Source organism: Toxorhynchites rutilus, chromosome 3, assembly GCF_029784135.1.
Source record: "Toxorhynchites rutilus septentrionalis strain SRP chromosome 3, ASM2978413v1, whole genome shotgun sequence".
In the NCBI taxonomy this organism is placed as follows: domain Eukaryota; kingdom Metazoa; phylum Arthropoda; class Insecta; order Diptera; family Culicidae; genus Toxorhynchites; species Toxorhynchites rutilus.
In genome coordinates this window covers 174,552,436-174,667,262 of record NC_073746.1, presented here as the reverse complement: position 1 = coordinate 174,667,262, position 114,827 = coordinate 174,552,436, and the positions used below count along the sequence as shown (strand labels likewise).

Sequence of the window (114,827 nt, the reverse complement as noted above, 5' to 3'; positions counted from 1 at the left end):
GTGGTCGAAATTAGAAAGGTTCGACCGAACAAACTGCGTGTTGTCGTGGCTGATCGGAAGCAAGCTAACGAGATTGTTGTCGACAATAGGTTCGTACTAGAATATCGCGTCTATGTGCCCTGCCATAACGTAGAAATTTCGGGGGTGATCACAGAAACGGGTCTGACGAGCGCATTAATAAAAGAGGGAGATGGCAGATTTAAAAAGCTCCCTTTGACGAAAGTTAAAATTTTGGACTGCCATCAATTAGGAAAAGTGTCCCAGGAAGAGGGAAAAACAAAATTCACGCCGTCCGACTCGTTTCGAGTAACTTTTGCTGGTTCCGCCCTCCCTGACTACGTTATGGTGGACAAATTGAGGCTTCCGCTGCGTCTCTTCGTGCCAAAGCCCATGACTTGCAACAAATGCAAGTCAGTTGGTCACACAGCAGACTACTGCGCCAACAAGGAGCGCTGTGCCACTTGCGGAGAGCAACATGTGGGCAAATCCTGCAGTGCGACTGAACATAAGTGTCCATATTGCGGGGGGACCCCACATGAGCTCTCAGCTTGTGAAAATTACAAGAGTCGCTGGGAGAAACAGAAGCGCTCTTTAAAGGAACGCTCGAAACGCACTTTTGCGGAAATTTTAAAGGGCGCTTCTCCACAGGCCCAACAACAACAACATCCAATCTCCTCACACAATATCTTTTCCACGTTGCCAGTTGACGAAATGGAAGCGGACACAGCTCACGGGGGTACACCGTTTATTTCCCAAGGGAATCCCCGGCGCAAAAATGTGACCACTCCCAAAATTCAATCACAAGTCCCTCCGGTGATATCCCCTGTTAGCTTGCCTAAAAAAACGAGTGCAGCGGACAAGCAAAATCAGGTTCCTCCTGGCTTCCGTGGGAATAGTTCACCTTCGAACGACCCAGCACTCGAGGGGACATCAAAAACCCCAACTGTCCCTATTTTTCCGTCCAGCTCAACTTCCCAATCGGGATTTATAAAGTTGTCTGACCTTTTGGATCAAATCTTCAAGTGTTTTAACGTTTCCGACTCCATCAGAACCATTGTCATTTCAATGCTTCCAGTATTAAAGACAATTTTGCAACAATTGATGCAAACATGGCCCCTCCTTGCAATGATTATCTCTCTTGATGTCTAATTCAAATAGAGAGGTCGGAGATATCACTGTTTTACAGTGGAATTGTCGTAGTCTTATCCCTAAATTGGATACATTCAAATTTTTAATTCATAAGTTCAATTGTGATGTTTTTGCTCTGTCCGAAACTTGGCTTTCTTCGCGAGATGATCTCTCTTTCCATGATTTCAATATTGTACGCTTGGACCGTGATGACAGATACGGAGGGGTGCTATTGGGGATCAATAAGTGCCACTCATTTTTTCGAATTGACCTTCCACCTATTGGAGGGATTGAAGCTGTTGCTTGTCATGCAAACATCAGAGGCAAAGACCTCTGTATTGTCAGCTTGTATTGGCCTCCGAGAGCTGCGGTTAGCCGCAAACAACTTGATGACATGTGCTCACTCCTTCCTGAGCCACGATTGCTCTTGGGAGACTTCAACTCTCACGGAACTGCCTGGGGGGAACAGTACGACGACAATCGTTCATTGTTGATATATGACCTTTGTAACAACTTCAATATGACCGTTTTGAACACTGGGGAAACAACACGTGTGCCTAAACCTCCTGCTAACCCAAGTGCTCTTGACCTCTCGCTTTGCTCGAATTCACTATCGTTAGATTGCAAGTGGGATGTAATCCAGGACCCCAACGGTAGTGATCACTTGCCAATCAAAATTTCCATCCCCATTGGGTCGAATTCTTCTGAATCTATAAACATGGCATATGACCTCACAAGACACATTGACTGGAAAAAATATGCGGACGCGATTACTCTAGCCATCAATTCCAGAGATGGTTTACCTCCATTGGAGGAGTATAACTTCCTTTCTCGTTTGATCTATGACAGCGCAGTTCGCGCTCAAACGAAACCCAATCCAGGTTCCACCATTTTCCGAAGGCCTCCCAATCTATGGTGGGATAGCCAATGTTCCAAGCTTTATGTAGAAAAATCGAATGCATTTAAAGCTTTTCGGAAACGTGGTACTCCTGAAAATTTTCAAACGTATTTAGCCCTTGAGAATCAGTTCAAAAATTTGATCAAAGGGAAAAAACGTGCTTATTGGCGAAATTTCGTGGGAGGTTTGTCACGAGAAACGTCAATGAAAAAATTATGGAAAGTGGCTCGAGACATGAGAAATCGCTCTTCATCCAATGAAAGCGAGGAATATTCACATCGATGGATCTTTAATTTTGCACGAAAGGTTTGTCCTGATTCAGCTCCTGTGCAAAAATTTGTTCGAGATATACCACAAGATAGGTGCGATCTTGATTCCGAGTTTTCGATGGTAGAATTCTCTCTTGCTCTCCTTTCATGTAACAATTCTGCTCCGGGATCGGATAGAATTAAGTTCAACTTGCTGAAAAATCTCCCTGATGTGGCGAAACATCGCTTGTTGAACTTATTCAATCGGTTTCTGGAGCATAATATTGTTCCAGATGATTGGAGACAAGTGCGAGTTATAGCTATTAAAAAACCCGGAAAACCCGCGTCCGACTTCAATTCGTACCGCCCAATAGCAATGCTGTCTTGTATACGAAAATTGATGGAGAAAATGATCTTGTTTCGCCTTGATCGTTGGGTTGAAACGAATGGCCTACTCTCAGATACACAATATGGGTTCCGCAGGGGCAAGGGGACGAATGATTGTCTTGCGTTGCTTTCTTCAGAAATTCAATTGGCTTACGCCGAAAAAAAACAAATGGCTTCAGTATTCCTGGACATAAAGGGGGCCTTTGATTCTGTTTCAATAGAGGTCCTGTCAGACAAATTACACTCTCGGGGTCTGCCGCCTCTATTGAATAATATGTTATATAACTTGCTTTGTGAGAAACATTTGAATTTTTCTCACGGGGATTCGACAGTAAGTCGGGTCTCCTACATGGGACTCCCCCAGGGCTCATGTTTAAGCCCCCTTTTGTACAACTTCTATGTAAGCGACATCGACAATTGCCTTACACAAAATTGCAACCTAAGACAACTTGCAGATGATGGAGTGGTGTCTGTCGTAGGATCAAACGAATCCGAACTGCAAGGACCCTTACAAGATACTTTGAACAATTTTTCAACCTGGGCCATTGGGCTAGGGATCGAATTCTCCACGGAGAAAACAGAGATGGTGGTTTTTTCTAGGAAGCATAGACCAGCAAAACCAAAGCTTCAACTTTTGGGTAAACCGATCACTCATGCTATGTCTTTCAAGTATCTTGGGGTCTGGTTCGACTCCAAATGTACTTGGGGGGCCCATATTAGGTATCTGAGTAAAAAATGCCAACAAAGAATAAACTTTCTCCGTACAATTACCGGCACCTGGTGGGGAGCCCATCCCGAAGATCTTCTAATGTTGTATCGAACAACTATTCTCTCAGTGATGGAGTATGGCAGTTTCTGTTTTCAATCAGCTGCCAAAACACACCTCATTAAACTCGAGCGAATTCAGTATCTTTGTCTCCGTATTGCGTTGGGATGTATGCCCTCAACGCATACCATGAGTCTCGAGGTTTTGGCAGGCGTACTCCCACTAAAAGATCGCTTCAATTTATTATCTCTTCGGTTCTTCATTCGGTGTAAGGTTATGAACCCATTGGTGATCGGAAATTTTGAGCAGCTGATCGAGCTAAATTTTCATTCTGGATTCATGAGCTCATATCATGAGTTCGTCTCCATGCAGGTTGATCCTTCTTCGTATATTCCCAACCGTGTTTGTTTTCCTGACTACATCAATTCCTCTGTGCATTTTGATCTGTCCATGATGCAGGATATCCATGGAATTCCAGATTATCATCGATCGGGGATCGTTCCTACGATTTTCGAAGCAAAGTATGGGCGTGTCAATTGTGATAATATGTACTTTACTGATGGGTCCTCTATGAATGAGTCCACAGGATTTGGAGTGTTCAACAAATTTTTTAGCACCTCACACAGTCTTCAGAATCCTTGCTCAGTGTATATTGCTGAATTGGCAGCAATTCATTGGGCGCTGGACAGCGTCGCCTCACGACCTGTTGAACACTATCACATTGTAACGGATAGTCTTAGCTCTGTCGAAGCTATCCGTTCAGTGAGGCCGGAAAAGCACTCGCCGTACTTCCTTGAGAGAATACGAGAAATTTTGAGTGCTTTATCCAGACGCTGTTATGTCATTACCTTTGTCTGGGTCCCTTCACATTGCTCAATTCCGGGTAATGAGAGGGCTGACTCATTAGCAAAGGTAGGTGCAATTGAAGGCGAAATTTATCAGCGTCAAATCGCCTTCAATGAATTTTATTCTTTAGTTCGTAAAAATACCATCGTTAACTGGCAACGCAAATGGAACGAAGATGAATTGGGCCGGTGGCTCCACTCAATTATCCCTAAGGTTAGCCTCAATCCGTGGTTCAAAAGTCTGGAATTGAGTCGGGACTTTATTCGCACCTTCTCCCGACTCATGTCCAATCACTGTTCGTTAGACGCGCTGCTTTTTCGTTTTAATCTTGCCGACAGCAATCTCTGCGGTTGTGGCCATGGTTACCACGATATCGAACACGTTGTTTGGTCGTGCGAGTTGTATCTTGTCGCCAGATCGAATTTAGAAAACTCCCTTAGGGCTGGAGGAAAGCAGTCCAATGTGCCGGTGAGAGATGTGTTGGCTCGGTTAGACCTTGATTACATGTCCCAAATATATGTTTTCCTTAAAGCTATCGATCTTCGAGTGTGATTGTTTATACATCCTTTTCCCCTCCTTTTCGTCCTTCGCGAGCTATCGGTTCCCTTCCTACTAACATTAGAATAAGTTAAATTGTAAATACATATTAGATGTAAGGATAGTTTTAAGAATTGAGTGTGAAGTGTCAGTGTGAATGAGAATGTGAATGTGAATGTGAGTGCGAGTGTAAACACACATCTCCTTACATCCCATCCTTTTCCTAATGAAAATGTGTCACCCTTCTAAACTCGAGTCGACCGCGAGTAATCGGTTTCCTATTTCATTAACCATAGAATTAAGGAAACAACATGTTGATATATGCTAGTTGAAATATAGTTAAGAGTTTGGCTCCATTAAACTTATGTAACTGAGCCTGTAAAAATAAACGGATTAATAAAAAAAAAAAAAAAAAAAAAAAGGAGAATGTAATGATGGTATCCACGGAGAGCCAGAACTGTTTGTAAAAATACAAAGCTACATTGAGGTGTAATGGAAGTTCACACGGTTGCCAGGTCCTACTGGCCTACATTGTGCTACGCAAGTAGCTTTGTTATAACAATTACAATAGCTCAATAAGGTATCAATCCAAAAATAGCAGAACTCTCAACGCTTGTAAAATGGTCATAAAAATGCTTGAAGCCACAGCCACATATGCTTAGAATCTAAATAAAATCAGAACCTCCGCAATTTTTAGATGTATATTTTATCGCCCAGTTCAGTAGTTATTGTTTCTACAGCTTCAACACCGACGTAGCTTCGCGTGGATTCTTCAGATGATGTTCATATCCCCAAAATTTTCCGGTCGTAGTTGAATCCCTTTTGCGTTGCGTTTAACGAAGGATGCCAGTAAGAGTCATCTTGAGTGTCATTTTCAGGCGATATCTAGTTTTTTAATTTGCGTAACGTATCAATGATTCTTTTAGATATTTTCGATCCTTAAAACAATAAATTTCGAAGTAATATGGGTTTTCACGAAAGCATGACCGCACTCTTGAAATTCTCATTCATTGTGCTTTAGTAAAAAAAATAGTGTTTTTTATTTATTGTAAAGCTAGCCGGTGACACAGACTTTTGCATCTTTCCACCTTGGGCCGGGTTCAGACCTCCCGTGAACATGATCAAATACTTTTTTGTTCATAATTCATCAATCCGTATATAAAACGCGAGAAAAACATCTTGAAATGATAGGAAGAAATATTGAAAGACATATTTAAACACATTTCATATTGATAAAAGTGGATTAATTCAATATTTCACTATGACACTGAATTTCCACCGTGGATTCGAGATGTTGGTAAATTCACCGTAGATATGTGGCGTCGGTGAAAGTGAACGTGAAAACAATGATGGATATAGACGTCAAAATATTTTCCCGTTCATATGCCATGTCGATCGTCAAGCCTGGTTTAGAATTCCCGTGAACGTGAACAGGTGGTGAGATAGTGATCATTTCACTACATTGTGAACAAACAACTCATACAACATTCATATTCAAAGTTCGTCAGTAAACGTAAAGTAAATAAACATCGAGCTTCAATGGAGTAATTCGGACGAAATATACAGTTGTTCACGAAGAAACGAAGTTTTTCGACCCGTGCAGAGATCCGATTGAATGAAATTGCATCTATATGGAAATGTTCACTGAAAACTCGAGAGTTGCTTAACATATCATTTAAAACAGTCCAAGGTGAAATTATTTTCAGAATGCATTGCAACATTCGAACGTGAAAATGAACGGGGAAATATTTTGACGTCTATATTCACCACAGTTTTTGCGTTCACGTTCACCGAAGCCGGCGAACTGTGATGAATTCACCAACATCTCGATCCCACGGTGGAATTTCAGAGTCGTAGTGAAATGTTGAACTAATCCATTCATAGCAATATGAATTGTGTTTAAATATGTTTTTCAACTAGAAAATGTTTCTTCCTATCGTTTCAAGATGTTTTCATCGCGTTTCACATATGGAATGATGAATTATTAACAAAAAAGTATTTGTTCACGTTCACGGGAGCTCTAAATCGGCCTTCACGGTGAAATGATTTTCAGGATGTCTTGCGACATTCGAACGTAAAAATGATCAGGGAAATATTTTGACGTCTATATTCACCACAGTTTTCGCGTTCACGTTCACCGAAGCCTGCGAACTGTGGTTAATTCACCAACATCTCGATTCCAGAATCGTAGGGTTATATCTCTGGTATAACCACAAGGTTGACGTGGGACTATAATTGATTTAGTGATCATTTGTTTAAGTTGAATCTGAATCCATTCTGAATGAACGAATAAATGAATATTTGGGGGACTTCGAAAACAAGAGCGTTACGTTGGAGGCACAAGGTTTCATGCATCCAATATTGGATACGAAAATATGCTATTGATGGGAAAAAACAATCTTCAAAAGCTTTCCTGTTAATAGCACTTGATTGAAAAATTATATGAATAGAAAACATTAAAATAAACTCTTTCGCTTGAATGTAGTTTTCAATTCCAAGGGGAACTGGCACATTATTTTTCAACAACGATAACATCTTTCCGGATTCTTCTCGATGCTCAATGCCCGCCAGCGGTTAATGCCATCTCGATAACCACCAAACGAAAAGAGTTGCGCACGTGTATGTATGTATGTACCAATTTTCGATGCTGGTACGCCTTGGTCGCCTTCTCTTGTCCTCCTGATGGATCGGCTCTTCTGCACTCCCTCACAGTTCGAAACATACTGATTCAATATTACTGAATGCGTTTCACCACCAGAATATCGCTTAAGTATGCTTTTTGTCCGTGATTGAATCGGAAGAAGGAGTGGTTCACTACGGCAATTTGGAAGGCAAACTAGAGGCGAATGAACTCTCTGAGTTTGAAACTTTCAGCGACTGAACAATAATCGATTGAAAATTATATGATTTTCGCAATGCGAAACATTTTCCGTTTTGAAATTTTATGCACTTGATTGAAAAATTACAAAACAAAATGTATTTGGTCGCAGTATTATATGGATAGAAAACATTAAAATAAACTCTTTCGCTTGAATGTAATTTCTAATTCCAAGGGGAACTGACAGTTTATTTTTCAGCAACGAGGACAACTTTCCGGATTCTTCTCGATGTTCGATAACCACCAAACGAGAAGAGTTGCGCGCGTGTATGTGTGTGTGCGGCGGCTGCTCCGATGTCTCAAGCGGAACCGATTTTCGATGCTGTTACTTTCTTGGTCGCCTTTTCAGTGGCATCACTCTCCTCCCGATGGATTCCCTTCTGATCTAAGGTGCACGAACAGACTCTTGGTGACACCGTTCATTAGCGCTTCCATGATGAACAAAGTTAGCTTCGCCACAACATCGACATGCTCCAATCGTTGTTCAATTATAACTGAGTGGATTTCCGAGCGGCGCACGCTTATATACCGATTGGTGATTTCAATAGCCTGTTTTGAAAGCAATTTTAAGGGTATTGAAACAAGTTTTTGGATAAAAAAGTAACAAGTTTTATCTTTCGAATGAAGTGTTTATCAAACCATTTCGTTCAGTTGTGTAGGAGCTATTAACGCTCAAAATCTCGTTCTCCAGGGTAACGCCTTTGTTTTCAAAACTTTTAATTTACACCCCGGTATAGAAATGAAAGACGTAGTTCTACGCCAAAAGTGTTTGTTCACGTTTACGTTCACGAGATCTCTAAACCAGCCTTAACGAAGGTCACATTGAACAATGTGAGGATCATTACGACACTTGGAAAGCGGAGGGGTCGTACTGATCTTTCACGAATCAACGAAAATCGCCATAAGTTGGTTCAGTACGTTTTGGAAAAGGGCATGAAGATCAACACAAAACAAGCAGAAACACGAGTTACCCACGTTTTTATCAATGGTCAATGCTTCTAAGACATCTTCGATTTAGACTTGCTTGTGGTAACACTGCGCTATAGCTGCTGGGGCTTTGACCGACATTGTTGACGAAGTGTGGTGAAGAGTCTTCCATTTCTCTAGGATGGGAATGAATGAACAAACACAAAAACCTTCTCACTATATCCTCATCAATAGCTTCTCTATTTTCTCAAGGAAACTTTGCACCGATTTGATTGATCATTACACTCAAAAATGTAACTCATTTGTGGTTTGAAAGGTGATTCTTAATTCAAAATAAGTAAATATATTCCTTCTGATGACTACATATCTGGGGGATAATGTCGTTCTTCAATCACACTTGTGATGTTACTCACTTTCAGTTAATCGTGACTCAGGTGTGATTAATCAGCATATTCCCTCGATTACTAAAACCATTTGAGGTGATTGACAACGTATCTGGTATTGGATTCATTTAAACCAGGTATGTATCCCGCTTTCTCGTGTCCAATCTTTGATGCATGACTTGCTAGACAGTTCACGTCTAATGTATGAGATTCTCAACTATAGCAATCTGATGTCACACATGTGCACCACTAATTTAGACATGATTCACAACGTTGCACTCTTCCATCTGACGATGATACGTGCTCTCTGGTTTCAGCATGTCAATCCCTTCGTTTGTAGCCATCGCTAACGTTGAGTCAACCTCTTACTACAACCGCAAAGCAAACTGCTCCATGGAGTAACTGTTTACTTTGAGTGATGCTTATGAATACGTTTCAATTAAAACGGCACCTGGTTAACGTGTGTAGAGAAGATCTTGTTTTTTATCACAACTACCCTAATATTCAATAATGAATCGTCGTACTATAAAGCTTTCACGAAAAAGTATCTAGTCGATCTGAATCTAATTTTCTACTCTTTCTTAAAGTTCATAATTTCAGAACTTAAGTGTATCGATTATGATTAGGACGATAATTTGTTCAGCCGTCTGTTCCTGGTGTCAAAGAGCGCATTCACTTGCATGACTTTGATGTAAAATATTCATTGTTTCATACACATTTCGTAGAGTTAATAATTGCACCATTCAGAATAAAGAATAAGCAATTGCACAGTTGGAAACGCAATTTCTGAATCAATTAAACAAAGTAATTGAATACAACATGTTTTTATCTGCTTGATAATGGCAACGCGATTCCGTGCATATGTGCCATAGCAGAAGATGAAAACCACACGCTTAACTCGTTTTGGTATTGGTACGGTTTGCAATCAGCACCCCTTGAAAGGTAAAATCTCTTCGTTTCTCCTGCGATCATGTTCTTTGTGCACGCGCAAACTTTACTGCTGACACACATTTCATATGCCTTGCTCGGACAGCAACTGCCAAAAGACCCATTTATGGGCTGAAAAAAAAGCCCAATTGTGGTTCGTAATATTCCGTAGTAACTTGAGATATACACGAGAAATTCCCTCCCGATGCTTCACGCTATGAAAACTAGTATTATTTCATTGACCCAAAATAAATCTCTCAATATCAAACATACTTTGTATGAGGTCGAAGAACTTGGTGACTACAGAACTGTTCTATTTCAGTAAAGTTCACCCGAAAAGCCCAAGTATCGTATCGTATCGATGTAACGAAGTGGAAAATAAGTCTATTTCTGTGAGCATATCGTATAAAATCATCGAATAGCTATGTTGTTGTCGCAATGACGATGAGTCAGGCCATTATCTACCGGTTGATACACTTGACAGCAGAAAAAAAGGGAGTGGACATTTTGTCATATCGTAACATATATCACACTTAAATGCATTTATTTTGCATGCCAAACTAATATTTGCTGTTTTGTAAAACGGAGAAGAATCAAGGGTTACATGCATTCTACATTAATAATAGTCTATTTATAAATGCCAGGTGATTCATTCCACTTGCACCGTATTTCAGCTAATCATTTTATCACAAACTGTTGTTTTCCGAGAGTTTATCAAAGAGACATATATTCATATGCTCCCACGAAAAGAACCGGCCGTCAAAACAAAACGTACGCAATTGCGAAATGCCGACCGAAGTGTCTATAGGTAGCAGAACGCCAATAGAGCTAGCTCCTGCAGCGAAACATAAACGAAAAAAAAATTCACTCACCGTTCCTGGAAATACTGTTTGCTTCCGCACTACTTTATGAATTATCCACGATTGTTTCACTTCACAACTTCACACAGCACAAAAAAAAACAGACGAAAGTGATTCGCAATTGCCGCAAAGGACGATATCAATACGATACGAAATCCCTGAAAGACGTGAACAAAGTTGCACAAAATATTGCCGATAACGCCACAGCCACTGCTGCTGGATGAAGTATTACCCACGAATAAAACTAGTTCTTCTTTGAGTTTTTCGTTGTTTTGTATGCTTTATCGTTTTTCCGCTACACATACATACGAAAGTTGTCACTTGATCAATGCGAGGGGAAGGAATCCGATAGAGATAGAAGAGAGAGACAATACCAAGGTGTTTAGAAAATAGGATGATGTGTCCATGTTTGATGGATTTTGAGACAAACTACTGTCTATTGGCGATCTAACGTATAAATCTACACCTAGGCAGCGCTGCAGCGAAAGTGATGATGGTTTTAAATTTTGCCATGTGAGTTTATGGAAGATTTGTAGTTTTTTCCATAAGTTACAATGTTATAATCATAAACAGCGTTGTCAATGATCCAGTTTAAACTGGTTTCTTCCAGTCTTTTTTCCTCGATCCAGTTAAAAATTTAAACCCTGAAATCTTCCAGTTTTTTAAAAATATTGTCCAGTTTTATCCAGTTTTTTATATGGTTGCTTCATTTTACCAAGTTTTTGTAAAATATATTCATTACGCATAAACATTCTCCCTCACCCTTCCTGTTGGCGTTAACGTCAGCGCGCCTCTACTGTGATCAGTCTCGACCAGCAACCACACCATCACAATCACTGACGCACACCTGCCTCGAGTCCGTGGTAAGATTGACAGATGAAGAAACCAAAACAGGAAGTAGAATATAAAAGAAACAAAAGAAAAAATCACAAAGAAAATATTGTATTGATTAAAAGCGGTATTCAAGGTCTTATCCTATTTTATGAAATTTTCCATAATTAAAATATTACAATAATTCCATAAATTAAAATATCCTATTTTGATTAAACATAGAAGGACTAAACGTGAGTTAAATATTCTAGTATACTATGTATTCTAAAGTTAATTATATTTCAGGAAAATAATAATAAATCACATCACTACCATTGTGTTATTATTATTTCGGAAAGATTCCAATCCGGAGATCTGTTGGCAAATTCCAACATATTATTATTTTCGTTTATACACGAAACAAAGAGGACAAAATCATCAGTCATGTCTGCCAGATCTATGCGGTCAAAAACGGACAAGGCGAATACAATGGTGAAAGGCACGAATGGTGGCGTGAAAACGGTGGCCACAGAAGATTTAGAGGTGTCCCATCCCGGTCACACATGTCAGGTATGCCGAGGAGAAGACACCAGCGAGATGGTGATGTGCGACAATTGCCGGAAATGGCATCACTTCCAATGTGTCGGTGTCACGCAGGAGGTTGAGAATCATCCCTGGAGCTGTACCAAATGCGGAACCGCAACCGGTGTCCAGACTACGATTTCAACCTCTGATACAGCCGATCAGTTAGGCGGTAGTCATAAGCAACAGTCGTCGAAGCCAGAAGTCGGAGATCCACCACTACGAGACCAGAAGCAAAATCATCACCAAGCCAACAACACCAAATTCGTGCAAGTACATGCACCAACTTGCCTTCCTAGCACATCCGGTACTAGTCATGCAAACGTTGTTCTCGATGTACCATTCGCTGCAACTGTCCAGCGGGAAGAAAAACGCGAAAAGAAAAACGCACCGAGAGCTACCTCATCTGGATCGAGTCGCTCCGCGCAAGCTGTCGCAAAACTGAAACTTCAGAAGCTGGAAGACCTGAGAATTGTAGAACTGCGTGAAGCAGAGCTTCAGCGAACAATTGCAGCAGAATCGGTGAGGAAGGAAAGGGCATACCTGGAACAGAAATATCAGCTGCTGGAGGAGGCTATGAGCGAAAATAACTCAGTTACCGGTGTGTCTGCAACACGAGTGAAAGAATGGGTTGTAGCTAGCAGCAATCAACATAAAGTGCACGAACGGAATCCTGCGGAAGGAAGCCAGATTGATCCGGCCAATCATTTAAGCGAAATCCAACAAGGGTACTCAACAACCATGGAAGATCCGAAGCCGAACATAAACCTTCCCGGCATAGGCCTTCCCCAAGCGCTCCATGTAACGGAGTTGTTGAATCCGATGCCGATATTCGATCCACCAAGACCTATAAATACAAGTGTACTTCATCCGGCCCTCCAAACAGAACCGCCGCGGTCTATGATCATCCAGAATGATCCTGAGTTTCTACGGAACCCAGAAAACACGAGGTTAAATTCGCAGCCCCTCAACGTTCCAATGGCTGTCTCAGATCGAAGACCTCTAGTAACGCACCCAATCCCTGGCGCCCGAATAGGGACCCTGCATCAACTACATGCAGATCCATTTGCTGCGCCTCCTTGTGCAGAATCGACGAGACCAGATCCAGTTTCGGCCCCAAGGCCCTCAGATCCTGTTTCGCAACAACCGCGACCAGAATTGAATCCTTCACATCCTATCTGTCATCCTAATTCGGATCCTCGTGCATCATTCCAACCACAGTGTACACAGTCTAATCATCAAGGTTCTGAGCGATCCAACCAAAACGATCGAGACGAAGAACATTATGATCCGTGTCCGCTTACCCGCAAACAATTAGCCGCTCGTCAAGCAATTTCGAGAGACTTGCCGATGTTCTCTGGGAACCCTGAGGAATGGCCTCTTTTCCTCTCCACCTTCAACAGTACGACAATGATGTGTGGGTTTACCGACGAGGAGAACATAGTTCGCCTGCAGCGGAGCTTAAAAGGTCGAGCATACGAAGCGGTAAAATGCCGACTAATGCATCCCTCCAATGTGACCGGAGTAATATCGACGCTCAAGATGTTGTTCGGACAACCTGAGGTTATTATTAGTTCGCTGATTAGAAAGATCAATTCCCTTCCACCACTGAAGGAGGATAAATTAGAAACGCTCGTAGACTTTGCTGTTCACGTAGAAAATTTTTGTGCGACAGTAGACGCGTGTGGACTGGAGGAATACTTCTATAATGTAACATTTCTCCATCAACTCGTCAGCAAACTACCACCTGCTATCAAATTAAATTGGGCACAACATAGGCAAACGCTTCCCATGATCAACTTACCATCGTTTAGCAGCTGGCTGTATACGTTAGCGGAAGCCGCTAGCGCCGTAATTATCCCCAATGTCACTTCTGATCCAACACCCGTTCGGAATGAGACTCGTGGTAGTAAAAAATGGAATTCCTACGTCAACGCACACTCGGAAGAAACTTCATCAAATTATCATAACACTCCATCATACAAACCAAATGCACTCAACGATGTCTGTCCAGTATGCAAAGGAACCTGCAAATGGATTGCCAAATGCAAGCATTTTATAGAGTTCTCTCGTGATGCACGTTGGGCTACAGTCCGAGACCTCGGACTTTGTCGGAGGTGCTTACGTCGACATAATGGTGGATGTCAAGCTAAACTCTGCGGAAAAAACGGATGCGAGTTAAAACATCATGAGCTGCTACATAACGACCAGAAAAACGCGTCGTCATCCTCCACTAAGCCAGTAGCAGCTTCTGCAAATAAACCTACGATGGTTCAGCGCAATAATCCATCTTCTCCAGGAACGAGTACATCTGAACACGGATGCCACACTCATCAGGTAACATCCAGCCGAATTCTTGTTGGCGTTAACGTCAGCGCGCCTCTACTGTGATCAGTCTCGACCAGCAACCACACCATCACAATCACTGACGCACACCTGCCTCGAGTCCGTGGTAAGATTGACAGATGAAGAAACCAAAACAGGAAGTAGAATATAAAAGAAACAAAAGAAAAAATCACAAAGAAAATATTGTATTGATTAAAAGCGGTATTCAAGGTCTTATCCTATTTTATGAAATTTTCCATAATTAAAATATTATAATAATTCCATAAATTAAAATATCCTATTTGATTAAACATAGAAGGACTAAACGTGAGTTAAATATTCTAGTATACTATGTATTCTAAAGTTAATTATATTTCAGGAAAATAATACGGGTGTTGGATCAGAAGTGACATTGGGGATGATTACGGCGCTAGCGGCTTCCGCTAACGTATACAGCCAGCTGCATACATTTGTTGACGCCGGCGACAGCGGGGTTGCTGCGGCTTGTTATCTGCGTTTCTCCCAGTATGACATCGTTGAATGCAGCTTAGTAGCTGCTAAAACGAGGGTTGCGCCATTAAAATACCTTTCAACGCCTAGATTGGAACTTCAAGCGGCCTTGATTGGTTCCAGGCTTGCTCGGTCCATATCAGGAGCACTATCGGTGAATATATCACGTCACTACTACTGGTCGGATTCACAAGACGTATTGTGTTGGATCCACTCAGATCATCGCCGCTACTCGGCGATGATCACCACACCACAGAAATGACCGAATGGAGATATGTGCCAACTAACCTAAACGTAGCGGATGAAGGGACGAAGTGGAAAGGGCTTCCGGATCTGTCTTCGGAAGCTAGATGGTTCAAAGGTCCTGAGTTTTTGCGACATCCAGAAGAAAATTGGCCACGTTCAAGTACTACAGTGAAAACCACCGACCTGGAGCTTCGCCCTAGTGTGCTAGCGCATTTCGTATCTCTAGAACCTATAGTTCGCGTAAGGGAATTTTCCAGTTGGAAACGGCTTATCAATGTAGTCGCCTTTGTTCAACGATTTCCTGCCAATTGCAGGTTGAAGCTCCTGAAGAAATCAATCGCGAGTGGACCAATTTCTGGACAAGAAATGTTGTCTGCCGAAATGTATCTAATTCGTCAAGCTCAGCAAGAATCTTTTCCAGATGAGATTGTCATCCTTCGAAAGCAGCAAAAGTGTTCGGCTCAAACCTCAAATCCGATTCCCCAGACTAGTGCATTGCACCAGAAAACACCTTGGATGGACCAAAATGGAATAATAAGAATGCGTGGACGTATCGCTGCATGTCACTATGCGACCGAAGATGCCAAGTATCCAATAATACTCTCGCGTGACCACCACACCACTAAATTAATCGTCGGTCATTACCATCAAAAATACCATCACCAAAACCATGAAACCGTGATAAACGAGATCCGTCAAAAATACAGCATACCGAAACTTCGCATGATCTTCAAAAAAGTACGTGGAGACTGCCAACTCTGCAAGAATAACCGGGCTATACCGTGTCCACCTATCATGGCTGACCTTCCCGAAGCACGACTTGCTGCTTTCGAACGCCCATTCACTCATGTTGGCATTGACTTTTTTGGGCCATATGAAATTGTTATTGGACGTCGAATTGAGAAAAGATGGGGAATGCTCGCAACTTGCCTCACGATCCGAGCGATTCATATCGAGGTCGTTCATTCCCTCAACACCGATTCATGCGTCATGGCAATACGAAACTTTATCTCTCGGCGAGGCAAACCGCGGGTGTTTCATAGCGACCGTGGCACCAATTTTATCGGTGCCAACAGAGAACTGAGGGAAGCGGAAAAATCTGTGAACCAAAATGATCTTATGAAAGAATTTGTGGATAGCGAAACGAAGTGGGAGTTTTTGCCACCCTCTTCTCCGCATATGGGCGGCAGCTGGGAGCGGTTGATTGGTTCCGTCAAGAAAAACCTGATGGCAATTCTACCCGCACGGAAGCTGTCGGATGAGGTCCTGCGGAATGTGCTTACCGAAATTGAAAACACGGTCAATTCTCGACCGCTAACTCACGTTCCAGTTGACGACGACTCAGCTCCTGCCTTGACACCTAACCACTTCCTCCTTGGGTCATCGAATGGAATTAAACCGCTCTGCACTCTCGATGACAGCGATGTCGTGTTAAAACAAGGCTGGACACTATCCCAAGTTCAGACTAACTTGTTTTGGAAGCGTTGGGTAAGCGATTACTTGTCTGAAATAACTCGACGTACCAAGTGGTTCGTCCATACAAAACCAATCGAAGTGGACGATATAGTGGTGATAGCCGATCCTAAGATGCCACGGAACTGCTGGCCGAAAGGCAGAATTATTTGCGTCCATCCTGGACGAGATCACCAACCCAGGTCTGCGACTGTGAGGACAATGACTGGTATATATGAGCGTCCGGTAGCCAAGTTAGCTGTGCTAGATGTGCGGCGCGGAGGAGCGTAAGTAGACCGAATGGTCGACGTACCTGGGGGGAGTGTTGGCGTTAACGTCAGCGCGCCTCTACTGTGATCAGTCTCGACCAGCAACCACACCATCACAATCACTGACGCACACCTGCCTCGAGTCCGTGGTAAGATTGACAGATGAAGAAACCAAAACAGGAAGTAGAATATAAAAGAAACAAAAGAAAAAATCACAAAGAAAATATTGTATTGATTAAAAGCGGTATTCAAGGTCTTATCCTATTTTATGAAATTTTCCATAATTAAAATATTATAATAATTCCATAAATTAAAATATCCTATTTGATTAAACTAAGAGGGACTAAACGTGAGTTAAATATTCTAGTATACTATGTATTCTAAAGTTAATTATATTTCAGGAAAATAATAATAAATCACATCACTACCATTGTGTTATTATTATTTCGGAAAGATTCCAATCCGGAGATCTGTTGGCAATTTCCAACAGCGCTGTTGGCAATTTCCAACACTTCCTATTTCTTGGCCAATTTTGTTTTTTGACATTTTTCGTTCGATCGATCCAAAGTGTATCTTTTCTATTCTTACGCACTCTCAGTGTTATTTTTCTCCTGCTCACACATCTGAAAAAAAAATAGCGCGCAGTGCGTGGGGTGCTTTACCAAGCAATATCTTTGAGTTTATATAAATATTATATGTTCTAGATCCTCCAAAACATCCTGAAGTTCAGACCAATCGATCTTGATGTCCATAACAAAAAAAAAATACCAAAAATTCATAGAGCCCGCGTGCTATGCTGGCTTTGAGTTTATATAACGTCTTAGCATCAGACGTGATAGGTCCTCCAAAACATTCTAAAGCTCGGAAGATCATAGTGTCAATGTGCTCCATATTTTTAATTGATATGAATATGAAAACCAAGTAATCTCCAAGTAATCAAGTAATCAAAATTAACTGTGGGAAACCTGAGAAGCTAACTGAGAGAACTTCTCGAAAACCAATCATCCCGGTGTTATTCATAGCGTATACACTTTATAGAACTCCATTTGCGACGGCGGAGATTTATTATTAGGAAACCTGGACAGATAACCAGAAGAACTCTAAAACTAATCGGACCGGCGATATATCGAACTCTAATCTGGAAGGGGAGAGTTATCTTTTGGAAACCCGAGAATCCGAGAGAACTCTCGCGTGTACACTTCATAGGAATCTCATCGTGACGGAGGAGAGTTATTTTTTGATAACCTGAGAAGGTAACCGAGAGCTTCTCTAAATCCAATATTCCCAGCGATATGTTCCGATAAATAAGCGATTCCCCTCGAGTTGTGGCAGCTTGGGCAAGAATGCAGTGGAAAAAGGGAGAGATCTTGGGAAGATGGCAACAACTATCGTGTGGAGACTTACTGAGACCGTCATTGAATCGTATAGGAAAAATTAAAAGAGATGAATTATTAAGAATCTTTAGTAACTATGTGAAATTCATTAATGACACTAATGGGATCAAAGATATTGCAAATATGGAATTTTATTTAGATATGAATTGACTATCTATTTTTTTATGTACAGAATAAACTTGTCATTGAGAAAAAAAAAGTTATCAATCGCGCGTACTCTGCATCGAAATTCAATCGCAACGGTGGAGAGTTATCTTTCTATAGGTAGTGGCCACGAATAGCAACTTACAACGGTTCTGCTTATGGGCTTTGGGATGTTCTTTTTCGGACTTGCTACTATAGAGATCCGTCATTCGCAGGTGAAGTTTTTTTATTTCATATTCTTCGTGAGTGGGAAAAAAAAAGCTACGAAGATGGTCAAAAAAACACTACAGAAATGTCAAAATTCGAGAAGGAAAAGAACAGAAAAATCAGGTTAGGTTAATCTCATTGTCGAGCAAAAAATACGAGATTTTTTAAGTTTTATCTAAACAACACCATATTTTTTAGAAGTTTTGACAATTTTTATTTCATATTCTTCGTGAGTGCGAAAAAAATAGCTACGAAGATGGCCAAAAAACACTACAGAAATGCCAAAATTCGAGAAGGAACAGAACAGAAAATTCAGGTTAAATTTGTTGCAGTAATCTATAAGCAGAAACCGTGTACATCAATTAATCTCATTGTCAAACAAAAAATACGAGATTTTTTTAAGTTTTATCTAAACAAAACCATATTTTTTAGAAGTTTTAGAAGAAAAGATCCTCAAATGTTTTTTCACAGTAATGTTCGAGTTGTGGAAAACGTTATTTTGATCTACTCGAATGGTTAATTCGTGGTTTATTTCGCTATTTTATGATCCACTATACGCTTTGAAGGGAATACTATTTATCGGACATTGGAATAAGTATAAAAAATGATTTCTGATAAATCAAAGCCGAACTTCTTAAAGTAAAACTATTTCACGGGATCCAGTTTCCTTCCAGTTTTTTTTTTGAGAGCAATCTCATCAATCTCCTGATCATAAAAGATTATTTGATTGCGATGAGTTTGGAAGAAATATAATTCTGCGCAATTTAATATATAACATGTTATTTTCTTACCTCTTTCAGTAGTGAAAACTGTATAAATGTTGACAATGGTTGAATCAAAAAAGGAAATTCGAGAGCACAATCAAAAACAAGTTGAAAAATGCATGGTTCCTGCATGTGAGGATTACCTTGGAAAGTCCGGAAGCAAAATATACGTGATTTGTTTTTGAGATTTAAGTTACATTATCATCATTTTCTTAGTTCAAAAACAAAATCCAAATGTCTCACCGATCGTTTGAGTTTCGCGTTAGATCGCCAATCACATTAACAATTTCGGATAAAAACTTTTTCTTCGTATTATTTGATTATTTAAAATATGTAGTCCTGACTCTTGCTAAACACGTTGAGCCCCGCGTCGGTTTTTGGCGACTGACACTGAATTTTGCGTTTAACTCGAACCGGTCTCATCGGTCTGACAGCGTACTTTTCGATTGGAGAGGGTCAGCACTGAAACTGAAACGACAGTAACAAAATTGTAAAATTATGTTCTGAAAAGTCTAATTAAAATCCGCAGCGACCGACGTGGGCCATACGGAGCGTTCATTGACGGTACCCTCCCAGCAAACATTAAATCGCACTTTTGCAAGCATATGCCAGTTAGGCGCATTATATGCTAACCAAATTTTAGGGCATATGATGTTATATATACGCTTGTTATGCGATTTAATGTTTGCTGGGCTGGCTCGGTTGGGACGCAACGTGTTAACCATTTGTCAATACATTTCCTGTTTTTTTTTTACAAAAAAATGTAATACAAAAACATTATCAAACACATTTCTAACGTGGTATTCTTTTGCATAGAAAACATATTCGATACCGAAAAAGTTGATTTTCATTCATAATTTTTATTTCAAAAATGTGTATATTTCTCCTGAAAATTCATTATTGTCATGATCGTTTCCCAAAATTGGAACACGAAGCTCAATCACGAAGTAATCAGAAAGACTTACGCCTAGATTCCGCGACATACAGTCTATGGCATTTATGCAAGCTAAACACAGGGTGCTCATACACTGTTTGACTGAAGTCAAATATTTAACTTTTTTTGACAGATAAAATTTGATCAACGCGTACTGATCAAATATATTTGACACAAAACACGACAAGCAAATATTCAGTTATTGGATGCCTAAAATTTTTTTTCGGTCTGTTCGTCAAACCTGTCGGTACATGCATAGGTTACCTTAAATATTTCAGTCCAATTGTTTCCATGTTATGTTCGAGGATTGACATATATGCACCTGAACGAGTTCTGCGATCTAGGCAATTTATCCAAGCTACACGCAGGAATACCCGATATGGCTCACACGATCCAATTAATTTTGTTTGTAGACGTCTTCATGTAGCATACAATTTGTTTGATTTTAATGTGTCTACTTGTACATTTCGTCAACGTTTATTTTCCTCGTGTCCATTTTAATTTATGTAGTAAGTTTCATAAAGACCTTGATGTCAAATGATGAATAATTAATAAAGACAATAAAGACATTGTTTGCCAATGATGAAATTTAAAGAGTGGCAAACAGAATAGTGTTTGTACAAGTTTCAAATCAAACATTATCTCTCAAAAAGTGTCAAATATTTCATCTTCGGACAAATAGTGTACGGCCACCTACAGTCTTTTCACTGAAGTAACGCTATGGATAATCATACCTTTCTACATAATTGACGTGTTTAAAAGTATCGTCTTCTATCCTACAGCCAACAGATCTCTGCGGCTTGCTCTCCAGAATGCTGGATAGTTTAAAAACATTCACCTCTACCGATCACGGACATTACAGTTGCATTATGCGAGATACGTTGCTATTCGTTCCATAAGCTGCTGTGCCACCCAGACGCTGGATGGTTCTCGAGAAACTTGGCAAAGCTGTTCACATGAGCGTACCAGCTTCTAGAAAGATGAAAAGTTTCACTGAATAAGGAAAAAAGATGCAAAAGTCTGCCTTATCGGCTAGCTTTACAATAAATAAATAACATTGTTTATCTTTTTCCTACAATAGCACAGTGAGTACGAATTTTACGTGGACAACATCGCCAAATTCATAATAACTATACCAATCAATGATACTAAAGCAAAGGGTTGATACAGATTTCGATACAGATTTCCTGAGGAAAAACACAGTTTAAAAGATTTTTTGAGACCAAAAACACAGATTTTATTAACAGATTTTATAAACCCTGGTCAGAAGTCTCCACTGTCGACGGTCATCTGCCATAACTTTCACATGCCGCCAGGTAAGATAGGCATCAACAGTTTGGATGCCATTGGTAAGGCTACGCCGCCACGAGTCTCTGGGTCTGTCTCTTCCGCGCTGTCCTTGTGGATTCCAGTCGAGGGCCTCTCTGCAGATCTCGTTTGCTCCTCTCCTCAAGGTGTGTCCGATCCACTTCCACTTACGTTAGCGAATTTCCGTGGCTATCGGGCGCTGATGACATCGACGATGGAGGTCCACATTGGATATCCAGTTGTGAGGCCACCATGCTCGAATTATGTATCGCAGGCAACAATTAACGAAAACCTGGAGTTTTTGCGTTGTCTCCGCCGTGACGCACCACGTTTCGCAGGCGAACAATGGGCCTGATCACGAACGTCACTTCACGGTGAAAACGAAGTGAATTGTGTACAACGTTATTACGGTTGTTGTGTGTAGAATCCAGAAGAGTTCATCCGTCGTGACAACTTTGTTATTATGAATATCATGATACTGTCATGTCACGGAGAAAAACCGGTATATTTGTCACTTGTGTTTTAGATGGTGAAAGCTAGTCACGCGGAATGGAGTAAGTTTAATTTCGTATTTATTTTGCTTTTTTGCTAACTTTTTGAATATTGGCTTGTCTTGTTTAAGAAACAAAAGATAAACAAACAGCAATTTACCTGCCTGGTGCCCTTTATAGAATGAAATTCTGACGTATCCAGAGGACGTAAATTTGTTTGTTTGGATTCCGTGAATGCGCTATGGGATGTTATTAAGGATTTAAAATGTAGCTCCCGTAGGCCCATTGAAACATGGCGAAGGTCTACTTCCGATTGTCCTGAATTAACAGAAATTTTTTGTTTCTAGTTTTAGGATTAGACTAAGAGAGAGTTGCAACACCATAAAATGGCAATGAAGGCCACTGGTCCAAATACGATCATTGTGATTGATTATGTATAATAATGATTTGTTGATATTTTGAATATAAAATAATAAGGTTTTCCCACATTGCAGAGTTAGTTTTTGTAATTCAAACATTCAAATTGGCGGACCAGACCAGAATCAGGACGATAGTTATAACTTTTTACGTTACAGATATTTTCAACGGTATTGTTTTGAAGACATACCTTGAATGAAATATTATGTGCTGACCAGTTTCTGTTTAAATAATTAAATCAAACCTCATTTCCCTTATATCAAATTACACGAGAATGGGAATGATACGATGAATAAACTTCAGAATCCCATATGGAAGTAGCTCAGATAATACTTATCGTGAGGTGGATAAATTGGGGTTTGTTCTGAAATATAGAAGATGTTATTATTCATCAGAATTGTAGAAACGGTTCATAAAAATGATTCTAAATATTTCTCACTATTCAAACGAGTAAGACAGAGCTAAGTACAAGAGTATGCGAGATTTCGATTATTAAACATAATAGTCATGTTTCATCTCTAGCGTAAAATTACATTTCTATATGTTCAACAACTACATTTTTCCCGAGCAACCAAGTATTCCTCCTCATCTTTGAGCCAGCATTTGATGCAGCAAACTAATCATCGAGATATAATCGCATAGCTTGTCATTCTAAAACATACGATCAATAAAATGGAATATTTTCTCATACGCTGTATTGATTTTACTTGCATAAAGTTTAAACGTCCGAAATTATGCAACCGACCCAACGTTCAAACACCCGACATTATGCAACCAACCTAACTCTTATAAACAGGAATGAACACTTTCACTTCACGGAGTTCATTTTTACACGCAACTGTCCGTGACAATGATGATAGACACAAAAAGATTAAGTGAAGTGTACGTGACGTGCCAGCGTACGTGGCAGTGATGTTCATGATCGGGCCCAATGTCATCGGCTAAATCCATGTCGTATATGTGCTCCATTCTTAAAAGATTCCAAAGCAATTCTCTGTTTGGTCTCCTGTCAAGAACTCCAACTAGTACTTCATCCATGACGATAAGAAACAGTAGCGGTATGTACCGGCAGGAGCTTGTATTGGGTCGGGCAGGACGCCATTGTGCAATACCTTGCACGAGAACGCCTCGTACTGAGCCTCTATAGCTGCATGCTCGAGACAAAAATATTTCTTACATTTCATGCAGTTGTAGCGTGTTTTTTGGGTCTTTTTTCAAAAAGAAGAATGTATAACAATCTTCTGGATAGTTTTTTTTATCACATTTGTTTATTTCAGGCTCATTAGCATTTTAGCTGTAACAGAGCCGAATTGTAATCGTGTACATGTCACATGTTTATCATATCTATAATTAGCACATTACACAGTTGCCATTTTCGGCGTAAGAGTTTTTCCTTCTGTTCTTCCACTATCCAGTTAGACCGGACCGGACCGGTCTCCGCTAGTTGATTGATCATTGTTGAGTTATTTATAATATAAAGTTTGCATATTTCTAATATTCTTTTTTTTTTTTTTTGTATTCTTGCAAAATAAAGAATTAATGCCTTTTTAGAAGGTTGCATAAAAAGATGATAAGATAAAAGTATTCCTAGGAACTTCCTCTTCTTTTTCTTGTTTTCTCGTCGTTATTGTTCATTATAAAAATATATCCCCGAAACTGTAACTGTAAAAAAAATAACCATAAGCCACCGATTAGTTTATAGTTGACCATTTAGAACTCTTCCAAAAGTGCAATTCTTTCACAAGTGTGTATTTGTATTTTGCGAATAACTATACGAAAGTCAAACATTTGTAATTTGCTTTTGCACGTGTGAATCTAACAACGAATATATCGACGAATAAAATATGAATCCGTTCAATCCGGTGACAAAAATAACTAAAAACAAACACAAATAGTCCGGTAATGGTCTTATGTATTGGGTCTGATCACGAACGTCACATCACGGTGAAAACGAAGGGAATTGTATACAACGTTATTACGGTTGCCACCGTGTGTGTAGAATCCGGAAGAGTTCATCCGTCGTGACAACTTTGATGAACTCGGTGTTATTTTGAATGCCACGATACTGTCATGTCACGGAGAAAGACAAGTATATTTGTCACTTGTGTTTTAGATGGTGAAAGCTAGTCACGCTGAATGGAGTAAGTTTAATTTCGTACTCGTACTTTGAATGAAAGAATATTAGAAAAGTGATAATAAGTTTCAAACAAGGAAAATGAGTCTATCATTGCAAAGCATTCACAAAGCATTATTTTTAAATTATTTTCAAGTTCTTTTTACATAATTTTTATATCAGTCTAAAAAAACCTCAATCACTATCTGCTTTTTGCAAATACCCATTAGATGTTTTATATGAAGATTATGCTTCTGACCGACGCTACTGACCAGTTTCTGTTTAAATAATTAAATCAAAATAAAAAAATTCCGTATATCAATTACACGAGAATGGGAAGGATAAGAGGATTAAACTTTAGAATCCCATATGGGAGTAACTCAGATTATACTGATCGTGGGGTGGATAAATTCGGGTTCGAGATATAGAAGATATTATTATTCATCAAAATTGTAGAAATGGTTCTTAAAAAATGATTCTAACCTTGATCTATACTTCTCATTGTCCAAACGAGTAAGACAGAGCTAAGAACAAGAGTTTGCGAGATGTTGATTATTGAACATATTAGTCATGTTTTAACTCTAGAGTAAAGTGACCATATGACCAGAGGTCTAACGCGGGACACCAAACAAAAAAACAACGTTGTGTATATAAGTTACTAGCTAACCCGGCAAACTTCGTCTCGCCCATTTAATTGATTAATTCTCGAGTAATGCAGAAATTTGTGTTTTATTTGTATGGCAGCCACCCCTAAGAGAGGGGGAAGGGGTATCTAACCACCATAGAAACATTCATTGCACCCTAAAGTTTCCATATGCCTAATTTGGTTTAATTTGCTTGATTAATTCTCGGGTAATGCAAAAATTTGTGTTTCATTTGTACGGCAGGCCCCTCTAAGAGAGGGGGAAGGAGTATCTTAACACCATAGAAACATTTATTGCATCCTAAAACCTCCACATGCCAAATTTGGTTTCATTTGCTTGATTAATTCTCGAGTAATGCAGAAATTTGTGTTTCATTTGTATAGCAGCCCCCCCCCTTAGAGAGGGGGGAGGGGTCTCAAAATATCACGAAAACCTTCCCCGGCCCCAAAAACCCCTACATACCAATTTTCATGTCGATCGGTTCAGTAGTTTCCGAGTCTATAAGAATCAGACAGACAGACAGACATCACTCCATTTTTATATATATAGATAGATAGATGTAAACATGAGCTGTAAAAATATACAGAAATGATCTAACCAGTCTTGATTATTCGTGAAATTTTTGGCATGACAAATAATGCGAAAACCGTCAGTATAAATATATTTTTACCCAAGATCTTTCAATTCATTTTGTACATTTAATGGTACAAACTGATAACTTACGCTTTCAAATACTCCACCTCTATTTCCTCATGAAAATCTTTCAGCGTTGACGGTATGAATATTTAAATTACTGTAAACCTTGATAATTATCCCTTCAACATCTACGGGAAGTTGATCCGCAGCCGCCTTAATTGTGTTGCTGAAGATATAAGCATCGCGTCCTACAACTATTGTCGATATTTAAGTTGATCCTTAAGCTTGTCATAGACGTCTTGGCCTTCCCTAAGAGGGCCGCCAAAATTCGTGTTCATATTATCTGTCGAATATGCAGAGCAATGTGCATATGATATTTGATAAAAATTTCAAAAATTGATGCGATGATTTCAGACGTATGATTTCTGAACACTGAATCAGAACATTCGTTTCAATCGGTTACGATTCCCGCACAGATCACGATAGAATTTTGACTCATCGAGAAAACGATCTAGAACTAGCGACTAACTAAGTTTTGACAAACGCGGGACGTTTCGCGGGACGTAATCTGACGCGGGACACTTTGCTGAAACGCGGGACTGTCCCGCGAAAAGCGGGACGTCTGGTCAGTTTACTCTAGAGTAATTTATGGAAAGAAAAAATAAAATTACATTCCCATATGTACAACAACTACATTATTCACTAACGCACCAATCAAATGAATCATGGGATGAGTCCAAATAGTTGGCATTGACACATCGATTCATCGAGGTATAATCGCAAACTTCCCAGGTAACCAGTAAGCACTTAGAAATGGTCTTAAATCAGCACTGTATCACCATATAGAATACTGAATAAATGCTTATCAAGCGCTATAAACCAATATAGGGTGGATATAATGCCAAAAAGGGGAAATATAGGGCCCTTTTAATGCTTAAGTTACAGCTTTAAATAAGCATTACTAAAGCTTACTTAAATAATATGAAATAATATTAATATGATTTCATAAAAACGTCAAGATGTTTTTCTTCCGTTTTTTCTAGGAAAAAGCCATTGGAATCAATCGACAGAAAACAAAAAAAAAATCATATACATTTCATGGGCCCACCCACACAGATTTATTGCAGATTATTGCATGTTGTTATTGAGGTTATAACAGTACTCTTCTTTATTTAGATCTACGGCACACTGTTTGGAATGAGAAATAATTATTATATTAAAAATACCTTGTGAGATTCGAACCGGGGTACTTCTGCAACATGTGTGTTTCTCTGTTGTGTCTTTGCTATCTTGACCACTGTTGATATAGATGTATGAGTTGAAAAGAGTCATATTAAAACAACCGCTTAGGTATCTGCTCAAAAAGATCATGTATGAGCGGGTTTTGCTGGCCGGCTTGGAAGCATATTCTTGGCCTAAAACATCCATGTCATGTGCTAAGTATGTTGAATAAATAAAAAAAATAATCATGCTAATAAAATGGTAAAAAATTGTTTTTATTCGCTTTCTAATACTCTATCGTTAGAAGTTTATAAATATCGAGCTTTTTCTACTTATACTTGTTGGTCCAAGACTGTTAGGCGATGCTGTTGTATCTGCCCACACTGGAGGCCTCGGAGTGTTCGCTGCTTCAGACTGCTAGCTCCTCGAGTTGCTTCCGGTTCGTCTCGCGTAATCTTAAATATGTCAAAATGATTATTAAAAACCTTCAAATAAAATCAAAAACTCGCACTTACTTTTTGGCATCCCTGTTTTCAAACGAGTCGCTAGCTAATAAGGATACGACTTCAAATCTCAAAAAGTGAGAGCTGCATTCAAGTCATACGCCTCCAAGAATGCCGTAAAAGTTCTTCGGTGTTCATTCGAGGCGTATTTTCCATCTCATTCGCCGGCCATAATAAAGTAAGACGAGTGACTTGGACTATCCCACGTCATTCGAGGCGTAGAATAAACCCCAATGTGTTTGGGCGTACAAGCCCTTCAGACACGTTTTAAATTTCTTTGTATTTTAAACATATACGCGATTTACTGCGAAAGAAGTCATCATTAAACTTATGTCTAAACATGCTCCAGATAATTTACTGTATAACAAGCTTGCCCTTAGTTTGCAAGTTCATTTGCGTTCTGAAATACGTTGCAGCTTGATTGATAATACACTCATCTACTAATTTGATCAAGAGATTACAATGTGTTAACATAGCTAAATAGAGACTAGAATAAAGTGATTGAAAAAGAATTTAAAAAAAAATGCTTGGTTACCTATGTGCATGGCGTTTTTTACATAGTACTATGTCTTTGATTTCTATATATGCAAACCTGTTTTTGCGTGTTTTGCGTTTTGCGTGATTCCTCGTTTGAGCGATTTTATTATGACATCGGGTCTTGAATCACACAAACTAATCGTACAAATAATAAAATCGCAACGCACAAATGAGAAATCGCGCAAAAAACAACCGCACAAAAACAGTTTTACCTGTATAGGGATATAGGGGGGTCACTCCACGGAATATATAATGATTCATCAAGTGTATCAAACCCATATTACTCAAAATCGTTATTGCGATATATTTTGTTTTATATACCATTAGACAGGAAATTTATCCAGTTTTTTTTCCTGCAACACGAACAGAAAATATAGTAAAAAACTAAACAATTTGTCAATTTGACGCACTAACCACTCGCTTTCCTCCCTCAGGCGGCTCGCACACCGGAGCAACAAGCAACTAGCAAGCTGCAATACGCAATATGCAACAGGTAACATATTTTGTTGTTCTTCGCATACCAGAGCAATAATAACGCCTGACATTATGCAAACAATCTACTTAATGTACGAAACTTGTCAAATTATGAGCGATAAGTTGCTCTTCAACCAACACGTCGTGTTGCTAGCCATATGTGTTGCTCTGTACCTCTGGGGTCTGAGGTATGACTTCATTCTAAAAAAGGGGTCTCTAGCCCAAAACAGTTTGAGAACCCTTGCGCTAAACGATGACGAACGACGAATAACGAAGCTAGAGAGAACCGCAAATCCGTAGTGTTGATATTTTCTGAGAAATGAACGATTTATTGATTTCTCGGTCTGACAGACCAATGCGCGAGTGTAGGAGTGTTAAGCAATATTTTATTGAACAAAATGTGGATTAATACATGTTTCTGTATGGGAATTTTCATTGAATATTTATTCTAGCATCTGTTTAATATTTCCTAATTATAAAATGGATTGTAAGTAACCCAATGCGCTCTTTTCTGATCTTTTTCGCTGTCGTGAGTAGTGAACAGAGATTTATATACTGCCGTTGCATTCGGATCTTCAGCAACACTATATCCATCTTTCGATTTCTTGAATATCGGGTCGTCACCAATTTTATCGCTTATCAAAGCCCTTTTGTTCGGTACAATAGGCTTAAGTGACGAACCTGATGGCTTACCGGGAACTGTAGGTCGAGACGGTCCAGCCTCTTGAGCAGTATCGGTTTTTGCTTCGGAAGCACACATCTTCTCTTTTGCTTTTGCCTTAGCTTTCTTTTCCGCTTTGATACGTGCCACACGAGATTCCAATCGTGTACGCATCAAATCGACATCGTCATCCGATCCGTTCAGAACCACAACGTCCTGTTCCGAGAACGCTTTCTGACACTGTAAAAAATAGTTTCAAAATGAGCTGAAATAATATAATCACTTTGTCTTACCACTGAGCAAATCTTGTCTTTAATTTCCTTCAGGGCTCGTTCCGCGAAGACACAACCACAAGTCCACAGAGCAACAAAACGAAACTGACCGCTCATTTCCAGACCAATCAAGGAGCAGATAAATTGTGCGCTTCTATCGTCATTTGCTTGTTCATATGCTGGATTTGCTGTCAAATTGAGATCTTTAATATCCTTAAGTGATTTGATATGAGCACACGATTCAGGCATTTTGTCTTTTTCCAAGAGGTGTTCAATAATATTTTGCTTGGAATAAAGCCTGCCAAGCCCACACATTACAATTGGCCGCTGCAATTTTTCCTGGGTGAGACTGCAATGTTTCCAACGAAATTGGCGTTCCGCATCTTTATCTTTCTGAAAGTTGTAAACATAAATATATAAGCATTCGTATCAATAATTATTTAAATTGAACTTATCCCAATAAATACCTGTTCTGGTTTCTTTTTTAGCCGCACCAATTCGTCTCGCCTAGGAATAGTACCACCATCACAACCCATTTTTAAGTATTATGCTTTTTGAAGAATAAAACAAGTTATTCAATGAAATATTCAACAATATGTAAGTGATGACAGAATGCTATTGATTTCACAATCATAAACTTCAAACAACACCGGGGGGTGATATTGAACCAGTGATGCCAAATGTGAATACATATTTCATTTCGAAGACGTTTGACTTAAGATTTATGTACTGAGCGAAATAATTGAAAATATAACGATTTTTTTGGCAAATGCTACCAATCTATAGCCATTTTCTATCGTACTAATAAACATATACGTCAAGTGGAACCATGATTCGTACCCAATATCGGCTACATTTTCCCGGCGAAAATGCAAGTATTAGAATTATATCAGAACTCTTACTTTCGTATTGCCTTATGGCAACAATAAATAGGTGCACCATTCTTCAGATATGAAAACATTCAAGTTTACTTATGTTATCGAGTTAGATTTACTAACCTCTGGTAGGGATGTGGAACAGTTGGCAATATGTACAAAAAAAACTGTACATTCTACTAATGTTTGCGTTACCAAAGGTATTTGGTAGTTTTTTACCAAGGACTTTTCTAAGTTTGTATACTTGGTACTTGTGTGGCACCATAAGCTATAATAATAAACTTGCCGATATGCCTCACTGTAATATCCCACCTTGTATGCATATACTTGATGCACATACACACGCACCTTACGCATCGTGCAGCAACGAAGCAGTGATTCGGTTCATCCAGGCGCGTTGGGTGATTCCTCGGTAATGGATGTCGCACAGTACTTACGTATTAACGCTACCGGAACCGATGTATAATAGAATAATGTTGTTGTCTTGTTGTTTTTAGTGTTTGGATATTTTTTAGTGCTGCGGAAATGCGTATTTGGGATTTGCGGTATGTCACTCATATTTCAAAGCAAAAATTAATGTAATGCACCGAGTAAACGTATGTCGTCTGACACTCGCTAAAGCTCGTTCGGACTAAACTAAACATATGTTTGTTTACGAGTGGCCGCTGCTCTCGATGGTGGATCGGCGGCCGACTCGGATTACGTCACCTCGGTGGCTTGGGCCGCCTCGGCTGCTTATCCTTGTGAGATGGTTACTTCGTCCCCAACACATTGACCTTAGAATAAATTCATAATGAAAATTTAGCTCCATTGGTGTTCATACGTAAATACCGCGAATCCCAAACATGCTTTTCCGTAGCCCTCAAAAATAACAAAACACTGCAAACAACAACAATACAAAAGATAACTGAGTGCCCGTGGGATCAATAAAATTACTATCCATTGTATTTCGGCTTCGGTGGTGTTAATAGATAAGTACCGTACACTTTTTTAACCGCCTTCTGGATAAAACTTTTCAAGATATCAAGTTTTTTGGCCAAATCCCGCATTGAAATGTTCGAATTACGCTTGAAAAGAGTAGTCGCCACTCTCTCGGGTTATCCAACTCCGCACTAATAGTCCACTGTTATCCGTTCCGGGTTTTAAATGTGATTGATTAAAATGATTTGGTTGATTTCGATCAAGTATGAAAAAAGTTATTAAAAGTTAGTCCACCGACACGAAATTCCTAAAATCCATACATATTAAAAATAAGTGCTATATGCCACACACTGATTATATATGAGTTGTTTTTATTCTCAATAAGTCTACTATTAGTAACATGGGAAGGAGTTTCCGAATTTATATGGTATTTTGCACTGTTGACGTTGAAAATTTTATACAAACTTTAGCAATTTAAAACTGCCTTAGGGCCGACTAATCTGACAGAGAATAGTTGGCCTCATACAAACTAATGTCATATCCAGATGTCGACACTATTCCGCCGTCAACGCGAATTCCCGTTCTGGCCAGGGAGTTGGAAAAAGACTGACTCGTTCCAGAAGCCATACAATACCATGCAGATTGTATTTCTTTTCATCACATGATGCAGGAAAAGAAAAGGATTGAATAATGAGCTACGTTACTTTTCAACACACAATTCTGATAGTTTCAAAAGGATTGCCTAGAAAGTTTCAATATTTTTCAACACGTTGACTGACATGCACCTTTGCAAGAAGGTCTCCGTCAGCCCATTCGTGCTATAGAGGGAAGCGTGCACTGTTGACGTAACGTTGACGTTGTATGTGTAGCGCGCTTTTAAAAACATTTTTCACATATTTAATGATTATATACAGTGACTCAAGCTCGTAATCGTACTCCACCATGCAGATCTCTTTCTCTTCTTTTGGAAGTCGAAAACAAGCTTTCGGAACATTCTATTTAGATAAAGACATAGTGTCATATGAGAGTTAAAAGATTTGCTATCTGTTTCCAGAACATTGGTTTTGATTTCTCTAAGAATGGCGTATGTATGTGCTAATCTATGAAAATTGACTCAAACTCATATTCGTACACTGGTTGAAATCTCAACTCGTTTTCGAAGGCGTTGACCAATTTCAGAATTCCATCAATAGTATGGTATTCTTTGTTCATTGCAACTATCTTTAGTTGTTCTTAGCCGTTATCTACGATTTTTTTTTTGTTTTGAGCTATGGGTCATTGTCTTGACGAAACTTGAACCCTCGATTCCATCCCATTTTGTTGGCCTTTTGCTTCGTATTTTCCTTCAGGATTATTATTTTTCAAACATTCTGATCCATTACACCGTCAATAAAACCAAATTGAGCAAAACAGTTTGTAATGTGCCTAGGAAGGGCAATTTCAATGCCCGAGCACAGAGGGACAAACTGTTTCTCAGCAAAAAAATCAGTAACTCCAGTTTAGCTTTTTCAAGCAGCATGAAATACATAAAATACTGATATGATGTTATTTCCGTGGATGGGTTCAAATTTCTTTTTTTTTAATTCCTTTTTGGCTCTGATGGTTATCATTTCGTATGGAGGAAGCCAAACGATGAATCGAACGTAAAAAAATCTGAAAGCAACGTTTAAGATGAAATGGTATGATGGTGCATGTATAGGGGATTTGGTTTTCATCGATGGTGTATTGGAACAGAATGTTCACTTGAAAATCCTGAAGGAAAATATGAAGCAAATGTCAACAAAATGAGATGGAATCAAGGATTCAAGTTTTACCAAGACAACGAGCCAGAGCACAAGGCATGTAAAGTTCGCACATGGTTACATTTCAATTGTTCAACAGTTATTGATATTCCTTCACAGTCTCCCGACATCAATCCAAGTAAAAAACTATGAGAGTTATCTGTGTAGCAAATTCATAAACCATCAAATTTCAAAAATAACGATTTTAAGAACCACTTAATGAAAAAAATGATAAATATCCTTCCGAATACACCAAAAAAACTCGTAGATAGAAAAAAAATAGCAAACCTTTTATCTCTCATATGACACTATGCTTTACCCAAACAGAATGTTCCGAGAGCTTGTTTTCGACTTTCAAAAGAAGGGAAAAGAGATCTGCATGGTGGAGTATGATTACGAGTTTGAATCACTGTATCTGAGTGTAGATCCAATTGGTAGTCTATATTACAAAATTCTCACATTAGTGTAATGGCAGAACTGGACACTTTTTTTCCAAAAAGAAAAGAAAACAAGGGAATCAAAACAAAAACGATAAACATGATAGTTATTTGTTTATCCTAGCATTTTCCTCTTATTTTAATTTTTTGAAGCCTAAAAAATTAAAAAAACACGGTCGATTGATCGGTCAACTATCACAAAAATGAACCCAATTAACAGTTTCACGTATCCGGATATTCCAAAGGATTTGAGGTAAATCGCATTGCTATTATTTACTCGTATGTTTCATGATATTTTCGTTTCGCCGGTTCCCAGTAAATATCTTTTGAGGGATAACAAACAAATGATTGTGGTCGGGGTGATTGGGAAATCATCCACTCCAGATGGGAATAAACTGGCTAGTTTCAACATTCTGAACGTCCATCCCGCCCTAACCGATTCGAAGTGTTTTGATGTAATTTTCGCGAATGATGCTATCGACACAACTTTTGATAAAATTTCTTTACAGGGGCGGATAAAGTTTTACTTCGAAACCAACGGAGATATTCTTTTCTTGCATTTTGAAACTACGTACGACCAGTACGTTATGGCTGATCTACTGGAAAAGGCTTGTGAGTCTGGGATACAGGATCATTTCATCAATTTCAATAGCAATGTTCGAACGCGTTTCGCTCGTATGTTGCTATTCGCCATTCAGGTATGCCACATAATTGTGATGGTAGAGCCCTCGACAGTATTCGACACAAGCTATTTGTCGATATTCAAATCGTTGAAAATTATACGCGAAAAATATGTTTTGAAGTTTCTGCCCAAACTGCTGAGAAACTCCACTATTGCCAACTACATGGGCAAAGAGGCAAGATTGTGCAGCCCGAGGTTCCTATTTTACTTCGATTGTATCGAAGACATTGCGCCGGAAGACTTGGAAAAGCTGGATAGTTTGGAGTGTTCCATCGAGGAAGATATTTACAAAATGCTGCGAAATGAATTCATTATCACGAATAACAGTGCGATGTCATTGTTTTCCATACAGCGAAACAAAAAGTATGTCTTTTTTAACTGCGAGAAAAAGGGAAAGTCAGATCCATTGATTGATACGATCGACTGGTTGATGCAATGTCTGGAGAAACCCAATGGACAGCAAGAAAAGGATGACGAGGATCTATTGAATCGTTTAAGGCCATATGAAGGTTATGGGATGTCGGCGTGGAGCGTTGGTGCGAATCAGCAAACCAAACCCAATGATAGATGTATTTTGAAGCTGTTGAAAGAACATGTTGCTGAAGCTTTTGAGCATGGATTTGATGATAGTATTTCAAAATATAGAGGAAAAAGTCACTTTGTTGTAAGTTGTTAAGGTTTTCTTGACGTAGGACTACGTCTCTCATTTCTGTACTGGGGTTGTAATTTCAAAGCTTCGAAAACGAGAGCGTTACACTTGGAGTGCAAAGATTATGAAAGTTAATACCTTTTTGCCGGCTGAACGAAGTGGTATGATAATCACTTCAATCAAAAAATAAAATATCCAAGAGTTATATGCTTGCTACTTATTGATCAAAAAACTTGTTTCAATAGCTTAAATATTGCTTTGAAAACAGACTATTCTGCCTTCTACGCACAGTTGTCCCATGTTGCAAAATCAACAACTGAGATGTTTTTATGAGCAGTAAACTATTGTCTAATGAAATGTGAAAAGTTCCTCTCACTTGAATCAATCAATCCTGATTACGGGTTTAAAAATTCATGGTTGGAAAGTAATGCTTAGAATATAAACATAGGACGATTGAACCTTTTGAAAGATTATGAAAAAAACATGGTTTTATGAAGAAGAGAGTGATCTGCAACAACTTAGCAGAATACACTGCGTATCACAACTATGAAACCACTGATTTTTTCTGAGTTTCCAGAGATATGTAAGAAGTCGGTTGAATTGAAATATATAGTGTAGGATATAACAACTATCTTCATTTAAAAGACTGGTCATTTGAACTTTATTGTTGTGTTCAGGCGCGAAACATTCAAAAAACTAAAATTCCAGTGTTTCATAACTATAGAACCAGATAAAAAAGATGGTAATTTGGCATCAATGCATAAAATCCGGTAAGCAAATGCGTGGTTAAATGAAAATGGGTTTCAGATTCTGGACTGGTAATCTTGTTTACCAGGTCAAAACCCTATCAAGAACTTACGAGGAATAATAGATGAAGCTTACAAGCAGTATGAGTGATTTGAAGAACTTAAACGAGAAGTATCTTCTACGTAGAACGAGATACACGCTACAACATGGCACAGCTTGGTCGAAACCACCCCGAATGGGTTATTTGAACTAATTGAGAACTAAAAATGACCTACGAATTAGAAACTTATTGTAATTCATGTAAAATTGACGTTAATTCTATAAGTGAGTGAGGTTTTTTCCATCTAGTTCTATAGTTATGAAACACTAAAAAGAAATTAGTGCATTAGCCCTGCTGAAAGCGTGACATGAAATTTTTGTACTTGAACCGATTCATTTATTATGGATCCACAAAAAATACATGGTGGGACAGTTATGCCTAGAATATCAACATGGGACAATTGAGCTTGCAATCACCAGGAATTGTTTATTAGATGTTGAGTGTCAAAGAACAAATTGTAGAGCGGTTAGAGAGCTTCAATAGAAACAATCTAGTTTAATATAATATTTTTAGGATAAAATTAATAATAACACATTAAAAACTATTAGCTTTCAAGTTTTTCACCTCCAAAAGGTTATTAAAATCTACTAACTCAGATGTTCCAATACTACATCTTGTACTAAATTTTCTCATCTTTCAAATGAAAGCAACAGAATCGTCTTCCGTAGCGTATTTTTAATGTAGAACCAGTTTGAGGCAACAGAGTCCGAAACAAAAAAAAGTTCTATAACTCTGTAATTGTTAAAATTCAAACATATGCGTAGAAGCATTTTTTCATCAAATGTGATCGCCTATCGCCTCATGAGAGAATCTGGATACAATTTTTTTTTCATGTGAGAATGGTATTTTCTGACTTTATGGGGATGAAAGCGTGACATTTCTATTTTATAATCAAAAAACAAAAAAAAAAATACATGCAAAAAAACGTAAAAAAATTTTTTTCTTCGACTCGATTATATACTATATACAGCGAAAGAAAAACAGAATACATACAGTTGAGTCCGTCCTGTATCACGTATGTATGCATCGATGTTTGAGTTCAACGTTTGTATCGTACATGGAAATTACTCACACGTGTAAAATAGCATGCAGTGTGTGTGCGCTATTTTCTAATAGTAACGCGAATACCTTCATAGCATACCTGATAACTGTCTAAGTTCGTTGGTTTGAGTTCACGATGAGTAGACAATAAACCGTCCATTAATGGGATAACTATTTTTTTGCATCAGGAATCAAGTTTTCGTTCCTTTCATATGGACGTAAAAATAAGATTGCGTACGCGGGTATAAAATAAGTGTCAGAGGGAATTGGAAGTGTGGATTGAAGTCAGTTGAAGAAGAGGCAGACTTGTATTCATTGGTCGAGTCAGTTAGAATAACCACTGACCTGACTAGTTCATCAGTCATCCTCGCTAGCCAACGTTAGTCATTTCATTTTCTAGTCAATTCACTTTTTGTTAACAGTGACTGCCGAAGCAGTTCTAGTCGAAGCGAAGCTACTGAGGGTAGAGTCGGTCTTCATTTTTCACCATATATCTCAAAATTAGGATTAGTTGTATTTTTTTCAAAGAAAACCTTAAAAAAGTTGTTGTTAGAAAAACTTTTCCCTGTAAAAGTGCCCATCTTCCGATGTATGGAAATTGTAAGGGCTATTCATATCATTTTTTTAAAAAAAAATGTTTTCGAGAAAAATAAATTTTAATTTAAAAAAAAAATTTTTTTCAGTAAAATATGTTTTCAAAAAAAATTGGTATGGAAATTTAAATAATTTCCTACATTTCATCCTTTGACTCGAATTTTGTAGGTATTATAGTTTTTGAGTTACAATTGTTTGTAGAAAGCCAAGAATTTTTGTTTTGGTTCTTTTAAAAAAGTAGTCCAATTCTTTTTTGAATATTTCAAGTAGGCAAGATTGCTTAAAAGACCCATTTACACCCACAACGTTTCGCTGCTATCTGAGATGGTGCTGCCAACGGCCAGTCGAGTTGGCATGAAATTCGTCTATTGTGTATTTCTAGGCATTATTGGTGCTTATTTAAAGTAAAAAGATATATAATTAAATGAAAAAACTCCAGAAAATATTGTTATTCGACTTCATTCAGTTTCAATAGTCATTTAATTCAGTCTCCTCTAAATTTAATTATTGACTCTCGGTCTGTGAGTCCGTATGCTTGGGTATAGGAGGGTTAATTAGAGGAAAATCATAGGTCGTACTATCCGGCCGAATACCGAATAGTGACATACTGTTCGGTCGGATACCGGAAATTTGAAAAAATCAATAATTTCTCATTAACAAGACTACCGAAAGGAGCTGAAAGATAAACTCTAGCAAACCTTGCCAATTGAGGGTACTGCTTAGAGTTTGATGACCACCATGTTTTCGCATAACAGTTGAATTCGTTAGTAATGGATTTGTTTTAAATGGAAACTGAATATGATTTTCATTTGCCAATTCGTTGAAACAGTCCAAAAAGTGTCGTCAGCTTCGCGTGTAATGTTTTATTCAATTTCGTCTCATTTGCTTTGTTTAATTTGATTGGTGGTGTGATTGGTTTGATTGGTGACGTAGTACTTTTTATTCAACTAGTATTATAATTATTTCAATGTAATAGAAAATTCTTAACAGAAAAAAATTAATCTGTTAAATTTTCCTTGCAGAAAACTTGATACCCTATTAGGGAATATTTATTTTATACGGAAAATTCAATCATAGTACATTATTTTTATGTACAGCACTCCATAATTTTTTTTATCCAGCCATCCGGCCTCGAAGCTTGCGGGATATTTGGTATCCGATATTCGGCCATACTACTATCCGTTTCATTACTGATAAAAACTGTCTATTGGAAGTATTCGCCCTTATTATGTAAATTGAATCGAACGGTCAATTCGATCCCTATAACTATCACGCCGTGGAAATTTTCGTATTTTGTAATTCGATAGAATCTTATCAAATCGAGTTTTTTCTCGAACGTCATGTGTTGCGAATTACATATTTTGAAACGTAGCCGAAAGGTTTCCCAAAGCAAAATATCGGGAATGAAACAAGCACACCAAATAGCTCGAAAAATTATCCCGACTGTGTCTATAACAGTAAAATACACCCATACCTCGTTATACGGCCGCTCTTTATACGGCATTTTGCTATAACGACCCTCTTCAATTAAGACATGTTTTCGATTTACGGCCTAGAATGATTCGCTATAACGGCACAACAACTTTCATTCGATGTGGGTATACAGCCATTATGTTTATTAAAAAAGACTGGCTTGATTTAATTTTATATGTTGATCATCTAAATCGGTCCAGTAGTTCAAACGATTATGTAGAGCCCTGGTTTTTACCCATGCTTGAGGAGAGACCAAACTAATTATTTTTGTAATACATGGGAAAAATAGGACTGCATTTTGGGGACTGTTTCGAATAATATCATACGAAGGAGAATTATAGTATATATTTTTCATATGAAAACAACACTTAAAGTGACACATTATTGGGTTAAGGGAGTAGTACACTATGGAAATTTGAAAAAAATTAAAACCAAATCTGGCCTAAAATGTTCTCTGAGATGTTAACTTTACTGTAGTTTTCGTCCCAGGTTTGTCCGATGTTTTTATCCAAAATATATATTTTTATTAAGGCTCATATGAAGTCAGCCTAACGGAATCGGGAGTTCAATATTTCGACAATGTTTGCTTACAACTATGTTAGTAATATGTATCCGATTACTTGTGGTTGGCTAGAGGTTAATATTACAAATGTTCTCATAATTGGGATGTAGCAGTCTTCAATGCTCTGTACGTGTGCCCGACACGGGATACTCTCTATTGGGACGCACTGACCATTAATCAGCAACGCCCCCCTGGTCTGTACCCCATATCTAGCGTGGTGCGTCTTTCTCGACTCGAGGAATCCAGGATAGAATGGTCACTAGCCGGCAGAATCATCAGTTCGTGTAGAGTTGCCAGAGCGATACAATCCTCAGCTCTTGGTGAATGATCAGTGGGCTGCACAACCTTCGGCCCATGTATCTGTAAAGAATATGTGTATGTATTGCCGCGACTAAGTAAAAGTTTATCGATCGGATAGGGGGGATATGATACAGAGATACAACGGAGGAAACATCATTAAACGTTGACATCGGTGTTTCTGAGGAACAGGTATAGATGGAGCAGAAGATCAAGATCACGGCTACCTAAGATATCCCGGACGGGGATATCCGATTGTCTGCCTTGTGCCCTCAATGTTCAAGAGAGTTGAGATCGGGCAGCATGGAACCGGATACACGACCAGACAACATGCTCGATGTCGTGGTAGCCATCGCCACAATCACAAAGATTGTTTGCTACGATCCCAATGCGATAAAGATGCGCGTTTAGGTTGTAGTGATTGGACATAAGCCGAGATATCACGCGAATGAAATCACGACCTACAACGACCGAACTATCTTCACTCCACATGCGCTACCAACTTACGAGTGTGTGCTGACGAGGAATGTGAAAAATTTCGTTATAAGCAATTTGCCTTTCAAAAAGTGTGCCTTCTGAAGCACCAACTTTAACTAGCGAGTCCGCTTTCTCATTCCCCGGAATCGAGCAATGAGAGGGAACCCATGCTAAGGTAATCTTGAATAATTTTTCGACCAAAACACTCAATAGATGTCTTATTCTTTCATTGAGCGGATTGCCTCTATTGATCTGAGACTGTCTGAAAAAATAAAATAATGGTCGATGGGCATTGTTTCAATGATCCCTAGTGCGTAGTATATCGCACCCAGTTCAGCGACATACACGGAACAAGGATCTTTGAGTTTGAAAGATTCACTGGAATTTTCATTGAAGATGCCGAAGCCAGTGGACCCGTTTATGTATGAACCGTGAGTAAAGAACATTTTATCAGATCTAACTTTCCCATATTCTGCCGAAAATATCAGCGGAATAGAATCGCAGCGTAGATTATCTGGGATTCCATGGATTTTTTGTCGCATGGACAGATAAAAAATGACAGAGGAATTGCAAATCGCGTAATTTCGAGCAAATCGTGTAAAAATCGCGTAGTTTCGAGCAAATTGCGTCAAAAAGATGACCCCATCACCGGCGCGCGCTCATTATTTGTGCTGAGTATTTACGAGGAGGAATCCATTCCTTCTTTGAGCGTTAATAATTCTGGTCCGGCCCAACGAAATGTCATGGTAATCATTTTATACAAAAAATTAAATGTCCAAGAGTTATATGCTTGCTACTTATTGTCTCGAAAAATTGTTTCAATAGCTTGAAAATTGATTTTAAAATGATATTGTAATCACACAAATCCTTATATAAACTGGTGTCCGCTCGGAAATCCACCGAGATCGTCGTTTGATGTTGTAGAAAGCGGTCACGGTTTGCTGACGAGCGTCGAACGACAATGAAGTGTCTTTATCAAGGCAGATGGAGAAGGAGTTTGGATTGCGTTGTCACCGTAGGCCCTGCCCCTCATTTTATTGACTTTCATGAATCTCAGCAATAACATTTTATTGAATGGTTTTTATAGCTGTTTCGATGATGTTGTCTGGCATCAGTGTCGAAAAAATAACGATGCGTTCACCAATACAAACAAGACCATTATGGAAAATTCTAGATCAACATGTCAAAAGGGTCTATTTTCTTTGATCGATTCTCTTCATCTACATTCTCTTTCATTAATAACTCAGCAGTAACAGGATTTCCTGATGTGTTCGACGACAAGCAGTGTGAAAGGGGACCTCGTTTATCAAACCACATGGCAAAACTGGAGCAAAATCTGTATAAAAGGCCGTGGTTATCGAAAGAGAAAGACGGCAAAGAGAATCGATGAAAGAAGATAGACCCTTTTGACATGTTGATCTAGAATTGAAAAATGAAAATTTAGCTTTCAGAGCATTAGCTCGAGTTTTCTGACGTTTTTCATTATACATTGCGACGACAGATGAAAATTTAATATATTGTGAGTAATCAAGTAAAGTTTGGTTGATCATTTTCGATCATTTTCTTCACACTGTTTCGCCATATTATTGATTTTCGGGCGAGGGGTGATAGAAACGAGCGCCATTGTGGCAGCCTTTTGTGGCTTCCTTCCACCTTCACCTTAAGAAAGACAATTCTCGCGTAACTTTTGAAAAGGTCCAATGTAACATTTTCGCCAACTCGAGAAAATCGTAGTTGAAGACCCGAACATTATTTCGCGAATTGTCTTAAAAGCTATCAATCTTTATCACTGTTTTCACCACTAGCTGTCAAGAATAACTTCGTAAAACCAATCGTAACTATTGTTCCGTGATTTGAGATTAAGGTTGGTGCCTCGGAGCGAAAAATGTTACATTGGACGTTTTGACTGCCCGCGTTTGCACATTGGACATATTACGTTGCACTATAAAAATTTGAAACTAACTAATAAACAACAATCCAAATATCAGCATTTCGTTCTAAAGACTGATTATTATTGTTATCACTCGTTGAATTGCACTGAAATCGATAACAACACCTATAAGAAACAAATTCCAAAACGACCGAAGTACGACTGCGAGTTGTTTTGACTGCTTTGTTACTTCGGACGTTTCAGCCGTCGGAGGAAAGTGGCGTCCGAAGTAACAGCCGGGTGCTTAAAATTCGAATCTGCACATTGGATATTTTTTGTATCGGCGACAAAAAGATGAAGAAGATAGATACGTGAACGATTGTTTTTGTAATACATTCAATGATTGAAAACTAACAGCGTGCATCCATTAACTCGATTTGTTTACATTTGTTACATAGGACCTTTTCAAAAGTTACGCGAGAATTCATTCTCGCTCAACGCTCGCCGGCAAACGTTGTTTACTTGCAATTTCTCAAACGGGAAGTGGGTATTGTGAGGAAGGGTAGAGCGGACGCAACATTTATGTAGACTGATTCTTCTTCTTCTTCTTGAATTATAGAGACTTTAAACTCTCTTGCCCCGTGGAAGAAAATTCTACTCCAAACTACTTCTTCGTTCGCCTTGAAAATGAAACTACATTTTCGTTCGACGCTCCTCAGCAACAACTGATTGAAAGCGACAGGTATTTTGTCTATTGGAAACAGTATACAAATTATTTCACACATAAAAGAGGGATGAGTTAGAGAATTAGTGACAAGCACTGTATTATGTATAGAACAAACATGAGGCAGCGGAGAATTAATTTTGCACCACTTTTACGTGATTGCTTCTTTTGCTGAATATTTGCCTTCGCCACATACAATTTGTTCGACGACGTTGTGCACAAAGCGTACAACAATCTTGCTTTGCCAGCCGTGTCTTGCATATTAATCATGAATGAGATAAAATTTCAAGCAGGTTCCCATATCCATTAGATTTTTCGTGATTTCAATAATTTGTTGTTGTTGTCTTGAATTATAGAGACTTAAAAATTCTGCAGTTCCTTCGACTTTTTCAATTGCTCTCGAGGCATATAACTCGTAGACATTTTATCTAACGAATAAAGTAATAATCATGTTCATTCAGTCGACAGAGGTATTGAGGCTCAAAACTTTGTGCCTCCAACGTAATGGTCTTGTTTTCGAAACCCCCTTCCTCCAAATATTCATTCATCCATTCATTGAGAATTGATTCAGATGCAACTTCAAACAAATGATCACTAAATCAACGATAGTCCTACGTCAACCTTGCAGTTATACCACAGATATAACCTATTTTTAGTTTTTTTCCCTAGAAATATCGGCTAAATATTTTTACTACCTATTCTCAAGATTCCAGGGTTCAAAACATGGTTTGAAGGTTTTAAGCTGCTACATAAAATTTTCGTTGAAAATCCAGACAATCCGCGTTACGAACCAACTGACGTTGATTATGTATGGAATCCTTATACATTATATTCATATATGATAAAAAGTTCTAAATTTATACCCACAGAAAGCGTATCTGGAGAATTTCTATAGAATAATTGATATCGATGAATGCTTCTTCACCGAGATCTGCGAGCATGGCCTCGAGTTGGCTATGGTGAACTATAAGGAGATGCTGCCACATCATTACAGTGCGACGTTCCACGAGAAGAAATACCAACAGGCGCATGAAATGTACATGCAGTATGCACGAGGTCCCAGCGTAGAAACGTATGAGAAACGACTTAAGGCTTATTGTGATTCGATTTGGTTGAATGGAAGGCAGCAGTGCGAGTATCCTAGCTTACGGGGAAATCCATGCATTTTAGGCAAACATAAAGCCAATGATGCAACAGATCACTCGAGTGGAGTTGTGTTTGTTTCTGCATGCAATTGTGGTCGAACTCAAGGTCACCGGGAGGATCCTTATTCTATTAAGCAGGCTAATTTGGAATATTACCAGCTCATCGCGAAAAGTTGTAACAATTGTAATGCACTGGAAAGAATAATATTCCCGGTGTTTGAACCATCCGGCAACGATTTCAAAGCCGCTGAGTTCGTGAGTAAAAATCTTTCGAATCTAATGTCATTTGAAAACTCCAATAAGACGCCAGAAGGTAACACGAATCCACCGATGACAAATGACGACTCGCCCCATCTATCAGGCAGCCAGAAAAGCCAGAACAGTGCCTCTAGCCTAACCTTCAGCGTAGACGACAAGGAAGGCGATAAGAATCATCGTTCCGAAACATTCGAGAGCCAATCGGGAGAAGAGGAACCATTCGAGCGAGAAACGGTCAATGAAATAGTGATTAAAGTCGGAGAACATTCAGAGGCTACAGAGCGGGAGAAGGCTATACATAGGCAACCTTCGACAACAGAATATCTCCCTGGCATGTTGCATGCAGCTAGCCCAGCAGGACTTTTGCCACAATTTCCATCGTGGTCTTTGGTCTGTTTGGGACCGAGTTCTATCTACACTCATAACAGTGGTATTCCTGAACACATCCAGAGTGGTTTCCTTTCGGGTGCAAATTTTTTACTTCCCTGGGACGTAAGTGTCCGGCTTGAACATGCCCAATCTTGGGCAGCTTCGTACGAGAAGATCAGAAACCGAAAGAAAAATGTTTCCCAAAACAAACCATCCGACACTAGTAACAACTTCACTCTGAAGATATTTATTGGCACTGAGTACGAATGTCTACGTGGTCATCGTTTCATTATGAGCGGTCCGGATACGGTTCTTCGAGGCGGTGCCGGTATCGTACGAGACAGCGGTAGCAAAGTTGTTTTCAACGATATGCCAATTTATTTTCCTTGTCCATGTCGTAACTCGAATGTCGCTCAGTTGATGCGTATTCACATTGTAACACCCAAAGCGCCGGTGAATGTTATCATAGAACCGAAGGTAAAAATCAACCAAAATGGTACGGAAAATAGTGTAACATTCACTACGGGTTTGTCGGAACCCATCAAACTGAGTCAAAGCGCATATTGGGTTCTACGTTTACCCTTCATCTATGAAGGCGACAACGGTCCGTTGAGACCACCAATTGAGGTAGATCCTGCTAATGCCGCTTTGAATGGTGCTTTGTTGGCTGGAATGTATGGAATCAGGGAAAGCGAATTCTGTGAGGAATAAGATGCTTACACATTGTATTAAAATAAATAAGTTTATAATACAAATTGCTCGGTACTTAATTGAATAGTTGAACATATCACACCCGTCACGGTCCTATTTGAATCTGCTGCAAAGTATCAGTCGAGAATAAAGAGAATTCATCGGTTTCATCGTCACCTCGATGTACCAAATGCGGAAAGGTTGATCATCCAGAAGAAAAATGTTTACATACCGTTGGAACCGCACAAAAACCAGCAGTATATGTAAATATATATATGTATATATATATATATATATATATATATATATATATATATATATATATATATATATATATATATATATATATATATATATATATATATATGTATATATATATATATATATATATATATATATATATATATATATATATATATATATATATATATATATATACATATATATATTTACATATACTGCTGGTTTTTGTGTATATATATATATATATGTATATATGTATATGTAAAGCGAAACAGCCATTCCATGCCAAACCGATATAGTGGTTCTCAGATTTTCATCAAAAGTGGTAATTTTGTTCTTCATCGCTAAACATTTGATCCGTATCTTTTTTATTAGGGTGCCTATTTCCATTAGGGTGGCCCGAAAAATCAATTTTTTCCCAAAAATGACTTTTTTTTAAATTCATAACCTTTGAACCACTGAACCGATTTAGATGACCGATATATCAAATTGAAGCCAATGAGCTAGCCTTTAATTATTTAACTAGGAAATGGATGGATAGAAATGGATTTTATTTCCATAATTATTGATTATAGTGGTTTTTTTAATTGTTTTCATGGCTTTAGACTTGAAGGCGCTATATTTTTTTATATTTTTCTTGAAAGCTTTTTTACATTTTTACTACTTTTTACATAACATATCTCGATTTCAGAGATGCTAGTTTTTCAGTTTTTGAGATATGATTTTTCAAAGTCAATCGATGGTTCGAAAAAACAAATTTTCCCCATTTTTTCAACCACCACGTTCGTCCTCGTTCGAAAGACTTTGGGAAGCCCGTGTGAAGTCAGCGAAAAACCACCTCAACCGTGTGACGATCGACATCCTTCTCACACAAGAAGAGATGACAACCATCATTATTCAAAACGAGGCTTGCCTAAATTCACGCCCTCTTACTCCAATTTCTTAACTTACATTTCAAGGGGGCGGCATGTTCGATCACACCGTGCAACAGCAAACCTACGTGCGACGAATAAACGATGATGATGAAACTTATTATAAATACGACGATGACAACAACGATTACGATTACGATCACCAAAACAAAATAAAATGAAATGTAAAAATAATACATGCACAACCCTATTCACACACGCTAACATTACATGTGACAGCAACACTGGCAACATACCGAACATGAATGTCAAAACCCGTAGCCAGCATAGAAAATCATGAGCATAGAAATCATAACGTAAAATTAAAAATGAAGTGCTCCGCGCGATTCTCCAACAGTGATTTTAATTTCAATTCGCCAAAAAAGCTTCCGGATGGGTATCCAAACATCGCTTTCCAAAGGAAACTATCCAACTTAATCAAATATTACAAATATGACTCCGAACATTAAACAATACGCGAGCCCTGTTTTATGCTACCTACGCTCAATTTGCATTGGCTGGGATAGAGTTACAAAGCCCCGGTTTTTTTCTACTGATCATCGTGTTAGTTTTTTCTATCGAATAGAAGCAAGATGAAAATACATCAGTTCGAACGTTTCTTAATTGGCGCTTCAGAAACAATTAGTTCGTTTTCCACCGTCTACATCATTTTGTTTCGTCGGCCGTATCACCGACCAGTTGGAACCCATCGTGGGACGCGGACAACGCCAGCTTCGGAGCGTACAGACTGTGCACGTCTCTGTTATATTGCAGCACGGTCGTCCCGACCCGCACTACCATAAAAATTTTATTAAATTTATCTTTTTTTTTGTAATGTATGGTCGTCGTGATCCACGTGCTCATCATTATCTTTCTGTCCTCCATTTGGTCGTCCCGAGCCGTACTTATCTTTGCGGTCGTCACTATTCGCAAATCATTTTACTTCCATTTTCACACAGCACGGTCGTCCCGATCCGCACTCTTATCATTAACATTTCTTCATGCCGTCGTCCCGATTCGCGCTTATCCACTTTTATTCTACCGTTTCATCATACGGTCGTTCTGATCCGTACAATGCCCGATTTATCAATTTTAACCTTGCTATATTTAAAAAAAAGGACATACCGTTATTAGCAATTCGTTCGTTTTCCTTGTGTACCTTTAGAGTAGTGCTCATCAACCCGTAATCTTGAATTTCAATGCGTTACTGCGAAGTAATATGTATTTTTTTTATTAATTCGTTTATTTTTGCAGGTCAGTAACTTAAGTTTAAAGGAGCCGAATTCTTAAACATAATTTTAAAAGTATATATATATATAAACAATTTTCTTACATCTATGGTTAGTAAGGTGGAAAACCGATTACTCGCGGTGTACTCGAGTTTAGAAGGGTGACATATTTTTAGGAGAAGGATGGGGTATAAAGGGTGTGTCACATCAAATTGCATCACGGAAAAAACGCTGTAGAAATTCGCCCAGTAGACCGATCCTTTTGAAATTTTTAGACAGTAAAATAAAAACTATTAAACAACTTTTGGCATTTTCTTTTTATTCATACTTCGAGCCCAAGCCCGTATGCTCGCACCTTCCTCTTTACCCCGTCCATAAGGTTGTAGTTTTTTTTTTGTCAGGTTGTAGTTTTTTTTTGAACAGAAATCCATTTTCTCTTGAAGTCCGCCTCCGATTAGACAACTTTTGGGTTCTTCCGGAGGGCCTGCTTCATAATCGCCCAATATTTCTCTATTGGGCGAAGCTCCGGCGCGTTGGGCGGGTTCATTTCCTTTGGCACGAAGGTGACCCCGTTGGCTTCGTACCACTCCAACACGTCCTTTGAATAGTGGCACGAAGCGAGATCCGGCCAGAAGATGGTCGGGCCCTCGTGTTGCTTCAATAGTGGTAGTAAGCGCTTCTGTAGGCACTCCTTAAGGTAAACCTGCCCGTTTACCGTGCCGGTCATCACGAAGGGGGCGCTCCGCTTTCCGCAAGAGCAGATCGCTTGCCACAATGTACTTTTTGGCAAAATTAGATAGTTTCTGCTTGCGAATCTCCTCCGGAACGCTGAATTTGTCCTCTGCGGAGAAGAACAACAGGCCCGGCAGCTGACGAAAGTCCGCTTTGACGTAGGTTTCGTCGTCCATTACCAGGCAATGCGGCTTCGTCAGCATTTCGGTGTACAGCTTCCGGGCTCGCGTCTTCCCCACCATGTTTTGCCTTTCGTCGCGATTAAGAGCCTTCTGAACCTTGTATGTACGCAGGCCCTCCCGCTGCTTGGTCCGCTGGACGAATGAACTTGACAAATTCAGCTTATTGACGACATCCCGGACCGAACTTCTCGGATCACGTCTAAACTGCTTAACTACGCGCTTGTGATCTTTTTCACTGACGGAGCATCCATTTTTGCCGTTCTTCACCTTCCGGTCGATGGTTAGGTTCTCGAAGTATCGTTTTAGTACTCTGCTGACCGTGGATTGGACGATTCCCAGCATCTTACCGATGTCCCGATGTGACAACTCCGGATTCTCGAAATGAGTGCACAGGATTAATTCACGACGCTCTTTTTCGTTCGACGACATTTTTCCAAATTTACGAAAAATTGACAGTGAAGCATGGCCAACGTGATCTATACACTCTTATCTGATTATAAGCGAAAGCTGAAGATATAATTCCTAAAAATTAAATTTCTACAGCGTTTTTTCCGTGATGCAATTTGATGTGACACACCCTTTAAGGAAACTGTAACAATGTTGATGAACACTCAATTCTTAAATCTGTTCGTATATCTATAGTGTTTTTACATTTCAACTTATTCTACTATTTATAGCAAGGGGGCGAATTACCCGCAAAGGAAGGAAAGGAGGGTATAAGGACATAGGGACAATCACACACGAAGATCGATAGCTTTAAGGAAAACATATATATGGGACATGTAATCAAGGTCCAACCGAGCCAACACATCTCTCACCGGCACATTGGGCTGTCTTCCTCGGGCCCGAAGAGAGTTTTCTAAATTCGATCTGGCGACCAGATACACCTCGCACGACCAAACAACGTGCTCGATGTCGCGATAACCTTGGCCACAAACACAGAGATTGCTGCTGGCAAGATTGAAACGAAAGAGTAGTGCATCTAAAGAACAGTGATTGGACATGAGTCGGGAGAAGGTGCGAATAAATTCCCGACTCAATTCCAGACTTTTGAACCACGGATTGAGGCTAACCTTAGGGATAATCGAGTGAAACCAACGGCCCAATTCATCTTCATTCCACTTGCGTTGCCAGTTAGCGATGGTATTTTTGCGGACTAAAGAATAAAATTCATTGAAGGCGATTTGACGCTGATAAATATCGCCTTCAATTGCACCTACTTTTGCTAATGAGTCAGTCCTCTCATTACCCGGAATTGTCACTCAAAATTTTTCGTATTCTCTCAAGGAAGTACGGCGAGTGCTTTTCCGGCCTCACTGAACGGATAGCTTCGACAGAACTAAGACTATCCGTTACAATGTAATAGTGTTCAACAGGTCGTGATGCGACGCTGTACAGCGCCCAATGAATTGCTGCCAATTCAGCAATATACACTGAGCAAGGATTCTGAAGATTGTGTGAGGTGCTAAAAAATTCGTTGAAAACTCCAAATTCTGTAGACTCATTTATAGTGGACCCATCAGTAAGTACATTTATCACCCCTATATTTTTCATCGAAGATCGTTGGAGCGATCCTCGATCGTTGGTAATCTGAATATCCATGGATATCTTGCTTCATGAACAGATCAAAATGCACAGAGGAATTGATGTAGTCAGGGAAACAAACACGGTTGGGAATATACGAAGAAGGATCAACCTGCATGGAGATGAATTCATGATATGAACTCATGAATCCGGAGTGAAAATTTAGCTCGATCAGCTGCTCAAAATTTCCGATCACCAATGGGTTCATGACCTTACACCGGATGAAGAACCGAAGAGATAATAAATTGAAGCGATCTTTTAGTGGGAGTAGGCCTGCCAAAACCTCGAGACTCATGGTATGCGTTGAGGGCATACATCCCAACGCGATACGGAGACAAAGATACTGAATTCGCTCGAGTTTAATGAGGTGTGTTTTGGCAGCTGATTGAAAACAGAAACTGCCATACTCCATCACTGAGAGAATAGTTGTTCGATACAACATTATAAGATCTTCGGGATGGGCTCCCCACCAGGTGCCGGTAATTGTACGGAGAAAGTTTATTCTTTGTTGGCATTTTTTACTCAGATACCTAATATGGGCCCCCCAAGTACATTTGGAGTCGAACCAGACTCCAAGATACTTGAATGACATAGCATGAGTGATCGGTTTACCCAAAAGTTGAAGCTTTGGTTTTGCTGGTCTATGCTTCCTAGAAAAAACCACCATCTCTGTTTTCTCCGTGGAGAATTCGATCCCTAGCCCAATGGCCCAGGTTGAAAAATTGTTCAAAGTATCTTGTAAGGGTCCTTGCAGGTCGGATTCGTTTGATCCTACGACAGACACCACTCCATCATCTGCAAGTTGTCTTAGGCTGCAATTTTGTGTAAGGCAATTGTCGATGTCGCTTACATAGAAGTTGTACAAAAGGGGGCTTAAACATGAGCCCTGGGGGAGGCCCATGTAAGAGAACCGACTTACTGCCGAATCTCCGTGAGAAAAGTTCAAATGTTTCTCACAAAGCAAGTTATATAACATATTATTCAATAGAGGCGGCAGACCCCGAGAGTGTAATTTGTTTGACAAAACCTCTATTGAAACAGAATCAAAGGCCCCCTTTATGTCCCAGAATACTGAAGCCATTTGTTTTTTTTTCGGCGTAAGCTATTTGAATTTCTGAAGAAAGCAACGCAAGACAATCATTCGTCCCCTTGCCCCTGCGGAACCCATATTGTGTATCTGAGAGTAGGACATTCGTTTCAACCCAACGATCAAGGCGAAACAAGATCATTTTCTCCAACAATTTCCGTATACAAGACAGCATTGCTATTGGGCGGTACGAATTGAAGTCGGACGCGGGTTTTCCGGGTTTTTTAATAGCTGTAACTCGCACTTGTCTCCAATCATCTGGAACAATATTATGCTCCAGAAACTGATTGAATAAATTCAACAAGCGATGTTTCGCCACATCAGGGAGGTTTTTCAGCAAGTTGAACTTAATTCTATCCGATCCCGGAGCAGAATTGTTACAAGAAAGGAGAGCAAGAGAGAATTCTACCATCGAAAACTCGGAATCAAGATCATACCTATCTTGTGGTATACCTCGAACAATTTTTTGCACAGGTGCGGAATCAGGACAAACCTTCCGTGCAAAATTAAAAATCCATCGATGTGAATATTCCTCGCTTTCATTCGATGAAGAGCGATTTCTCATGTTTCGAGCCACTTTCCATAATTTTTTCATTGACGTTTCTCGTGATAAACGTCTCACGAAATTTCGCCAATAAGCACGTTTTTTCCCTTTGATCAAATTTTTGAACTGATTCTCAAGGGCTAAATACGTTTGAAAATTTTCAGGGGTTCCACGTTTCCGAAAAGCTTTAAATGCATTCGATTTATCCTGATAAAGCTTGGAACATTGGCTATCCCACCATGGATTGGGAGGCCTTCGACGAATAGTGGAGCCTGGGATGGGTTTCGTTTGAGCGCGAACCGCGCTGTCATATATCAAACGAGAAATGAAGTTATACTCCTCCAATGGAGGCAAACCATCTCTGGAATTGATGGCTAGAGCAATCGCGTCCACATATTTTTTCCAGTCAATGTGTCTTGTGAGGTCATATGCCATGTTTATAGATTCAGAAGAATTCGACCCAATGGTGATGGAAATTTTGATTGGCAAGTGATCACTACCGTTGAGGTCCTGGATTACATTCCACTTGCAATCTAATGATAGTGAATTCGAGCAAAGCGAGAGGTCAAGAGCACTTGGTTTAGCAGGAGGTTTAGGTACACGTGTTGTTTCCCCAGTGTTTAAAACGGTCATATTGAAGCTGTTACAAAGGTCATATATCAACAATGAACGATTGTCATCGTACTGTTCCCCCAGGCAGTTCCGTAAGAGTTGAAGTCTCCCAAGATCAATTGTGGCTCAGGAAGGAGTGAGCACATGTCAGCAAGTTGCTTGCGGCAAAACGCAGCTCTCGGAGGCCAATACAAGCTGACAATACAGAGGTCTTTGCCTCTGATGTTTGCATGACAAGCAACAGCTTCGATCCCTCCAATAGGTGGAAGGTCAATTCGAAAAAATGAGTGGCACTTATTGATCCCCAATAGCACCCCTCCGTATCTGTCATCACGGTCCAAGCATATAATATTAAAATCGTGGAAAGAGAGATCATTTTGAGAAGAGAGCCAAGTTTCGAACAGAGCAAAAACATCACAGTTGAAGTTATGAATTAAAAATTTGAACGTATCCAATTTAGGTATAAGACTACGAAAATTCCACTGTAAAACAGTGATATCTCCGACCTCTCTATTTGAATTAGACATCAAGAGAGATACTCATTGCAAGGAGGGGCCATGTTTGCATCAATTGTTGCAGAATTGTCTTTAATACTGGAATCATTGAGATGACAATGGTTCTGATGGAGTCGGAAACATTAAATTTTGATCCACAAGGTCAGTCAACTTTATATATCCCGATTGGGAAGTTGAGCTGGACGGACAAATAGGGACAGTTTGGGTTTTTGATGTCCCCTCGAGTGCTGGGTCGTTCGAAGGTGAACTATTCCCACGGAAGCCAGGAGGAACCTGATTTGGCTTGTCCGCTGCACTCGATTTTTTAGGCAAGCTAACAGGGGTTTTCACCGGGGGGACTTGTTCTTGAAATTTGGGAGTGGTCACATTTTTGCGCCGGGAATTCCCTTTGAAAATACACGGTGTGCCCCCGCTAGCTGTGTCCGCTTCCATTTCGTCAACTGGCAACGTGGAAAAGGTATTGTGTGTCGATATTGATTGTTGTTGTTGTTGGGCCAGTGGAGAAGCGCCCTTCAAAATTTCCGCAAAAGTACGCTTCGAGCGTTCCTTTAAAGAGCGCTTCTGTTTCTCCCAGCGACTCTTGTAAGTTTCACAAGCTGAGAGCACATGTGGAGTCCCCCCACAATATGGACACTTATGCTCAGTCGCACTGCAAGATTCGCCCACATGTTGCTCTCCGCAAGTTGCACAGCGCTCCTTGTTGCCACAATAAGCTGAAGTGTGGCCGACTGACTTGCATTTTTGGCAAGTCATGGGCTTTGGCACGAAGAGTCGCACCGGTAGCCTCAATTTGTCCACCATAACGTAGTCCGGGAGAGCGGAACCAGCAAAAGTTACTCTAAACGAATCGGACGGCGTGAATTTTGTTATTTCCTTTTCTTGGGAGACTTTACCGAGTTGGCGACAGTCCAAGATTATGACTTTCGCCGAAGGGAGCTTCTTGAACTTGCCAACTCCTTCACTTCTAATTATTTTGCACGTCAGACCCGTTTCAGTTATCACCCCCCCGATTTCTACGTCATTGGAGGGAATCCATACGCGATATTCGAGGATGAAATGCTTATCAGCAACAATCTCGTTTGCATCCTTCCGTTCAGACACGACAACTCGTAATTTGTTCGGTCTGACCTTGAAAATTTCTTCTACGGAAGTGTATCTGGTCAGATCTTTCATGATCTGAATCACGTTAAGGCCTTTTCCATTTGGTTTTGGCCGGAAGAAAACATCCCACGGGCCAGTTCCAGGTGCATCTTCTGGATAGACTCTGATACGTGGAACGGAGACAACAGAGGGAGAAGACGAGGACGAGAATTGAATTGTAACGGTAATATCAGAAGGAGGAAGCGAAACCGAGGAAGGGGGAGGGAGAGTGGGAGTATTGGAGGGCTGAGGAGGGAGAGTGGGAGAATCGGAAAGTTGGGGAGGGAGACTTGCGAGTTTTTTCGAGGGGGGCTTAGTAGGGTGAGTTGACTCGTCCCCGGAAGAGTTATCGCGTTTGAGAGCTCTTCCTGTTTCCTTTTTCATACATAAGGGGGAGTCACTTGTTTCCATGTCGGAGATCTCCATATAAGGAGACTCCCCACCACCCTCTGCCATTACGTGGAACTTTAATTCTAATTATGATTTTTGTATATAATATATAGAAAATCATAATGAAATAAAAATAATGAAAAAAAAACTATCTTATAATTAATTTTATATGACTATATCTAAATTTGCACACAGTGCGTATGATTCAATGACTGCTTCCGCTGACCACGCTCTCCACACTATCGTCAGTGTATTGGTGTCGAACGGGCAATCAATGCCGATGCACGAACAAAAGATGACAGCGCTCGCTGTGGAATAATTTCTCCTCTCGTTGACTTAGATTTGCTTGCGCACTTATTCACGAATGTGGTCCGGTGCACGCAGTCGGGGCGCGTTTTCGCTTTCGTGTACGGAACGCACCACTGGCTAACTCCAAGTAAAGGCCGTTTTATATTATCCAGCACGTAGCGTAAACGGCACGTACCGACACCGGCAGACAAATACACGATGTATTCATATCATCAGGCATGGCAACTTCTCTGTACGGACCGGCAGGGCAGACGGAGCGAAGAAATGCTACTGGTGATTGAACCGATGTCGTAACGAAGAGCGACGAACGCACCCATACCACGAACTTCGACGTTTGATTTGTATGTATGGTGCCACTCGCCCATTTAGTTCGTGCCCGGCACCGGCAAAATATTCTTTTCGAGAATTCCTTCATGCATTTGTCTGAAACGTGCTGTGTATGCCCGGAGCCGTTCCGCATATGTACGAATACACATTTGAAACACACGCAACAATATTTGTCTTGCATGAAACGTGCCGTGCCGGTTACTCTACGTGCCTGATAATATAATATTACCTTAATATGTATTAATGCAATGGATTTACAAGACTGATGTGCATCAGTAAGGTAAATGATTTTGGTTCGTCCAGTCGAAAACACGATCATGGTTTGTCCACTGTTTTGAATGCTCTACACCTTTGTCAAATCAGGTATTCTAATGTTTCAAAACATATAAATGAAATAGTCTTTTCCATGATTTACAGTAGTTTTATAGTATATTTTTTACGGATTCACATGTTTCAAAGAATGATAAAATACACTTTCTATTGATTTCAATGCGTCCCTCATTCGAGCTAACTTTTCATCGATCACCAGATGATTATTTCGCACGTATTCGGACCTTTTCTGGATTATAACACTCACAAATATTGTAAACGCCAAACCAGGACTAACGTCCAGGAAGGTTCTACTGTGTATTTGGTGAAACTTGAAAGTAATAATTTATTATGAGTTGCTTCCGTATGGGCATACACTAAATTCATTCTCTACTGTCAACAACTGGACAGTTTGAAGCTGGCGATTGACCATAAACGGCAAGGATTGGCCAACAGAAGAGGTGCTGTGTTCCATCAGGACAAGGCAAGGCCACACGCATCTGTCGTGACTCACCAGAAACTCCGGGAGCTTGGTTGTGAAGTTTTAAAGCATCCATCATATAGTTCGGACCTGACACCAAGCGATTTTTCTTTTTTTCTCTTATTGCAAAACATCCTGGGTGATAAGAAATTGGGATCAAGAAAAGATTGTGAAAATCGATTACTAGAAATTTTCGCCAATAATGACCAAGACTTCTATGAGTGAGACATTATGAAGCTACCTTTAGAATGGCAACAAATTTCACAACAAAACGGTACATATTTGATCCAAATCGGACAATTCGAAGCATATTAAACGAAGTGTCGAATTTCACACAACTATAATGAATTTCTTCTTCCCCAATTCTCTCCCATCAAGTTTCCGAAGAAGGTCCTTCTGTGACTGACAACCAACGAGAAAGGAATGTCCAAGTCGCTTTTATTTCTTTCTGGACTTGCGGTGATTGGGGATATATACAGTACAAAGTACCTGTCGAATGTTGCCACCTTAATATATAAGTATCACGCTGAGGAGGGTGCGGCAATGGCCTGACTTGACCTCGGTTCATTATGTCAGGAGGACACTGGAGGAGATAGACCGGCTGACAATAAAAAATGTACCGAGAACCGCCAACGGGCCCCAGCTGCGACCGATTGAATATCTTTGGGCTAACCTCCAATAATTTCATGGCCAAAATGGAGGATACGCAGACCGCGGAGTCGGAGGAAATTTGGTCCTTTATTTTAATGCTACGTTATATTTCAAGTAATCAACTGTTGTGGCTGTGCAACAGACTATTGAATGATTTTTAAATTATTTTTTCGTCATTAACTCAGGAAAAACTGCTAATGGTCGTATTATTTTGAAAAGGCGTTTATCCGAAAAAAATATTTTAAAGAATCAGTAAATAAATTAATTCTTGAGGTAAAATGCCTTTTTTAAAAGTACATTTAATTTACCACTGAAGAAAAGGCCGGAAAAATATAAATCTTCCATGTATCTTCAAATATATGGGTGGTCTTATCATTATAACTGTATAAAAGCAGGCACAATGTCATGGTTTCGCAGGCGACCGAATAACCTAAACAGCTTTAGCACAACGATAGATTTAATATACACTCGACAAAAAAATTAGAGGAACAGAATGCGAAGTCGGAAACTTTAAGTGATTTTTGACATGCTGTAACTTCGTGAAAAATAAACGCATATCGATGGGAGACGCATCATTTTGAAGCTACAACTTTCAGGTATTAGAATATTTTTCGTACATATTTTTATCTTGGTGTGTGTAGGTGAAGTGGACAACAATATCGGGAAGAAACGAAAAATCGATTTTTCTTTATTTTTTCAAGAATATTCTGGACTAACAATTTTTTTTGCCAACCAACTCAATAGCAAATCCAATTAACCTCATCAATCAGCTTTTTTTTTGTTTCAAGAACGTTCCTTCCCACACAGAGATATTTCAGTTTGAATGAAAAATCACCCCTTCGTCTTTGATGATGAATAATTCAACAAACAACCATCGCACCGCAAATCATAAGGCAGTTTTGAAAACTCCAATAAATTCTGCACAAGGATAATTTGTTACTTTAACGAAAAAAAAGTCTGTTATTTTTTTTGAATCGATTTAAAAAAAGTGCCAAAAAAAAAAAGGATTTTCATAGTGCTTTACAAAATTCACTGTAGTTCTGCAAATATCGCAGTAAGTTCTAATGTTTGCAGGCAAATTTTTAGCCTAGTGTATTCCCTAAACATCTGTGAATGTTTCATATTGATACGTTCAGCCGTTTTTTCTAGCCGATTTTTCAAAGTTTGGAATAAATTAGAGGAGCATTTAATCGCAAATCAGAAGTACAAAATCCTACGCGACTCTCAGAATGAACCATTCGTAATTTTCGTTTTCATGCACAAATTATCATTGTGCAGAATTTATTGGAGTTTTCAAAACTGCCTTATGATTTCCGGTGCGATGGTTGTTTGTTGAACTATTCATCATCAAAGACGAAGGAGTGATTTTTCATTCAAACTGAAATATCTCTGTGTGGGAAGGTCCTATAGGAACGTTCTTGAAACCAAAAAAAAGCTGATTGATGAGGTTAATTGGATTTGCTATTGAGTTGGTTGGCAAAAAAAATTGTTAGTCCAGAATATTCTTGAAAAAATAAAGAAAAATCGATTTTTCGTTTCTTCCCGATATTGTTGTCCACTTCACCTACACACACCAAGATAAAAATATGTACGAAAAATATTCTAATACCTGAAAGTTGTAGCTTCAAAATGATGCGTCTCCCATCGATATGCGTTTATTTTTCACGAAGTTACAGCATGTCAAAAATCACTTAAAATTTCCGACTTCGCATTCTGTTCCTCTAATTTTTTTGTCGAGTGTATAATTCTGAAATGGAAATCATCTTGGTAAAGCTGTAGCTAATGAGTCCTCTGATTTGAGGAAAAACACGAAAATGGTATAATACATGTCAATAAATTTAAATGTAAAACAATGATAGCGATGTAACATTTAAGTGATCTGCTCGTGCCGACATCGTATCAGTTTCGTAATACACTTTCGACGAAACAGTGCATTTCTCTCGACTTTATGCGATTTTTTTCGAGTTATTTACATCTATCATTGACCATTCGGTTCTGCTACGTTACGTTCAACCTACTCCTTCAAATCATAGGACTACGGAGGTGTACCCGTAAGAATAAAGCAAACATGATCATGGATGGATTATATGGTTCAGTGAAATCAGCTGTGAAAACAGCGCTTTTATTCGCACTGTTCTGCGCATTCGTCCCTACGTTTGTTATCAGTTATGCAAGTGAGTTTGGGTTTGCGGTATGTTATGTATTTTTAATCATCACACGCCACACCAGTGTTTGAAAAAATTATAGCAGTTCAATTTCGGATTCGTCAACGTGTTGTGGATGAGGTACACCTGACATGCGTTATGAGATTGATCCGCAACGAAGCCAAATTTAAAATAGTTCAACATAACAGGCAGTGATACATATGTGAATTATAAGTATTAAAATGTAGTATCGACACCAAACCATAACACACCGTGCGTAACATGGAAAAAGTGAAGGTGGAAATCTCATGTTTTGACAATACTCTGCATATCATGACGCGTGAGTTTTATGTTATCTTAACCAGTACATCCAGAACACAACACATGGCACTATCGCAGGAACGACTAACGTGATAGTATAGATCAATCGATAAATTAGGAGTTCAGAAACAAATTAGTCCGTTTCGTGTGATGCAAAAGATATAAAAAAAACGATACAATGAAACAATGCTATTTTGATCTGGATGATCAGGACTCGGTGTTCCATTGAGACAAGTCCTCGCTGTAATGGTAGCTGGGACTGGGAATCATGGGACCTAATGAAGAATTGAATCCGTTTGTTGATGCACTCACTTATGCATACTTTAGAACTCATGATTTTATCCATCACAAGAACGCTGATTTTTTTGCCACAGGAACAGATCCCTTGCTAAATCATGAATGTTCTCGCGAAAACAAACTCGAGTCTGCTAGGAATTTTATCACAAGCAAGGGTTTTGTAGAATTTAACTCCTAGGTTTTGGTGGAAATCGGCTTTCGCATAAGTTTCATCATCGATCAAGACACATCCATCACGTTTCGTCAGCACCTGGTTATACAGCTTACGAACCCGGATTTCGGTCACTGTTTGTTGTTTGAGGCAATCCTTATAGTCTTCCCGGAAGGCTACGGATTTGCCGCACAGTACAGCGGTCAACACTTAGTTCTTTCGCCAAATCAGAACATTCGCCATGACGGACGAATCTTACGTTTCAAGTTTGCCCAGAAATTCTCGATGGGACGCAGCTGGGCGGGTTCGCCGACTTGGGGACCACATCGATATTCAGCTGCACCATCTCCTCTAACGATCGCTTCGAGTAGTGGGCCGACGCCAGATCCGGCCCGAACACTGCGTTTTCGCCCTTATGGTATTTCTTGGTGAACGACGCAACTTCCGCCAGGCACTTCGTACTATAAATTTCCCCGTTCACGGCCAGTCCGGAACTAAAGAAGAGCGGCTTTGACATCCCCTTCTGGCTGATTATCAGATTGTTAGCACGTTCTTGGGGAACTTGGTGTGTGAAATAAACTTCACTTCGGAGCTCACTTCCTTCGTGGGGGAAGTAAAATACGAATATACGGGAATTCCGCTTCCTGACATGTATTTTTGGCCAGGTACTTTTTCACTGTTTGGCCGGTTGCACCGACCTCTCGGCCAAGCGCACGCAGCGGTTTAGCCACTTTTCCCTCGATCTTCCTCTTCAGCATCCTCGGAGCTTCTTGTCGCTCAGGGTCGTCGGCCGTCCGGAAGCGTTTTTTCTTTCGATGCTCTGATTGTTGTCCAATAGTGCCAAGATGTTGTAGATGCCGGAACGGGCATGACCGGCGTCTACAAAGTGCCACACGATGTCCGTTTTCGACGCGGTGGGGTAGCATTCTGTGAACGCGCACACTTCTGAACGGAGTAGTTTCACAGTTTTCGCCATCACGGTTAGAGTTCGACTGATAGAGCTGTCTTTTTTTCTGCTGCCTCATGGGTTACTATGATTGATGCTGCATTTGCAATTTTCTGCAATTTTTGTCCATTTTTTTAATGCAAACGTTACAGGTATGCCAATATCTGTACCTTCTCAGATAGCCAAACATGTGCGATGCACTGAAAGCATACACATGTCAGTCAAAGCTAGTTTGGGAATCTATTATATCCTTACAACAAGTAGATGCAATTAACGATGTTTACCTACACTTACGATGTAGATAATGCAACAACCGATTTCTAGTAAGATTTGGTTCTTCAATTAAATTCATCGAGCCTGAGCTATTTTGTGGATTATATACAACCTGTCCGGAATCGAAGCTCAAAACTTGGGAAATATCGATGATTGAAGCTAATTGCAGGGTTCTATCAACGGCAAAACATTCCAAATTATTCATCACCTTTTGTAATAGCCGTGCTCCCGTGGCCGAGTGGTTAGCGTCACACCTAACATGCCGGGGGTTCGGATTCGATTCCCTTTCGGGTCGGGGGAATTTTTCGTTCAAGAAATTTTCTCCGACTTGCACTGTAGTCACGCGAGTTTGCCACTCAGAATGCATTCAAGGCGTGTTATTTGGCATAGAAATCTCAACTAAGTACTAGTAAAAATAACTCAAGTAATACGAGGTTGAGACGGCGAAGTTCCTCTAGGAACGTTAGTGCCATTTGAGAATTGTAACAGAATAACACACAGCCTACTAACCATGGAAGAAGCATATCTGAGAACGTTGACCGGTCTATTGTTTCTGTAACTTTGAAGCTGAATCATTGAAACATTTACTGTGTCAATGCATGGTATTCAGCGTTGTACGTGTACAGCGCGATTCGATGTTGTCAAAATTGGTTCATGCTGCCCACAACAACCCGTCTATGGCGCTGCGCTCAGTTGGAATTGACAAGCTGTAGCCCCGTACAACGATGAAACAGGTCGGTACAGATACAGCGATTGTGCCGAGTTGCTTGCATGGTTCTAGTGCTGCACATGCTGACAGACATATAATGATCGGAGTACAACGCTAGTGAAGTTGTGTGTCTGTCACAAGTATCACGAGGAATAGTCTGCTGAACCAAACAAAGGGTAAGGGCCTTCATAAAGGAAGACATACCTTCTTGAGGGGAGATGCAAAGTCTTATGCGGTTATCACTTATTCCCTGAGTGACGGGATGAATTGACAGTGTATATATGGTAAACAAAAGTGCACCACAATAGATCAAACAAATGTCGCAGTAGTTCGTGGCTTTTGCCGAAGAAGAGATGATTCAAAATACATTGAAGGCTTTAGAATAAAATAACGTGGTATTGTTCTACTCAAACATTCAAAATCATTTCGGGTATTCAAACATGATCTCGGAGGTAAACCAGTGCATGGTGTCCAATATGATACAATTCGAAACTAAGATCGGAACAGAAAGAATATTGAACAAAATTTTATTGAAGATCGTGCCAGATTTGAGAACCATACACAGAATAGTAAGCTTCTTGTCCAGTAATTTCTATCCCCACCACCCCGCGGTGCCGGCTGGGGTACGAATAACCATAGTAAAGATCGGGTAACCAACCGGTCGGATCTTGGAAGAGGGGCCTATCCGACTGTCTTCGTGCCAGCAGGGACTCTAGAAAGAGCTATGCACGTCGATCCCCCGGCGAGATAGGGCGACGAAATAAGTACTACGATTGGAAACTTGGAACATGGAACTGTAAATCGCTATGCTTCGCAGGTTGTGATAGGATAATATACGGCGAACCCCAACCCCGCAACTTCGGAGTCGTAGCAAGGATAAGTAGACTGAGGATCAACTTGCTACGATAAGTAGACTGAGGCTACTTGGAAATCACCTGACACACAGAAAATCAAATCGACCTAGAACGTGGAATAGATGAAAAATTCTTCTCCGACATTATCAATATTCGTACGCATCGCAGTGCGAATATAGATTCAGACCACTACCTAGTTGCAGTATGCATGCACTCAAAACTCTCAACAGTGTATAACATGAGACGAAGTCGAACGCCGCGTCCCAACACTGACCAACTATGGGACACCGCTGTTGCCGTGGAATACTCGCAGCGGCTGGAGATAGCGCTACCAACGGAAGAGCAGCTATGTGCAACTTCTCTTGAAGAAGGCTGTAGGGATATTTGTACAGCCATAGGTTGTACTGCTATGGCGGCGCTAGGTACGATGTCACGAGTTAAATCTAGCCACACATCACCTTTTCATTGACCTCAAATCAGCTAACGATACAATCGATAGGGACAAGCTATGGAAAATTATGCACGAACACGGTTTCCGAATAAACCGACACGAATAATCAGGGTGACGATGAACTGAGTAATGTGTGTGGTTCGAGTATCAGGGATCCTCTCGAGCCCCTTTGAATCTCGGAGAGAACAACGGCAAGGTGATGGGCTTTCTCGATCGCTGTTTAGTATCGTTTTAGAAGGTGTGATCAGAAGAGCGTGGATAGCCACAAGTGCAGATGGATGACGGAATATGGAGAAGGCGAAGTAACCATGAGTTGCACCAGTTGCTGGGAGAACCACCCATCGTTCATAACGCGAAAATCGGCCGGCTGCGTTGGTTTGGACACGTCGTACGAATGTCGGACGACAGCCCAGTGAAAATGGTTCTCTACAACGACCCGATAGGAACGAGGAGAAGAGGGGCGCAGCAGGCAAGATGGTACGACCAAGTAGAAGCCGACTTGCAGATCCTACGCAGACTACATGGCTGGCGACAAACAGCTATGGACCGAGGGGAATGGAGACGACTTTTGTGTACAGCACAGGCCACTGGGTTCTTTTGCAGATTAAGAAGAAGAAGACACAGAAGAGTCATCATAAAAATAAATATATCATGAGTTTAAAATATCTATCTAGACATGGTGCCTTGATGTTCTTCTAGAATAAATTTTGACTTTTCCTCATAATTTGTAGTTGTATCGAACACTCGGAAGCTGTGGATTGCTTTTTTGGCAAACCGGTATCCGTACCTGAAGTTTACGAGGACCAATAATATTAGAAGTCTAGTGGACACTTCGAGAAATCCTGGAGTATTCATTGTATTGCTGCAAGTTGAAGGCAAGTTTCTTTCATGTTATTTGATTGTAACCACGATCATGAAAAATATTTTTTCTATTACACAGGTATCTGTGACGTACAATCGATAAAAGTTAAGTTCATCGAGCACGTGCTCAATCGCCGTGATCCAACCGGACGCTTATCCTTCTATCGGCTAAAGTTCCCACTTATTTCGTGCTGGGGACAGTATGCGTTTCTGAAAAAATCAAAGTATTATGATTGCTCGTAGCAATGAAGCGTTATCAAATTTTTGCTTTCTTTCAGAAATTTCAAAATTGAAAACCACATTCTTCTGGCGCCATCGCTGTATCGAGGACGACTGTTAACTGAGGCAAATTTGCAAGATTACGTGAACGAAATTGTTTCCAAATACATGCCACCGGACATACCTCCGTGGCAGATTTTTTGCATTCCCATATCCACCAGTGGCACAGTTAGTGGATCCGCTGAGTGCGATAGCGGTGTGCCCTACTACTATCTACTTTACAGGATTCACCATCTGCTCCTGGATGAACAGGAGAAGCTTTGTATTTCAGATTTATTACTAATCGACCAATCCAAGAACGACGGTAGAAATCACAGAAGAAGGCTTTCATCGTGTAATTCAATATTTTCTAACACGACGGAGAAACCAGTTTACTTACCGCTGATATGGCAAAATATTTGTACAATGGTTGGTAACAGGTGGAACGCCTTTGTGTATCAGTATGACCCGTTGGAATCACCGGATATCGACCAGAAACAAATCAAAGGAATTCAACATCTTTTATCGGTGGCGTTCATAGGAATCATCGCGGTGCTATCGGATTTTTGCAAAGGATTTTCCAAAATATCGGGCAGTCCTTTGATGAAAATTGATTTCCTAAAGTCGCTCATCGATCGAGAAATTCAGAAGAGAAACTTAACTTTTGCAACTGTTTGGAGCTCAATTGCGACCTCACTGGATCCGATAAATGTGATCAAAGAGGTGATATTTTTGGTGTGGAAAATTGGTGCCACTATCACATTGATGGTACCGTGGCATGTGTTCAGAGAAATGGAAGCAGTCAGAATTTACGTGTTGATGAAAAAGATTAAACGGAATACGCTAGTAGGATTCCTGTTAGAGAATGTTCCCATCTACTATGGGGGATTCCTGGAGTATTGGAAAGGGTTGATGCTGTTGTATAATGCGCCAAAATTGATATTCGAAACATTTTTCGAGCATAAACCAAACATGGCGCATCATTTACAGAACGTTTCTCTGTGTGGCAGAAAGGTGGTTTCTTGGTCAGAGAGAATCGATACGAATGAGTTCAATATGAATCATGCAGAACATCTATTGAAAAGAAAAGGTAAGCATTGAATAACTAATCTACAGTCAATCGCAAAATTGAGTGTACAAATGCTACTTGACGATACTTTCCATTTATTTGGTATAAAATATTTTGAATACATTGATTCGTTTGATGCATATTAATTATTCACACATTTAACTAGCTGTACATGCAATAAAATTCCGCGAAAAGTTTTCTGCTAATTGTTCATTCCTAAAAATCAAAAACAATCTCTATTCTGGGCATCGCAAAATTGAGTGTACACCTTCAATTTCTCTGAACAAATTTGCCTTGTAAGTAATATCTTTGCGAATTAGCGTACTTTTTTTCATCAGTAATTAGTGTCAACAGTTAACCACTGCTTGAGCAGTGTTGGTTTTTGTTGTTTATTGATGTTTGGATTTTTTTATCAAAATGGCAAGTTAGAGGAAGGAAATAGATATAATGATAATAAATATGAATTGTCGTGGAAAGACATTGCAGGAAATAGTCGGAAGAACCCACTATACAGCAAAGAAAATCATAAACAAGTGGAAATACGAAGGAATCATGGAATATTTATTTATTTATTTATATTTATTCCACCATCTTCGACTACGTCGTACAGATTGTTTTCTTACAAACTAAATTAGTCTAAACACCTTATTCTAACACTAAACACATTTTTGGACAAAGTGAAATCAAACTCCTCACAAACATTGTTAAACGATCGCAAACATAAATTAAAACAGTTGATAAAGCCATAGATCGTTCTGTTGGATGGAATTAGGAATAATGGGGAATCCCGGAAACGACGAGGAGGAATATTCCACGGATTCTGGTGTAGCAATTCGGGGCAATCCACGTTGTTTTTACGCCTATCAGAGAGGATTTCTAAATCGATCAACTTGCAGCGATCAGGATTTCCCAGCTATCCTGGATCAATTCATGGGAGCTGACACAATGCAAACCGCATGAATTTTTTCTAAATTCGCCCCATCCCAAGGATTTGCGTAACCTGGAACGGAGTCCTAACCGTCGAGGCATATTCCAAAATACTTCGAACGAGCGAGCAGTACAGCGTCTTGAGGCAATATATATATATATATATATATATATATATATATATATATATATATATATATATATATATATATATATATATATCTCTGGCGGTTACGATACTTATATATCCATTGTGTGAAGCATATTGTTTCACACTTTTTGCTGTTTACGCGCATGCCGTTGTCATCGCACCAGATTAGCAGTCGATTTATATCCTCTTGTAATGCAGCGCAATCCTTGACGGATGCAATCACCCGGAAAATTTTTAAATCATCGGCGAAAGCAAGTTTTGATGAAGAAAGCAGCCCACACAAGTCATTGACATGCATAATAAACATTAGTGGGCCCAAAACACTCCCTTGAGGCACCCCAGATGGAATGTTGAATGTCCTGGAACGCACGGAATTCACCACGGTAAAGGCCTCGCGATCGGATAAATACGAGTGCAGCCATTCTGTGGCCCATACTGGGAATCCTATGTGGTTCAGTTTGACAATGATGAGCTTGTGCGGTACCGTATCAAAAGCTTTGGTAAAATTCACATAAACCGAATCCATTTGCCGTTTTGATTCCAACACTCGTGATATTTCCGATACATAACACATGAGGTTCGAGGTTGTGGAACGACGTTTCATATACATAACCGTGCTGGCTGTTTGAGATGATCGGTGCAGCAGCTCTGTAAAAATCGTGTGAATAAGTTTTTCAAAGACTTTGCTGAGGCTGCAAAGTATGTATACACCACGGTAATTGGAGACAGAGCTGTAATTTCCGGACTTATGGATCTGTCCAATGGATGCCATTTCCCATTTTTCCATCGAGGTACTCGGGGGCTGTTTAAACTCCATCCGGCGAGAACTGTAAGCATGGAAAATCGATGTTGTACGGAGTTATATACTCGAAGCAGTTTCGTCGTGGAACGGGTGATGCTTTGCTATACACGCTTTCGAAGAAAGTAGCGAACAGATTGGGTGCCTCTAACCTCGAGTGAGGAGTGGGGCCATTTAAGTTGACGGTGCTAGGGATTCTTTTGTCATCTTTCCGTTGTTTTATGTAATCCCAGAAACGAGAAGGATTTTGTTTTACGGTAGTCTGTATCCTGTGCAAATAGTTGTCGTGAGTTGCAGTAAGGAGGACTTTATACTCCAACTCAATCTTGCGAAGTTCATCTCTGTCAAGTTCATTTCTCATAAGGAAACATCGGTTGCGCATTTTACGGATACGGTTACGAAGTTTCCGTAGATCGGAAGTCCACCAAGGCTTGTTGTAAACAGAGATCGATGCTTGTCTTTTTTCAGGTGTGTATCGATTAAAAACGTCAAAGAGTGATTCGTAGAAAGCTGATAACATCTGGTCCACTGTATCATTGTTCAGAAGTCATTCCCACTCCGTATTATCAAGGACAGGGTTTAACAAACCGAAATCACATGCCAAACAGTCAAATTTTAAACATTTATCTTGATCGTCAACTAATTTTGGTGCGTCATTCTCTTCAAGTAGTAAGATGAAAGGTGTGTGATGGTCATCAACAGGTAACAACGGAGAAGATGGTGCCATCAAGTCAAGATATTCTGGTAGATTTGTGAATGCCAGGTTCAACATTCTTTCATTCGTGGTGACAAAACAGTTTATCTGTCTCAAGCCGTTTGCAAACATTGCTTCGGTAAATCTCATCTCCGTTTCACTAGAGGCGTTTGAGGAAATATATCCATTAATGTTCTCGTCGAAGTGCCATCGCATTTCCCGGGTAGAAAACACAAACTATACTGTCTTCTGATGATGAACGAGTAATTGTGCGAACATTTCGAAAGAATTCTAAAACAAACATTCAAAAATTGACTACCGAAGTAGCCGGCATCATTGGAAGACCTGTCAGCAGAAACATTGTCCGGAGAGCAGCACACAGGAACAATCTGAGAGGTCGTGTTGACCGTGAAAAGTTTTTCTTCTCAAAGGCGAATATAAAAACGACTACAGTTTGCTAAGGCATATGTAAACTGACCTAAGGAGTTCTGGAACAAGGTTCTTTATACGTATGAAATGAAAACCAATCTCTTTGAATCTGATGAAGAACAAATTGTGTGAAGGAAACCAGAATTGGTGCTTCAGATTCAGCATTTGGTTCCCACAGCAAAACAAGGCGGCGGTAGTCAGATGGAACCATGGAATTTATCGATTCCGCGATGGACAAGATGGCTTCATTGAACATCTTTAAACGTAACCTTCAGTGATTACTACTTCCAACAGGATAATGACCCTAAGCGAACTGATCTCATCGTGCGGAAGTGCCTACTCTATAATATCCCAATCAACTCAAAACACCTCTGCAATCACCAGATTTGAAAACTATTGAGCATCTCGGTGGGACATCAAGAAATGTCTGAATTCAGGGAACGAAGCAGAACTCGAAACGACGATTAAGTAGATCTGGGACAGCATTCCGTTTACAGCGACCAAAAATCTCGCCTCGGCGCTTGCTGGACGCCAAAGGGGACACACCAAATACTAGAAGATTGATTTTTGTTATCTGTCTGAACCGATTTTAATTTTCTTTTTAAGAAAAACTTGAACTGGACACTCAATTTTGAAACGCCTGAATCGAATATTTTTGTTTGTTTTTTTAAACATGAAGTAGAAATGTGACCATTTTTTTTTCTTATCACTACATGAGAATGAAAAGAATAAATTTTACGATGAATATGAGTCGCTTTTAATTATTTACTTTTTAACCCCAAAAAACTCAAAAATAATAAACCAAAACGGGGTGCATACTTAATTTTGCGATTGACTGTATGTCATGAGATACTATTTTTATACTTTCATATACATACAGGTGGGCAAACTCACAAAACATCCTGTAAATTGCCTAGCGGAACGGAAATTCTTCTTGGAGTGTTGTCAAAATCAGTGCAAAAACTTCTTCAAAGTATTCGGAATGAAATTGACCAAATGCCATCTCAAGTTCAACTAAGCGGCCGTTGCATGACGGAAGATTGCTTGTTAGGATCCACAAATTACAAAACAGGAAACAGTACATTTATGGCACTGAACCTACCAATAGATACCACAGGAACCAAACAACTGTTGACGAGCGTACGTGTTTCAACAACGGAAGTACATCAACAGCAGCTAATGTTGAATTTTTTACCGCTTACACTATTGAGACACGACTGTCTTATAAATGCACTACCTGCGGTAATTCTCAAGCTTTTGGCGAACTATCTTTCCAGAAGATTTGCCATTACAATCACCGAAGTAATCGAGAATTCAGAGTCCTCTTTTGTACGCTGCAACTTACTCGGAGACAAAATATGCGACATCCTATATTTCAGACCACCGCAGTCCAATACATGTGTTTCGCTTACGATACAAAACTTCGATGGTAAGGTACGGCTTGCTTGCATGGCTGATTCGCAAATTAGCCCAAAACATCTAGCTTCGACGGCCCACTTTCGGAAGTTACTGTCTGAGGTAAAAACATTATGAACGCTGCAATATGTTTTATTATACAAATTAAATAAAAGAACAATGCATGTGCTGTGTTAAATGAATTTATCCCACTCGGTAGATATCACGGCAATTGGCAAGCAAAGTGCACAACATGTTGTGACCATTGGTGTCAAAATCCTCTTCTCCTTCGGTTCCTTGATACGTTATTATCTACAAGTGCTCAATTGTAAGGGAAAACTGTGAAAACAAATGTGATCGGACAATTGCTTACCTCTTTGCACTGTATACTATCGTTCGAGCCAGCCATTCCGATGACCTCCACCCAACCTCGGAGTATGCTGCTTAGCGGTTCATTTAGAATAACATGAACAGGCATTTCATCGGTTGATCTCCCCGTGAAGCTCCGACCATTCTTCTCGCTACGTTCAACAAACAAATGAATGCTTACGGGTTGGCCAGAATATCGCTTGAGTAGCGAACCATTCACGATCGAACGCGGTTCAAATGCCATTCTCGTATATTCTTGAAGCCTGTCGCACTACAAATAAATTGAAACCTTCAGAACTGGAGTCGTAAATATGCAAACGCCAAAGCGAGCACAAACAATGTTGCCGCACAAGCACGGATGCCAGAAATGCGGTTTTATTTAGAGCGCTTAAAAGTCTAATTATATTCATTTTGTGAAATTCGATTTAAATTCTGACATCTCACACAAGGCATTAGTTGTTACAACACAATTAAAATCTACAATTGTAAAAGTTCGCTGATTGCGAGTTTAAAATGTACAGATTATTTCCTTTTTCCAAATAATATTACTATGTTTAGCAACAGCGTTTTTTGGCGCCACTTCAACACTTGGTAAACACCAAGGCGCTTAAATAAATGCAAGCGGTATAATTGGCGATCTAACGCAAAACGTAAACGATCGGTGAGACATCTGGATTTTGTTGTGAACTAAGAAAATGATGGTAATGTAACCTAAAACTCAAAAACAAATAACGTATATTTTACTTCCGGGCTCTCCAAGGTAGTTCTCACATGCAGGAATTGTACATTTTTCTACTTGTGTTTGATTGTGCTCTCGAATTTCTTTCTTTAATTCAACCATTGTCAACATATTTATAGTTTTCACCTAAGGCGGCTCGCACACCGGAGCAATGAGCAACTAGCAACTGTCAACATGCAATAAGCAATATTATCACCAATGGATTTTTCCATTTAATCTTTGTTGATCTCGCACACCGACGCAATACGATATCGCTGTCGCCTTTACAGAGCAACACATGTCGCTAGCAACACGGCGTGTCGGTTGAATAGCAACTTATCGCTCATATTTTGACAAGTTTCGTACATTAAGGCGATTGTTTGCATAATGTCAGGGGTTTTTATTGCTCTGGTATGCGAAGAACAACAAAATATGTTTCCTGTTGCATATTGTGTACTGCAGTTTGCTAGTTGCTTATTGCTGCGGTGTGCGAGCCGCCTAAGTGGTGCAGACTCAATCCACTTCGTTCTCAAGCAAATTCTTGCATGTTTTCAAGTGATTTCTTGCAATAAATTCTCAGACCACCAGAGATGCCAGATTTACAAATATGTTTGTAAATTTACAGACATATCTGTAAAACATTCATCACATCTATTCATCACATCAAAAATATTTGACTCACCATATGACATTTTTCCATAGTTTTAATACAGAAAAGTTATTATATTTAGTATATATCAATACACATGACGTTAGACCAGCGATACTCAACCTGCGGCCCGGCAGTCCTTCTTGTTGGCCCATCTGGTGTGTATGATTTTTGGAACTCATACACATAAGTACTTTTGCCTTGACATCATTGCAGACGAAAACGAGGATACGGTTATTCACAATTAATGAACAATTGCATTCTCTGCAGGTAAGGAAAAATCTTGAACGAAAATTGTCTCTGATAATTATTTTCTGTTCTAGACAAGATTGTTTTGCTGAAATGCAAGGAGATTTATTGAAAAATAGTTAAGTTAGGGTCAGGACTATGCAACCTATGTATTTAAACAACATTGAATAAAAACTTTCATTCTATTTTCAACAACTTACATTTGCTTTCGGGTCTGCTTATGACGAAATATGGGTTACTGTTCGATATTGTTACGACAGACATGGTTCATGGCCGTGTGGTGGTCTAAAACTTGTATAGCCTGTGATATTCTGAATATACTGATTTATACGACTAATATTATTTGACGACACTTATGACTGCACCCATGTTTATTCACTCTTTCTCTCGACTGACTCTCTATCAATGCAATCTCAACTACACTCTCATCCAGAATACCACATCCTCCCCTGACAGGAATAATAGTATAATACAAAGAAAATCTAAATTATAAATTCAATCGGGGGAATTTCCCACCATGTCCACATTCTGTCTCAACTCCGACAGACTATTACCATGCACCAAGACATCATCGAGGTAGATAATGATATTTTTACAGTTTACCAGTAGTCTCTCCATTACTTTCTGGAAAAGCTCCGGAGCACATGACAATCCGAATGGGAGTCTTTTGAACCGCATCAATCCATTGGCCGTCATGAAGGTTGTGAAGTGGCGAACTTCGTCATGTAACTCGATATGAAAGAATGCATCTTTCAAATCGAGCTTAGAGAAATACATCGTACCGTTCGGGATATCAGTCCAAATTTTATCCAACGACGGCAGTGGATACGGCTCACGAAGTATCGCCTTGTTCACTTCCCGGTAATCTACTACAATTCTGAAGTCATTCCCGCCCTTGGGAACTAATACCAAAGGGGATACGTATGTAATAATATCACGTTCTTTATCGGCCCTTTCAATGATACCCCTACGCTCCATTCGTCTCAACTTCTCGTTAGTTGCACTTTCAAACGCCTTTGGGATGTTATACCGTATGATTTGTTTGGGCGAGACTGCATCGTCAACCTTGAATTTTACGGCAGCAATAGGGATTTTGGGAAACTCCTGGGGCTCGTTTTCACGCGCCACTGTAATGTCAAGCATTCTCGGATCCAGTCTCGTATCAGAAAGCGAGTACAAAACTTCATTGAATCTGGTTCCGCTATCCGTTATCGGAGGAACCTGTAGTCCAATACGGATCAAGTTCAAATTACTTGCCGTTTCATAACTGAGCAACGAAAGATTAGTTCCCTTGACCACAAAGAATTTAGCCAACTGTAACGGTCGATTGTTCACTGCAATGTATGCTTTGAATGAACATGCTACTTCAAGTGGTTGTTGGTTCGCATAACTACGCAAAACTTCCTCAGGAAAAAGCACAAAATCCTGAATAACTGAACGGCAATTGCTCTTGATCGTTTCCCACACAGCTGTCGTAATGGTGTTGACGGTAGCACCAGTATCAATAAGAAAATCTACACTTTCTGTGCCAATCTTGCAACAGACTTGCCTAGGATCTTCTTCTCTTAGTGAATTGCATGAGCGCCTGGTTATCAGCTATAGTAGTATGAAAAATGAGGACAAAATGTACAAAAACAAAACTATTTTAACTATCATGTTACCATATAAGATTTTTATTTATTCATAAAGTGAAATAGGCATCAATCAATCTGGAAAATTACAAATGGAACGATTACTTTACCTGATTGATCCTTTCAACCTCCTGCTTAACCATTCTGTCCCGGCCAGAGCGCCAGTGTCCTCCGCGAGGTCCTCCGTTGGCACTGCCGTCTTTGAAAAAACAAAACGCCGCAAAATGTCCTTCTCTTCCACATGTATAACATTTTACACGGTAGGCCAGGCACTTCTTCGGACCATGAATGCTTCCGCATCTCGAGCAGCTTTGACTAACGTTCTTGAATCGCCCTGCGCGTCCAGATGAAAATCTATTCCCGTCGGCATCCGATCGTACCTCGCGATGAAAACCTTGTCGAATTTGCCCAAAAGCCGAGCTTCTACCGGCCACTGCATTGACTGGCTTCACCACAGTACCTTCGTGCGAATTCATCTCGTCCATACGATTACCACTTTCGTCTTTCGTTATGTGCTTCGATTCCTCAGCTTCCGTTCGAATATAGTCAAGGTGTCTACCGTAGGCCGTGATCCTCTCCAGATTATTGTTGAAAACATCGCTCATCTCGTATAATTTGGTTGCGATTTGCGGCACCGATCTTCTGACCAATGCTTGAATAAACTCCTCAACCCGCTGATCTGCCTCAAATTCGCAAAACTTTGCCTGAGTCTCCAATCGTAGCACCCAATCCACAAATGGCTCGGATGTGCCCATTCGCATTTCGCGAAACTTCATCCTTTCCTTTGTGCAGTCGCACGTTTGCTCAAAATACCTGTTGAGCGCAGAGACAGTCGCGTCGTAAATATTCCCAGAATCAGCTGGAAGATTTCCGTGAGCCTCGATTACACTCAACAGATAATTTCCAGCGAAGATTTTCAAACCATCCAGCTTCATAGTGGACCCGACGGGCTCCTTGCAGGCGACGATTCGCTCGAATTGATTTCGAAACCGGATCCATTCCGCTTTACGCTTGTTGAGTGGCAAATTTTCATCAAATGACTTGAGCGGCCACGAGCCTGACAGCCATTTTGCTGCGGTTATGCCACGTCCGACATTCTGTGGTTCGATTTCGTCTCCCACAATTTTCCTTGACGATAAATCTTCAAGCGTACTTTTTCCGGCTACACTCCTGTCACCTCCATCAGGAGAATTGTCTGCATCTGAATCGTCGGACGCCGAAACATCACTTTCTCGCCAAAAACCGCTCATTTGGTTGAAAACGCCTTGCTACTTCAGTGACTTGTGCAAACTGAAACGCTATGATTTCACATGTGGGGTGCACCCGATGCTACTTTTGTGCAATGCTGTGTATGTGAAACCACCATTTTATTACAACCAAAATCAAACTGCTCACAAACACCGACATGCTTCCCACAGGTAGCTCTGGTTCCATCTCTCTCTAACTCATACGCAAACTCCAACATTCCAATGTCAACATTCACCGTCTTCGTTGCTCATTCCATTTTGACATTGTAAGCGCTGCTCTGCTGCTCGATGGTAATGTTCGATGTTGATATGCATCAAGCAGTGTAGCCAGGATGACTTTTCCCATTTATTTCGCTTTTTTTTTTTTTTTTTTTAGTTTAGAATGGTACATTAATTTAACTCGCATGGCCTTGGGCTCAACCCGGCTTCATGTCAAATTCAGTCTTTTGGCCTTGAGCTTAACTCGACTCAAAAGTATTTACCAGATGGCCTTGGGCTTCACCCGACTCATCTATTTTTTTTTTTTTTTCTTCATATTTATCCTCTTTTCAGAAAATCAAATGTTGGTCTTGGGCTCAACCCGGCTCAACATTTTCTTTGATTTCCTTTATTACATTATCATTTTTTTTTTTTTTTTTTTTTTTTGGCTGGTCTTGGGCTAAACCCGACTCAGTTTTTCTAAATTAAATTGTTTTATATTTTTTTTCGATTCAACGACTCTTCACGTTTTTCCTCCAATACACTCCTTCCGCAGCACTAGCAACACTGTCGTGAAATATAGACCTTCTCTTTTCCCACAAATTTCTTCTTTTGAATAAAGAAAAAAAAAACAGCTTTACAGCACAAACCCAATGCCATTTGAAAACCTACCATTACAATTCCGTGCGCTTCCATCATGGCAGGATCGCCAATGTGATATTCTGAATATACTGATTTATACGACTAATATTATTTGACGACACTTATGACTGCACCCATGTTTATTCACTCTTTCTCTCGACTGACTCTCTATCAATGCAATCTCAACTACACTCTCATCCAGAATACCACATAGCCTTGCATGGCGGATGGAAAATATACACTGCATTTTTTTAAAAATAAAAACGACAAGACCGCAAGCCTAGGTGGATGTCCAATATATCAACGGAGAAATACTGTGTTTTATAAAAATTAACAACGCGTATGTTTGTGTATGTATGTGTATGTATGTATGTGTAGATCGTTGAAACATTTAAACACACTTACAGCACATAAGTTATTAAGTGGTGCGAAAAATCATTTTTTTCCACTTTTTCCCAAAAATGACAAATGAAAATTAATAACATTTGAATCACTGAATCGATTTAGATGATCGACATATAAAATTGACCTATCCTTTTATAAAAAAATATTTAACTTGCGAATAACATAATTATATTTTAGTAATTATTGATTGTAGTCGTTTTTTATTTTTTTTATGACTTTGGACTAGAGGGCGCTATATATTTTTATATTTTTTCTTGAAAGCTGAGGATTTTTTACACAACATATCTCGATATCAGGGTTGCTATTTTTTCGTTTTTTAGATATGATTTTTAAAAAAATCATTTTTCCCCATTTGTCCAAAAATAACTTTCTGCAAAAAATCATAACATTTGAACTACTGAACCGATTTAGTTGATCGATATATTAAATTGAAGCCAATAAGCAAAACTCACACTTGCGGGAAGATTGGATTCTAGTAGCATAGGTCTAGTTTAGTCACATATGAATATTGATCGAAGACTTAAAACATGTTAAATTTACAAAATTCTAACTTAAAAACGATAATTATAGCATCTCTGATATCGAGATATGTTAAGTAAATACTCCTCAGCTTTCCATAAAAAATATAAAAAAATATAGCGCTCCTATCTTTAACCGAGAAAACTATGAAAAACTAACTCAATCCATAATTACAAAAACAAAATTCAATTTTTTCGCAAAAGTAATATTTTTTTAAAAAATATATCTCGTAAGCTTCAATTTGATATGTCGATGATATGAATCGGTCCAATAGTTCGAAAGTTATGACTTTTTGTAGTGGGAAAAATGGGGAAAATTTGTTTTTCGAACCATCGATTAGTTTTGCAAAATCATATTTCAAAAACGAAAAAAATAGCATCTCTGATATCGAGATATTTTATGCAAAAGTTCTCAGCTTTCAATCCATATTAAAAATAGGATCCATATTATATGCAAGTTAAATATTTCTCAATTAAAGCTCATTGGCTTAAATTTGATATGTCGATCATCTAAATCGGTTGAGTGGTTCGAAAGTTATAAATTTTTGAAAAAAGTCATTTTGGGAAAAAGTGGAAAAAAATGATTTTTGGGATCACCCTAAAATGGAAGTGGGCACCCTAATGACAAATTAAAAAAAATACGAGTTTAATGTTTTGGATAAAGAACAGAATTACCACTTTTGACGAAGAGCTGAGAACCACTATATTAGTTTGGCATGGAATGGCTGTATATATATATACAGAATACAATCTTACGTGCATCGTGATGTACAAAGTATTAATGAATAAGTGAAAATTAATGTAAAAGACATTTCTATAGATCTGCACACTTTTACAGACTTTTCCACATTTTTAACAGACATTCACATGTTTTTACAGACTTTTTTTAAAAATCATCTGGCAGCTCTTCCTTCCACTTTTTATCGAATATTTCCAAATCGCAGGAGTAAACATTTACGTGACTCTGACTTTGTTTGTTTTTATTACGTTCGGAAAAACGTTATGACAAAGAGAGGGGACATTAAAAATGCGTTGCTCAGTGAAAGGCTGAGATGGTCTTTTAGAGATGCAATGGTTAATTAAACAATTGACGGAAAAATGTAGTTTGTTCATTTTATAATTTTACTTATTTTTGCCCTTGACAACAATACCTCTTTTATAGTGTTGATTATCATAAGAAAAATAACACTCCTGATCGTTGGATCTCTTTTGACATTTCAATTGGATCTTTTTTGACAGCCGTTTTGATTCAGTCCGCACTACCTAGGTTTTCACTACTGAAAGAGGTAAATAAATAACATGTTATATATAAAATTGCGCAGAATTAAATTTCTTACAAACTCATCGCAATCAAATATTCTTTTATGATTATAACATTGTAATTTGTGGAAAGAACTACAAACCTTCCATAAGTTCACATGGCAAAATTTAAAAACATCATCACTTTCACCGCAGCGCCGCCTAGGTGTAGATTTGTACGTTAGATCGCCAATAAGGTGGAACGTTATGTGAGCCAAGGCGCCTACACTGAGAGAAATATTTAGTAAATATGACGAATTTTTTGGTAAATATTACCAATGCGTTAGTCATTTTCGACCCTACTAATCATTGGTACATCCTACGAAAAAAAATTGGTAGACACCAATGCCAAACGAAACTACGGTTTATAAGTCCAGTGTTGGCTCAATTTCGACCCAACAAAATCGATTCGTCCGTAAGGGTTGGCTGATTTGTTGGCCCACCATAGGTATAATACAAGTGAAATTGATGGTTCTCATTTGTAATTGGGATTAGGGATAATAACAATATGTTTTGAATATATATTTCAAAAGCTGTGTTGAAATATTTTTATTTTTATTTAATTATTGAAAAGCTTTTCCAGTAGGCTTTTAACGAGTGAGTTTTGTATTACAGTACTCAATAGCATGCTTTTTCGGGCATCCTCATCCTCTACAGCTTAGGCAGAACCACATGGTTGAAATGCAAAAATTGAGTTTCGTTATGAAAAAGGCCTTGAGTGCGGCAGGTGTTTTTCACCTGAAAATGAAAAAAAGATGCACAGTCAAAACTTGAAAAGAAAATATAGAATTAACTTAACCGTTAAAAAGAATCCAAATACGCCAAAAATTCATATGTCAAACAATAGAGAGTAAAAATACAAACAAACATACAAGCCCTCGCAACTTATCGCCTTCGTAGAAGTTTGATGTTAGTGGGAGTTGGACTCTCAGTGCTTCCCATATATCCACCTCGTCGTTCTCGCTACGCGACCCAAATCGCAAATTACATCAATTCATCCTCAACTTCGAAGGTGATTTAAAGATGGAAATCGGAACCACGTCGTACATACTCGGATGGGACATCGAAACACAAATCCTCGATAATGCATGTCGTACGCTCTTTGCTCTTCTTGATGTGGTTCACGTTGATCACGGGTGCCCCTATCGCGAATACGTTGCCAAATGCAACAATCGCGTTCAACACATGGAATAGCTGGATTTCTACAAAATAGAACGAGTTGTGTAACAGTGCGGCAAACATTTAGAAAATAATTGAATATTCACCTATTCTCACTGGTAATCCCGATGGAAGCTGCATGTATGTTGTATGTTTTTCACTCGGCCACATTATAGCTTTGAATCGGGGACCTTTCTTTTCTGTTTTCTAACATCTCTCCCTTGGAGGTCAATGTCAGTAAAATACTCCTTCGCGGCGGAATCGGTCATGAGTAATTCATTCGACGAGATAGCAGTCTCCTGAAGTTGTCCGAGGGGAACATGCATTGACAGTAGAGGCAGCTGATTTGGTTTGGGTCTAGGTTGCAGGTGGATTATTTCTTCTGCTGTATCGACGATTGATTTGAATCTTCTGTGTCGCAGTTGTTGCTCTTGCACCAGAAGCCACCAGCCACTCCTCGACGCTTGTGCAGCGGAACATCGGATCTGCTGTAAGAAAAATATTCTTATTCATAATATATAAGATCTTTCACAAATCTAACTACACAAAAAAGTCGAAATTTACCTAAAATAGTTCTCGTACACCACGTTTGTACCGTTATCTTCGCCGACGGTTCCAGCAAGGAAGCGGACGAAATCACTTTGGAGCAATTTTATACACAAAATGACTCTCCGTTAACCCCCGGACGCGAATTTTCTGTTGTTGAGGGACCGGGTATGCTCCGAAAATCGTGCTTTGATGGTAGGGTTTGTGGGCTGCTGTTGGTAGTCGTCGCTGACTGCCATCGCAAAGAGCTGCTTTAGAATGTTGCTAGCCGTGATGAGCGAGTGCGGACGCTTCCCGCTGTAGTTTATTGTATATTATTGTTGTGGCGATGTGATTGGAACTATCGAACTTTCGAACAAATTGTCCATCAGCTGGTGAGAATTTTGGCTGCAGACAGTGTGTAACTGAAACAGCACAGACGATCTGCGCTGGTGCTACTGCTCCTCATCCGAGCCGATTTTGTCCGAATTGTAATTTTTTGTTTGCTGACGATTGTTCGGTGCGTAACAGTTGCTTCACGCTGCTGGCGGTACGATTAGCCATACTGATACCCATCGCTTCCTGGGACGACGAGTCGATCGAGGGGGAGCAATTCATTGCTGCGGCTGGTTGTGATCTGTTGAAAACGGAAGAAGGGAAAAAGTAAACAATAGTCGGATTATCAATCAAATTTCATCATCGCAATGCACGTGGATTTCTGTCGTTTTTAGCCTCCAATGATTAGTTTGTCCAAAAAACATTTCGCTCTTTATCACTTAACAGCTTTTCGTTTTACGCCCGCCTAAAACATTTGTTATTGTTTTCTGCGGTTAGAAACTGAAAAAGAAAAATATTTAGGTAAAATGAATCATAACAAAACATCATTTACCTCCGAATCGATTCTCTTCCACTAGAGGAATGGTGATTGCACACACAGTTGCTAGTTATGAACATACTAGAGATTACTTATGCTATGAAGTAAAATTTACGAATCATTGGTAGGGATGTAAATTGTATCTGAAATCAGTTTTACAGAATTTTGGTAATATGTACAAAAAATGTGTAAATTTTACCAATGTTTCAACTACTAAAGATTTGGTAGCTGCATTTACTAATGGTTTTCTCCAGTGTAGAAGTATATCCTAAGGTGGGTCAACTTGCTAGAACCACTCTTCAGCCATCTTGGAAGTCTACTGTGTTTTGTTTGTAAACAAAACACAATACGCTTGTACTCAAGCTCGCTCGTGATCAGTTTGTCTCTTTCACGCTTCAAGGAAATAATTCCCTTTCTGCTTTCTTCCGTACTGTTTTCATATACCGCTCCCCTACCAACTTAGTGACGAAACGGCCTCACCTAGTACCATAGACCCGTCTTGATGTCAGCATTGCCGGTCAGCCATTACTTGAGTTCAAATTGACAGCGGCCAAACGCATTAAGGCTGATGTCACATTAGCCGGATTCACCGCGGCGGATATCGCGACGGTTTTTATTTCTCGATATGAATTCGCTTCCAAAACCGCCCCGCTCTGTGTGACATGGCTAATTCACAATACACTGTAGATCCTCCGCTAAGATAAGATCAGACAATAGGGGGTCTTTTACGGACCAAATTTCTGTCAGTCGTTCTGATTTCTGATTGGTCGATTTCGATAAATTTTGTAAACAAAGTCGATTTTTCCAGTGTTGCCAGTAAAAATAAATTACGTTGGGTTTGTATTGAATTTAGAAAAAAAATGAATTTAATTGATATTACGATACTTAGTTTAGAGGAAATGTGAAGGAATTGTATACACGTTTTACCTAATTATTTTGTTACTATATTTTGATTGAATTGAAAAATTTATATATATATATATATACACCCATTTCATGTCAAACCGATATAGTGCTCCTCAGATTTCCATGAAAAGTGGTAGTTTCTTTCTTTATTGCAAAATATTAGACCCGTATTTTTTTATTTTTTCGTTAGTGTGACCTTTTCTTATTTTAGGGTGGTCCGAAAAATCATTTTTTTCAACTTTTTCCTAAAAGTGCCTTTTTTAAAAATTCATAACTTTTGAATCACTGAACCGATTTAGATGATCGATATATCAAATTGAAGCCAATTAATCTTTTTTGGAAAAATATTAGGCTTGCCAAGAAATCGAATTTTGTTTTCGTAACTATTGATTATAGTTGTTTTTTGTTATTTTTATGTTTTTTGTTTTTATGTTTTTATATTTTATGTTTTTTCTTGAAAGCTGAGGATTTATTACATAACATATCTCGATATCAGATAGGCTTTTTTGTGTTTTTGAGTGACTTTTCAAAGTTAACCGGTCGTCCGTAAAATCATTTTTCCACTCTTATCCAAAAATAATTTTTTGCAAAAATTTATTACATTTGAACTACTGAACTGATTGAGATGATCGATATATTAAATTGAAGCCAATAAGCCAATCTTTTTTGAAAAAATATCACACTTACCGGAAAGATAGGATTCTAGTCGCATAGGTCTAGTCTAGTCACATAAGAATATTGAACGAAGACTTAAAACATGTTAAATTTACAAAATAATGACTCTAAAACGAAAAAAACACCTCTCTAGAACCCTCTTTCCAAGTTCAATACTTTTTTCAATATTTTTTCTATTAAAAATCTACCTCATTGGCTTCAATTAGATTTATTGATCATCTGAATCGGTTCAGAGGTTCAAAAGTTATGATTTTTTGAAAAATTCATTTTTGGGAAAAAGTGGAAAAAATGAGTTTTCGGACAACACTAAAATGGAAATGGACATAAGTTTAGTTTAATAATAATCTATTTGGTTTCTGATACTAATATATTTTATTTCTACCATGCCATGCTCCTGCTATCAAATTTTCGTTTCCTTGTTTTTTTTTGTTTTCTCCGCTTTTTAAACGAAAAGATATAATTTTTTTTATAATGTCATTCCTTGTTTTTTCACAATGGAATAAAGTGGATGGCAAAACATACATTTCTCCTGCCATTTTCTTCGGCAAATCAGCTTCGTTAGGTTCCAAATGCGATTTCATATTTCGGAATAGAATTTCCATTGCTAAGAAGAAATTAAAATCTCATCATTCACTATGCAGATGGGAGAGTTAGAAGTTGTAGCTCGCAAATATGAAAAAAGAGACGGTTGATACAATCTAGGTTGTGTTTTGCTGACTACCAATCTCTTGTTACACTGCTGACATGTTCTTTCCCGCTGAATAATTTTTTTGATGATGAAACCAGCTATATAGAACAACGAATTTTGTTCTGTTCTGTCGAGAAAAGTTTTCGCTTCATCGACGGTGTACTCATAGTCGAATTCAATATTCATATCATCCACATTATCACTAGAATTAGATGAAGCTGAAATTCGATATGATGTCGATGCTGCTTCATTGTCCATCAATTTCTGGGCTGAACATTCTTCACGCCGCTTTGATAGCAAATCTATCAATCCAATAAGATGTTGTTGTGTATCGGCTGTATACGAAGCATTCGGTACTACGGTCATGTATTGCGAAAGAGTCACAATTTTCAAGTTATTGCTGAATTGCAATGGAGTTGGGCGTCGTTGCTTTGCACGAATCAATGAGAAAAGACTCTCCAGACAATCTTGGACGAACCGCGATGTAAATATTTGTGGGTGTCCTTCATGCAAAAGCCGATCTGTCAACCTCACAATTGCATTCGTGCAAACGATTACACTTGTTTGCCATGGTTTCCAATGTCCGTGTCCTACTTGGAGATCATACATTAACCGCACCATGGTCTTCAGATGAGCGATATCCTCGTCATATTTCATAGGATCATTCAAACAAAATACTTTTTCTTCTGCCCTATTATTGATAAGCTCGAACCATCGAGCAAAGTCTTCTATGAAGCATGCGGTAGTAAGAAGCTCCGGTAATTCTCGTATTTCCGCATGAAACTTCAATGCTGCAGCCACCGTCCTGTTGCAATATTTTGTTGCGTTGCATACTTTCATTTTATCTATTGAAGATGTTCTGTTGTCAAAGCACACATCCGAGGCCGTTAGTCTGTGACAAAGCCGCAACGTGTTGTTTATTTCGGAGTTCACGATTGTGGTTAAATGGTCTCGATGAACAATATTGGATGTTAGCTTTTTTTCACGAACATACCAATCCGGAACTTTCAGGTAGACATTGTTCAACCAGCCATGTACTGTATTTTTAAATACGTGTACGGGATCGGGTATGATCTCTAGCATTCTGTTCTCAGCGTTTGGATGAGGTATCGCAGCATTTAATGTCTCATTTTTGCGACGAATATCGATCCCCAAATCCTTCCACATGCGCTGGTTTTCGGACCCGGAATCTGTTGTTATAAAATGGACACGCAAACTGATTCCCTCTGCTCTTGAAACTGCAGACAATACAGCATTCTTCAAAAACTCTTTTTGTATAGAGTTGCCGGTGTACTCGAAAGCAACCACCTGTTTCCAGCGCGCTGCGATTCCAACTAGCATGAATACCAAAGCTTTACAGGCTAAAGTTTGGGACATAGGAAGCGTTGTTGTTCCAACAAACTGCTTCGTATTTTGGCAAAACTCATTTGCCTCGTCTATGCTCATTTCGTCTAGAACCAATCCGCAGTCCTTTTCTTCAACCGACATTGTGGAGACTTTATGTTGTAGCAGCTCGAATATATCTTCAAGAATACCTACAAAATATCATTTCATATATTAACATGCGATGAGACATATGATTATAATTACATACCAGGATTGAAACGAACTCCTTCAATTTGGCGTAGTAGAGTCCTCGTGGATGGGAACGGGAAGCCTTTTTGAATAAGCTTGTCGTATCCACCTTGACATGCAAACCGAATTTGTAAATTTTCCGTAATCGTTTCATTGGACCAACGTTTCACTTTTTTAACCTCTCCTGTTAATAGCTTAATTTGATCTTCTCTGAAAAGCTTCTTCAAGGGTTGTTTTCCACGAATTCTCGAGGTCAGATATCCGCATTTTTTCTTCCATTGTTTTACAATTCTATTAACGGTTACATCAATATAAAATATTAGAAAATAACATATTTTTTGACACACTACCTTTTCAGCTTGGAAATTTGATGTTTCAAACGAAATATTTCTTCCTGTAGTTGTTTATCTCCTTCATATACGTCAACCAAATCATAATTGTTCTCAATACTTTGTATCTCTTCCCATTCCTCATTCGCGGATGCAGCTAAGGTCGGAATTTTCGTAACTCCATTTTCATTGTATTTCCCATCAACAAAATGAGCCTGTATATATACTAGTATTAGGATATGTTTTAGAATTAGTTTTTAATACTTACGCTACATATTCTTGTGCTTGATTTGATTTCAAAGAATGGAACTTCTAATTCACTGTTCACGCAAAATCGAATCCATTCTTTCCGAATATTTTTGTCTTGAGGGAACCGATAAAATTTATACTCAGGATGAGTATCCGTCCTTCGCTCACAATTTAAGGCTTTACACTTCATTTTTATTTTTGAATTACGTTTTGTATGAATAAAATGGCTTCCTAACGTTGTTTTGGTTGTATTCCTGCTCATATAATAAGATAGAATGTTTTGGTTCAGACAATGAGAATCTGCATAACGCTGTAACGGTTGTCAGATTAGATTTATTTGCTAAAAAAAAATTCCAAATTTGTTTTGGAAACGATTATATTATAGATATGGGTATTTAAAAGACTTATTTTATCCTTTTAAAGCATATTTTTGAGATTGTCTATTTGAAAATATGCAATAATCATTGAATTCGCACCAACCAAATGTTACGATTCATTAAAATAGAAATTTGAAAAATCCGATATTTTATAATATTTGGCAGCTCTGGCATCTTCATGTCATGGCTTCGTTTTTGGACGACGAAGAAGAGTAAGAAGCCAGTTGTCTGGTCTTGTCTTAGCGTGGAAACACACTAGACGGCTCTCCCGCGCGATTCTCGCAATGACAAGTCGCAGCAGGAGCTCGATGAAAAACACATTCAGCGGCTTTCGACGGCTTCACTAGCGGCCATTATCATATTTTTATAGACGGATGCAAGACGAGTCTATGGTACAAGGTACAACTGTTTGGACAGTAAGCGGATTAGAGGGGAGGTATATAAAGACAGAATGGTGGAAAACGGAAGAGGGATGTTTACCTGAGCGAGAGGGAGAAAGAAGTTGATCGCACACGTCTGAAATATTGCATTTCTCGATAATTTGGGTAGTATTCGAGAATCCGCAGCTACATGACCGCAGAGTGATTTTCACGTATTAGCTCACCGATAGTACATTAACTATTACCTTGCTTCATGTGCACCGCATAAACACTAATACTATCACAAAACCGTTGCGGCGCATCATCTCCATCGAGCCACCGCAGAGAATGAGGAACCTTACAACAGTGACTTTAGAACCGGCCGTACCCGCTCCGCCTTGTGTGTTTTATCTCATTCACATTCCATTATCGAGGCCCCGCGGCGGTCTGTCATTGCAAAATCCGCGCGGGGAAGCCGTCCAGTGTGTTCTTACGCTTAGATCCTCCGCTGCTGTTTTACTCGCGGAATCCGTGGCGGCGAATCTGCCTAATGTGACATCAGCCTTAAGGCTGATTTCAAATCGAGAAAAAAAACCATCGCGATATCCGCGGCGGCGAATCCGCGTAATGTGACATCAGCCTAAGAAACAAACGGAGAGTTTTCCGAGGAAGAGGACAACAAAAGAAACTTTCATCAATTTGCGAATGGTGTTCATTCAGAAAACTACTGTTTGAATAGCTCAAACTAAGATTGTTGGAAGATTTGTTATCGCTATTCTTATAGCTGCTATTATTGGATTTGCAGGAGGACGATGATGACCTATCCCTAGTGATTTGCTGTTCGGCTACCTGTTGCGACTAACAATTTTACTAATACTGGCGATCTCCGATAGTACCATCGTTGGAATTACGGTTGCTGTCGCTGCCTGTATCGCCATCCATCATTGCTGAGTTCAGCACCGGGGACTATTCGGTAGCAGTAATACTGCCGCTGCCAGCTGTTTCCGAGATCATGGCTATACGACAAAAATGACCGTTCTGTTGCTGAACCAGTCCCTGTCCATAGACTGAACCCCTGGACACAAAACTACGCTATATTCTGGTTTCACAACCTATCTAATCCAAAGCAAAGTGAGAAGCAACGGTTTATTGTTTAAAAAATCAACATAAACATCGGTAATTTGCAGTAATGGACGGTGAGCAGTAATACGAGGAAAAAGTAAAGATTTCCAAGGGCCTTTTTGAAGGTTAGAGTCGAATGAACTGAAAAAGTTTAAAGTCTCACCTGTCTTAGTTTCGGATTGAGCTGTAGACGCGACCAAACTACTGACTCGCTGATGTCTCTAGCATAGCAATAATTGCCTCAAACAGACATCCCTCCATTAAGGTTCTGAGCTACACAATTGTGTGGGGAATCATCAAGCTAGGCTATCGTCAGCTCACCAAGAAAATAAATGTTCTGGACTTTTGTCAGTGATTTGGTTTCGCTTGTCAGTAGCAAAACATTCTCCACTAAGGATGATTACTGCGCTTATCTCGAGCATGTATTGTTCTGCGAGAACAAGAATGAATAATCGTCAAATGATTCTACAAGAAAAAAAAATTTCATGGCGTTATAAAAAAATATTCGCAGTTATAAACAAGCGACTTGAATTAAACTACAGCGTAGTTCTACGTCAACAATGCGTTCGTGTCGTGGACATAACCTGTTATAATTTTTTAAGGTGGGAATATTTGTAAATTTAAATTTGAATCTACTAGCGAATTCGTTTTTAAAACTGAGTTAGTGCAAAACTGACTCTGTAATGAAAAAAAAAAACGTTTTCAGTTTTAAGAATGCGGTGGTTTGTTGGTGTGCGTTATATAGTCTGATTTGTTTAATTTGCGATGACAAATGTACAGTGTCGACGTCTGGTGGCGATATTAGTGCTTGGGAGGTAAATTATTCTCTATCAGATCAATAGGGCCAAGTGCAGTGTAGAATATAAAAGTTTGAATGAAAATTTTTACTTCATATTGTTTGATTACCTAACACATGTATTGCTGACACCCACTTAACCATTTTTAGATGCGTTTCCTGTTTATCCCAAAAATAATTAGTTTCGTTCAATATGTTTTTGCAATTTCGGAAAAACTCTTATTTCATCACATAAAATAAAAAAAAACGATACGTTAAAGTAAATTTTCATTCATAATTTTTGATTCTGGAAGCATGTGTGCTGTGCCGATATCCTCTTTCCCACACTAGATCATATGTTTCCTATAAAACACCGATTCATCCATTCTCCCATTTCCATGTCATAAACCACCCAATGTGACACACTCTTCTTCCCCGAATCCGTACACATTATTTGTAATGAGCGACATGACTTACTAAGCTCCATATGTTAACCATTAACGACCTTGCTATGTTTTGATTTCTGCTTTTCACTGCAACTTAAGGCTGATTTAGACGATGCCAGTCAGCGCTCTAGTTGAAGTATCCATTGAATAGAGAATAGACACTCCGTTTAAGTTAGAGGCCAATTACTTGTTCGATACTGGTACAAGTAACTTGAACAGAGTGTCTGTTCTCTGTACACTGGATACATCAACTAGAGCGCTGACTGGCATCGTCTAAATCAGCCTTTAGTAACACACATCTGCGCACCAAGTGCCAGCAAATGAACTCAAAGGCACAGCGCACAGCGAGAATACAATTGTCCCTTTCTCGCTCGAACTGGGGAATCCGCCCAGATAGTAAATAAGTAATTATGTACAAATCTAGCCGTAAGGAACTTTCGTGTAAAGCAAACTAAAAATAGAGAACCATTCTTGTCTTATACCATAGACAGACATACAACTGTACTAGCGTTGTACGTGTACAGCGTTGTACAGGTACCACGATAGCATGACACACATACTTTGGTTGAACATTGTACCGCATGTCAAACTGACAATCATAAATTTGAATTTATTGCATTGTATTTTCACCAATATTTCAATTAAAAAGATTTTTATTTAGCGTCTAAACTATCAAACACAACAAATAGGTTTCCAATCTGAGTTATTAACTCAAGAGACAGTCAATGAAAAGAATGTATACCAAATGTTTCGATTTAGTTTGTTCATGCTACCCACCACTAACCGTCTATGGCGCTGCGCACAGTACAACTGTAGCCATGTACAGCAGTAAAATAGGTCGGTACAGGTACAGCGATTGTACCGAGTTGCTTGCATGGTTCTAGCGCTGTACATGGTGACAGACATACAATTTTCGAAGTACAACGGTAGTACAGCTGTATGTCTGTCATAAGTATAAGTGAATCGTGTCCTACACACTTCGAGTCCAGGTTACCTTGTCATAAACGTATCCTACTTCTATCCAACAAAAGTGTTTGTTTCTTTTCGTCAGTTATCGTGCAATCAAATTTTCCGGCGCACTCCGAACCAATGTCACCTTGGCCTAAGTAGGATCATCTCACAAAAGATTCTATAATCAGTAGTACTTCATGGAGACGAGCTGGGAACTAAATTGAGATTGATGATAATTTTCGCAGATGAACAACATGGAATGAAAATACTGCTATATTTAGTTTGATGTTATGCAAACAAATGAGATACTTGAATTGGTTTCTAACCAACAATAATCTCAATTGCCCGTATTCAAGCATCATCTAACATGAACCTAGAATGTTGAATTCTTGTAATTAGTTCAGTACTTCAGTTCGCAAAATAAACGACAAAAGCAATGTCCTAGCTCACCCCTGCTTTCCACTCATTATCATGTTTATTTTCAACATAATAAACCAATGTCGGTAATGTAGCACCAACATTATGTGAAATCACCCCCGCACGATACGGTGGCTTCAAAGTGTGCGTGTTTAATCCAGGACGATTCTTCCTGCTCTTAGGCTATTCAAATGTGTCGACCCAATAAAGCTCGGAGTTGTATTCTGAGGAATATCGTATGCCATTAGTGCTACGTCAATCAGAGATGGAACATCCAATTTAAGTCGGGATTATTCGTTAATTTTAGAAAAAGGCTCAGCATTATCCCGTAGCAGCATAAAGGATAATTTGCTAAACATAAGGTGAAAAACAAGGATTCCTCTAATTTTCTTGAAGAAAAATAGTGTTGTGAAAGACCGAATTGATTGAAAATGGGTAAATATATAGCTTCTGTAACATAATGTCGCGTTTGCTTGTCTGTTTTTGAATTATGAAATGTATTCCATATTTTAAAGGAAATGCGTATTGCGAAACAGTATTCTTATTTTCAAATGTCATAAAAAGCCGAATAATAAATGGTGATTATCATCGTTACAGAGGTCGAAGTAGATTCACAGCAGTGTATCCTTGATTTATCGAAGAAATGTCTCAAAAAGATTCCGAAGACCGACGATGCACAGCAGTACAAAGTGCTGATATTAGATGACAACGAACTACAGAAGATTGACAATATCGATTCGTATCTCAAAATTGAAAAGGTAAACATTTATTGATCTAATCAATATATATATATATTTATTCAGAACATGTGATTGTTTTCATAGTTATCGCTTTGTAAAAATCAACTGCTTCGAATGTACGGAGTTTGCCGCTTACACTGTCTACGGGAGCTGAACTTATCATACAACGGAATTTTAACAATTGAAGGATTAAAAGATTTGACTCATCTAACACATCTTAATCTCGAAGGAAATAATATTAAAACGATTGAGCATTTAAACACAAACACTAATTTAGAACACTTGAACTTATCTGAGAATAGCATCGCCATCATTTCGGATATATCCTTTTTGAAGAATTTGAAGGTATCAATGTGATTGTTGTATTTCTATCTAATAAGAAATTATTCTTTCTAGGAGCTTTATATGAATGGTAATCGAATAGCTCATTTGAGACAATGCGATAAATATTTGCCTCTGTCGCTCGACACGTTAACCCTAACTAAGAACAACATTTCCGATCTGAATGAGATTTGTACATTGAGTCATCTGAACAATCTTAATAGTATCACAATAGCGGAAAATCCTTGTGTGCAAATGACAGGAAACTCAATGTGAGCGGTACTTTGCATATAACATGAATATATTATTACTCAACTATTTTCAGTGGGTTCGATTATCGTCCGTTTGTCTTAAATTGGTGTATGAGCGTTAAAGTCATCGATGGATTCGTTGTCACGGCAATAGAAAGCTTGAAAGCCGAATGGCTTTATAGCCAAGGCCGTGGCCGTCAATTTCGTATTGGAGAACAAATATCCTTAGCTCGCTATCTGAGCACAGTTTGCCCTTTATCTGGGGAAGCACTGGAGAATGAGAATGAACGTAAATTGAGATTGATCTTGAGTAAGGCACAACAGCACCAGCGTCAGCTACAGGAGCAACATTCTAGTGGATGTGATGGGACTGCGTCACCAGCAAACAATTCACCGTCTTCTTTGAGACGAAAAGGGCAAACCAGTCGTATACAATCACCGAGAGGTATTTCGACTCTGTAATTATTTTTATTCTTGCTTTGTACTGACATTAAAATTTTTCAGTGACACGCCTCAGTGGTCGCCAAAGTTCACCTGACACCATGTCTAGTAGTTATCATGGTAATGTTTCCTGTAATTCAATGACTTCCAGCCAGATAGATAACTCCAGTAACAGTCCGCTGTTCGAGCTTACTAAATCTTTGATCGATAACATTACTTCTGATAATATTATGACGCAAAGTCTAGACCCAAATATGCTAAACAACAGCAACATTATTAATAATTCTCAAAACACTCTGATGAACGAGAGTATTGGCCCAACGAAGCAATCAAATGCTGGTGGAAATAATCTTTATAACGGTATTAAGCGGAGACCTTCCATATTTTTTTTCCAACACTTGTTCGCAATTTTAGATCAAACTACAGCAACACAGGTTCTGATGGGTGGTCCACTGGCAGCCGCTTCCAAGATGGTTCCTGTACCTGAATCTTTGATGAGTCCCGATTGTGGGCCGACCACTTCGCCTGCCACTATAGTGCAACGCAATATGCAGAATTGCGCTAACCAGCCGCAGCCCCAAACACCGCAGATTCCGAAGGCTATAAAAACCAAAGGTATGTGTGAACATTGAACAGGTTGTCGCGTAGCATTCACTTCTGGTATGATTTGCGATTAGGTGCTTCTGAACGTATCAATATGAAACGTTCACAGGTCGAATAATGAACAAAACTACCATTCTATATTGGTTTGGCATGGCTTATATAAATAAGTTAATGTTGACAAATTTCATGAATACCACCTTTTATGTGATTGCTTTTTTTTACAACAACTTTTGTAATTTCATCTATTATCTTCCTTTATGAGTATTTATTTTAAACTAGTTGAACCCGGTTCGAGTGTTGCTACGCTTACAACTAAATGAATATAAATTTAATAAACGATTATGGTTGTTTTTCGGAACGAGTTCTGTTGAAATTCGTTTGGTGATATGTGGCTATTATTATAGAGTTTTTTTGTGTTTGTGTTTTTGTTTTTATTTCTGTTAACGTAACTTCAGTGTCTTAACAACTCTATTCTTAGATATACTAAATACCTTATTCTTAAATAATTCATGACACATGTTCACATGGTCGGCCCTCAACTTTCGCTGCAGCTCCGACATGATTTGAGTGGTTGCACTGTTCACGACATTCCAGATCCTCTCGTCACGGCACATCTCCTTTACAATATTCCCGACATGAAGTGCAGGCAGCCCGTCGCGCCTTGCTGTGAACCTGGGACAGACAAAAACGACGTGCTCCGGTATTTCCTCCATATCTCCGCATATGTCCACACTCCGGACAGAGGGATGACACGGTGTGCCCGAACCGATGTAGATATTGTCTGAAGCGATGGTATCGGTATCAGCCTATACGTCCATCTGCCGTTCTCCGCCGTATGCCATTCCTGCTGCCATTTGTCCATCGACCTCTCTCCCATCGTTTTGCGGATACCTCTGGTTACCTTGCGTTTGTTCCACCAAAGTTATGCAGATGGGAATCATCCCGGCGGTTACACACACAGCTTCTGCAACCTAATATTCTAATGCTACGGTGGGCGAATTTTGGAAATTATGCTGCCGCGATAATAAATATAAACAAAGAGCAAGGTAGCGGAAGAGGAATATTTGCGTTAGGGTATGATCAATGGATCTCTGCTGAGACAAATATTGAGACTTTTTTTTTGTTCGAAGCAGTTACCATCGCTTGTTTTCCGTCATTAAAAGGGCTTCGTTGGTGCCTTTGACATTGCATCTATGCATCAAACTGACGCTATGGCGAAGCAGGCGTTGAGTTTATGCGCCACATAACTATTTGAAGAATATCAAGCTAAACCATAGTGAATGTCGTGCTATCCGCGTTGATGGCATTGAACTTCGTATTACGAAATAGGGTAGTAGGCATGACAATATGGGTTTGCAGATGAAATGAACACACTTTTAAAATAAAAATTATGAATGAAAATTATTTTTCCCAAATCAAATTAGTATTCTATGTAAATGAAAATCCCTTTTGCTTGCAAGTAGTGAAAAAATATCATACAAAACTTGTGTCTAAGGATAATTTTATATTATAATGGTATGTTTTGGTGAGAATGTCTGTAAATTCATAGAAAACAGTTTAAATTAGAGTCAGAACAACGTACTTCTAGTAGGTAAATAAAGCCAAGAAAAAATGTTCATACACATTTTAGTAATTTAAAACTGCATTAGGGCCGACTCATCTGATAGAGAAGAGTCGACACCATTCCGCCGTCAACGCGAATTGTGAGTTATTTGGGTTCGCGTGCCAATCGCAAAACTGCCTTAGAAAATGGCATTTGCGCTGATCTTGATCATAATGAAGCAATGCATCTCTTCTCGACGTTATTGAGATTAACAGACAGAATTTATTTCGTTTATTCAATCACCAAGAAAGTAAATGTCGTTCTAGAATTTTGTATGTGATTGGGTTTCGCTTGCCAGTAGTGAAACCTTCTCCACTAAGGATAACAGCTGCGCTTATCCCGAGCATGAGAAAGTAACGCAACTTTTTTCGAGGCCAGTAATATTACCAGAAGCGTTTCTTTTGAGAATAGCGCAAAATGATGGGAAGTGTTTATATTTATAGTCGCTTCAATACATTGACATGAAACAAAGTGCAACATACAATCAGCGTGTGTATTGAGGCAAGAATTAATCATCAATCAATTATCGTCAACTGATTTCACAATAAAAAAAATGAGTGGGTTATATCTATGATATAACCGCAAGGTTCACGTGGAACTACCTTAGCTTAGCAATCATTCGTTTGCATTGATGAAATTCTTGATTGAATGAAACAGTTTCCAAATTCAATTGAGTTCAATATATTTGCTCTGTGAGTGAAAAAAATGAACAAATGCTGTGTAAAGTCAATTCATTTATTGTGATTGATTGTTCTTCGTTACAAGTAAATTTAATGACGGACCTTTTACGTTTGGTATGATGACTAGAACAAAATATATGTACGGAAGAATTATCAAACGTTTGATGAACCAGCCTAAGGCTGAAAATCTTCAAAAAATTATCAAACGATTATTTTATTTTACATTTCCCTCTGAAGTTTACATCCCAAAAGTGTACATACTTCTCGAATCTCGAATTTGCTTGAAACTGGGAAGTTCATTCGCTTCTAGTGGCTGCACGATTTTCCCAGGTTCCTAAGTTTAGAAGATCATGTTAGGACAGACATATTCCACTCTGCACAAAGGCAAGCGAGGACAAAAGTACTCGCAGTTTGCATTTATTTGCAGAGCCGATTTCCCCAGAAACCTCGGTTTTGAAGTCTGTGTTAGGGAAACACATTTCAATCGGAACAAAAATACTCCCGATTTGTATGAATTCGCAATGCCGATTTCCCCACGCTTCATGGATTTGAAGTCTGTGTTAGGGAAACACATTCCAGTCGGAACAAAAATACCTCCGACTTGCATGAATTTGAAATACCGATTTCTCCAGGCACCTTGGTTTAGAAATCTCTATTAGGGAACACATTTCGGTGGGAACAAAAGCTCCCCCTACTTTCGTGTGTTCTTTTTCTTCTTTTTGGCTTTAAGAGGGTTTAAACTTTTCAGTTCACTCGCCTCTAGGCTCTTTCGTGTGTTTGTAATACCAATTTGGCTGCTTGGTTTTAAAGTCTGTGTTAGGGAACATTTTTCGATGAGAACAAAAGTCCCCCTACTTTCATGTATTTGCAATGCCGATTTCCCCAAGGCTGCTTGGTTTTGATGGCTGTGTTAGGGAAACCGTAAATCGGGCCAATCAAAACGATGCAGTTAGGGCGTTTAGATAACGCCTAATATTTTACAGTTATTCAATTGTGTATCTAATGAAAAACAACATTTTGTTAGTTGCGATAGATGCGTAGAAATATTCCCTATCAAGTGATGCAAACATCTCTCCTATCCAGTACGAAATGTTCGAGCTATAAGCATTCGAAATCTTTCATTTTTTCCTGCATGTTCTGTGTTTAGGTTTTCATTTTACCTTCCATATATTCCGGTTAGACGTAGTCCCACGTCAAAAACCATTTCAGGGCGACCAAACCATTCTACTAAACAGTTATTTCTAAAATTTCGCAGCATTCTAAAATAATATCCGAAATCATTATGAAGCGACGAAGCGTAGTTCTATGTCAATAATGTGGTCGTGTCTCGGACACAACCTCCTATAATTTTTTCTTCTTTTCCTTCAGTTTTTTTTACTTTTTTTCCGTCTGGTTTCTGACGGTACGCCACCCACTGCTTTAACCTTCTTTTAGTCGTACGGGAAGGGGTTAATGAGCTATTTTGTTACGATTTATCTTTTGTTGATGAGAAATTGTTAATTTTTCTAATAACCGGTATCCGGCCAAATAGCAAATAGCTTCACCTCTATTTACAATCAATTGATGCAAATATAGGGTTGGGGAAAAAGAAATGTCATATTTCTGATCGAAATTTGACGCTTTATTTAACATACTTCAAATTATCCAATTTAAGTCAAATATGCGCCGTTTTGTTCGCAAACTTGTTGCCATTCAGAAGGTAGCTTCTGGCGGATCATCAAAGATGTCGATGGTTTGGGCCGGCTCACCGCGCTTCGACCACGACTTTTTTCGCTTTAGGTTGTTGTATGTGGTCCACTTTTCATCACCAGTCACCATCTTCTTCAAAAATGGGTCGAGGCAGTGCATCGCAGGCGTTGATTCGGTCTAAAAGATTTTTTTGCGTCAACTCGCGTGGCACCCATATATCCAGCTTTTTTTTGGAATCTAATCTTCTGCAAATGGTTCTATGGTCTATACCCAGTTCCTGGCCAATCGAGCGAGTGCTCACATGCCGGTCTACTTGGATGATTTCAACGATTTTATCGGTTTCCACGACGATTGGCTTACCAGTACGGGGTGTATCTTCGAAAGCCACTACACCAGAACGAAATCGATGAAACCAACGCTGTGCTGTGCGAATCGTTACAGTATCGGGTCCATAAACTACACGATTTTTTTCAGCCGCCTTCATTGCAGTTTTACCTCGCAGGTAGTAAAAACGTACAATATGGCGATTGACTCCATCTTTGACGCGCTATAACTTGAGACTGAAAAGGACAAGTACAACACAAGAGATGTTTAAGTGTTGCCATATATTGACAATATACGATATTTCTGTTTCCCCAACCAAATATATCCGCAATCTACTCAAAAAATAATTCAGTTCTAGGCGTTTGTAATATTTCATGATTTCGTCATAAATTTCGATTCTCATTTTCCACCCTTTACTAAAGTTGTCAAATGTAATCCTACGTTAAAAAGGTGCTGTCCTCAAAAACCCATGCGTGAAGTTTTAACGACAATCCGTTCTGTTGAACATTGATTACATTTTGAATTTTACCCTATTGTGAATACAAATTCGTCTAGATAGGTCTAGATAAACAACGAAGCAAACGAGAAGTGTTCTGAAAGGAACATAAATATCTTTATATTGTCATTTAATTGTTTGTAGAAGTGAGAAATATTGATTCTGTACATCAAACAAATAATCGAATAATCCATTTTCAGACAACACGCGTGCTGCAGGCATACCGACAAACATGGTGAAGAGTTCTAGTCCGAGGCCAACAAAACGTAGCACCTCAACAAACAACAGCACTAGTAACAGTATTAGCAGTGAACGTTCCTCGCCATCTTTGTCCCCCCGAAAAACCATGATAAACATTAACAATAGCCAGTCACGGCCACATTCTGCTCAATCTAAGCATTCGATTATTACGGCACAGACTAATGTGGTTGACGGTGCTCCCAGCAATGCCGTTAGTTCGGATGAAGATAGCGAGGTGATCAACATTGATAAACTGAAAACGATACGCAATAAAGCAGCCCAACAAAGTGGTCAAATTTATATGAAAGCACAGGACAAGGATACTGTGGACAAGACTTCAACCGTTAACAACAAAACCACCGAAAACTCAGCGATACTCATCCAGAAAATATGGCGTGGTTATATGACTAGGAAACGAGGCCAAAGCATTGCGGAAGTTTTACAGAAGAAGCGAACACAAGATTACATTCTGAAGTTAACCAAAGATATGGAAATGACAAAGACGGCTCTGGAGAATGAGCGAAAAATACAGCAGCTCCAAATGCAAGCCATCAACGCTTTGTGGAAGAAGGTTTCTGCTATGCAGCCATCACAATCGGCTAACGGAACGACGGACACACTGAAGCTTGATGTCATTAACAATGGCAATAATTCGGTGCTAGTGGTCCAGGATTTAACGAAAACATGCTCCATGTTGATGAATCAAGTTCAACAGCTGCAGACATCTGTGAAAGATATTGTTAACTGTATGCAGTTCTTCGCTAGCATGCCACAAAATGCAAATACAACGTGTACAAAGGATGCTCGAAATGTTAAAGACAGTTGTGAAACGCAAACGGAAATCATTGCCGTGCACACACCCCAGGTAGAGCAGCTGCCAACATTTCCATTCCGAACAGTCAGCACGAGCAGCTTGGATCGCAAATTGGCCAGGCCATCAACGTTACCGATAAGCTCTTCGGAAACATCACCGAAAATAACTTCCCAGGAAGGTAAACCCATCATTGAGGAAGGGGATATCAAGGAAGATGACGGCACGGATGAAATGGTGGTCGAAATCGAAGCTGATCCTGGCGATACCGAAGAAAACGACGATGGTGAGCAAAAAGAGCAAGACGAAAAAGAGTTGGAAAGTAGTGAGCGCTTGCAGAAGAGAAATAACTAACTATAAAGAAATTGTAGATCTAGCTACATGTAGTCATCGATGTCGATCTCCACAAGCATTAGACTGTGTGTTATTTTACTCCAGTTCAAAGTACTGTTTTATTTTGTTAATTATTTTTAAGTAATATATAAGTTGGCACTGATATTCAGACTACGCTTCATAATCGTACTCATATGAATAGTTTTGTTTTTTAATATATCAAATAAGTTTGTATTTCAGTTTTAAACTACATATTGTTATTAAGAACATTCCGACATTCTACGCAGTCAAAATACTGAAATTCTGCTGGGTGCTTGAGAAGCTTTCGAAAATGAACATAACAAATAGAACAATATAAATATTGTCTTTTCTCCAAATAATATACATTTTTACTGAAGAGTTTAGCATAAACTAAACGTCTTTCTGAATAAGGTCAATAGTATAAGTTTCCGCGAAACCCTTGGATGAAGGATATTACCTATTCACAACAGTATTTGTTCTTTGTTCATGGGACATATTGCAAGATGCATATAGTGCGAGAGAAACAGAATGTAATTGAAAAACACAAAACCATGAGAAAACAAGTGCACTGAATAATTATATGAACTATAAATACTGGTAATTTGCTTCGTACACTTTAGATGTTATTATAAAACAAAGATAAAAGCCAAAAATAAAACGCAATTTTCTTAACTTTTTATTCTCTGAATTGAAAACTACTGTATACTTATTCATATAGGTATTACATATTTGAAGCGCAGAAACTTAATTTTAGCATTTTGCATTTCTACACCACAAATGTATTTCTTATGGGTAGCCTAATGAAATTTTGCAAAAGAAAATCCAGTTACGATTCATTTTCGCTCTCGTCCGTGCTTTCATCATCCTCGTCGCTGCTCTCTTCCACAGCAAACTTCCGGTTGGTGTTCATCACCAATCCATCTTCATCGAGATCATCGTCATGTTCGCGCTTTTTGGTGAAGCGTTTCGGCCAAACTCCTGCCGCTTCGAACACTTTAATGTGCTCCGCATTGAGGATGCGACAAATTTCCGCCTTTACCTTGTTCCCTTCCTCTATCGGTTCCACCAGGACGAAATCGCCTCTCTTGATCCAGAAATTTTTACGAAACTTTCCCGGCATAGATACTAGGAAGCGTTCCTCTCCATCGACTGCCGGTTCTACTTCGTGCAAGTTATTTCCACGACTGGCGACCACCCGAACAATCGTTTGGTTTTCTTTCGGAACGTCGAACTCATCCGCTTCCTGTTCTTTGATGATGTGCTTGATTTTAGTCACACGGGACATTGTCGCTCAGCAAGTGCTAGATGAAATTGGTTTCCAATGAATATTTGCATGCGTTTTGGGAATACAAAATATATGACACCCACTTGATGCTTCGTTTTCGAATAATTTATAATTGATATAAGGAATCTTATAGCAGTTGGAATGAGCATTTATAATTTCGGAACCTACACAACACGATCAAAATCAAAGGTAAATAAACAGCAGGCTTTTATTTTGATGATTTTGACAGCAGCCGGCATTGCGATGTTTTTCCTTGATTTTTGCTATGTTCTTGTCAGGGATGCCAGGTTTGAAGAAATGTTTTCATTTTGAAGATATTTGACCCTAAGTGGTGCGGACTCAATCCACTTCATTTTCAAGCAAATTCATGCATGTTTTCAAGCGATTTTTTGCAATAAATTCTCAGACCACCAGGGATGCCAGATTTACAAATATGTTTGTAAATTTACAGACATCTGTAAAACACTTTTCATTTTTGTTGTAGACTTTTTGGATACAAAAATATTTCACAGGTTTTTGAAAAATAAGAGGCTTTATTCATCACATCAAAGATATTCGACTCACCATATGACATTTTTCCATAGTTTTAATACAGAAAAGTTATTATATTTAGTTTATATCAATACACATGACGTTAGACCAGCGATACTCAACCTGCGGCCCGGCAGTCTTTCTGGTTGGCCAATCTGGTGTGTATAAAGTTTGAAACTCGTACTTTTGCCATGACATCATTGCAGACGAAAGAGAGAATACGGTTATTCACAATTAATGAAAAATTGCATTCTCTGCAGGAAAGGAAAAATCTTGAATGAAAATTGTCTCTGATAATTATTTTCTGTTCTAGATAAGATTGTTTTGCTGAAATGCAAGGAGATTTATTGAAGAATAGTTAAGTTAGGGTCAGGACTATGTCTTATAAGTATTTAAACAACATCGAATAAAAATTTTCATTCTATTTTCAACAACTTACATTCGCTTTCGGGTCTGCTTATGACGAAGTATGGGTTACTGTTCGATATTGTTACCACAGACATGGTTTATGGCCGTGTGGTGATCTAAAACTTGTATAGCCTTGCATGGCGGATGGAAAATATTCACTGCATTTTCTTATAAATTTCATCAACGACAAGACCGCAAGCCTTGGTGGATGTCCAATATATCAACGAAAAAATACTGATTTTTATAAAAATTAACAACGCGTATATATGTGTATGTATATATGTGTAGATTGTTGAAACATTTAAACACACTTACAACACATAAGTTATTAAGTGGCCCGAAAAATCAATTTTTTCCACTTATTCCCAAAAATGACAAATGAAAATTAATAACTTTTGAATCACTGATTTAGAAGATCGACATATAAAATTGAACTAATGACCTAGCCTGTTAGTGAAAAATATTTAACTTGCGAAAAAAATGATTATGTTTTAGTAATTATTGATTGTAATCGTATTTTTATTTTTTTATGACTTTGGACTAGAGGGCGCCATATTTTTTTATATTTTTTCTTGAAAGCTGAGAATTTTTTACATAACATATATCGATATCAGAGATGCTATTTTTTTCGTTTTTTAGATATGATTTTTCAAAGTTAACCGGTGGTTCGAAAAATCATTTTTCCCCCTTTGTCCAAAAATAACATTCTGCAAAAAATCATAACATTTTAACTACTGAACCGATTTAGATGATCGATATATTAAATGGAAGCCAATAAGCAAAATTTGAAAAAATATCACACTTGCGGGAAGTTTGGATTCTAGAAGCGGGAATATTGATCGAAGACTTAAAACATGTTAAATTTACAAAGTTATAACTTAAAAATGAGAATTATAGCATCTCTGATATCGAGATATGTTAGGTAAATAATCCTCAGCTTTCCATGAAAAATATAAAAAATATAGCGCTCCTATCTTTAACCGAGAAAACTATGAAAAACTAACTGAATCAATAATTACAAAAATGAAAAATTCAATTTTTTCGCAAAAGTAAAATTTTTCCATAGAAAAATAACTCGTAAGCTTCAATTTGATATGTCGATGATAGGAATCGGTCCAATAGTTCAAAAGTTATGACTTTTTGTAGTGGGAAAAATGGGGAAAAATTGTTTTCGAACCATCGATTAGTTCTGAAAAATCATATTTCAAAAACGAAAAAAAAGCATCTTTGATATCGAGATATTTTATGTAAAAATTCTCAGCTTTCAATTAAAAATATAGAAAAAAAAGCGCCCCCTAGTCCAAAGCCATGAATACATTGAAAAACGACTACAATCAATAATTGCGAAAATAGGATCCATATTACCTGCAATTTCAATATTTCTCAATTAAAGCTCATTGGCTTGAATTTGATATGTCGATCATCTAAATCGGTTAAGTGGTTCGAAAGTTATAAATTTTTGAAAAAAGTCATTTTTGAAAAAGTGGAAAAAAATAATTTTTTGGATCACCCTAAAATGGAAATGGGCACCCTAATGAAAAAATAAAAAAAAACGAGTTTAATGTTTTGCGATAAAGAACAAAATTACCACTTTTGACGAAGATCTGAGAATCACTATATTGGTTTGGCATGGAATGGCTGTATATATATACAAAATACAATCTTACGTGCATCGCGATGTACAAAGTATTAATGAATATGTGAAAATTAACGTTAAAAAACATTTCTATAGATCTGTACACTTTTACAGACTTTTCCACATTTTTAACAGACATTCACATGTTTTTACAGACTTTTTTCAAAAATCATCTGGCATCTCTTCCTTCCACTTTTTATCGAATATTTTCAAATCGCAGGAGTAAACATTTACGTGACTCTGACTTCGTTTGTTTTTATTTCGTTCGGAAAAAACGTTATGTCAAAGGGAGGGGAGATTAAAAATGCGTTGCTCAGTGAAAGGTTGAGATGCTCTTTCAGAGATGCAATGGTTAATTAAACAATTGACGGAAAAATGTAGCTTGTTCATTTTATAATTCTAATTATTTTTGCCCTTGACAACAATACCTCTTTTATAGTGTTGATTATCATAAGAAAAATAACACTCCTGATCGTTGGATCTCTTTTGACATTTCAATTGGATCTTTTTTGACAGCCGTTTTGATTCAGTCCGCACTACCTAGATACAACTGTACTAGCGTTGTACTTCGAAAATTGTATGTCTGTCACCATGTACAGCACTAGAACCATGCAAGCAACTCGGTACAATCGCTGTACCTGTACCGACCTATTTTACCGCTGTACATGGCTACAGTTGTACTGTGCGCAGCGCCATTGACGGTTAGTGGTGGGTAGTATGAACAAATCGAACTAAAACACTTGGCAAACATTCTTTTCGCTGACTTTCTATTGAGTTAATAAATCAGACTGGAAATTTGCTTGATAGTTTGGACGCTAAATTAAAACGTCATTGAAATATGTGTTGAAAATTGGAAAAATTCTGATTGTCAGTTTGACATACGGTACAATGTACAACCAAAGTATGTCTGTCATGGTACGATAGTACCTGTACAACGTTGTACTCTTACAACGCAAGTACAGCTGTATGTCTGTCCCTGGTATTAGACACTCCACCCCCCTCTTTAAGGGGGAGCTGCCATACAAATGGAACACAAATTTCTGCGTTACTCTAGAATTAATCAAGCAAATAAAACCAAATTAGGCATATGGAGGTTTTAGGGGGCATGAAACGTTTCTATGGTGAATCGACACTTTTCCTCCCTCTCTAAAGGGGGCTGTTATACAAATGAAACACAAATTTATGTATAACTCGAAAACTAATCAAGCAAATGGAGCCGAATTTGGCATGTAAAGGTTCTAGGGGACACGAAACGTTCCTATGGTAGATAGACACTCCTCCCCTCTCTCTGAAGGGGAGGGGGCTGCCATACAAATGAAGCGTACATTTCTGCATAACTCAAGAACTAATCAAGCAAACGGAACCAAATGCGCCATGTGGAGGTTTTAGGGGGCAAGAAACATTTTTAAGGTGGTTTAACACTCCTCCCACCTCTCTAAGGAGGGGCTGCCATAGAAATGAAACATAAATTTCTGCATAACTCGACAACTATTCAAGCAAATGGAACCAAATTTGGCATATGGAGATTTTAGGGAGCAATAAATGTTTTTATGGTGGTTTGGCACTCCTTTCTCCTCTCTAAGGTGAGGCTACCATACAAATGAAACAAAAATTTCTGCATAACTCGAAAACTATTCAATCAAATGGAGCCAACTTGGGCATGTGAATGGTATGACACCCTTTCCTCCTCTGAAATGGAGAGGGGTCCCGTAAAAATAATACACATATTTTAACCAAACATATTCCATCCAAACATGACCATTGAAATTTTTTTTAATGTGATCAAACGCACTCCTATATCTTCTTCTATTTATATAAATAAAAATGGATAACCGAATGAGTAAAACTCGAGAAGGGAATTGTCCGATTTAGGGCTGTCTTTATTCTATCATATTTTCTGTATCAAACATTTATTCCATGTAACGGAGAAACATGTTATGTGCAAGTGGTCGAAAAATCTTGAACAAGAATTGTGTCTGAAAATAATCTGATATTATAATGACGAGTTTTGGTTGGCATTTTATAGTAAAAGGTGATTTTAGAGAGTAGATTAGAAAATCAATCAACGAATAGTTCTGCGATGGGACCTATGAATGTGCGCTTAGTAAAAAAACGTGAATGTGATAACAAAAAATCAATTTTGGGCGGGACGGAGTTTGCCGGGTCAGCTAGTAACCTATAAATATTAATACAAGTTACAACAATAATACAATAATACTATACTAAAATATTGATCATTCTTATAACGAATTGGTTCACGTAACCCAACAGTATCTTGTCGACCCATGGGAAACTGATCGTCAACTTTGAGATACCCTGCTCTAGTTGCTACTTTCAGTCGGAACAATTTGAGGCGCACAAATTGGACCAATCAAAACGATACACATAGCGCGTTTGGATAATGCTTGACATTTCACATTCATTCAATTGTTTATCTCAAGAAAAATAAAATGGTATTCATCATGATAGATGCGTAGAAATGTTTCCTATCAATTGATGCAAACATCTTTGTGATATATTAAGAATGCTCGAGTTACAAGCGTTCGAAATTTTCCATTTTTTCCTACTTGTTCAGCGCCTAGATTTTCATCTCACCCCCTATTAGAGATGGACAAAACGGTTCATTTCAGTGAGCGGCTCAGAGCCGTGCGCTCAATGAAAAGAGCCGGCTCATTTGAGCGGCTCGACGGCTCTTTTCAAGAACTGGTTTAATTTTATTTATTGTCGTCAATCTAAATTGTAGACCGATACATTCTTAATACTACTTAAAACCTAGGTAGTGCGGACTGAATCAAAACGGCTGTCAAAAAAGATCCAATTGAAATGTCAAAAGAGATCCAACGATCACGAGTGTTATTTTTCTTATGATAATCAACACTAAAAAAGAGGTATTGTTGTCACGGGCAAAAATAAGTAAAATTATAAAATGAACGAACTACATTTTTCCGTCAATTGTTTAATTAACCATTGCATCTCTGAAAGAGCATCTCAGCCTTTCACTGAGCATCACATTTTTAATGTCCCCTCTCTTTGTCATAACGTTTTTCCGAACGTAATAAAAACAAACAAAGTCAGAGTCACGTAAATGTTTACTCCTGCGATTTGGAAATATTCGATAAAAAGTGGAAGGAAGAGCTGCCAGATGATTTTTTAAAAAAAGTCTGTAAAAACATGTGAATGTCTGTTAAAAATGTGGAAAAGTCTGTAAAAGTGTGCAGATCTATAGAAATGTCTTTTAAGGTTAATTTTCACATATTCATTAATACTTTGTACATCACGATGCACGTAAGATTGTATTCTGTATATATATACAGCCATCCCATGCCAAACTAATATAGTGGTTCTCAGATCTTCGTCAAAAGTGGTAATTTTGTTCTTTATCGCAAAACATTAAACTCGTATTTTTTTAATTTGTCAATAGTCAAAATCATTTTTTTCCACTTTTTCCCAAATGACTTTTTTCAAAAATTTATAACTTTCGAACCACTCAACCGATTTAGATGATCGACATATCAAATGTAAGCCAATGAGCTTTAATTGAGAAATATTTAACTTGCATATAATATGGATCCTATTTTTAATATGGATTGAAAGCTGAGAATTTTTTACATAAAATATCTTGATATCAGAGATGATATTTTTTTCGTTTTTGAAATATGATTTTTCAAAACTAATCGATGGTTCGAAAAACAATTTTTCCCCATTTTTCCCACTACAAAAAATTCACAGGGGAGTTGTGTCCGGGACACGACCGCATAGTTGACGTAGGATTCCGTTAGGCTATCTGTTGATTTTGGATATGTTTGGAGAATTACATCGTTAAACTCTTTGATAATGATTTGGTGACCCTGAAAAGGGCCGTTTTGTTTGGTTGTTGTTATGTATGGATGAAATAAAGAAAAAAAACTCACCAATGCAATATAACCCAGCAAACATTAAATCGCATAACAAGCGTATATATAACATCATATGCCCTAAAATTTGGTTGGCATATAATGCGCCTAACTGGCATATGCATGCAAAAGTGTAGGCCATATACATACATGGCAAATGCTTACCGAATTTGTTTGGATGAATATGCAACTTTTACCGGCTATAATAGCGATTATGTTGGAATTGAATTGCGATCTAATATGAATATATTCATGAATTGTCAAAGCATCAAATACGACTTTTGCCATACTCATATATGATTTATTACAGACATAGAAACAAAACAAATGGCGCAAAATATTTTCGTTAAATGTTTATTATAACCTCACGAATCGCCATTTTTATATATGAGTATTTATGTTCGTAGAAATACTAATTGATTGATTGACTTATGTAGGGAGTGGAATATGAATGTTCAAAATGACACAGATAGATGTTTGGTGAAAACTGCTCCGATGTAGGTTCGAACTCCGGTCGTCTGGATTATCATCCACCAGCTATCTCGCGCGGCTATCTGAAATTTAATTCAACAGCGGTTAAAACTTCCGCGTGCATCAGCATTTCATTGACATTTCAATATGATGTAATATGTTCTTTATTAGGATTTAATATGATTTACTGTTTCATGATTTTCTACAGCATGCAATACGATTTACTACAGTACTGAATCGATTTAAATTATACACAAACTGCATCAGCGTAACATGCTGAAGAAAATCATGAAACAGTAAATCATATTAGATCGTAATAAAGAACATATTACATCATATTGAAATGTCAATGAAATTCTGATGCACTCGAAAGTTTCAACCGCTGTTGAATTAAATTTCAGATATCCGCGCGAGATAGCTGGTGGATGATAATCCAAACGACCGGAGTTCGAACCCACATCGGAGCAGTTTTCACCAAACATTAATCTGTGCCATTTTAAACATTCATATTCCACGCCCAACACAAATCAGTCAAACAAGTATTATTTCTACAAACATAAATACTCATATATAAAAATGGCGATTCGTGAGGCAATAATAAACATTTCACGAAAATATTTTGCGCCATTTGTTTTTTTTTCTATGTCTATAATAAATCGTATATGAGTATGGCAAAAGTCGCTATTATAGCCGGTCAAAGTTGCATATTCATCCAAACAAATTCGGTAAGCATTTGCCATGTATGTATATGGCCTCCACTTTTGCATGCATATGCCAGTTAGGCGCATTATATGCCAACCAAATTTTAGGGCATATGATGTTATATATACGCTTGTTATGCGATTTAATGTTTGCTGGGAATTACCAATACCGAACACAATTATCAATTTTTCTCACCAGTAAAAACATGTTACTTTAATATAGAGAAAACATAATTGATTTGGAAAAGGTAATTTTCTTTTATGACTTTTACTTTCTGAGTGTTTATTCAACCCAATGCGAATTTTTATTGAACTAACAAAACCTAATACTACATGTAGAGCATATGGGAAATCACTTTTTCTAACATTGTGCTAAATTTTTCGCAATATACGATCGGTCATTGATATGAAATTTAATGAAACAGCAAAACTAAAGTTCCAAATTTAAATTTTATTTACTAGAATTAGTTGTATCACTCACCTTACTTGCAATATTTAAATGCCCCCATCTTGCATATATTTGCAATGCCGATTTCCCTGGGCATCTTGGTTTTGATGTCTCTGTTAGGGAATACATTTCGGTAGGAACAAAAGCTTCCCCTACTTTCATGTATTTGCAATGCCGATTTCCCCCAGGCAGCTTGGTTTTGATGTCTCTGTTAGGGAACACATCTCGGTAGGAATAAGAGTTCCCCCTACTTTTATGTATTTGCAATGTCGATTTCTCCCAGGCAGCTTGGTTGGTTAGGGACCCGCCGCATGTGTCGTCAATATCGACCAATCAGAAGTGGGTATTTCCGTTATGGTAGGGGTTGAGATTTTTTAATTGTTCGATAGTTAGTTTCATCACATATATTATTTTCTTCAATATAAAAAATTGTTATGGAGTGCCGAAATCGATTGACGCAAAAATTTCATCAATCCATCATGAAATGACTGAGCAATAAGCGTTTGAAATTGGACAATTTTCACGATGTGCTCGATTTTCGATTTTCAATTTGTACCCCAATATGTTCCCGAAAGACGTAATCCTACGTCAAAAGTCATAACTTTCAAACTATTGGACCCATTGGACCATATCATCGACATATCAAATTGAAGCTTACGAGTTATTTTTCTTTGAAAAATTATTACTTTTGCGAAAAAAATTAATTTTGTTTTTGTAATTATTGATTTAGTTAGTTTTTCATAGTTTTCTCGGTTAAAGATAGAAGCGCTATATTTTTTTATATTTTTTATGGAAAGCTGAGGATTATTTACCTAACATATCTCGATATCAGAGATGCTATAATTATCGTTTTTAAGTTAGAATTTTGTAAATTTAACATGTTTTAAGTCTTCGATCAATATTCATATGTGACTAAACTAGACCTATGCTACAAGAATCCAATCTTCCCGCAAGTGTAAATTTTGCTTATTGGCTTCAATTTAATATATCGATCATCTAAATCGGATCAGTAGTTCAAATGTTATGATTTTTTGCTGAAAGTTATTTTTGGACAAATGGGGAAATTTTTTTTTAAAAAATCATATCTAAAAAACGAAAAAATAGCAATCCTGATATCGAGATATGTTGTGTAAAAAATCCTCAGCTTTCAAAAAAAAATATAAAAAATATAGCGCCCTCTAGTCGAAAGTCATAAAAAAATAAAAAACGACTACAATCAATAATCACTAAAATTTAATTATTTTTTTCGCAAGTTAAATATTTTTATAATAAAAGGCTAGGTCAATTTTATATGTCGATCATCTAAATCGATTCAGTGATTCAAAAGTTATTAATTTTCATTTGTCATTTTTGGGAAAAAGAGGAAAAAAAATATTTTTCGGACCACTTAATAACTTATGTGCTGTAAGGTGTTTAAATGTTTCAACGATCTACACATACATACATACACATACATACGCGTTGTTAATTTTTATAAAAAACAATAATTTCAAAAACAACAATTTCACCGTTGATATATTGGACATCCACCAAGGCTTGCGGTCTTGTCGTTGATGAAATTTATAAGAAAATGCAGTGTATATTTTCCATCCACCATGCAAGGCTATACAAGTTTTAGATCACCACACGGCCATGAACCATGTCTGTCGTAACAATATCGAACAGTAACCCATATTTCGTCTTAAGCAGACCCGAAAGCAAATGTAAGTTGTTAAAAATAGAATGAATATTTTTATTCGATGTTGTTTAAATACTTAGAAGACATAGTCCTGACCCTAACTTACCTATTTTTCAATAAATCTCCTTGCATTTCAGCAAAACAATCTTATCTAGGACAGAAAATAATTATCAGAGACAATTTTCGTTCAAGATTTTTCCTTACCTGCAGAGAATGCAATTTTTCATTAATTGTGAATAACCGTATCCTCTCTTTCGTCTGCAGTGATGTCAAGGCAAAAGTTCATACACACCAGATGGGCCAACCAGAAGGACTGCCGGGCCGCAGGTTGAGTATCGCTGGTCTAACGTCATGTGTATTGATATATACTAAATATAATAACTTTTCTGTATTAAAACTATGGAAAAATGTCATATGGTGAGTCAAATATTTTTGATGTGATGAATGTTTTACAGATATGTCTGTAAATTTACAAACATATTTGTAAATCTGGCATCTCTGGTGGTCTGAGAATTTATTGCAAGAAATCGCTTGAAAACATGCATGAATTTGCTTGAGAATGAAGTGGATTGAGTCCGCACCACTTAGCACTTAACCGATTTAAATGATCGACATATCAAATTGAAGCCAATGAGCTAGCTTTTAATTGAAAAAACACTGGACTGGCAGAGAATGCGGATACTATTTCGGTAATTATTGATTGTAGTCGTTTTTTAATGGGGCGTTTTGACGTAGGATTACGTCTTTCGGGAACATATTGGGGTACAAATTGAAAATCGAAAATCGAGTACATCGTGAAAATTTTCCAATTCCAAACGCTTATTGCTCAATCATTTAATGATGAATTGAAGAAATTTTTGCGTCAATCGATTTCGGCACTTCATAACAATTTTTTATATTGAAGAAAACAATATATGACATGAAATTAACTATCGAACAATTGAAAAATCTCAACCTCTATCCTAACGGAAATACCCACTTCTGATTGGTCGGAATTGACGACACATGCTGCGGGTCCCCAAAAGAGACATCAAAACCAAGCTGCTTGGGGGAAAACGGCATTGCAAATACATGAAAGTAGGAGGATCTTTTTTCCCACCGACATGTATTCCCTAACAGAGATTTCAAATCCAAGGTGTCTGGGGAAATCAGCATGTAAATACTTTCGTAGTCGATAGTTTAACTAACGACGCGAACAAAAGGATAGTAGTCATGTCTAGTCTGGGCATTGCTGATTGCATACGTGCTGGCGAATAAGTTGGGAGCGATGAACAAGTGTTTTTTCGTTCCAATAAGAATCTTTCGATGGGTTGATTGAAGAATGATGTCCTTCCACCCTTTGGGTGAATTTCGATTACTTCCTCGTGTTTCGTTTTGTGTTTCGATTACCATACTTGTGTTTTACATACCGAGGAATAGAGCGCCAAGTCGATGACCACCGACAAAAATAAAAAAAAAACGCAAGCCATTCCTTGTATTCTATTCCCGATATTTCATTTACGAATCTGACATGTTTGTTCTCTTGAACGTTAAATATACAGTGAAAAAAGGAATATCTTTTTGTCGTAAAGTTGACGAATTAAATAAAGAAAATCAATGTAAATTTCGTTGTTGCAAATGTGTTGTTTTTAGTGATCCCCGATTTTTGAAATTAAGCGCTCATCAGCTAATCGAATACTTTTCAGCAGCTTGATATTCGATACGATTAATTGCCCCAAATAATCGATTAATTGTCACACTGAGAGAAATAATTAGTTAGACTAACATTTCTCATTTGCTAGAAAGCCATCTGGAATGAAAACAGTGTTCGTTCCGCCTGAAAATCAATTATTAACTTTTATGCTCCCCTAAAATCGTAGATGAAGCTCAATTCGCATTGACGGCATTGAGCTTTGTTTCCCAATTAAGGAAAATTCTTCGTTCACTTCGATTATTGGTTGCGCAGTATTCGTTCGATTAATAATCGATTTCTGTAGGAAGTATTCGATTAATCGATTAATCGAACGATTATCGGGGATCACTACTGAGGTGAATATTGCACCTCACGCAGCATGTCAATGCCTGCGTTGTTAATTTTTATAAAAATCAGTATTTCTTCGTTGATATATTGGACATCCACCAAGGCTTGTGGCAATATGCATATTGTGTATATGCAAAAAAAAGTCTGCAACAAAAATAAAATGTTTTTCACAGATATGTCTGTAAATTTACAAACATATTTGTAAATCTGGCATCTCTGGTGGGCTGAGAATTTAATGCAAGAAATTGATTGAAACCATGCATGAATTTGCTTGAAAATGAAGTGGATTGAGTCCGCACCACTTAGCTTAAAACTACTTACTTTTTTTTTATTAATCCGTTTATTTTTACAGGCTCAGTTACATAAGTTTAATGGAGCCAAACTCTTAACTATATTTCAACTAGCATATATCAACATGTTGTAAAACTACTTACTTAAAACTAAAAATCTAAAAATCTATTTTTTAATTTTCTAAACATTATCTTTTCAATGTTATCTGATGAAAGTCTACTACATCTTTCACTGCAAACTTGTCTTGCTTTCGGAAAATCTCGCTCACATGGTACTGAAGTCACCGGAATACATAATATTTTCAAAAAAAAAGATAGAGCCGCGGAGAGATAGATTTCCTTTCATTCCACCAAAACGAATGGGCGCTTAGTCTCAGCAAATATGGTTCCGCTAAATGTTTATCTACAATAGATGTTGCAGCAGCTTTCGGATCATCTGAGGATCGAAGATTGCCAACCAATGCATCAAACTCCTCCCATACAGATGACAGCGCTTCATCACCAACGATTTGTGGTAGTTTCGTAAGTGTGTATTCTATGAATGTCATTTTTAGCGTCCTTATCAACGAGTGGTGTGCATAGTTATACTTTCTGTTATCCCCAAAACCTTGCTGCTTGTGCGAGGATCTAGCAGTATTTGCTAGGCTACTAATTCGTCTGACTCAAGCTTTGTAGATCGCTTTACCAGCTCCGAAATCAATTCGTACAAAGCTTTTCTATAATCACTAGAACTAATTCCACTTGATCCATATAATGTTGATCATGTCGAATTATCAGTCGGGAGAACATAGCAGTTTTCGATAACGACACAGTTTTCTCCCCGTTTCATATCCCAAACGTTTTTAAAATATTTCGAATGGAATGTTTTCATGATTAACTATATTATATTAGTCAAATCATTTCATTCGATACCCATATGCGCGTTGGATTTATCATAAAATAACTGTGATTTACTAGTCAAGCCCGTTCATCTGATACCCATATGATGGGGTTTTCAGAAGAAATGAATTTGCATTTTGGATTTACATCTTTCATGAATAACTGTATTCTACTAGTTCTACTGAAGTCCTTTCATTTGATACCCATATTGATGAGGTTTTGGCAAAATATGTAGTCTGTCATTTTATATCGGCCACCATCTTGGATTTCCATTTTACATAAATAACTGTGTCTAGTCAAGTCCTTTCATTAGATACCCATATTTATGGGGTTCCGTGAAAATATGTAATCCGCCAAAATTTACAAACATACAAACAGTTAAATGAAACTGCTTAAAAAGCATGGGAAACATATATTTCTTCCGCACTGCCGCAAGCCGAGGTTCGTCAGAACGAGCGTACGATTCACGGTTCTTTACCAATAAGCCGGCTCTTAAAAGAAACACGGTCTTTTATGAACCGCAGTTCTTTTTCGAACCGTGGATCTCAAATGAACGGCTCTTAACCGCGGTTCAAAAAGAGCCACGGCTCATAAAAGAACCGTGGGTCTTTTTTGAACTGTGGTTCATTCAAGAGCCGTACATATAAGAGCCGTTCATTTGAGAGCCGCGGCTCATTGTTAAAGAACCGTGGATCGTACGCTCTTTCTGACGTACCGTACCGGTATATCAAAGCGATTTCTCAGTATCTCTTATGCCGGATTTACAATCATCCACAATGAGCGCGATTTTTTTCTTCAATAACGATTTTTATTCGTCAACCAATCAGAGCAAAGCGCGAGATCACCCATGACAGTGCGAATAAAGATAGAACTCTCCAAGCTTTGGTTGCGAAAATCGTGTTGCTTTGACAGGAGACACTACATACATCAAACAGGTGGAAAAAGATATGTTAGGTGGGTGGAACGATATATCGGAATAAATGTTCAGCTCTATACATATGAAACGCTTCATCAAGTGAGAGCTGTGTCGATCACCTAGCTTATTACTGCATAATCATAATTAATTTTATACATTTTTGTTAATATTCGATTGAATTTGTTAGTTTTTCAATTATTAATTAGCAGGAATTTTATACTTGCATTAACACTTCTAGCGATATGATTTTGTTCCACCAAACTAGTGCGATCTTGTCCATAACCAGGGTTGCCAATAATATTTTTCAAAAAACTGGACGATTGCTCTTAAAAAAACTGGATGAAAACTGGATCCTGTAAAATTGTTAAGAAATTCGAAGTGATTTATCTAAAATGATTTTTTTACCTATTCCAATGCTTGGGAAATAGAATTCCCTTCGAAACTTCTTGGAGTATTTATATGTAGTTCATAAACAACCATTAATCAATCATTCGAGCAGATCAAAATAACGTTTTCCACCACTCGAACATTACTGTGAAACAATATTTGAGGATATTTTCATCTAGAACCTCTAGAAATTACGGTTTTATTTGGATAAAACATGAAACATCTCGTATTCATTTCCCGACAATGTGATCAATTTTGGTGCATGAGGTTCACACGGTTTTTTGTAGACCACTCCATCAAACCTAACCTCAATCTTCTGTTATTTTCCTTCTAACTCGATTTTTGGCATTTCTGTAGTGTTTCTTCTGGCCATCTTCGCTGCTGTCTTTTCCGCACTCACTAAAAATGTGGAATAAAATACCTTCGCCTGCAAATGGCGGATCTCTATGGTAGCATGTGCGAAAACCCAGAGCAAAGTGTCCGAAGCCCCCGAGGAGGACGTTTGTGATAGCTGTTATGCATCGTTATTACGTAAAGACAGATAACTCTCCACCGTCGCAATTGTAGTTCGATACAGAGTACGGGCGATTGATAACGAAACATATCGCCGGAAATATTGGTTTCAGAAGAGTTCTCTCAGTTACCTTCTAAGGTCTCCAAAAGATAATTCTTCTCCTTCAAGTTTGAAGTAATGGAATAATGAAATATATCGCCGTTACGATTGGTTTTATAGTTCTTCTGGATATCTTTTCAGGCTTCCCAAAGATAACTCTCCGTCGTCACGAATGGAGTTCTATAATGTGTGTAAGCTATGAATAACATAAAATATCGCCGGGACGATTGACTTCAGAGAGTTCTCTCGGTTACCTTCTCAGGTTTCCCTTGCTACTTGGGTAGGCACCACACCATATTGAATTCGAAAGTAATTGTCATATTGAATTCTTAGGCAGGAGAAAAATAACACTGCGAGTGTGTAAGAAAAAAAAGGTCGACCCAAGGTAAGTACACCATGAATTGATCTAACGAAAAATGTCCAAAAATTTATACTTTGAGAATTTATTTTACATACAATTAGTAAAACTGAAGCACGCATATAAAAACTGGATAAAACTGGACAATATTTAAAAAAAACTGGAAGATTTTAGGGTTTAACTGTTTGACTGGATCGAGGAAAATAAACTGGAAGAATCCAGTTTAAACTGGAACATTGGCAACGCTGTCCATAACAAATAATGGCAGTATGATTAGAGGGATGCAGGTTTGACAGACAGATTATCGCGCACCATTGTAAAGAGCTGCACTGAAAAGCAGCATTAAAGAAAAGGAAGCATTAGCAAAATTGCATTTCCAACGCTCCATAGAGACTGACAACGGCAAACCCCCAAGAACCCACCCGGAAACAAATTTTCACTTTCAGTTTTCCACCGAAGAGCACAGCTCTTACTGCTGAAAAATACCTTCTTCACATCCGACTTGAAATGATCTTCACTTTGACGACCCACGGAAACAATGCTCGGATTCACGAAAATTAATTGATTGATCCGAAGAAGTAACCAATAAGTCATTCACGATTTATCAGTCAGCCTGCTTGCGCCTAGATGGCAGCGTCAGCGAGGCTTTCCGAATGGCCTCTCTCAGGGCCAATGCAGGTAGCGCAATGCACCCGAGGCGTTTACATGTTTGTTCCCTCGACACCGTTATCTATTTTATAACGTTTTGATAAAATCAACAATTCGTACGTGTGATTTTAATCATACACAATCAATCTCCACATAACGGTATATTTTAGGCATATTTTAGGAATGCATTGTGATGCGATGAGTATCCGTTTAACACGGTAGCAAAGTACAACATACAAAATAGTTTAAAATAAAGTAACACCAGATGGGCCAACCAGTAGAGCCCGCCGAATCAAATGCGGCCAGCGCGCCGAAGGTTGGGTATGGCTGGTCTAGGCCGACTCGGATTCCAACTTGCACTGTCAAAAACTCGAGAGATAAGGGAGATTGATAGG

General features: G+C 38.6%; 6 protein-coding genes and 1 long non-coding RNA gene across 12 annotated transcripts; 3 read left to right on the top strand and 4 right to left on the bottom strand.

Annotated features, from left to right (window-relative positions):
- Positions 1-29,132: 29,132 nt before the first annotated feature.
- Positions 29,133-30,349, bottom strand: LOC129777743 (replication termination factor 2). The gene is made up of 3 exons (XM_055784202.1): positions 30,167-30,349; positions 29,721-30,092; positions 29,133-29,667 (listed from the first exon to the last, which is right to left on the bottom strand). The coding sequence occupies exons 1-3, from the start codon at positions 30,233-30,235 to the stop codon at positions 29,236-29,238; spliced, it is 873 nt and encodes a 290-aa protein (XP_055640177.1). The 5' UTR covers positions 30,236-30,349; the 3' UTR covers positions 29,133-29,235.
- A 3,454-nt stretch (positions 30,350-33,803) lies between these two features.
- On the top strand, positions 33,804-45,440 carry LOC129778449 (nonsense-mediated mRNA decay factor SMG8). Its single transcript, XM_055785344.1, has 5 exons — positions 33,804-33,966; positions 34,030-34,168; positions 34,223-35,059; positions 43,636-43,737; positions 43,799-45,440. Exons 1-5 carry the CDS (start codon positions 33,917-33,919, stop codon positions 45,410-45,412), a joined length of 2,742 nt encoding a protein of 913 aa, XP_055641319.1. The 5' UTR covers positions 33,804-33,916; the 3' UTR covers positions 45,413-45,440.
- Positions 45,441-58,498: 13,058 nt separating this feature from the next.
- On the top strand, positions 58,499-69,551 carry LOC129777484 (uncharacterized). 2 transcript variants are annotated; one of them, XM_055783766.1, is made up of 5 exons: positions 58,499-58,811; positions 63,515-63,658; positions 63,724-63,868; positions 63,923-64,992; positions 68,852-69,551. In XM_055783766.1, the coding sequence occupies exons 1-5, from the start codon at positions 58,586-58,588 to the stop codon at positions 69,502-69,504; spliced, it is 2,238 nt and encodes a 745-aa protein (XP_055639741.1). In that variant the 5' UTR covers positions 58,499-58,585; the 3' UTR covers positions 69,505-69,551. The 2 variants fall into 2 exon arrangements, with proteins under 2 accessions (XP_055639741.1, XP_055639742.1); XM_055783767.1 differs by lacking the exon at positions 58,499-58,811 and adding an exon at positions 58,930-59,121.
- On the bottom strand, positions 69,499-74,818 carry LOC129777483 (uncharacterized). 2 transcript variants are annotated; one of them, XM_055783765.1, is made up of 3 exons: positions 73,093-74,639; positions 69,740-70,006; positions 69,499-69,678 (listed from the first exon to the last, which is right to left on the bottom strand). In XM_055783765.1, exons 1-3 carry the CDS (start codon positions 74,230-74,232, stop codon positions 69,571-69,573), a joined length of 1,515 nt encoding a protein of 504 aa, XP_055639740.1. In that variant the 5' UTR covers positions 74,233-74,639; the 3' UTR covers positions 69,499-69,570. The 2 variants fall into 2 exon arrangements, with proteins under 2 accessions (XP_055639740.1, XP_055639739.1); XM_055783764.1 differs by lacking the exons at positions 69,499-69,678; positions 69,740-70,006 and adding an exon at positions 70,966-72,947 and having other exon boundaries at positions 73,093-74,818.
- Positions 74,819-77,828: 3,010 nt separating this feature from the next.
- On the bottom strand, positions 77,829-80,559 carry LOC129777025 (uncharacterized). 4 transcript variants are annotated; one of them, XR_008743197.1, is made up of 7 exons: positions 80,048-80,559; positions 79,864-79,991; positions 79,685-79,811; positions 79,014-79,611; positions 78,557-78,937; positions 78,164-78,493; positions 77,829-78,029 (listed from the first exon to the last, which is right to left on the bottom strand). It is a non-coding gene; the product is annotated as an uncharacterized LOC129777025 (long non-coding RNA). The 4 variants fall into 4 exon arrangements; XR_008743195.1 differs by having other exon boundaries at positions 78,091-78,493; positions 79,014-79,811; XR_008743196.1 differs by having other exon boundaries at positions 78,557-78,934; positions 79,014-79,811.
- Positions 80,560-88,975: 8,416 nt separating this feature from the next.
- On the top strand, positions 88,976-97,965 carry LOC129778144 (centrosomal protein of 97 kDa). Its single transcript, XM_055784874.1, has 8 exons — positions 88,976-89,152; positions 89,315-89,475; positions 89,542-89,802; positions 89,854-90,050; positions 90,104-90,474; positions 90,534-90,830; positions 90,885-91,085; positions 96,066-97,965. The coding sequence occupies exons 1-8, from the start codon at positions 89,149-89,151 to the stop codon at positions 97,268-97,270; spliced, it is 2,697 nt and encodes an 898-aa protein (XP_055640849.1). The 5' UTR covers positions 88,976-89,148; the 3' UTR covers positions 97,271-97,965.
- LOC129778145 (probable RNA-binding protein EIF1AD) lies at positions 97,924-98,778 on the bottom strand. Its single transcript, XM_055784875.1, has 2 exons — positions 98,639-98,778; positions 97,924-98,571 (listed from the first exon to the last, which is right to left on the bottom strand). The coding sequence occupies exon 2, from the start codon at positions 98,553-98,555 to the stop codon at positions 98,097-98,099; it is 459 nt and encodes a 152-aa protein (XP_055640850.1). The 5' UTR covers positions 98,556-98,571; positions 98,639-98,778; the 3' UTR covers positions 97,924-98,096.
- Between the last annotated feature and the right edge of the window lie 16,049 nt (positions 98,779-114,827).

Excerpts from the sequence above, each read along its gene's own strand:
- LOC129777743 (XM_055784202.1), bottom strand. The coding sequence starts at position 30,235 with ATGGGTTGTGATGGTGGTACTATTCCTAGGCGAGACGAATTGGTGCGG. Across the intron at positions 30,093-30,166 it reads TAAAAAAGAAACCAGAACAG|AAAGATAAAGATGCGGAACG; the intron begins GTATTTATTGGG and ends TACAACTTTCAG. Across the intron at positions 29,668-29,720 it reads AAGACAAGATTTGCTCAGTG|TGTCAGAAAGCGTTCTCGGA; the intron begins GTAAGACAAAGT and ends TATTTTTTACAG.
- LOC129778449 (XM_055785344.1), top strand. The coding sequence starts at position 33,917 with ATGAACCCAATTAACAGTTTCACGTATCCGGATATTCCAAAGGATTTG. Across the intron at positions 33,967-34,029 it reads GATATTCCAAAGGATTTGAG|TAAATATCTTTTGAGGGATA; the intron begins GTAAATCGCATT and ends GCCGGTTCCCAG. Across the intron at positions 34,169-34,222 it reads CCGATTCGAAGTGTTTTGAT|GGGCGGATAAAGTTTTACTT; the intron begins GTAATTTTCGCG and ends ATTTCTTTACAG.
- LOC129777484 (XM_055783766.1), top strand. The coding sequence starts at position 58,586 with ATGCGATTTTTTTCGAGTTATTTACATCTATCATTGACCATTCGGTTC. Across the intron at positions 58,812-63,514 it reads GTTTGTTATCAGTTATGCAA|TTGTATCGAACACTCGGAAG; the intron begins GTGAGTTTGGGT and ends CATAATTTGTAG. Across the intron at positions 64,993-68,851 it reads ACATCTATTGAAAAGAAAAG|GTGGGCAAACTCACAAAACA; the intron begins GTAAGCATTGAA and ends ATATACATACAG.
- LOC129777483 (XM_055783764.1), bottom strand. The coding sequence starts at position 74,232 with ATGAGCGGTTTTTGGCGAGAAAGTGATGTTTCGGCGTCCGACGATTCA. Across the intron at positions 72,948-73,092 it reads AGGTTGAAAGGATCAATCAG|CTGATAACCAGGCGCTCATG; the intron begins GTAAAGTAATCG and ends ATACTACTATAG.
- LOC129778144 (XM_055784874.1), top strand. Across the intron at positions 89,476-89,541 it reads CGTATCTCAAAATTGAAAAG|TTATCGCTTTGTAAAAATCA; the intron begins GTAAACATTTAT and ends TTGTTTTCATAG. Across the intron at positions 90,475-90,533 it reads TCGTATACAATCACCGAGAG|TGACACGCCTCAGTGGTCGC; the intron begins GTATTTCGACTC and ends AAAATTTTTCAG.
- LOC129778145 (XM_055784875.1), bottom strand. The coding sequence starts at position 98,555 with ATGTCCCGTGTGACTAAAATCAAGCACATCATCAAAGAACAGGAAGCG.